The 125,039-nt window shown below is 50.4% G+C and overlaps 4 protein-coding genes and 2 long non-coding RNA genes across 9 annotated transcripts; 3 read left to right on the plus strand and 3 right to left on the minus strand.

Moving 5' to 3' along the window:
- The first annotated feature begins 20,483 nt into the window (after positions 1-20,483).
- Positions 20,484-25,791, plus strand: IL17B (interleukin 17B). Its single transcript, XM_042907672.1, has 3 exons — positions 20,484-20,887; positions 23,066-23,355; positions 25,391-25,791. The coding sequence occupies exons 1-3, from the start codon at positions 20,867-20,869 to the stop codon at positions 25,620-25,622; spliced, it is 543 nt and encodes a 180-aa protein (XP_042763606.1). The 5' UTR covers positions 20,484-20,866; the 3' UTR covers positions 25,623-25,791.
- A 2,438-nt stretch (positions 25,792-28,229) lies between these two features.
- On the minus strand, positions 28,230-41,421 carry PCYOX1L (prenylcysteine oxidase 1 like). The gene is made up of 6 exons (XM_042949571.1): positions 41,275-41,421; positions 37,372-37,578; positions 35,470-35,644; positions 33,711-33,922; positions 31,451-31,591; positions 28,230-30,966 (listed from the first exon to the last, which is right to left on the minus strand). Exons 1-6 carry the CDS (start codon positions 41,360-41,362, stop codon positions 30,305-30,307), a joined length of 1,485 nt encoding a protein of 494 aa, XP_042805505.1. The 5' UTR covers positions 41,363-41,421; the 3' UTR covers positions 28,230-30,304.
- Positions 41,422-43,598: 2,177 nt separating this feature from the next.
- Positions 43,599-56,163, minus strand: GRPEL2 (GrpE like 2, mitochondrial). 2 transcript variants are annotated; one of them, XR_006205630.1, is made up of 6 exons: positions 56,002-56,163; positions 53,234-53,387; positions 52,154-52,235; positions 47,923-48,356; positions 44,444-44,760; positions 43,599-43,882 (listed from the first exon to the last, which is right to left on the minus strand). XR_006205630.1 is itself a non-coding variant. In XM_042949613.1 (4 exons), exons 1-4 carry the CDS (start codon positions 56,076-56,078, stop codon positions 47,992-47,994), a joined length of 678 nt encoding a protein of 225 aa, XP_042805547.1. In that variant the 5' UTR covers positions 56,079-56,163; the 3' UTR covers positions 47,911-47,991. The 2 variants fall into 2 exon arrangements, 1 of the variants encoding a protein (XP_042805547.1); XM_042949613.1 differs by lacking the exons at positions 43,599-43,882; positions 44,444-44,760 and having other exon boundaries at positions 47,911-48,356.
- A 151-nt stretch (positions 56,164-56,314) lies between these two features.
- Positions 56,315-60,695, plus strand: LOC122226459. The gene is made up of 3 exons (XR_006205637.1): positions 56,315-56,453; positions 57,677-57,746; positions 60,532-60,695. It is a non-coding gene; the product is annotated as an uncharacterized LOC122226459 (long non-coding RNA).
- Positions 58,675-120,922, minus strand: AFAP1L1 (actin filament associated protein 1 like 1). 2 transcript variants are annotated; one of them, XM_042949584.1, is made up of 19 exons: positions 120,845-120,922; positions 93,652-93,780; positions 92,831-92,914; positions 91,945-92,042; positions 90,333-90,441; positions 86,466-86,591; positions 85,592-85,803; positions 83,481-83,660; positions 81,464-81,556; positions 79,006-79,099; positions 78,611-78,763; positions 76,946-77,157; positions 74,166-74,311; positions 73,470-73,542; positions 71,547-71,658; positions 67,790-67,954; positions 65,157-65,335; positions 62,579-62,707; positions 58,675-60,551 (listed from the first exon to the last, which is right to left on the minus strand). In XM_042949584.1, the coding sequence occupies exons 1-19, from the start codon at positions 120,858-120,860 to the stop codon at positions 60,528-60,530; spliced, it is 2,334 nt and encodes a 777-aa protein (XP_042805518.1). In that variant the 5' UTR covers positions 120,861-120,922; the 3' UTR covers positions 58,675-60,527. The 2 variants fall into 2 exon arrangements, with proteins under 2 accessions (XP_042805518.1, XP_042805527.1); XM_042949593.1 differs by lacking the exon at positions 120,845-120,922 and adding an exon at positions 93,908-94,154.
- LOC122226453 lies at positions 104,731-108,408 on the plus strand. 2 transcript variants are annotated; one of them, XR_006205635.1, is made up of 4 exons: positions 104,731-104,840; positions 106,589-106,739; positions 107,090-107,165; positions 108,025-108,408. It is a non-coding gene; the product is annotated as an uncharacterized LOC122226453 (long non-coding RNA). The 2 variants fall into 2 exon arrangements; XR_006205633.1 differs by having other exon boundaries at positions 106,589-107,165.
- Positions 120,923-125,039: the final 4,117 nt, after the last annotated feature.

Raw genomic sequence — 125,039 nt, forward strand, 5'->3', positions numbered from 1 at the left:
AATTCTCTTCCACCGGCAACATGGGCGAACCTCGAACACATTATCCTAAGTGAAGTAAGTCAGACACAAAGGACACATGCTGTGTGATTCCACTCCTGTGAGATTCCTAGACTAGACAAATTCATGGAGACAGAAAGTAGGATGGGGGTTGCCAGGAACGGGGGGTGGGGGGAGGAGAATGCGGAGTTAATGTTTAATGGGTCTAGAGTCCCTGCTTGGGATGATGAAAAAAGTTCTGGAAGTGGATCGTGGTGACAGTTGCACAACACTGCGAACGTACTTATGTACTTACAAATGGCGAAAATGGTCGATTTTATGGAACGCGTGTTTTACCATGATCGACTAGATGATGTATCCGTTGGGGTGGAGAGTGCGGATGTAGCCCAGTGCCCTGCTGGGGGCTGAGTTTGTGTTTTGTCTGTCCCTGAGGCTACTGCATAGACAGGCCAGGACAGAAGGTCACTGGGAAGTGACTGGCAGGCGTGTCTCTGGGAAAGGAAGGAGGATAAGCTTCCCAGCTTCATCGCGAGAAGGAAATAACCCACTTCTTGTGTGGATCACCTGGGGTAACGGCGGTGTAGCACGGTCCTCCCAGACCTCCGTGACCCCCCCTGACCCCCAGGACGTGGGACAGGCTTGCACTGAGGGGCCCTTGGGGCTCTTTCCTGGGCTGGGGAGAATATGAGCTTCTACCTCTGTGGCCGCTTTGGAAAGTATGGACTTGCTCCACAATTTGGGATCTGACTCACCGAGACCAGCTTCCGCTGGACGTTCGTGTCTTTCTACCCCAGGCTGTGCACCTGCTGTAGCACTGCATGGGACTGCACGCTGCCCCCTCCCGAGACACCTGTAACGACCGGGGGTCCCCTGGATACATGCGAGGACGGTGGCGAGAGCCTCAGAGAGAGCGGCTCCGGGGCCCGTCTCTCTTCCTGCTGTTAGCATCATGTGGGCCTTGAATGTTTAAACCCGTGGGACCAACTGGGCCACACCGATCACACCCTGAACTGTGCAGAGGAACACCCCAGTAACGCATGTGCATGTGATTGCACGCGTGTGTGAAAATGCACTGTTAGATGTTTGAGAGAATATGGGGATTTGAGTGCTTTTAGCCCACTTCATGACTGTTTTCTGGGTTTGATATTGTCCTGATTTACACCAAGCACTCATTGTTTTTCACTATCAGGGGGAAAAAAAAAGGGAATTATCACTTTTCGAAAGGCGTACAACATGGAGGTTCCTCAAAAACTTAAAAATAGAAATACCGGGGTGCCTGGGGGGCTCAGTCGGTTAAGGGTCTGACTCTTGGTTTCGGCTCAGATCACGATCTCACAGTTCAGTTCGTGAGTTTGAGCCCTGCATTGGGCTCTCTGCTCTCAGCAAGGAGCCCGCTTCAGATCCCCACCCCTCTCTCTCTCTGCTCCTCCCCCACTTGCACTCTCTCTCCCGGTTTCTTAAAAATAAATAAACATTAAAAAAAAAAGAAATTGGGGGGTGGGGGAGAGGGGAAAGTGGGTGATGGGCATTGAGGAGGGCACCTGTTGGGATGAGAACTGGGTGTTGTATGGAAACCAATTGGACAATAAATTATATTTAAAAAATAGAATATAGGTTTTAAAAGAGAAAAAGAAAAAAAAAAAAAAAAGAAATACCATTCGATTGAGTAATCCCAGGGCAGGATGTTTACCCAGAGAAAACGAAAACGCTAATTTGAAAAGGTATAGGCACCCCCATGTTCCTGGCAGCATTATTTACAATGGCCAAGATATGGAAGCAATCTAGTGTCCATTGATAGATGAATGAATAAGATGTGGTATATAAACACACGGGAATATTACTGAGCCGTGAAAAAGAAATGAAATCTTGCCATTTGCAACAACAAGGATGGACCTAGAGGGTATTATGCTAAGCGAAATATGTCAGACTGAGAAAGACGAAAACCCTGTGATTTCACTTATATGTGAAACTATATACCAAAACAAACAAATAAGCAAGTAGCAGAAACAGACCCATAAGTACACAGAGCAAACCGATGGCTGCCAGAGGGAAGGGGGGTAGGGAGTGGGGAAAACGGGTGAAGGGGAGTGGGAGATACGGCCTTCCAGTAATGGAATGAGTAAGTCATGGAATGGAATGGAATGGAATGGAATGGAATGGAATGGAATGGAATGAGCTGTTAGCACAGAGCCTGACATGGGGCTTGCACTCATGAACTGTGAGATCACGACCTGAGCTGAAGCCGGACGCTTAACCAATGGAGCCTCCCAGGCATTCCTATTTTTTAATTTTAAATAAATGTTTATTTATCTATTTTGAGAGAGAGAGAGAGAGAGAGAGAGAGAGAGAGACAGCTCAGGGGAGGGGCAGAGAGAGAAACCTAAGCAGGCTTCATGCTGTCAGTGCAGAGCCCAACGTGGGGCTCAAATTCACGAACTATGAGATCATGACCTGAGCTGAAATCAAGAGTCAGATGTTTGACTGAGCCACCCAAGTGCCCCAGCTATACCTTGATTTAAAAAACAAACCAAAAAAAAGGTCACAAAGGTCCTTGACAACTTTGTGTTACAACTTACAAATGCCAACGGTGCAAAATCAAAAATGTAATAGGGTGTTAAATGTCCAGTGAATTAGGACCAGTCAGCATTCAGCTGTAGGAAACCATTCCTGCTAATTCAAGCAGAAAGGAATTCACTACAGGGAATTAGGTGCTCACGCAATTGTTAGGAAGGCTGAAGAAGCTCTCGGCAGGGTCTGGAAACGACTCAGTTGACAACACCACAGTGCTGTCCCTCCAGGTCAGTTCCTACCTCTGCTGCCGTCAGAAGTGCAGGAATCAGAAAGGGCTGCCCCACCACTGGCTTTAAGAACACACTGCTGTAGATGAGTCAGGGGTCAGGAAGCCACCCTTGGCTCTTCCACAGCGGCCCCTCCATGCCCACAAAGCTGGTAAGGGCTCTATATTAGTTTCTTCCTCCCCCCCTCCCCCACCGAAGCTTTATTGTTTCCATTTGGTTTCCCGCTTGGGAGAGGGCTCCAGGGTGGGTTAAAAGCTGCCTAGCAGCTTCAGGGAGAGGCTCAGGCAGAAGCCCTGACACCAGGGGGTGCAGAGGGGCCCCTCAAAGGCTGCTGAGCTCTAGAGGCTCCTAGTGATGCTTGAAGGTGAGCCTTTCGAAGAGATACTCACCCAGCCAGCTGGGGGTTGGTCAGCCTGCAGAGGTGGGACAGGTGGTCACCATCTTCTTGATGAGGTTCACCTCCCCACCCAGGAAATAGTTCTCCGGATCACAGAGATGGGGGTCTGTGCAGCAGAACTCAGGGCAGGCAACTCCAGAAGAGCGTGGGTCAGGTTCTACTCCAGGACCATCATAGCTTCCATGGCGTCCATGCGTCTTGAGATGGCTTCTGCAGGTCCTAGAAGAGGGTGCGGCTGGTGTGTTGGTTTTACATCTTCAAGAGCTCGGTGCCCTTGCACGTCTCCTCAGCCACCTCATGGAAGGAGTGGCCTGCATCCAGAGCCACATGGTCATGGTTGAAGCAGAAGCCCAGAGAGCGGTAGGTGTAGGAGGTCTGCAGATGCATATTGACCGGGCAGTTGATGGTGCCCCTCCACCTTGGTGGAGCTTTTAGGAAGCTCCTGGTTCATTGGCAATAAAGAATTCAGCTCCAAATATGGTGGAGAGGCTGGTCTCAGAGGCAGGGGAAGGCTGCAAAGATGTTCTAAAAGGTTGTGGCTGGAAAAGAGGTTGGAGGGTTGTTGGAAGCTGGGAGAAGGGGCATCCCTGGGTTTGTTCATCCCAAACACAGTTGCAGCAAGAGACAGATCTGCGGGACCGTTGGGGACACTGCCTATATTAGCTTCTTAGGGCTGCTGTGACAAAGTACCAGAGCTGGGTGGCTCAACAGCATATTGTCTCCAAGTTCTGGGGTTCTGGAGTCTGGTGTTCTGGAGTCCAAGAGCATGCTGTTGGAAGGGTTGGCTCCCTCTGGGGGCTGTGAGGGAGAATCCGTTCCAGGCCTCTCTTGTAGCTTCCGGTGGTTTTCTGGCAGTCTTTGGTGTTCCTTGGCTTGAGATACATTAGTCTGCTGTGTGCTTTTACGTTCACGTGACGTTCTCCTTGTGGGTGTCTGTCTCGAAAGTCCCCCTTTTTATAGGGACACTGGTCATATTGGATTAAGGTTCACTCTGCTCCCGTGTGACCCCATTTAACGAGTTACATCTGCGATGACCCTATTTCCAAATAAGGTTACACTCTGAGGTGTTGGGGGCTTAGAGCTTCAACATATGAATTTGGGGCGATACCCTTCGGTCTATAAATAATACAAAATTGCTGTAGAAAACCCATATGGTGGTACTTGACATAAGCTATAATGAAGAAGCAGGGATAGGGCCTTCATCTAGAACTCTAGAAGGTCTGAGGAATGTTTTCAGCTGACTAGACTCTGCATCGTGAAGGCACCCTAGGAGTGGGTTTGGATGGAGGCTCAGCCAACCGCCACAACCCTCGCCTAAATCCAAGATCCTCTACCCGCCTTCTCACCGGTCATTCTGCAGCTGGCAGAATTCACACCCCTGAGCGCATGAACCTGGGGTACTAGAAATAGCAGTCTTCTCAGAAACTATAAGATGGGGAGTCAGACCCTGGCCTCTAACTGAGTTGTAGGGTGACAGCCACAGCTAATCAAAACCTACCGCCATCCACAATTCACTCAACAAACACTGTGGGGCCCACTCTTTACCACACTCCAGAATCTTCGGCCACGCCTTGGCAATTAGCTTCATAAATTTGTTCTATAAGGCCGTCCCACTCAGATTGGCTTCTTTGTTCTTTCTATCCTGGGATTAAAAAAAAAGATAATCATCTTCTCCCCAACCACGACCGGTTTCCTGTCACCACCATTTTTCCTTCTTGTGTCCGGGTTATTGTGTGCCTGTGCCGGCCAAACCCAACAGCTCCTTTGACGACACGTCAATGATTTATTTTATTTTATTTATTTTTTTAAGTTTATCTATTTATTTTGAGAGAGCAAGCAAGGCAGGGGAGGGGCAGAGACAGAGGGAGATAGAGAGTCCCCAGCAGGCTCTGTGCTGGCAGCGTGGAACTCGACACAGGGCCCGATCCCACGAGCCGTGAGATCACAACCTTTGCCGAACCCTAAGAGTTGGGCAACTCTTCTGCTCCATCACCCAGCCTCAGGGCTTGGGTCCGGGTCTGGTGCTTTCTTTCCTTAAGCAAATATAGCTGCCTACTGTATACAACGTGTTGTTGAAAGGGATCAGGCCATTTGTGATACAGTTCAGAATGTTCTCACACAACACTGTTTTATGGAGAGGGGTGAAAACTCGGCTCTTAGTGACTTCGGGACACTTAGTGGCTTCTTTGGCTCCGGTGACTGAGAAGGCCTCGGGTAGGTTCAGCTTCAGGCACGGCTGGATCCAAAGACTCAAACAATGTTCCTGGAATCTGTCTCTGAGCATGGATCCTGGAAGAAGGAGGGAGGGAGGGAGAGAGGGAGAAAGACGGCATACAGATAAGATGGAGTCACTCGTGTCAAGCGTTAACTTCCCTCAAGCCGTGATGCAAGAACCAAGGGCGTTGCACCAAAGACCAGATACCGCCGAAACCGGCCCAGGCTGACGACGCTCAGAACTGATGACCAGCAGGACCAGAGGGGGTCTGCAAAGGCCCGCGACTGATGAAATCCCTTTAAAAAGGGAGAACTTTTGCAGCAAACTGTCAGACTTTCAAGACGCTGACCCTTTCACATCCGACCACGTCAAAAAGGGAGCTGCCGCCGAAGGCCGATGCCCCAGATTGCTCTTGGACCAGAACAGACATCCTCCACTGCTTGAACCTAATAAGCAGCACATGCTGAGAGCCGCCCGGACAGACGGAGGCCTCATCTCTACTGCACGTCCACGGGCTGACGGCCCGTGGGGTTCGGTAATTTCCTCCCCCTTGTTATTTCTCGTCTGCTGCGTGACTTTGTCTCGTGCTTTGCTTTGTGTGACATGTAAAAGCCAAGTTAAACACGTAGTCAAATGGCCTGGAGCTTGGAATCCTGGGCCTGCTTTATAAGTATGTTCACCTTGCTCTATGACTGAATAAAGCTGACGTTGCGGAAAGAAGGCACGACTCGTGTGTGCGCCCTCACAGCGAGCTTGCAACAGAGCGAACTGCAAAGAGGCCCAGACACAAGGGCCCCGGACAGAAAACAGCGCTGAGGGATAGGAGAGGTCTCGGTGAAACACGAGAGGATTTCCGAACAGGGAAGAACAAAGGCGTTCATACATTCTTTTATTCACGCATTCAGGTTGTAGACATTGAACTCCTGCTCTGGGCTTCCCACTGAAGCCGGCCGGGGGCTCCAGAGATGCAGAAAAAGTCCCTGTTACTAAGGAGCTCCTGGCTAATGGAGAAGGCGGGGGGATTTGGACAGTAGCGTAGGGACGCGCCAGGCATACCTAGAGGTCATTCCAATCTGGGAATCTGGAAAGCCGTACGGTGGACTGGAAGAGCATTTGAAACAAAAGGAACAGCGTGAATGAAAGCACAGAGGCTCTATCCAGAACTGCACGGAGGCTCACTTACTAGATGACGTTGGGTACCCAATTTTCCCAAGCTATTTTTCTGTTTTTCAGTTTTTCTGTTTGTACAATAAAGGGCTTGGACAACTTGCTACCGGGGAAGGGAGGGAGAAAACAAATGAGACACGCTGGATGTGGTTGCCCCCGCCTTGGAGCGGTGAGACCAGACTCACTTCTAAGGTCGCTTCAGGGATTCACGAAGGTGAAGCCTCCCGGGCCTGGCCCAGAGGAGAGAGAGGGGATGAAATGATACACATCATGCGGCAACAGGTATTTATTTTTTCTATTTAAAATTAGCATTTATTGCCTGAATAGGTGATATCTACACATTGCCACCATCAGAAATCTCTAAATGGCATACCATGAAAAGCAAGTACCCTCCTGAATCCGCCCTCTATCCACCTCTTCCCTCCTCGGAGGAAATCTCTGTCACCAAGCTTTGCTTATATTTCCACGATAATCCAGGCAGGTATGTATACAGCCCTGGCGTTTTTGTATTTATACATAGGAGCACACCGTTCACCCTGTTCTGCACCTTACTTTGTTTCCTTAGTAACGTGTCTCCTATATTGCAGCCTAGCATCACAGAGGGGGCTCCCTGTTCTTTTGATGGCTGCGTAGGGTCCCCCCAGGGGGATGTGTCCTACTGCAGGCCACCAGTCCTGTGTGGATGTAGGGATGAACATCTCAAAGTTTTCCAATCCTTTGCTGGCATCAGTGAGGGGGCAAAGCCGGTCCTGGTACCCGTGGCATTACCGCACGGGGGTGTCTCTGTCGCGAAAGCCTGGGAGAGCCCTTTGTGGGAGCAAAGGTCTTAGGCGTTTGTGGTTCTGACATAGCCCTCCGGTCCCCCTCCCCCGACAGAGGCTGTAACCCGTTAAGTACTCTCACCAGCAGTGGGCTAGGGGCCTTTTAGTCCTTTCAGGCAGCCCCCCTCCAGGAGGGGTGGGGGGGGGGGATCTTGGGAGGAGTGCAGAGCTAGAGAGAGCCAGGATGTGCTCCGGAGGGGGAGGAGCCTGGAGCGTGAGCAGACACAGGGCCAGCCATAAGTCCCTGGGGAAATGACGGTGACAGGGGCTTGCACACCAAGTGTGATGTCGTGTGCACGCTGTCGGTCGCCCTTTGCCCGTCAACAGTCCAGTGGAAGGCCTGCCACCACTACAGCCTTGCATTCCCAGGAATGGTGCTTGGGAGGAGGGGGCGCCTGGTGATGCGGGGGTGGGGAGGGGGGATGTGAGCGGGGACAGGAGCTCAAGTTAGGAGCCAGTGCCTTGAGAAGCAGGCTGTGCCAAGTGAGGACTCATTCAGGAGGCACTGGCTCCTGTAAAACTCAAGGGAGTTTGAGTTTTGTCAAAAGTGTGGATCTGGAACTGAAGCCATCGGATCTGGACATTAAAGACAAGTGACGCTGGACATGGAGAAGGCCACCATTTGGCCGACATGCCTAGTGGCTGAGGTTCTCAGCCCCTCTAAGATTGGTGGTGTACCCCGACCTCCCCCCACCCTACCATTTTTCCCAGGCGGCCAGAACTACCTGAGTCTCCGTTCCTTGCTTTCTTCCTGTTTTGAAAAGGGCAATTTGACCCTGGTATTTGGGGGAGGTGAGAGAAGAGGTGCTTCTGGGGATGTTCAGTGTTGGTGGTGGCAGTCTTCTCTGCTGCCAGTTCATCACCAGCCCGTCTCTTGACTTGGGCGGTGGGGGTCCTGGACCCCCACTCCCCGGGGTCTGAGACCTGAGACCACCTGAACCACACTCCTCCCCAGGCACTATTCTTAACCAGACCACCTACCCCCAACAGCCCCTTCCCTAGACTCTGTCCTGTACTCTATGGATCCTCCCAAAGATCCCCAAGGAAGGCAGACGGGTGAGACTTTTCACCTCACTTTACACATGAGGACACCTGGGGTCTAGAGATCGGCCTCCTGGGGAGTGTTCCCCTGCCCCCCCCCCACCCCCACCCAGCATGGCTCCATAGAACTTCTGGCTTCCAGCAGGTGATGTACAAAGAAAGCAAAGCCCAAGCCCTCCCACACCAACAAGACCCCAAAGTGGGTGGGCTAACTAAGGGAACATCAGGAGACATGGAGGGTGGACTGGCCCCTCTGCCCCTTCCATGCTGTTGACCCCATATTACCCACAGCAAGTCCCGCAGCACTGGGCAGGATTGCTAACTGTTTTATAAATGTTATTGATGCTTGTTCTCTGCAAAAGTACCGAGTGAGGGGCTGGAAGTAGAACAGATATATGTCACTAATCTGTGTGTCACACAGTGTCCGCAGTGGATGGAATGGGGCTTGGCTCTGGAGCCCACTGGATCTGAGTTTGAATCCTGGGTTTACCACAGTTTAATAATGAATTTACTGTGTGCTTGCTATCTTCATGCATCTAAACGTCCAAGCTGCTCAGAATGTGAAAGAGTCAGAAAGAATGAGAGGTGCTTTTGTTTCCCAACTCAGGAGAGCAAAGAGGCCTCGAAATCTTGGGGGGTGATGGGACCCCTTACTCCACCCAGAGTTAAGGAGCACTGAGTTCCCGGCCCTGGTCCAGGGGAACTCAACATTTTTAATCATAAAACCTTAGAAGTAAACAACACTTTATTTTTAAGTAAGTTGTTTTAAAAATAACTTTTTAGGGGCATAACCTGGGTGGCTCAGCTGGTTAAGTGTCCAACTCTCGGTTTCGGCTCAGGTCATGATCGCACAGTTTCATGAGTTTAAGCCCCGCATTTGGCTCTGTGCCGACAGTGTGGAGCCTGCTTGGGATTCTCTGTCTCCCTCTTTCTCTGTCCCTCCACCATTTGTACTATCTCTGTCTCTCTCAAAACTTTAAAATAAATAAATAAATAAATAAATAAATAAATAAATAATCTTTATAAATTCTGCCAAGAACGATTTTTTAAATAACTTTTTAAATGTTTATTTATTATTTTTGAGAGACAGAGCGCAAGCAGGGGAGGGGCAGAGAGCGAGGGAGACACAGAATCGGAAGCAGGCTCCAGGCTCTGAGCTGTCAGCACAGAGCCGGACGCGGGGCTCGAACCCACGAGCCGTGAGATCTCGACTTGAGCCGAAGTCTGATGCTTAACTGAGTGAGCCACCCAGGCACCTCAAACACGATTTTAATAATATAGCCTCTTCCCTCAACAAATAAAAGATAGACATTAGAGAAGATAGAGGTAAAAATAAAAGAGCCTGATATTTTTCTTGAGCTTGGAATGACCCCCCACTTTGGAAATCACGAACCTAGCTTCGAGAAAGCACAGGCTGCGTCGTCCAAGGGACTTAGAGGCGTGTGTGTGTGTGTGTGTGTGTGTGTGTGTGAGCACATGTGCTGAGTCAGGAATGGAGGCAGAGGGACATTTGGGACAAGGCGAGGGTTTGAGGGGTTTCCTTGAGTGGCAGGGGCTGGGCTGAGCTTGCAATGGGGTCCTGAGTGAGGGGGGAAATGTGGCCGGATGGTAGGTGGGCTGGACCTTAACTGTCTTGTCCTGGAAGCAGTTTGGCAAGATCTCCATACCCTGACTTGGGCTGCATTAGCTGGGGAGCCTTTCAGCCTAATAATGATCCCGTTCCCTACCCCTTAGTTAACCTCCTTGCCTCCTTAGGTGGTGACCTTAACCATAGGCACTTCGTTATATCTTATCTTATCTCATCTTATCTTATCTTATCTATAACATGAGGGACTTCCATTTTTACATCTGTCTTTTCTAATTTCTATTTTTGTGTTAAGGGAATATAATGTATTCATATAATAGTATTTTACAGAATTTATACAGATTTATTTAAAAAATAACTTAGTTAAAATAAAGTTATTTATTGCAATAAGCATGGAGGTGGAGCCAGCCCCTCGCCCACCTCCCCAGAAGGGGTAGGGTGTGTGCTAATAATGACAGCGGTTGCAGGGGGTTCAGTCTGAGAGGGCCCTGAATAGTAATGTGACCCTTGTCTTACCTGCTTGCCCGAGAGCAAATTCATGTTCACTGCCCCTGTATGAAAGCGTTATGGTAACGGTTATTGGAGATAATTTCCCACTGGGAGCCACCTGGTTGAGGGGATGAGGGACGATTAGCGCCCCCTATGCCCTGGCTTAAATTGACCTTGTTTGTCCATCTCTCCCCTTGGCTGCTGAGGCCTCTCCCTGCCTCCCTGCCCCCACCCTGTCCGTGTCTCCCCGGCTGACCCTCCTGGGGACTGAGGCTGATCCAAGGCTTCGTAAACCATTCAGGACTGTTAAACAAATCCTATAATTAGAAGCCAGGTTTCCTAAACGAAGTGAAAAATGTAACGTTACCCTTTGTTTGTTCACTGGATGCTCAACGCATGTCCCATGACCCAGAGGAGCTGTGACTTTGGGTTTTCAAGAAGCCTTAATAAGGTAATGTTTATAAAGTTCTTAGCTTTACCACTCTGCCGAGTACAACTCCGTGAACTGAGGACAAGCCGCAATTCCAAAGAGATTCCACCCCCATCGGCCCCCCATCCCAACGGTGAAGAACGGCGTCCCCTTGTCCTCTTATGCGGTATGTGGATAGCACCAAGACTGGGATTAAAGGGAGTGGGTTCAGGCCTCATCGGTGTGTGACATTCTATCAGTCTCTTTTCGTCTCTGGACTTGTGTTTCTCCGTCTGTAAAAGAGAAGAGTTGATGAGACTTGCTTGTTCCAAGAGCCTCTTTTTTTTTTAATTTTTAAAAAATGTTTTTATTTATTTTTGAGACAGAGAGAGACAGAGCATGAGTAGGGGAGGGGCACAGAGAAAGGGAGACACAGAATCCAAAGCAGGCTCCAGGCTCTGAGCTGTCAGCACAGAGCCTGACGCGGGGCTCAAACCCATGAACTGCGAGATCATGCCCTGAGCCAAAGTCAGACGCTCAACCGACTGAGCCACCCAGGAGCCCCTCTGAAAGTCTCTTCTAACTCGGATATTCTACAGTTTGATTTCTGTGTCTCTCCACCATTGGGTTTTATCTCAAGCAAGGATACTTCTCCAAATTTGACCTCCATTCTCTGAACTTTCCCAAAGGACTTGGTAATGAACCTTGAACAGGGTAAATCTAGTTTGGGGTTGGCAACACACAGACATACACCTTTTCTGCCTCAGCTTTGAACCGTCAAGCTCCTCCCTCATGAGATATAATACATGACTCCCTCCCCCAAAATGTGAAAATAACGTGTGGGAAGAAGAATAGTTCCTTAACTCTTCAAAGGAGTTCAAACTGGCCAAGATGGGGAAGCGTGGAAAGAGCCAGGGCTGTGGCTGTCTGGAGAAGGTAGCCCCCGTTAAGCGGCCAATGTTCTGTTAACATCATAACCGCTGACATTTATGGAGTTCATTCTATGAACCAGACTCTGTGCTGAGGGCTTCTATCCATCTTCTCAGTTAACCTCACGGCAAGTCTGTGAGGGACGTACTTTTTCATCTTCATTTGACAGATAAGGAACTGACCCTTACAGAGGAAAGAATTTGCCGGAAGGAAATAAGTGGTTGGAGCAGAGACTCCAGGGCCCATTCTTGACCTCCATAAATCCGTGGCCTCCAACCCCCCGATCCTGTTGTGGTGCTTGTGGAAGTGTCCATCATTCTGGGTCCCTGAGCGGTTCCGATGAGCAGAGCATGCGCCGGGAGCCTACGTAGGACTCGTAACGTAGGTGAGAAAGACACCTTTGCTGGAGTAAGCCTCCAAGATCTGGGAGGTGTTTCTTACCGCTGCACAATGTGGCCTATCCTGAGTGACACTGCTCGTCACAGGGCAGAAGGAGCAACTTTGTTCCGTCTGTTCTCAAAGAGCAAATTTGTCATCAGCAGACGGAAGGAGCAGGGAGGCAGACGTTTAAATCAAGCAGCGCCTAATAAGAGACCAGGGAGCATTTACTAGGAGCATCACTGAGAAGCCAGCAAAATGACCGTAAGGTCCTGCTGATCCTGAGGTTCAAGGAAACGGTCTAAAACAGTTGAAGATTTGTGAGTAATTCTGGAAAGACCGTGTCAGAGCTAGCTAGCCCTGCGGTTGAGATAATGGGATAGAACGCCAGGGAATCCCAATATGGGAGACAAAAAATTGTGGACATAGCTATGTAATCACCAGACCGAGGAGTCAAACAGTCCCAGTTTTTCCACCCCTGGGGGAGAGAGAGAGATTGGGGTCAGCCCGACCCTAGAATTCTCTCCAGAGCTGACTCAGAAAACATGGCCCCTTGGCACTGAGCCCTCTTGCCAGACGCAATTCTCTTCAGGGTAGGCTTGTTCACAGAGCACAGCCAGGCCACGTCGAAGAGAATTCGGATGGACTTTGGTGCTGTGTGTCCTGCCTACTGACGTGGGTGCCCACCTCTAACTGCTGCCTGGTTCCCAAAGCTCATTCCCTAAGCTGGGGCAAAGGTTAGGGGCAGGTGGTGGTCAAAAGTGGCCCTGGGGACCCAGGCTTTCAGCCTAAGCTCTGCACTTTTTCTCCTCACTGTTTTCCTCTTCTATAAAAATCTTTATTTTCATGGGTGGTTGATACAAGGAAATAAGAGTCAAGGATGTAAAAGTGCTTTGTAAACCGTAGAGAGCTACACTTACACAAAAGCTCTCACTCTTACCACCACGCAGTTATCGGCAGCGTCTGTCTCGGTCCGAAGGGTATATATACCACCTCTGTCTCCCGGGGCCGGAAACCTTGAAACTCTTTTTTTTTTTTTTTGAATTTTTAACAAAAGTTTATTATTTTTTTTTTTAGTGATCTCTACACTCAATGTGGGGCTCAAACTCACGACCTCAAGATCAAGAGTCACATGTTCTCCTGACCGAGCCAGCCAGGCGCCCCTTGAAACTGTCTTCCAACATTAGAACAATTATGGAGGCTTCATTCCTGGGAACCAGACTTTGGAAATGGTCAGCTTCCCCACCGGCCAGCCATTTCTTCCTCTTCCCTCACCAATACAGTATTTATGAGAACCATCCTTTCAGTAGAAATTTGGCAAGATGTCACGTACTGGAGACTTTGTATCTTCTTCCACAGGCCCTGAGAGCGGAGGTCACAGGCCCTCAGCCTGGTCCTAAAATATCAATATTGTTGTATCTGCCGTCCTTTTTGAGATGATGAGCTCCGGAACTGTTAGCTGTTCACTGCTGTATGACCCGGGGCTAAGCACAGTGCCCGACACATTATGTCTTTGTCAAGAGGTGAGTGAACCCTCTTCAAGGACTCTCGAGGCTTTTCATTGCCCATATAGTAAAGTCACAGCTCATAGAAACTTACAGAAGGCCCTAGGCAAGATATTTAAACGGCCACCTGGGGTGCCTTCTCAGTATCATCAGCTAACATGTTCACAGGAAAGTTCAGGAAGTTCTGACCTCCTTCCGCAGGGAGGCCCAGGTTGGGACTCCCTGTAGCCCTAAGAGCCTGTACAGTTTTGAGACTGGTTTCCAGGTGGGGAGGCAGACCGGGGACAGATGCCTTGGCTACAGCCGTCAAGGCTCCTTGCTGAAGAAGGGCAGTGGGACCTGTCCTGGGGTCGCTGCCTGTCCCCCAAGTGGTGGGTATCGGGTAGCTCTTAGGGTTTCTCCGGTGGCTCAGCAAGGCCTGCCCTGGTCACAGCTGGCTCCTGAGTCAGGCGCCGAGAAGCACGTGTGTGAATAAGCCGCGTTCCCAATCCGCAAGAGGCTCTCACCCGAGGCCTCCAAAACACGCACCCGTAAGACCCCATCCACAAATACACGCTCCCACAGACACCAAAACAGACACAGTGAAAACATCGCTGTGTGAGCCAGTAACAGAAGCCAATATGTAAGGCAGACTCTGATAAGTACCATGCCTTTCAGCTATGTTGGGGGAGCAGGCCTTTGAACCCAAGCTGCCAAGGAATTCCCTTCTCCCCACCCCTCCCCTGGAGGACTCCTCTCCTACAAACAGCCAGGTGACAGCAAGCTCTTTCTCCTTCCATCCTCTCTCCGCCCCCTCCCCAAGCCCAAGCTTTATTCTCCACCAGGTCTGGGCTCTGGGGGGCTGAAGAGAACCCTTCTCACGGCTGTACCCTCCTCCTGGACGATGGGGCCTCCCACCCAAAATAGATGCAGATCCACCCAGCAGGAGGAAGGGCTGACAGCTTTCAGGGAGAAGTCAGAACTCTGGATCTTGTAAGTCCAGACGTCCTATAAACTCTGACCGAAGAATAAACATCCCCTGGGACTGAGGGGAAGATATGCCGGTGGGCAGGGGGCCCGGCGCCTCTGTCTGCTCTGGGGACAGGCTGTTTAGTCCATATCCCTCATGGGCCTCTTTGGGCTCCTTCCTGTTCCCGGTCTGGACAAGTGGAGGCCCATCGGTGGGCCTGAGGCCTCGGACCTGGGACTCAGACCTCTCAGGGCTGGAAGGGGAACTGTTAAAACTCAACAATCCCGGCCCTTTCCTTCGTTTTTATTTGGTTTTATTTTTTAAGTAAGTTTCATGCCCAGTGGAGGGTTTGAATTCATGACTGGGAGATCAAGAGTTGTGTGCCGTGCTGACTGGGACAGCCAGGCACCCCCCCATTTCCTCTTCTTGAACCTCCCTCATACCACTCCCAGCTGCTGCTAAAACAACCCGGCTGATGGGGAGCTCGCTCTTTCCCAGGGCAGTCTATTCTATGACTGGACCTCTGGCAGTTAAAACGTTCTAGAAGAGGGCTGACTAGAATTGTTCTGGGTGACCTGACTGAGCAAGAGTAAAGAACAATGGGTACACCAAATAATAGCAGGGCATTCGTTGAGCGACATGCTGAGCCAGAAGCTTTGCATGCATCATCTCATTAAATCTGCCCTCCTTTCCAGGAGGACACACACAGGATCAGAGAGGTTAGGTCACTTGCCCAAGGTAACCCAGCTGTCGTGTGCAGAGGCCGGGGTTCAGGTCACTCTGGTGCAGAGTCCATGCTTTAAATATTAGCCTGTACTGTTTTTCCACAACCAAAAAGCAAAAATAGCATACACGCACTAAAACACCATCCAGCTGGGACGCCTGGGTGGTTCAGTCGGTTGGGCATCCAACTTCAGCTCAGGTCACGATCTCGCAGCTGGTGAGTTCGAGCCCCGCGTCAGGCTGTGTGCTGACAGTTCGGAGCCTGGAGCCTGCTTCAGATTCTGTCTCCCTCTCTCTGCTCCTCCCCCACTCATACTCTGTCTCTCTCTCTTTCTCAAAAATAAATAAAGCTTAAAAAAAATTAAAAAACATAAATAAAGTAAAATACCATCCAACTAACACAGGCACACACAAAGCCAATCAAGTCACAATAAAAACAGCTAAAATGTGCCAAATATTTAGTACCAGTTGTGTGCCAGGCAAATCATAATTTTCATGATAAATCCATTTAAACAACCCCAAGAGGAACCTGAGGCTCACTGAAGTTAGGAAAAGTGGATGTGGTCATAGAAGAGGGGCAGAGCAAGTGTCCACTCACCATTTCTGAAGCCTGCAGTCTCTCACTTACACCACATTGCATCACGGGAGGGAACTTCAGCACAATGGAAGAGAAAGCTTTTATAACTGTAATTATTCTTTTCAACAACTAGAGCTTTAAAAAGCAGGATGTGCAACCTCAGGGAGAAGTGAGCTCTCCCTTATAATGAAGGTGTCCAACCAAGATGCTTAAAAGGGGGATCCTGTGCTGGGAGGGGCCGCATGGGACATCCCCCGGGTCTGAGGTTGTATGGGTGGTGAGCGCTAACAAGGGACGAGGTACCGGGCGAAGTCGATCAGTAATTCAGAAACACACGCTTGGTGTTTTCAAGGCTGGCTGCTGGGCAGAAGGGAGGCCCTAGCCATCCAGGCCCCAAGTACAAGTCCACCTCCTAGAATCCTACCCCTACTCCCATTTCCTTGACTGCCCCCCCAATGGGGGAGAAGGCCTCGGCACCTGGCTTGGGCAGAGGGTCATGTGGACACCCCAGGGGCCTCCCATTCACCCAGGCCTTTCCCTTTTTTGAGAACTGGGAGTTTGCTGGCTGGGTCTGTTCCCACCAACAGCGTTCCCGTCCAGGGAGCTTAAAATAGTGCCTCTTGGCTGGGGCTCTCGAGTGAGCAGTGAGGCAGGCATTTGTGCAAATATGGGCCTGGGAGAAAGAGTCCTACCCAGGAGGGTGGCGGGCGGGGTGGGCAGCATGTCAGGAGAGCCAAGACCTCCTGTGGAGGATGCGCCCTCCTGGCCACAGCCCCCCTCCATCTTGCAAGAGAGGCGCCTGTTAGTCTCCTGCCCCCCCAGACCATACTGGGCTCACTTGGGCACGTCTTTAGACTGAATCCCACAGGCCCTCCTTGCTCCAGGGTGAGCCTCCTGGAAACGGGGCCTGTGCATTCTTCTGCACGTTCTATCCTTGTTCCCATCTCACAATGCCCTTCCCACCCAAGCACACTCTAGAAGCATCCTTGAAGGCCCAAATCAGTTTTAATAATAGCAGTGACAATTGCATCCACCTTTAATTGAGCATTTACTTTTGTCAGGTGCTCGGCTAAGTATTTCAACATGCGTTATCTCATTTGATCCTCACGACATTCTATCCAAGCCAGGTTATTATTATCTCCACTGTGCAGAAGAAACCAAGGCTCAGAGAAGTCAAGGGACTGTCCCGAGGACACATAGCTGTGAACTGATAGAGGCAGGAGTAAAACTCGGGTCTGTCCATCTCTAGAATCTGAACCCTTACCCCTGGGCTATACCTCTTCCTACAGGTCCCTGATGCTCTGGCCTCCCGTTCTCCATTCCAGCATTAACACTCCATATTACATATAGCTGCTTTCAGTCAACGCATCAAAGATTTCGCGAATGCCTACTACGTGCCGGGAACACTGCTGGGCGTCTCGCTCACCCCCTGGGAGCTCTCAGGTCCCCTTGAGGACTCTGGTTTGGGCTTGGGCTCAGTGACCTCCCCAGCATTCACGGACCTGTTTGTTGAGGATGTCCAGGTAAGGCTGAGGCAAGCATAGCCCCTCCTCAATGACCTGCTGGCCATCCCCTCTCCTCTCCTGGCTGCAACTCTCCTTTCTTTCCCCCACTGCAGGGAACAGCATGTACAGGAATCAGACAAACTTGCTTTGAACCCTGTGACTTTGGGCTCCCTGAGCCTCAGTTTCCCCCTCTGTAGATAAGGGATAAAATTAGGACCTCGCCACAGGGTGGCTGGGAAGATCTAATGAAACAATTGCACACGAAGGACTTAGCACAGGGCCCGGCAGTCAGTCAGTAGATATTAAGCAGTAGCTATTACTATTACTAATTGTTATTTTCTGAAAATTATGATGTCCTGGTGACAAATGCCCAAGGCCTAGAACATACTAGATGCTCCAAGTGAAGGGAATCACCCACAAGGCAGACGGAGGCCTCCACCCCATCCCTGCCCCTTCACTCTCGGTGGCTGTGCCCTTCCTGCAGTGACTGGGAGGTGTCTCAGCGCTGGACGCTAACAGTGGGTCACTTGGGCTGCCAGGGGCAGGCCCAGGACCCATACCCCATCACTTGGCGCCCTCATTTGCAACGCCAGGGCCCATTCAGACTTGGTTGGTGTGGGTTCCCTCAGGGCTTGCGGCCCCTCTTCAGGGTCGTCTGGCTTTCTGGTGGCGCCACCTGGTGGTGAGCACAGCACAGTTCATGGCAGGCTCTGCAGCCAGAGGGCTGTCTGGAGACTGAGCAAGACCACCCCCTGCCCCTTCCTCTCCAGCACATCCGCCCCTTCCCTCATTTACGAGTGCCAACCACCTTCCGTGAAAAAATCCTAACGACTCCAACTTTGCCGTGAACCCAAGAACCCCAAGTTCTTAGGCCTCCCTCTCAGGCCTGGGTTGGGTCCCATGGTGGTCTGCCAGGAGGGTTCACACTTAGGACATCTCTGAGGGCAGGTGACCCTGCAGTGGTTTCTAGAAACCCAGGCTGGAGGAAGGGACCTCCTTCCAGGCCCGAACTGGCCCAGGCATGGGAAACCCAGTAATGGTCACTGGGCCCATCCTTGACTCCCTGAAGCACCTTCCCTGGGGACCTCACAGATCCCCGTCCCGACTGGGAGGAGTCTGGAGCCCCAGCCGGGCCCAGGGCTGTAGGTGTAAACTTTGGGGGAAGAGCAGTAAGAATTAGGAGACTGAGGCATGCTCTAACCAGCCTCATGGGGCTCTGACACCAACATACCACGTCAGCTAGGGTGAGGCCCACCCCTCCCTGGCCTCCGTCTCCCATGCTCAAGTGGAGGTTGGGTGGGGGAAGGAGAAGATGACGGGTAAGGATTCCTGTCGCTCCCAGACTGGCTCCTTGTCAGGTGCAGATTCCTGGGCCTGCTTTGTCAGAGCTCTGAGGCCAGGACCCTGGAATCCATATTGACGCGCCCTGAAGCTGGAAGCTAAGGAAGCTAAGTCGTGTCTTTGAGACTTCCCTCTCTGTGGATGCCAGGCTGCGGGTGGGGCCACCCCAGCTGCATGCTGGTCGGTCCCCCTGCCGGCTGCAGCAGAGGGGTAGCGAGGAGACTGCCCCCCAGCCCTCACCCCCTCACGCTTGCCCCGAGGACAGTGGCGGTGGGGCTGAGGCAGCCGGAGTGGGGGCCCTCGCTGCCTGAGGAGGTATTTTCGGAGTCCCCCTCCCTCTGGAGTTTCCAGTGATAGAATAGAGTCCTGTCTAGTATTTGACCAAATATGGTGGTATCTCTCCACGAGCTCCCGCCTCAGCCAGTTTCTCAGTTATGCTGTGGAAACCTGCCCCGGACAGATTAATCTTGTGACATTCAGGAGCGCGTCGCTCTCTCGGCGTTCTCTCCCTCAGCCGATTCCTGTAAATGGCCAGGAGTGGCCCTCCGCAAGACGCTGCAGTCCCCAGTGTTTGCTCACAGACACTCCCTGTCCTCTGCACGCTCCCTCCCAGCCCTCCTCCGCCTCCCTGGGGGGGACTGGCTCCCTCACATCAGGGCTGTTCACCTGAGGTGAGAGACCTAGGCCCCCGCAGGGCTGCTCAGTTCAGCGTGGGATCCTGGGGTCACCCGAGCTCACCACATTGCGGCCGAGCCTGTGAACCCAGAGCTCTCTCAGGGCCCCGAGGGGTAGGAAGGAGAGTTGGCTGAGCGATGAGAACCACGCGGGCTCTAATGCTAATGAGAACGGCTAATGTTTATAATAACAACTATATGATTATTTCATAATGATCATTTTCGTCATAAACAGCTAAGTGTTTATTGAGCACTTACTACATGTCAGGTACTGTGCCAGCTGTTAAACACGGTTTATTTCCTTTACTCCTTTTAACAGCCCCAAGTAGTGGCCGCCGTGATTCCCCCCATCCTAGAGAGGTGGGAAGTGAGGCTCAGGACGATTTCAGGAAGAAAGGGGCCAGGCGACTGTCGATTCCTGGGCATGACTCCCATTTTACAGAGAAGGAGACTGAGGCTGAGAGAGAGTCAAAGTCACAGACAGCTACACAGGGGCAGGCCCCTGGACGGAAGACCCTCTACGTGGAATGGGGGGTGGGGGGGTGGGCGCTGCATCGGGAAGGGCAGAACAGCCAGCCACGAAGTCCTCCTGAACTGCGACTTGGCCGGCGCAGGAGCACAGATTCAGAAACATGCTCACAGCAGGCCAGAATTGTGCAGAAAATATCCCAAGACAAACAGCATGGGGTGGGGGATAGAGGCCTGCACAGGGACCAGGTATGAATCCCGGCTCTGTCGTCTCTTACCCACTGTGTAATCCTCGACAAGTCCCTTCCTTGCTCTGGCCTCAGTTTCCCTTCCTGTGAACTGACTAGGCGGGTGGGGCTCCCCCACCCAGGGCCGTTGAACTCACCTGAGGCTGGCTGAGGCCGGAGGGCCTGAGGCTGTTTCCCCGGGAGACGGGGCCTGCGTCCCGCTCCTGGCTGGCACACTCGAGAACATTTGCTCTCCTGACCAACGGACAGCCCGTCCCGCCTCCGCCCTCACCCCCTTGCCATCCCCAAAGCAAACGAAGCTGATTGTCTTAGCCGGCCCTGTGGGTGCCGGCCGGGTGGCTAGCCGCAGGCCACAGGCGGAGGTCCCACCCGCCAGGGCCCCGCCGGACACACAGGGCATTGTCCCTCAGTCAACAGCCCCCGGGCACCTCGGCCCGGCTCCTGGCCTGCCCCCACGCCCCTCTCCGCCAGGCCCAGCCAGCTGGGGGCCCGAGGCTCCCAGCTGATGACGAGCCCACCCAGCCACCCCCCAGCAGCCCCCTGACGAGCTATAATTGCTTCGCTCCTTCCTGTTGCTGCCATTCTCTTGGCGGAGGCATCTGGGGTTCCAGGCGGGCGGCAGCTGCTGGCCAACCGCCTGGCTCGCGGGATGGACTGGCCGCACAACCTGGTACGTGGCTCTTCCCCACCCCCACCCCATTTTAGGGCCTGAGTGTTTCGTTACTTCTCTCCTATTGATTCATGGCTGCCTCTGTTTGGCTTGGAATCTGCAGAGGTGAGTTCTCCCTCTGCCGTCTCTCCCCCAGGGCGAGGAAGAAACAGAGACCGGTCTCAGAGCCTGTGGCCATGGCCGACAGCTCGGGCTCCTGAACGGGGCTCAGCCCGTCCACAGCGAAGCCCTTTCAGGCCCAAGCCGTCCGGGGCGGGGGAGCCTGGCAAACTCCGTTATCGGGGTTCTTCCAGAGAAGTCCCTGGGTCCTGAGACCCAGGCCGTGTGACCTTGGGCAAGTCCTTGTGTTTCTGTTTCCCAGGGGAGGTGGGGGGACTTGGTTCCTGTTCTGGGTTTCTCTGAGTGGAGGGCCAGAGTTCAAGGGCGCCAGGGTGAGCAGCCCAGAGGAGAAAGCCAATTGTGAAGGAGGCCTTTTTTCCTGCACCGGAATCCGGGACCAAAAGGGAAGAATTTAGCGACTTGAATCTCTTTGGTGGATTTTGTGCCAGGCAGTGGTGTTGCCAGGAGGGGCTGTGCTGGAACTTGTCTCCAAGGGTCAAGGTTTGTTGGGTAGCCTGGATCAGTCAGGCCTGGGCTGTGCAGGTGCTGAGGTGAGTGGTTCGGGGCAGGTGGGAGCCTGGTTAGATGCAGGGACAAGATGAACCCCCCCCCCCCCCGCCCCCCGCCCCAATGAAGATTCTTCCCTTCTGGCGAGCCCTGGGCCCCACCCCAGTCCTGGCCCTTCTCTCCCTGCCTTGAGGGAGAGTCGGGTCCTGCCAGGCTCCCGGGGCTTCTCCTGAGCGAGCCAGAGACTTTCCTGACGCTCTGGGTTCTATGGGAAGAAGTGGACGGAGGTTGGCGAGGTTGGATACGGGTGAGGCGTGGATGGGGTGGGGGGCAGGCAGAGGGCTGGGCATAGACGAGGGGGGCACAGGTGTCATGGAGTCCAACAGGGATCCTCAGCCGCGACCTGCCCATGTCCCCAACTTCATCTCACGCCCCCTCCTCTGCACACTCTATTTCAGCCTTGCGGTTTCCCCGGCAAAGCTCTTCACCGACGCAAACCTTTTCTCACGCTGCCACCCCTCCCCGACCCCCACCCCCGTGAGACATTTAGACTCCCTCTGCCCACATCTGCTTCCCTCTTATCCTTCAAATTTCACCTACATGCCGGCTCCCCAGAAAGGCCTCGCGGGACCACTCGGCTGCTGCTAAGCGGTTGGCCCTGATCTCTAGCCACAGGCAGCCCGCGTCATCATCACATTCGTCGCTAGAGATTTAGGTGCTTGTTACTTGTTCACCGTCTGTTCCCCCACCCGGACTGTAAGCTACAGAAGGGGCAGGGATGGTGACAGCCGTTGACTGACTCGGTCACAGGGGAGGAGACAGTATATGGAAGCTGCTGCAATGCCTGCCTGCGTGGAGTCCGTGCTTAGTAGGGGAGGGATGCATAACAGAACCACACACGTGAACTCTAAGTCTGCAGGCATGCAAGGGGCGTGTGGTGTGGAGAGCCCCAAAAGGTCCACTGAGGCATCCCGAGGGACGTGCCACTGGGCTGAGACATGAGGGGTTGAGGGGTAAGAGGCATTTAGAAAAATGAGGGAGGCAGGACTCTGCGGGTGGCAGCCTGTGCAAAGTCCCTGTGGCAGGAAGGAGCATTTTGGGAGGAAGGGCTCGTGAGAAGGCCAGAGGCTGGAGCGCAGGTGTGAGAGGAAGTCAGGGGTAAGATTGGAGGAGGCAGGGCTCAGCAGAAGTCAGACCATGTGGCAGAGTAGGGGTGTCTTTACCCTAAGGGTGAACGGTCAAGCTGGAGGTTAACATCAGATCGGCATTTCAAGCAGCTGTCCTTGGCCATGGTGCGGAGAACGGGTTGAAGGAGACCGGGGGGATGTGGGGAGACCAGGTGGGAGGCTGTTGAGGGATGGTGGTGCAGACGGATAAATGGAAAGGTGGGGAGATTTTGAAGAGGCGATACAGGCGGGACTTAGTCCTGTCCACACGTCTATACCTGTGGTGGCCTGGCAGGTGGGGCGGTCCCCGTAAAGACCCTCTTCCCTCTCTCTTCCCTGAGCCTGGAGTCTGGGCCCAGAGGGACACCCGGCTCTCCCATCTTTGACGTGTGGCCTTCTTTCCCAGCTGTTCCTTCTGACCGTCTCCATCTTCCTGGGGCTGGGCCAGCCCAGGAACCCCAAAGGCAAGAGGAAGGGGCCAGGGCGGCCCGGAACGCTGGCTTCTGGGCCTCACCAGGTGCCGCTGGACCTGGTGTCACAGGCGAAGCCGTACGCCCGCATGGAGGAATACGAGAGGAACCTCGGGGAGATGGTAGCCCAGCTGAGGAACAGCTCTGAGCCGGCCAGGAGGAAGTGTGAAGTCAACCTGCAGCTGTGGCTGTCCAACAAGAGGAGTCTGTCGCCCTGGGGCTACAGGTAGGCTGGGCTGGGCAGCCACAGGCAAGCTGCGTGTGGGGGGCGGGAGGGGGGGGGCACCGTGCCCACTGTCCCCACCATCGTAATAGTTACACCTTGGATCGGGAGGCCCGAGTGCCTGGGTTTGAATCTCGGCTCTGCCCCCTACTCGCTGCGTGGCTCTGGGCAGCCTCAGCCTCTCCGAGCCTCAGTTTCTTTTTTTTTTTTTTTTTTAATTTTTTTTCAACGTTTTTTATTTATTTTTGGGACAGAGAGAGACAGAGCATGAACGGGGGAGGGGCAGAGAGAGAGGGAGACACAGAATCGGAAACAGGCTCCAGGCTCCGAGCCATCAGCCCAGAGCCCGACGCGGGGCTCGAACTCACGGGCCGCGAGATCGTGACCTGGCTGAAGTCGGACGCTTAACCGACTGCGCCACCCAGGCGCCCCTCCGAGCCTCAGTTTCTTGCGTGTCAGCGGGGGTGACAGTAGTTCCAACTTCGTCGGTTTTATAGGCTTGTGATTAAATGAGCTGTCTGTGCAGAGCCCTGGCATTCGTGTTCCCCACGTCCCCGCTGGAGTGCCTGCAAGGCTCTGACTTCCTCTGCCTCGGCGTGCCTTGTACACCCTCCCAGTCACAGCGCCTGCAGGGCGGTATTGAGTTCTGTGTCTCCATCTGCCTCTCACGACTGGCACCTCCCCAGTGCCCGCATCAGAGTCATCTAAGGACTCTCGTGCCCCACTCCGTCAAAATCTCCAGGAAGAGGCCCAGAGAGTGATAGGTCACACACCTCCACGTGATCGGGAACCAAAACCCGCTGTTCTCAGACTACGGGGTCGCTGCCTTACCTCGGTCAAAGCTCTACTTCTAAGCACAGAGCCTGGCATGCACAAGGGGCCAAATGCCTGCGTGCTGAGTGAATAATGAAGAAACCGAGTAACCTTGAAGGGTCCTCACTCACAAGTCAGGCCAAAGATTTTTTAGGGGCGCCACTTGGGTCCTGAGATCCTAGAAGTGCGTAGCTTTCTGGGACGATGGAAAGTCTAACACGGTAGGCACCGAGCTGTTGAGCGCTTGGAAAGTAACTAGTGTAGCTGAGGAGCTAAGTTTGATTATTTTATTTGTCTTAAATTTATTTATCTTAACTGAGGGATAGTTGACTAATTCTGATTAACTTCAATTTAAATAGCCACATGTGGCTTAGTGGCTACCGTATCTGGAATGTGGCAATTGGAGGGCTCCATAAAGATCCTGCTCAAAGCTGGACTTCAAAACTTGCCGTGCCCTTGAATCTGGGGGGGAGGGGAGGTCTTATAAAAATGCAGGTTTGGATCCAGGAGGTCTGGGGCAGGGATGAGATTCTGCTTTTCTAACAAGCTCTTGGTGATGCTGATGCTGTAGGTCCGCAGTCAAACTCCCTCCCTCCCAATTAGCAGATGAGGAAACTGAGGCACAGAGAAGGCAAGGTCATAAAACAAGCCCCTGTACTCTCAGGTCTGGGAGGGAACTTGTCTGTGTTGCCCATCAGTGAACACCTAATGTCCAGGACAGACTCACATGGTGGGTGTCTGAAAAATATGTGCTGAACAAATAGAAACGAAGTCAGAATAGAACCCAGGCTTCCTGACTCCTCTTCTCCTGAGGATTAGGCATCAATGTGCTCATCTATCGTTTCCCACGGAAGAAGTTTCCCAGGGATATGAACATGGCAGGGGGTGGGTGGGTAGACGGAGAAGGCCTTAGCTTCTTTGCAATCCCAGAGCAGAATCTAGTATTGGGATGGGCAACTGGTGGATGAAAGAAGGGAGCTGGGTGACCTTGAGCCTGGATAACCTGGGGGCTGGCTTGCCTTCCGAGATCTTCGGTTTTCTCACCTGGCACACGGAGTTAATTACTGTCCATCCTCCACCACCGCGCAGTCTTGCTGTGGGAATGAAAACCCCAGCGAGGAAAGGTAGGGGTGTGGGACCTGGGGACTGAGTTGCTCTCCCCTCCCCCCCCCCCCCCACTCCCGCCACCGCCTTCCACTCAGTGCTTTCTCCTGCCTTCTTGCAGCATCAACCACGACCCGAGCCGCATCCCCGCGGACCTACCGGAGGCGCGGTGCCTGTGTCTGGGCTGCGTGAACCCCTTCACCATGCAGGAGGACCGCAGCATGGTGAGCGTGCCTGTGTTCAGCCAGGTGCCCGTGCGCCGCCGCCTCTGCCCGCTGCCACCACGCACGGGGCCCTGCCGCCAGCGTGCGGTCATGGAGACCATTGCGGTGGGCTGCACCTGCATCTTCTGAATCAGAGCCTGCGTGGGGTGGGGGGGGCGCGGAGACCACCCTCCCTGCGCCCCCGCGCCAAGCCAGGCCAATGAAAAGTAAACGCTGTCTTTTGTAAAGCGAGACTTTGGGTTCGCTCCTTGGGGCTCAGAAGCCAATCCAGGGTGGGGGGTGGGATGCTGTTGGGATGTAGATTTCAGATCAATAAAAAGGGATATTCCATCGCTCAGCGGTCTCCAACACTGACATAGGTTATTTTAAAAATACTGCATTTACTCTACCATTTAGGGCAGTCACATACTTCCTTTAATTTGGGTTTGTAAGCCTACTTCAACCATGTTATTGGAGCTTCGTTGATATAAACCTATATAGGAGTGAACAAGCACCATCTCCCCCCCGGATAAGTCAAGGACGGTTGCGAGCAAGCTCTTAGGGAAGCGGGGAGCTTCCGGTTTCTGGAAAAGCCCGGCTAATGCTGAAGCTCTATGGATACTGTGGAGCAGATCCTGCTTTGGTTAGATAAGTGACCTAGAAGGGCTCTTTCATCTCTGAGATTCTCTGCAGGTCAGCCCTAGACCCACAGAAGAGCCTCCAGGTTGCCAGAGAGTGGGGGGTTTTTAATCTGGGCCAGCCCCTGAAACTTTCACACGGGTATGGATTTTTCCAGGCTGGGATCCCTTGCTTTGAACAAACACTCAAGAGTTGGGAAGCACCAGTGTCGATCATTCTTTCCTCCAGCCTTATCTGTAAGGGGATCTGGATAGATGGTTTCATGATATCGGCGGTTCCCAAACTTTAGCTAGCGCCGGAATCACCTAGAGTACTCGTTAAAACACAGATCGCGGGGGCCCCACGTGCAGGGGTTCCAGGTGGGAGCCGAGACTTCGCATTTCCAATGCAGTGGTTCCCGGGTGATAACTGCTTGTCCGGGGGCCACACTTGGAGAACTTGGAGAACCGCTGGCTTGTATCAAGATACTTTGCTGATCAGAAAGGCAGTGTGGACTGCCTTGTCGTTAACCCCCTGCTGGTTCCTGCCCTTTGGATAAGTCCCCGCTCCCCCCATTACCTCCTTGCAATTCAATCCTCCCCCTGACCTCCTAGCCCCCCCCCCCCCCCCCAGCTAGTCCTAAACCAGTTGTTCCAGGGTCTAAAAATACCTTCCCTCCCCCAAGACAGCTGAGGGGCTCAGGCTATTTTGTGAGGTTAAGAACAGCTGGCACTTCAGGGTTAATGTCAATAGGAGGGCCAACAGCCAATAGAGGGCCACTTTGCTTGGCGACTCTTCCTTCAGTGCCTAAAGCAGTTTTAGCTCTGAAGGTTTTAAGAGTCCAATTCATGAAAGGGCAATGATTAGGTATGAGCCTGTCTGGGGTGGTAAGCAACTTACCTTTTTTGGTATTGTTCTAGAGCGGATACTGGTTAAAATTACCCCAGGAAGCTTTGGCCTGGTTCCAGACACATGGAAAATAGACTTCATGTGCCAGCCCAAGCTGATGCCTCCAGCAGCCGGCCCTCCTCCCCAGGGGTTGTTCGCCTGTGAGGCCCCACAGCCCGCTCTCCAGGCCTTAGTAAGACTTCAGCAGCACACGAGGGACCCACGGCGTCAAGGCCTTGTGGTGGGGTGCAGGCGTGGGAAGAACTGAGCTGCAGGATGGTTGCTCTAGTGGGAGACTCGGGTTCCCTGGGGCATAGGGATTGGGCGGGGAGACTCCTCATCCGGGTGGGACAGGCTGTTCTCCTACTGGAGCATCAGACACACAGAGATCCTCAGTAAGTGCCGGTTAGTTTTATACGGATGTTGCTTTTTCCTAACTTTCTGGGCTTCAGTATTCTCGTCTGTGAAACAAGCAGATGGGATTTTGGATCTTCAGGGTCTTTCCCAGTGTTACCATTCTGCAGCTTAGGAACTTGGCCTTGGGAGCCTGGGCTGGCAGCTGGCCCTTTTTAGTCCCCTGGTTTAAAGGCAGCAGCAGGGAGCTCAGGACCTTTGGAGGTCCCAGGAGAGAGCTGGGTCTACACTGTGCCCAGGAACCTCCTTTGGTTTGAGTCTATGTGTGACTCATATTTTACACTGTCTGGTAAGAACCCCCCACTCCATGAGCATAGGGGCCTTATCTGCATATCCAGCACTCAGCACGGTGTCCAGTGCAAAAGAGTGCAGGGCTGGATGCATGAATGCATGCATGCACGCATGCACAGAGGCCTCTAGGGGGAGCCCAAGGTTTGCCCCAGCTCCGGTTGCTCCTTCAAAGGTGTGTCAAGCGGGGTAGGGGGGTGCCTGGGTGGCTCAGTCGGTTAAACCTCCCACCTTCGCTCGGGTCATGATCTCGCGGTCCCTGAGTTCAAGCCCTGCATCGGGCTGTGTGCCCACCACTCAGAGAGCCTGGAGCCTGTTTTGGATTTTGTGTCCCCCTCTCTCTCTGACCCTCCCCCGTTCATGCTCTGTCTCAAAAATAAATAAACGTTAAAAAAATTTTTTTAAAAATGGTGCATTGGGAGCAAGGCATTCCTCTTGCCCCTCCCATTCTTTAGCCACCCCCAGCTCTATCCTCCACCATCTCCCATACCCTCAAGTGTTCAAGTTTTGCTTAGGTCACCCGCTGTAGGGATGGAGACCCTGCAAAGAGTTTTAAATGTCCACCACACTGCCCCAGGACTACTGAGTATGAGTGTGGCCTCCTTCCTGCTCTGTTTGGCAAATTATAGGGCTGTCTCTGCAAATGCTCTCTCTTCTCCCAGAGGGCTGTGGGCCCTTGGGGGCTTCTGTCCTGGTCTGAGAAGGCTGGGGTGGGCCCTGGGGCCAAGGCTTCCTGCTGGAACTTATGATCCCGTCTCCTATCTTCAGGAATCTCTGGCTTTTCCTTGCAGGCGGAGAGGTGGTGAGATCCAGTTCTCAGGTTTGGACTTGGGGAAGCAGGCCAGCTGTCAGCATGGGCACTTTGGCCTGCCTTGGTTCTGAGCTGTTCAGGCCTGTCTACCCAGATAAAGGAAGTTTCTGAAGAACCAGCCAAAGTCCCAGCTGAGGACTGGGGATCAGATGTAATTGTCCTCGTTTGCCTCTTCTGTGCGCACCTCCTTAGGGATGCAAGGGAGGGATGGTTACCAGGGACAAGGTTGAAACTGGCCTTGGTCCAATACCAATGATCATCAGTTACAATAGGACAGCCCGTGACATCTTCATTCCAAACACAGACCATGAAAGGATGTCATTACATATTGATTCCACTGGCCCTGAGAAGAGGGGGAGGGCACAGCCCCACGCTGCACGTGGTTGACAGAGTGCCTCTCTCTAACCCCCTTTCCGCATCTCCTAACTTGTAGTCTGGATAAGGCTGCTCCAGGGGAGGGACCTGACTCTTCTAAGCCAATCAGCTTCGTCTCATCCCCTGTGTCCCTATTACTGGTCTAGCAGCTGAGTCTTAAACCAATTAGCACGCGGAATTTGCTCGGTCACAGAGAATTGGTTCAGCAGGGGCCCACTGCCCAGCTGGCCCAGAGCCGACTGTTCACAGTCGTGCGAGACCGCTGGCCCTGGGCGCTCTTGGCAGCCATCCTTGACCAGGAGAGAAAAAACGGCGCTGGCACAGCACAGAGCTGGTGCCTGCCCTGTGCCCTGTGCCTGGACTCTCATAACCAATAAAACCTCTTTTTATTGCCGAAGCCACTTTAAGATTGGTTTTCTACTACTTCAACCAGAGGTAGAACATTCTTACCGATGCGCCAGCTTCATAATTCTTATAATAACCGACAGGTCCGTGCTACGTGCACTTTAAAGGCACCGTCTTCTTCACTCACACAACCATCACCTCAGCACAGCAAAAACAACTTCAAAGCCAATTTGGGCCTCCATCTACTTGAAGGATATTTTTGGACCACCCTCCACCACCTAGGAACCGGTATTCTTGCAAGAAAGGTCCACTGTATCACTCTTCGACCCTTGCATAATGGACACAATGGCCAACTCTTCCAGGTGCCGAGGGAAAGCTTTTCTCTTCCTATGGCCTGGTAGATTTCCCTTTTCCCACTGGATGTCAGGAAGCTCACAGCTATCCCAACAGCTCCACTGAGGTCACCATCTCTTCCTTAGGTCCTACCACAGTCACGTCTCCCGACATGCAGTGTTGTTGAGAGGCTTGGCTGGTGTCTAGTAAGTTCTCAGCTAAGCACCTCACATCTAGCAAGTGCACAGTACAGAGGAAGCTTTGATCATGTCTGATGTTTTCTGATCTTCCCTTCTACTTTATTTGTAACCGTCTGGTACCTGTATTTCATTGTAGGTATTGCCTCACACACATTTTGGGAGTAGGCAATGAAAAACAATAAAGAAATCTGGTTCATAGTTCTTTCCCCGTATTTCCTCCCAATGATCCCCGTATTCTAGTTAGAAAACCCAATCAGAAGCAGCTGGAGAGGGTGGATTTTTATTTCTTCTTAAAAAAAATAAATAAAATGAATACACGGGCTGGAATTTCCTTCCCTTCTCTCATTCTCCCCCTTAAAAAGAAGCAAACACTGTGAGAATCCTTAAGATAGAGAGGCAGAGAGCGGGCCACCTGGACCCACGCCGGAAGGAGAAGCAGCTTGACACACGAGGGGCCGGAGCGAGGCCTGGCGGGGGAGCGCAGCCTGCCCGACCGTGGCCGCTAGCGGGGGTGATCTATCGTCGGCGGGGATGGACCTTCCGGGATCTCCCCAGAGCCCTCACAGCTCAGTCTTCACCTTGTGCATCAGATCCTTCTGGTCAATCTTGTCTAGGTCCTGGTACCAGCGGTTGTAGGCCAGCAGGGCCACGTTCTTGGCAGCCACGGCCATCACCTCCACGGAGCTGGCCGCCCACTCCAGGGCATTGAGGTGGAAGAGCTGGTCGTGGAGGGCGAAGCGCGGGAGGCCGGTGTGGGAGCCGTACAGGGGGTGGGCCTGCCACTCAGCCGTCTGCACCGAGTAATAGGAGCGGAAGAGGGTCTTCAGCTGGGACCGGAGGAGGGGTTTGGGGGACTGCACTCGCCAAACGGCTGCCTCCTGCGGCTGCTTCCGTCGGAAGTTGGCCGAGATGTTGACGGGACAGATGTTGTCCAGGGCACAGAAGAAGTTGGGGAAATCCGTGGTGAGGATGCTGGCAAAGGGGAAAAGCTTAGGGTCGGGGAAACCAAAGTAGGAAGAGTTGAGGTAGCCATGGACCAAGGAGACGACGGTGGGCTGGAAAGGGCCCTGGACGGCATCAATGGGCGGGTCGAAGCCTTCGAAGCTGATGGTGCTGCTGCTGTTGTCCAGGTGCAGGGGGGTGGCGATGACCACTATGTCATAGAAGTCAGAGCCATTGCCCACCTCGTTCTCATACTCTACGTAGTACAAGGGTTTCCCTTCTGGAAGGAGAGAGAATAGAGCACAAAAGTCGATTTATTTCTCGGTTTCTACCCACTGATCTCCCCCTGGGGCCTAGTGCTGAGGGGATGAGACTCCCGTGCACCTGGGCTGTCCAGATGGTGGGTCCTGGGCTTTCCATGCCGGTGTGGCTGCAGGGTGAGCACTGGACTGGGAGTCAGGAGACCTGAGCTTTGGCTCTAGCTCTGCTGTGGACTAGCTGGAGGAACCTGGGCAAGGCTGTGGCTCGAAGTCCTCCGTGGTCAAACGAACTGGGCTAGATGAAGGCAAGTCTCAGCTTTCTGGCTCTGACATCTGACTCAGGACGACAGTGCCCTCTGGCATCACTCGGCAGTGCCAGGGCTTTCCACGGGTTTGTTGGAACCGCTCCCCCGCAGATCAAAGACCAGGGCTTAGGGGCAGAGTGGTGGAGGTGAGCACGGGTCTAGGAATGGAGTGGCCACACCCCGTGCTCTGCTCACTCACCTGTCTGTTGCAGGGTCACAGTGGTCACTGTGGCATGGATCACATTGGCCTTGGTGAGCTTCAGCAGACCGGAACAAACCAGCTTGTTGCCTCCCTCCACAGACCACAGGCTGCCCTGGGCCCCAGCGAGCGACATGGCTCCTAGGCAAAGCGGGGGAGGGCGGCCAGTGGGTTCTCAGAACCACTGGGCTGTGTGGCTGAAGAGTCCAGCACCATCCTGCCCGCCGAGCCCTCCCTCTCAGGCCCGACTTCCCCAACACGGACAATGAGAGGCAACACACACCCACAAATACAACAAACTTTACAATGCTATGAAGTCAAAATATGCTCAGGACAAGAGCCAGCTATAAAAGACCACAGATTGTAAAATTCTGTTTACACAGATCGCCCAGAAGGGGCAAATCCACAGAAACGCAGAGTGGATTTGTGGTTGCCCAGGGTTAGACGGCAGGGGGTTACTGGAGAAGTGATGGCCACGGTTATGGGATTTTCTGGAGGCCACGAGAATATTCCAAAATTGACTGGGATGATGGCTACACCACTCAAAACCATTGAATTGTTCACTTTAAATAGGTGGATTGGGGGCACCCGGCTGGTTCAGTCGGTGACTGAACTCTTGATCTCGGGGTTGTGAGTTCGAGCCCCACGTGGGGTGTAGCGATTACTTAAAAATAAAACCTTAAAAAAAAAATAAAGGGGCGAATTGTGTGGTATATGAATTGTATCTAGAAGGATACACACAAGTACTGGAAGAGGGAGCAGGACAGCCTCGCTGAGGGGACACTTGGCAGGACCTGAAGGCTGGGAGGGAGGTAACCATGCCAACAGCCAGAGGAACAGCAGCCGGGCGTGGGAGGTACTTGCTAAATACAAACCTTTTCATTCATTTAGCCAACAAAAATGGGCTGAGTGCCTCCAATGGTCCAGGCCCTTTTCTAAGTGTTTGGGATACCCAGTAAACAAAGGAGACAGAGCTTCCCGCCCCTGGGAAGCCTACCTCTTAATGGGGAGAGATGAAAGGAGTAGATTAAATAGGCGGCTAGAAGCTGATGGCCACAGGGTAGGGGGACTGGCCCTGCTGCGGGCAGGAGTGGGGTGGCAGGGTAGCTTCCATGAAAAGGAACGTCTGCACAAAGACGTGGTGGGGAGCAAGAATTTACCAGAGAAGAATGTTCCAGGTGGAGGGAGGGCCACCCAAAAGCCCCAAGACAGGGGTGTGTCTGGAACGCTGGAGGCATGAAAAGGAAGCCGGAGTGGTTGGAGCAGGGATGAATGAGCAGGTAGGTGGTGGGGCCCAGGCCAGGCGGTGCTTTGAAGGCCACTGGAAGGGCTCTGGGTTTTACTTGAAGGCAAGCGGGAGCCCTTAACAGAGTTTTACACATAGGCCTGACATGATATGTCTTTTGTTTTAAAAGGATCCTGCAGCTGATGTATCGAGAAGAGCCCGCAGGGGGAAGGGGGCAGGAGGGCAGGGAGAGGGACCTGGCGGGAGACCTGTAGTAATCCAGGTCAGGGAGGAAATGGCGGTGGGAAGCAGCCAGACCCTGGATATATGCGGAAGGCAAAGCAGATGAGATTTCTTGACATACCATGTGGTGGATATGAGAGAAAGAACGAGTCAAGGTTTTGGCTGGAGCCACACAGAGGAGCTACTACCAACCAAGCTGGGAAGACCGCAGGGGAGGCGGGTTTGAGGGGAAGGGTCAGGCATTCAGGTCTGGCCACACTGAGTGCCCGCCAGGCCTCCCAGTGGAGGCACCTGGTGAATGTGCAGTCCTGGAGGGAGGTCTGGGCTGGAGGTCATGCTCGGGAGCCAGCGGGTGGAAGTGTGAGTGGTCGAGAAGAGGACCATGAACCTGAACCTTCCATGTCAGCAGCCTAGGAGGAGGGATGGACCCAGCCTGCGCAGGGCACGTCGTGCACATGCCGCCTGGCCCCAGTAACGAGCTGGGGAGAGGAGACGCGCTGACGGAGGAATACCCGGGGGCTCCGAGGCCCCAGTGGGGCAGTTCCTGAAACTCAGTGGTCGAAACACACTGGACCTTAGATCTCAGCTTTCCTTTCATCATCTGAGAAGTGGGGTGAACACTATCTCCTGCCAGCCTGGAGGACTGATGGCCAGAATCAAATAGGGTTGAGGCAATAAGGTGCTTAGGCAACCAGGCCTGGTAAAAGTGAGGTTATTACGGGGAGCCCAGCCCCTTCCGGGCGCTGTGGGCCCGGGGAAGGGCAGGAGGCAGGCCGAGGGCCAGAGGCTCACCGGCAAAGGCAGGCATCGCCGCGGACTGGCCGTAGCTGGCCCGCAGGACTGCAGAGACGACGTCGTCGATGAAGCGCTGAGTGACGCCCACCTGGAGCAGGGACTCGGCCACGGAGCGCTGGGTCATGTTGACGAAGGCAGACTCGCCCAGCGAGTAGAGCAGCTCCTCCACGCCTGAGAAGGCGTAACCATGGGCCTGGTACTTATAGATCCTGGAAGACACGCATTGGAGCCCTTGTGCCGAAAGGCCTTCTGGCTGACCGCCCACTGCTGGCTCACTGCACCCGAGAGCCCCAGCAGGGACCTGCCCTTCCTCTCTGTGTAGGGGGGAGAGAAGGCTGATTACTCGGCCCGTTTGCTGACTCTGAGGGTCCTTTCCCAGCCGCAGTGACAGTGCAGAGGGTGGGGCGGATACCCTGGAATCCCACTAGACCGGGCTTCACATCACGGCTCTGCTAAATGACGACTCCGGCACCCCTGTGAGGGCACAGCCCACTTCTCACTTGGGGGGCGACTGCCGGGCAGTGTGGGCCACAGCCCGCCCCCACAGACGCTGCCCCGTCTGCAGTGGCTTTGGCTCTGCGCTGGCTTCTGGGGCCACACTGGACCCGATGGCGCCTGTCTCACGCCAACGTGCTCTGTGCTAGCCCAGACTGGCCTCCCGTCCGGCTCCATCCAACAGGCTCTCACGTAGCCCCGAGCTCCCGTCTCGTCCCTCCACATCTCCCCCCCTCCCGGTCTCAGGGACTAGCGGTTGCTGGGACTCATCTGCTGGTACTGGTCCTCGAAACGCTGCCTCTGCCTGGGCTGCTTTGTAACCGTGTTGACTCTGATCATCAATGGGACGTCCAGACAGAGTTCCTCTCCCGCGAAAGAAAAAACTCAGCGTTGTCAGTTTGGGTAAAATTGACAGGGGAGAGAAACAGAAGAAATAAGAGGGGTAAGGACATAACCTTTGGGGGACACCTGGAAAATATAAGAAGTGCCATGAAGGGCGTAGCTGAGGAGGTGGGGAAAGTGGAGGAGGCCAGGGGGCCACCTTGAATGACCACATCTGGGCGAGGAGGTGGGGAGGACATACAGGGGAGAGCTGGGGTGCCAACTGCCAAGTGGGTGAACTGTGGGAAGTGGACAGAGTGACACTGGACCACTTGTCCTCATTATCTGAAGGGGCCGGGGAGGAGACTGGGACCCAGGGAGGAGGGAAGTGGTGAAAAAGGGAGGCTGTTCTAGATGGGGAAACTGGGGGACAGCAGGGCTTGTAACTGGGTGGCCCACAGGCTGCGTGAGGCCTATACATGCTTCATTTCGCTTATTTATAAGATGAATTGGTTGCATGTATTGAAAAACCAGATTTCACACATAACTCTGGGTTTCTAGCTTCTTCCAAAAAACTGGAAGATCTCGCCACATGAGGTCAGCATTGCCACGTGGCCACAGCTGGCTGCCCCCTTCGGTGGGGCCTTGCTCCTCAGGGCACCTGCTCCCTCCTCTTCTCTGCCCCCTCTCTATTGCACTCATTCACATCCCTGGTGCGCCCCCTGCAGGTGGCTGTATTTGCAACCCAGGCTCTTAGTTCATCATCAGTTCAGCGGAGGGAAGGGACACCAGAGACCCATCCCTGCACTGTGCGGGGCTCTCACACGCGCGCAAGGAAGTCCCTTTTCCTTCTCGACAATTTACAGTCCAGCTGGGTCCCTCCCCGTCTCTCTTCCTCCCTCCCTCCAGAAGGCCTTGCCTGCAGCCTGCCCTGCCGTACCTCATGAACTTCTCCATGACCTCCTCCACCCACATCTGCAGCCTCAGGAAGCTGATGCCGTAGTGCCACCAGAGGCGGAAGAGGTTCAGCAGGTACCAGTCCGTCTCTTCCAGCACGAAGTGCTCCCCGCTGAAGATGGCGCTCCTGCCCACCACCTCTCGCCGGTGCCTCAGCCCTGAGGGAGACAGGGAGGAGCCCCTCAGGTCCCTCTCACGGGGCCCCCAAGGAGATCTAGCGGTGCCTGAAGCAAAACGCAGGGTCCTCCTGAAGGATGCAAACGGACGGGCTCCGTTAAAGGGAATACGAATGCTACAGTTTGTTCATCTCTGCTGCTTGTTTAACAGTGAACGAGAGGCGCCTGGGTGGCTCAGTCGGTTAAGCGTCTGACTTCGGCTCAGGTCACGATCTCGCGGTCCGTGAGTTCGAGCCCCTGTCTGAGTGCTGACAGCTCAGAGCCTGGAGCCCGCTTCGGATTCTGTGTCTCCCTCTCTCTCTGCCCCTCCCCCGTTTGTGCTCTGTCTCTCTCTGTCTCAAAAATAAATAAACATTAAAAAATAAATAAATAAAACAGTAAATGAATGCACTGGGCTGGCTAGTCAATAAAGACGTGACAATGTAAATAATATGCCAGTTCAGTTTTTTTTTTTTTCCCCCACAGGGATCTACTCAGTCATGAGGGAGGGAAATTCAGATGTCATCCCGGAATGTCCAGGGGCTGGACAGCTGCAGGGCTTGCTCTCGGACGGTGGCCTTGGACACCAAGACCGCCCGGAAGGACTCACGGCTCTTTGCAAGCTTCCACATGCTACAGCTCACAGAGCCCTGAGACTTAAGCATCTCACTTTATCCTCTCTCAGCCTGGGAAGAGGCAGAACAGGTGACAGCATCCCAGTTAAAGATGCAGAAACCGAGGCTTAGAGGTTATAGACCTGCCCCAAGCCACAGGTTTTTGTACATTTCCCTCCTACTCCTGTCCCCGAGCCACTAAGTTCCCCCATCCCAAGGGCAACATTCCTTCAGCATCCTCCCAGAGATATTTTCTGCAAACGCTCATACGTGTATATATCTAGGGGGTTCTTCCTCCTCCCCCCCCCCCCCCCTCCACACACTGCTCTGCACCATCCTGACGTACTGTGTCTTGTAGACTGTTCTATACTTGGGCATAAAGGACTTCCTCAATCTGCCTGCTGAACAGTCTGCTGGCTACTTAATATTTACTCTCAGACCCCAGTGGGTGGGCACGTGGGATATTTTCAACCTTTTGCTACTACAAACAACACTGTAATGAATAACCCTGTGTGCATGCCATTTAGCACATCTTCAAGTATACCTGCAGGATCCCTTCTGGGAAGCCGAGTTTGTGCGTCCAACAGTGTATGTCTTTGTGGCTTTGCTACATGCTGCTGGGGTTGAATCCAGCTCTCTTACTCATTAGCTGCGGGGCCCCAGCCAAGGTGTAGACACCCTCTGAGCCTCCGTTTCCTCAGGAGATACAACCCCGGTCTTGCAGGAGGGAGGACTGGAGGTGAGGTAATGCCTACACACCGCCTAGAAGGATGTTGGGTACCTGGCAAGCACACAGCATGTGGAAGCCATTATGTCATTATGTCATGTCATGTGGAAGCCATAAGTCATTATGGCTATTGAGAGGCAGCAAATTGAAAGGGAAGGAAACTGGCCTGGGAGTCCAACCTGTGCTCTAATCCGGGCTCTGCAACTAACTCACGGCGTAACCTCAGGCAAGTGCCTTCCCCTCCCTGGTCTCAGCTGCTCCATCTGTAAAATGAGGAGACTGGGCTACGTGACCTTCCGGCCTTGACCTTTGGGGCAATCTGGAAAGAGCCCAAAGGCTGCTGCCAGCCTCGGGCGCTGTGTGCTGGAGCCCCGGGACGGTGCACTCACCCAGCTGCTTGACGAAGTCCTGCATGTGCAGGCTCAGGGAGTGGAAGGAGGCGGCCCCGCTCTCATAGTGCTGCTTGTTGACTGAGATGGTGGCCAGGCGGCCGCCCACGGTCCCCTTCTCGAACACGTCGATCTGCACCCGGGGGCCGAAGTGCTGCTGGAGGAAATGGGCCACGGCAGAGCCCCCGATCCCGGCCCCCACCACGGCTGTCAGCAGGCCCGGGAGACAGATGAGGGGAGAGACAGAGAGCAAGGCCGTGAGGATACAGGTGCCACCCTCGCGGCCTCCTGGGTGGTGGCTCCCAGGCCCTTGCGTTTCATCGGCTTATGCCATCTCAAAAAGGAAATCTGCAGGCTAGTGTTTAGTAAAGCTATCAAAAAAGAGCAAAGGACAACCTGAAAACTGTCACCTAGTAACCCTCTTTTTGTCATGAAAGGGACACCTTGGCAGCACAAAGAGCAGGAAAGAAATCTCAAAATTCTGGAGGATCATTTAAAGAGAATACATTTAATCTTACACAAACTCGTTATATTGTCCCCGTTTTTATTTCACTATGAATTGGTGAAAACTTGGGTCACTGACAGGTACTGTTAGGTTAGAACAGTGTTTGGAAACTCAACCCAGGGGTCGGCAAACTACAGCCCATGGGCCAAATCCAGGCCCATGCCTGTTTTTGCAAATAAAGTTTTATCAGAACACAGCCACACTCTCTGTAGTGGGTCTATGGCTGCTTTCATGCTATGGTGGCAGGCCTAAACTATTTATTCTCTGGCCCTTTCCTGAAGACGTCAGCCAACGACTGGTCTAATGCAACCTACCACCTGGCACTTAAATCTCTTTTACATCTGTGTTTGCCAAGACTGGAATACACCCTGTGACGGGTTGCTCACTACCATGCCGGGCACTGTATACCGGTCTGGAGTCTTGCTCCAAAGTTTCGGCTCTGGGGTCTTTCTGGATCTTATCGTGTGCTGTCTTTCCTATGCCTCCTGCCTTCCTGCTATTTCTAAACTTGGTTCATATGCCATGAGTGTTCTCATCCGAGTCACTGATAAAAACGTTTCACTGGCAACGTGGGCTCTGAGGTGCTCCTAGGAACCACGGTCCAGGCAGATCCTAATCTCGATGCTAATACTGAATAGCACGGTGCAAAGCCAGCAGAGCAGCTGTGAGGCTATGGCACTGGATAGCCACACTACCCACAATGTTTGCCCACCACGTATCTGAGACACAGGTTCCCTCTCATCTGACAGTTGTGGAACTCGGTCCAAAAACAAAGTGAGACAAATCTGGTGTGATCTGTCCTCACTAGACCCGTGTTGGACCCATGACGGACCACCAGCTCCTGTCAAGAAGGCAAAACTACAGGGTTCTTTATGATCTGGCCTCCACGGCCTTACTCCCCGCCCCACCGCCCAACACTCCACCTTCTTGTCTGCCTTGACTTGCCTGTCTCACACTTGTGCCTTTGCCTGCGCTGCTCAGGAAAGCTGTCACCTTTCACCTCGCTGCTTCTGTGGCCCCCGCCTGTAATTGTAGCTTGGCTTGCCGGGCTCACCGCAGACAAGTCAGGTGTCACTCCCACATATCCCTGCAGCACACGTTCCTACCCTGGGGCTCGCCCTTGCACATTATCCTCCACTCTCCTCGTTTAAGGACCGGGCGCGGCTCACTATGCCCCCAGATCCTGGCAGGCGGTAAAGCTAAGGATTTGCTGCATCTTGAAAATAACAAACCACTTCCTCCTTTCCAGTATTGACAAAGCCATTTTCAAGAATGCCCTTAACCTTTACAAAGCGGTGTGCTCCCTTCCCCTCCATTTGCGACGGAGTCCCAGATTACCCATTTTTCAGAGGAACTACTCTCACGAGGCCTGGAAGCCGCCCATAGGGCTATAGGGAAGCAGAAGAGCTCACCCCATCGAGAACCAGCTCATCCAACCCCCACAACCTGACGCCCACTCTCTAGTCCATGATAAGATGTGCTGGGGCACAAGCGAATCAAGCAAGGCTTTTGTCCTCCTGAGCTCATGCAGGGAGTGGGCAGACAGACTCATGGACAATGAGCTAGGACAACGTGTGACCAAGTGAAGCAACAGGGTTCCAGGGAATCCTGAAGAGGAAGCAGTGAATTCTGCCTGAGGATATGGAGACCAGGCTCCATAGGGGAAATAACGTTTGGACAGTCGTTTGCCAGGCAGCAGAAACACTCTCCACAGTGACATGGGCATGTGGAACTGGGCGGGGGGGGGGTCGGGGGTGAGGCGTTTAAAAGGTCCAAAGCCACACTGAGGTATTCAGATTTGACCTCCCAGCAGTCCGAGGGTGAAGCCCTCCTCACAGGAAGTTTCCTCATTCTCATGTGTAGAGTCCAAATCACCAAGGGCGAAGTCAAGCTTTTGTCAGACAGCTAAGCACAGTCAAAAAAGCTATGGGGCATCTTGGCATTGCCCAGCGTCCTGCCCTGGGTGACCTCTGGGGCCAGGTGGGCAGGGCCAGCTGGAAAGACTCAGCGAACTCTGCTGCCCACTTTTGAGAGATGGGGGAGGGCCCCGCACCTCCAGAGACGGCCTGCCTGACTTCCCCATCTTTCGAAGCCTGGCTCAAAATCCACCTCTAGCTCTCAGGATTTCTCTCTCCCCTCTAGCTCTCAGGATTTCTCTCTCCCCAGAAAGCCCTAAACTCTCAGTCCTGGCAGGCTTGTCTGTCTTACCTCTTCATGGCCTGAGCCGTGGTTTTGTAATCCAAAGGAGCCTTAGCCCTGTCCTGGCCCAGTAAGTCTGTGGTGCTCCCGCGGGACATGCTTCCCTGCCAACAAGGGTACAGAGAGGGCAGCTTCATGGAGTAGGGCTCTGTCCCCCCGCACCCCCCCCAGAAGCCTAGCATCTCTGCCCGTGGGAATTTTATATGTGAGGGAGCTTGAACATCTTTGGGAGTCATATAGAGTTAAAGTGACAACTGTGACGAGAAATAAACTGCAAACAAATAGGGAACTCGAGCCAGTGATATGCACGATGGGAGTATTTAGCATGGTGCCCCGATGTCCGCGATTTATTTTGAAATGCATCAAGATGTAGGACCCGTTAACGGGTGGGTGATAATTAGGTAATGATGCAAGTACGGTAGCAGTTTGCTACTGGCAGAATCTCGGTGGCGAGCACAGAGATGATCACTGTATATCCAGTTATTTCAACTTTGCCCGTGTTGGAAATTTTTCAAAATGAAACACTGTAATAAAAACCAAGATGACTGCTGTTAAAAGTTCTTCCCTGTCGTCCAACAAATCTATCTCCACTAGATCTACCACGGGCTCGGTCTCCTAGTCTCCCTGAGGTTTTGGCTTAGATGTTACTCCTAGGAAGCCTCCAGAGGCCTCCCAGAGGCCTGAAGGGGTGGGTGGAAATGCTCTCCCTATCAGGGTACCTTCTCGGCCTTACCACCGACTTCCCTGTATTGCGCCGTCTCTCCTCCAGACAGGAGCTACGGAGCACTGTGCCTGCTACACTGACGGCCCTCAATAAGCCTTCATTCATGAATGACATCACCCAGACCGAGTCCTCTCTGTCATCCATCGGGGCACCTGGCAAAGAGCCAGGTCCACCGTAGATGCTTAATGTCCGTGGACCTTCTGGTGAGATCTGTGGCCAGTCCTGCCCCGAGCCTCTTTTCCAGCCCCAGGCAGGCGTCGCCACATGCCCACGCCACCCGGGATCAGCACCTTGCCCGCCGGTCCCCTTCCTCGCCCACTCTCAGTCCCTCGCCTCTTCCCCAGCCAGCTCCTCTCCGGAAGACCCCTCCCTCGCCCAGTTTCCCTCCCCTTCCCCCACCCGGCAGCTCCCCGCTGCGATCCCTTTTCCCTCGCAGCCCTCCCCCGCGCAGCCCCCCACCCTGTCCTTCCCGCACCGATTTTGCTGGGCCGGGCATCTCCGCCTGTGGCGGCGGCGGCCAGGAGCGCGGCCAGCGCGGCGAGAAGCCGGGCAGCGCGGGCCATGGCGGGCGGAGATCCGGGCTGCACGCCGGGGTTCGGTCGCTCGCGGGTTGGCGCTGGGCTCGCCGCCCCGCCCCGGCGCCCCACTGGCTGTTCCGCCTTCAGCCCGCCGGTCACAGCCTCTCATTGGGCGAGCGGCCGTCTTTCTCCAGCAAGAGGCCCTCATTAGCTGTATCCCTCTCGGGCAGGCTCTGTCATTAGCAGCTTCCCCGTCCCGCCTCCTCGATGCGGCTTCCTCATTGGCTGGCTCGTCCTGCCCACGCGCAGGTGTGCGCGCTTCGACCATACAGCATCAGGACCAGGGCCCCACTGCGGGGGACCCTGATGGGAGGGAGACCCGAAGCTCTGACCGCCTCGGTTCAAGCCCAGCCGCTGCGAGTTACTAGCTCTCTAATGTGCCTTCTCTGTGTCTCATTCGGTTTCCCTGCTCTGCCTTTCTAAGTGGTTGTGACAATCACGTGAGATAAGGGACGTGATCCCGCTCGGCAGTGTCTGCAAGTGCAGCAAATTGCTGACCAGGCGTGCAGCCATGGTGGCCAGGCGCTACCCGCTGCATGCGTGGAAACGAGCCAGATGCTTTCGAGACTGCTGTTACCGACGTGTATTTGCAGTTTCTACATACAGTTTGTATCTCTGCCTTCTACTTAAACAAAGGCGCGGGGGCGCCTGGGTGGTTCGTTCTGTTGAGCGACCGACTTCAGCTCAAGTCATGATCTCCTGGCTCCTGAGTTAAGACCCCTGTTGGGCCCAGTGCAGACAGCTCAGAGCCTGGAATCTGCTTTGGATTCTGTGACCACCCCCCCCCCCCCGCCCCTCCCCTGTTAATGCTCTGTCTCTGTCTCTCTCTCAAAAAAGAAATATTTTAAAAAGTTAAAAAAAAAAAAAAAAAAAAAAAGGGAAAGATTTCATCCAGTCTCTTCTCAGGGGGAGGAAAGGTAGTAAGGAAGGATAAGCTCCCATTTTCACCCTCTAAGAAAACAAGAGCAGCGCAGCGTGGTTAGTACTTTTCACCGTGAAGGGCAGATTCCTCTAGCAGAAAATAAAGTTGGGAATGAGTTTCATGATAAATAAGGAAAACCCATATTTATCCAGTCAGATTATGGCTAAAAGAAGAAACAAAGGATTCAGAGAATAGTAAAAGAGCATATGGCTGGGATTCTAAGTCGGCTTTGTGAGTCTCAACAAGGCCAAACTGGATTACTAGTCAAGTGGTAGATGAACAAACATGCGTTTCTCATAATCTTAAAAAAAAAAAATCTTTTTGGCAATGCTATTTCAGAAAGGAAAACTTTTTTTTAAGTTTATTGATTTCTGAGAGAGAGAGCGAGCGTGATCGAGGGAGATGCAGAGGGAGACAGAATCCCAAGCAGCAATGCAGTGCTTGAATTCACGGAATGGTGAGATCATGACCTGAGCTGAAACCAAGTTGGATGCTTAACCTACTGAGCCCCCCAGGTGTCCCCCCTGCCCAATGCAAAACTTTTTAAGTTCATTCCCAGTGACTCAAGATATTCCCTTAAATTTTTTGTTAAACAGCATTCATCAATCACTCTGTGACAAAGTTCTCTTATGTGCTGACTTAATCTGATTCTTGTAGTTTTTGATAGGTGTGAGAAGTGAGATGATTCATTTTCAGAAATACCAAATAAAAGCTGTGCTATCTAGTTAACGATAGGTTTACAACCTATCGTAAATATGCATGACCCCCCCCTCCCCCACCTCGCCCCCCAACCAACAAACCCTTAGACACTTCACTTCCTGGTTCTTCTTCCTCTCTCTTTTTTGTGGGCTTATTTTCACAGGCTTTGGCATGAGCATGTGCAGAAGAACTGAAATCTTTTCATCACCTCAAAGAATGTACATTTGTTCCAGTCAGACTACTTGTTGCCTTACATGGGCATAAGCCACTTCCGGTAAGGCTGTAGTGCCCAGCCAATGAGGAACCAGGGGAGGGACTTGCAGGCTAGGAGATAAATTGCCTGCTGTAACCGCCCGGAGTGTGCCTCTCCCTCAGACACCCGCTCATGCAGGAACGTTCATTAAAGCCTCGCTTCACTGTGCTCCGAGGCTCCGTGTCCCCGCTTTGATTGGGGCAGTGGGCTTATTTCTCACAGTAGAGTAAATTTTATTAACTTTAAATTTCAACTTTTTTTTTTTCCCAAAAAAAGTTCTCACATATTTATTACTGAACCAATCTATTGGTGCAGAAGCATAGGAACAGAGAAAAATCATTTTCCAAATAAAACATGTCTATTGTTCAGGTAGTAGAGAAGTTTACAGTGATAGGATATGAGCAAATGACGTTCATGCAGCATAAGTATGTATGCCATCTCACGTGGGATTTTTTTTAGAGACCCAGTGTGGTTCTTTAATGTCTCCTCTTGGAGTTGTGTATTTTATTACCAGTTTTCATCCAAATCCACTAGAGAATGGAAGATTCTGCTGTTGTTCCTTAGCCAGGAATCACTTGATACTGAAAGTCTCGTGAGAAGACATGGTGAGAACAGTCAATCGCACAACACACTGCGATGGTGGACAAAAGGAGAAAGGAGCTAAAATTCAACACTTAAAAAAAATTTTTTTTTCTTAATGTTTACTTGTTTTTGAGAGACAGAGTAGGAGTGGGGGAGGGGTAGAGAGCCAGAGACACAGAATCCGAAGCAGGCTCCAGGCTCCCAGCTGTCAGCACAGAGCCTGACATGGGGCTGGAACCCACAAGCCATGAGAACATGACCTGAGCTTAAGTGGGATCCCTAACTGAGCCACCCAGGTACCGCTAAAATTCAACTTCTTGACTCTACTTTGCTTTTAATTTTAAGGTCTTTGTGAACTCTAGAAACTTTAGCTGTGTTTTCTTCTATTAGGAAGTTCTTTCCATCCTACAACAAACCCATTGATAATGGGTGAGCACACCGAAGTTGTGGGACAAGTTCAAAAGAGCTATAAGAGCAAGGAGGGAGAATTCTGGTGGCCGAGGTGCAAGACTAGTGAGGCTGGAAGTGAAGCTGGGAGACTCTATCAATTACCTATTACTGCATAACAAACTGCCCCAAAACTTAGTGGCTAAAAGTAACAATCACTTACTTTGGCCATAAATCTGCGCTTGGGCAGGACTCCAATCAGCTCATCTCTGTTCCATGTGGTATCAGATGGAGCTGCTCCACTAGGGGCTGGAGGATCCACTTTCAAAATGGCTCCCCAAGAGGCCTGGCAAGACGGTGCTGGCTATCGGCTGAAAGCTCAGCTAGGGCCCGTTCCACTTCACAGGCCCTTCAGTTTGCTCTTAAGTTGATGGCTGAGCTCTAAGAGTGAAGGGCCACTCAGTTAGGCCAGGTATGTGGAAACCAGTTGAGCAGATGTGTGGACAAAGCCAGGTAGAGCTTGGCAAGAACTCGTGGAAGCTGAAAGTCAGAATGAGGCCACATGTTAGTAATTTGGTCGGGAGGATCAGAAGCCTAGCAAGTGAAGCGGCCGAAGCAGATAATACAATTAGAACCAAGAAACAAGCATAAGAAAATAAGGCAATGACAGAGAGGAAGGCAGAAGCAGGAGTCCAGATCTAAGAAATACGGAGAAATCAGAATGAAGCAAGGCAAGGAGGCAGGGAAACAGGTAAGACTTCAACCCCAAGGCAGGGTGTGTGATGCCTGCATCTCACTGCATGCACATAGCTGGGCTGCTGTGAGATCTCAAGGAACCTTGACGGTGCATCACCAAGATGGGTCTACAATCAATGCAGTGGCCATAATGTCAACATTTAGACAGACAAACACACTAAACACATGATCTGCGGTTACATCAACTCAGGTTTTATTGAAGTTGCTTCTGAATATCCCTATTTAATTTGCTTTAGTGTTCAAGACCCTTTCTTCACTTATCAATCCTTCGCCATGAAAGAGCACCAATTAATTTATCAGTATCAAACTGATTCCCTTATGGCTGTGAAGAAAATCTGTAAAAGATCTGTAGACTGTTAGACTGTATGTACTAAAACACCAAGATCCCCTCTTCAAGTGAGCCAAAGCTTCCTTACACAACTGCAGGCCTACAATGTCTTTTCGCTTTCCCGTCAAGATGAAAATAATAAGAGCACTGACACAATTTTCTTGCTCCTTCAGTCTGAAAGTGTGGATTTATGTTAAAAAAAAAAACAACAGAAAAAAATGAAGCTGGCAGGAAAATAAGTCACTGTGATTGATTAAACTACAATTTTTTATAGAAAAGCATCACTTAACCAGCCTTCCCTTTTCCTTAGACTTTAGGGCAGCTATAAAAACAGAGGCAAAACCACATATATAATAAAAAGTAATAAAAATAAATATTTGAGGGCCTACTGTAGTAGACAGTTTACACATTTCATCCAATCCTCACAGTACTGCGAGAGAATTGTAATCATTGTACAAACGAGGAAGCAGCCTCTGGAGGGTGAGATGACTGGGGCCCAAGGTGACACAGACTGGGCTGGGATTTACATTCAAGTCAATGCCTACAGAGCCCCTGCTCTCTTATGCTGTTCTGGCTCCCAAAAGCCCAACTTTTTGAGATTCTTACTGTTATAGCCCCATCTTCTAAATTTACACTTTTAAGTCTGTGTAACTACTAACAAAAAAATCTAAAATTCTCCTCAATCTACTTGCTAAAACGGGAGGTTGCAAGGAATATTAGAAAACTCTTGAAGTACTTGGAACATTCCATACCTAAAATTATGGTGATTGTAAATCACTGATAAATGACAGCTCGTAACTCATGAAAACCTAGGTAATTGTCATCGGCTCCTTTTCTTGTCACCGTCGGTCAATCTCAAAGGAATGAAGGCAAAAAAATCCAGTTCTTATTGTGAACTCTGATGCTCATTAAGTTTATAGTACATACTTAGTGGAAAGCAGAAAGCGGTTCTGGTTTTAAAAATCTTATACCAGTCTTTTGTTTGCTTCTTAAAAGCATGTACTTGTTTTTTTGGTTTTTTTTTTTAAGTGTCTAATTCTGGTGGAGATGGCAGGGCCCATTGGGGGATGGTTTTATTGATACGTGTGGAGTGTGCTAGAACCATCTATGATGTCTAAGAGGATAACTTTTACCACTCCACGGGATAGGGTCCTAAAGTTCTAGAAATGGATTTACTTTATGGGTAACTGACGTAAAAACCTGAACCCATGCAATCTGGACCTCCAACGACATTTGCTTGCTGGGGACACACTTGCACGTTCATTACAGAACTGTTGCAGCTTAAATGATTAAAGTTAGTATCTAGTTATTCCTTATTCAAGTCCTCACAGAAATTCAGTTTACTGGTTTTAGACATTTTTGAGTCCAGTTCTTAAAAGATGTCTTCCTTCTTAAGAAGCTGAAAGGGTGAGATGAGATCATCATTAAGGCTTCTTCTAACATCACAAATCCATAACTAACCTCCTTTCTAAAGTCTGATTCATAGGTCATTCATTCACTTATTTACTGACCAAATCTTTTACAGAGCACCAGGTATAAGACTAGAAAAAACAACCAACCAAACAAAACCACACAGTCTCACTAACTCCAGCTAGATATTAATACATGTGACATAAGACAAACAAAAACTAGAAAACAAAGTTTATCAGTGTGAGAGAGGTAGTGATTTGTGAGTACCAAAAAAAAAAAAAAAAAAAAAAAAAAAAAAAAAAAATCAGCATAACTAAATGAAATGAGAAATTGTAGGAACCTATTTTTGTCCTGACCACCTCCCTGCATAATCTAATAAAGGATGATAAAGCAAATTTGACGAAGTGGAAGATTTAAGGGCTAGTGGAGAGAAAAGCTGTAGGTAAATTACTTATATAGACCAACTTGGATCATTGGCTATGGGTGCTGCTTCAGTTACCCTGAAATGATTATATACCCAGGGAAGCTGAAAATCTGAAGGTAACTCAGCAAAGACAGCACAACGTTTCTTGGTCATACTTGCTTGAAAGGGACCTCGTATCTTGAATTTCTTGATACTCCTTGCCTTCCAAGTCTTGCCTTGCCCTTAACTAGCCCTTGTAAACGGGAACTGGAAAGGGACAATGAGTGTGAATATGGCCCACCTGGTGGGGACTACAAGGACAAAAGGTGGCTAAAAGAAAAATAACAAGGGGAAGTCCTAAAAAAAAAAAAATCTATGTGTATAAAAATCAACCCAAACGATCTAAATTCATGTAACTCTATGAAGCTTTAGCATCTAAGTACCCAGACGTTGAATCAATCCCTACCATCTCCTTTTCCCACGAAATAACAGATCCTATATAATTCCTGTTACAGAGACCATTAGAAAGAAACATTTAGCTGAAAATACATAAACATATCCTCGTTTCCATCTTTTAAAAAGATTTTCAATTGATAGTCATCAGAGTACCAATTTTAAAATAATTTCCTTAAACAGATTTGGACAAAGGCCACAGGATCACTTGTCACATTGTTCAAATGCCCAATGGCAAGACTTCTGATGAGACCACATAGGTCACATTAAATCCGGAGAGTATTTTAGAAATAAAGCCAATATGACTAAATCCAAAACAGATCACATGAAGTACCTCATGTACAATACAAACCTAGTTTAATAAATAAAGGAAACACAGGTGACTGTACTCTGGGAGAACATCCAGTTCCTCACGGTCCCTTCATAGTCTTCTCTGAGACTCCACAGCCACTTCCACCTGGGCAAGTCTAATGGTGCGGCCATGAAGCTTGTAGCCATCTTGCCTTACTAATGCCACGGTGCCGGGCTGTACCCCAACGCCAGCGGGCACGTGACAGATGAGTTCATGCTCATGAGGGTCGTATTTGTCACCGATGGGTGTCATCTTCTCTAGGCCATGTTTGGCAAACACACTTTTCAGCTTTGCTTCTAAAAGTGATAACCCTCGGAAGATCTTCTCCAGAGTGAGCTTCTGGTCCCCGGGCTCTGTTTCTTCAGAAATGTACTCTGTAGTCTTCTCCAAAATGTCTGCCACCTCTACCAAGTCCTTACAGAAACTCTGAATTCCTAGAGAAACCACACACTTTTATTGTTTGTGAGGAAATCACTTTGCTTTTGGGGGTGGGGTATGGGGAAGGCCCACATAAGGGCTAGCCTACTGGGCACCCCAGAAGTAGGAAGATTGCCACACAGGACTCAGGGATCAACAATTACCACCTGAACCCAACTGACAAACCAGTGTTTCTCTGGGAAGGCATATGACCGGGAAGCCTACCAGGAAATGGGGAAGATGGTTAGAATCTAAGACCTAGGTAAGACTACACACGGGAAGATCAGAAATCTGTCTTTTAAAAACCTGGTCAATGCTTCTTGTATTTTTGTTGCTATTCACCTTTAATATTGAGTTATGTACATTTTGAAAATTCTCACGTCTCAATTTTGCTAAGGCATGCATTCTCAATAGGGATAAGACATGAGTATGGGCAGGGGGCAATAATACAAAAATTATTTGATAAGACCATGCTAAGGGAGATTCAAGAATGGTTGAGAATTGGCTAAATAGGAGCAGGAAAGTAAGATACTCCGTAGGTGAGGTGAGTCTTCAACTGCCTGCTACGAAGTTACGTATACTTGCTGGAGATGGGCCATGAAACTTGCTTAACCTTTTCAGTCACAAAAACTGTTCTGAAACTAAACTCAGTTGTTGAGAAATCTCATTATTCCCAATGCCGCATCTTGATTTTTCTTACAGAAATGATAAGGAATGTCATCATTACAGGTATCTATCATAACGCAAAGTAATGGTAAGGGTGAAAGACTCCGTTCTGGTTTTAATCCAGGGGCAGTTTTAAGGCCATGTGTCATAACAGATAGCCAGTTTAACTGTACTCAGAGATAAAAAGGAAGCTCAGCCACAGGGAAGCAATAAAAGAGATGACAGAGAAGAGATTCCCCAGACTTACTGCCTAGATTCTAGAAGAATAACTGACAGAGGTAAGGATTCTATCTTTAACTTCTGGGTGACAGAGATTCACTATAGTATCTTGAGCAAAACAAGTATAAAATGATTCAAATTAGTCTAATAATAACATACGAAATGGATCTGGGGTGCTGGGGGCATGACAGATGGGCAGGAAGAGAAGATACAAGAAATAGGAGAGCCAAGCGAAGGAATCAGCTGGTGTGACCTGGTCTGGAGTAGGAGGAGGTGAAGGAGAGGAAAAGGGTAAAACCAGGAGGCATTTCCAGGGAACCAGACTTGGTGTGATCAGAGTACCACAAGATACCTCCCTCACCTCCATCAGGGATGGCAGCCGTAAATATTAATGGCTATTAATGAAATCAGTTGAAAAGGTAGAAGAGATTAGCCGAAGGCTTGAAAAGTATGCCGATTAGATCAGAACACCAATGAGAAAAGAATGTCTCATAAAGATCAACCAGGGGTATCCAAAGCATGCCCTATTAAAAGAAGACATACACTCTATTAGAATTTTGAAAGCTCTAAGCTTCTGGGCTGACTGTACATTAACATGGTACAAAGAACCCCAACTCCTGTTCAATCAAGTTGTAAGCATTTGGGGAAATAGAAGCCCAGGTTCTCTTGTTTATATAATGTGGGGTCCAAACTCCGATTCTATTCTCATTATTGTTACTTCAAAAGGAAGTTGGTGTCTGCATCATTTCTTGCGGGTGGGGGAGAATCTTTATGATCTGTTTAAGAGAAGGTGAGTTATTGAGACAAAGCAATCCCTGGAAGGAGTCATCATGCTGTGTTCCATACTAAAAGCTTTCTACTGTGTTTCTACCTCCAGACTTCCTGAGCAATTTTCAATTTTTCTAATATTCCTGGCCACTAGGAGGAAATGATCCAGGCAAATGACTTACGTGGCAGGCATAGTGCTAGACACATTTTGCGCCATAAGTTAATAGATTACCAAACTATTTTATGGTTTAGCTAAATATTTGCTTGTTCCTAGGAACCTTATCAAGTCTTGAGGAAACTGATGGAAGTCCGTTCCAAACTCATCAGAGCCTGACTTCTGGTAAGACAACTTACCCTGCACCCCTCAAGCAGGCAAGAAGTCTTCCCCAGGTACCACAGTTGGTTTATTTGCTACAGAAATTCCTACAGAAATTGCTCAAAGTCAGCAAACTTTTCCTATTAAGGGCCATATATAAATATTTTAGGCTTTGTGGGACAAGACGGAAAAAACCCAAGGATCTTATGTAGGTGATCATTTAACTAAAGAGACAATAAATTCCCCCAATTTTTAACAATGAAATTCAGAACTATATTTATTGACTAACAGGTCGCAGGCTTGGCCTATAGGCTGTAGTTTGCTAAGCCCTGTCCCGACAGTTGGAAATAAGACACTAAAACGTGGATGAAATTATCAGTGATACAATCTGGGGGTCAGTCCTTAGCTAATACTCAAAGCCTTGAAACGTGATGTCCATAGCACTGAATGAGAAGCAGAAGGCTATGCCAAAGCACTAGGGTTTGAAGAGGGGAATGAATGGACAGGACAGGAATGAAGCGAATCCTATGCACAAACAGCAGATAAATGAAGAGTACAGGAGGTAATGTGATACAGGGGAATGAATAATAGACTGGGGGTCAGGAGACAACGGACTCATGCCTCTATCTGTCACCAATTAATTTTTTCAGCTCATCTATAAGAGAAGATTGTACTAGAAAGAACCCAAGGGCCCATCAAGCACCTTTATTCTATGTGCAGTGAAAGTACAATGGTCTGTATGAAATTGTGAGACTGTCAAGTAATCACAGATTTGCCCTCTACTAACACTTTCACGAACATATCTGGAACAAGATGTTGTGTGTTCAGAGAAATACTTCTGAAAGACTTTATTTTTTATATTTTTTAAATGTGCAGCCTTCATATGGATATATTTTTAAGATTTTATTTTTAAATAATCTCTGTACCCAATGTGGGGCTCGAACTTACAACCCCAAAATTAAAAGCTGCATGCTACACTGACTGAGCCAGCCAGGTGCCTCTGACTTAAGAAAAAAAAATTTTTTTTAATGTTTGTTTATTTTTGAGACAGAGCAGGAGTGGGGGAGGGGCAGAGACAGAAGGAGACACAGAATCCGAAGCAGGCTCCAGGCTCTGAGCTGTCAGCACAGAGCCCGATGTGAGGCTCGAACCCACAAACAGTGAGATCATGACCTGAGATCATGACCTGAGCTGAAGTCGGATGCTTAACTGACTGAGCCACCCAGGAGCCCCAAGAAAGACTTTAAATTGGACCAAAAAACCTTTTTCAGTCATCAATGAAAAAACAGATGTAATCTAGCATAACTTCCAGAGTTAATCTGCTTCCATACGTCTTTGAGTTATTTTATAACTTAGTAAGTTGTAAATACTAATGGTAAGGCAAATGGTTATTGCCCATAGTAGTGAAAACTGGTAGAGATACAGTTGATTACTGCTCTATGGATCTAGAGTGATTTTGCTTCTATCAAGAAAATTTTAATATGCCTGATTACTCATGCATCTTGCTCTTTGGATTCTCCTCTGAACATCTTAATGATTCACTTCTTCATTAATGAGTTAAACAGAATTGAATGTAGAAGGCCCAGGATGTTACCCGTACGTGCTTGAAAAATAAAATAACAAAGGTTTTGGTCAAAACAAAAGCAAGCATTATTGTAGCAAATGGTTCACATGGCAACATTCCCAATAAACATTCCAGAAAGCATATGGCAAGGGTACAAGAGCAGGGTAGGGACTGGTTTAGGATGCAGCTGTGTTTTTTACTATGTTCAGTTTGCAAAACTGCTAGTAAGCATCCTTAAACTAAAAAGGCATTTGAATTTTTATCGTGAATAAATCTCTCACCAAATATCTTGGCATCTTCTACACATCTCTGGGTTCGCCGCCTTATGTTTTCACCATCAGCTACAGCCCTCTGGTATCTCATCTGAACACCAAAAGCAAAGTGAAAATGATCAGAAAACATGCTTGCTGGTGGAAAAGAGTGTTTTTGCTACCTTTACAGCCTTCACCCTTGTGACGGATTTTTATTAAAAAAATGAGGAACTGTAGGAATCTTAGATCAATTACTCCAAATCCCCAGCCAAGGCAGGAAGCTACTCTCTTGTGTTTGTGTTTATTTCTTTATTTTGAGAGAGAGACAGAGAGACAGAATCCTAAGCAGGCTCCATGCTATCAGTGTAGAGCCTGACTCGGGGCTCAATCCCACGAACCGTGAGATCATGACCCGAGCCAAAATAAGTCAGACACTCAACCAACTGAGGCAACCAGGCACCCCAGGAACCTACTCTTTATAGCAGCGCTGACAGACTGTCATTTAGCCTCCTATTCTGAACACGTGCTTTTCAAGCTCATTATCTTGAAAGAAAGCTTCCTTTTTCACACTCAGCCAATACTGCCACCCTCTTTCATTCATTGAACTGAACTCTAGGACAACGGTATGTTTAGCTCCTTTAATCTCTTCCTCTTTCATTCTTACAATCTTTGATTCCTTTAATTGCTCTCCTAAGACCTGCTTTCCTACCTCCTCACTATTCTGGGTGGTCTTGCTTTGGAACTACTCTAATTATCACCCTCAAAGTGTGTTTGTCAACCCAGTACCGGGAGAGTATACCAGATGCAGTCTGATCGGCAGAGTAAAATGATAAGCGACGTCATTCATTCAACAAATATCTATTGAGTTTTACTACACGCCAGGCACTGTACCTCCTCTGAAGCTACAACATTAGGTATCTACGTACTGTGACACAACAGGTTTTTAAATGACTATAGACTATTTTGCCTAACATACCTAGCAAGAGGGTGGAGGTGGGGTGAGAGGTAAAGAGCCAATCAGAGGAAATTTAATTGAAAACACTGACATGAAAACTTTATGCAGATATTAAACCAGAGAGAGGATGTGAAGAACAGATAAAATCTACTCACTGTTAAGTCCTGGACTTCCTTCTCCAGTTTCACAGCTTTAAGCTTTAAGGCTCGTTCTGCAAGAGAGGGCCCAAGGTCATCGGGAGGGTCCTCAGAACTGCAGTCCTCTCCAGCAGTTCTCTGGGTGGCAGTGCTGAAAGGATGCAGCCATCCCCTAAAGGGGGAGGGAGGTGGCACATGATGAAAAAAATGTTATCACAAAAAGCCAAAGTGCCCTCAGTCAGTCCCTCTGCGATCGCTTATAAAGGGCTAACTAAGGGGCGCCTGGGTGGCTCAGTTGGTTAAGCATCTGACTTTGGCTCAGGTCATGATCTCATGGTTTGTGGGTTTGAGCCCTGCATCAGGCTCTGTGCTGTCAGCTTGGAGCCTGGAGCCTGCTTTGGATTCTGTGTCTCCCTCTCTCTGCCTCTCTGCCCACCCCCCCCGCCCCCCACTCGGTCTCTCTCTCAAAAATAAAGAAACATTAAAATAAATAAATAAAGGGCTTACTAAGTCGGGTTTTATTTTCATCTCACAGAGTGTGAGAGAAATAGTATTATCACCTCAACTGTATCAATGAGAAAACTGACGCTCAGAGAGGCTTATGACTTGCTTAAGATCACACAGCTAGTATTCAGCTGAACCACGGTACTGAACACAAGGCAGCAGAAATAGCCAGAAGTGGGGACACAAAACTCAGCAAGAGAAAACTAAGTTCTAATACCCAGAACCAGCAGGGCAATACCAGAAGCAGGAATTCAAAACACAAAGCCATACATTTCTGATTCAATCCTTCATTTCACAAATGGGGAAAATTAAGCCTAGTAAAGGGACTGTGTCAAACTGGAGTCAGGCCTAGAATTCTAAAGCTTTCTTGACCACAAGTGCTTAAGTAAGGCTTTTATGGAAGAAAACCTGTGTTAGGGGAAATTCTGAGTTGGGAACCCACTTCTCTGTAAAATCACGTCAATTAAATACTTATAAAACACTACACATTCCAGCGGGTGCACTAAAAACAGGTGAATAAAACAGATCTTTGTATTCAATCATGTTTGTAATCTGGAATTTGGTACAGCTCAAATGTCTGACATACAGTTGTTTACAAAGAAAGACATTTAGAGCAGGGGCTACTTTATAAATCTTGGATTGTAGCAGTTCTGCCTCCTCCTTCAAGGAAGTTTCCATTACACCTCCTGGATGCTCATAATTTGACTTGAAGTAAAATCATCAATAAAATTCAACCCATGAGCACAGAGGTCTTTAAAACAAACAGTTTACGTATATAAACTGGCATATAATGAAGGGCAGTCACTGGGGTGACATCCACGCAAAGATTTAAAGGGGGAAAAGGAGTTTGCATCAAGAAAGGGAGAGGGAACATTCAGTATAAAGCTATGGGCAAGATGACTTTTATGTTCCAGACTTTCCTTCCAGGCCAGGACTGGGCTCTGCTATTACAATCTGGTGTCAGATTATATATGGTTTCTCCATTTTTGGTTCAGAAAATATGATCACCATAGATCTGGGGCAAATCACACAGGGTGAAATAATACCTCCTTTCTCCTAACCCCCTAACAAACCTACATTTATCCAACTGAAATTAGGTCAAAATACTCCCAGGGCCAGTTTAAAGAGAAAATGGCCAAAAAAAAAAAAAAAAAAAAAAAAAAAGAGAGAGAGAAAAAAGAGAGAGAGAGAGAGAGAATATGGCCAAAGCCCAAGTCTGAAGAGGAGAGTTGAGGCTGATCCCCTCAATTCCTCCTGCTTCAGAAATGGAGGGGAAATTTTATCAGAAGGAAACTTTCTTCTTCTGGTCAGTACCTACATCACAAACTGCCAAAAAGACTTAAAAAAAAAACAAAAAAAACCAAGCCGCAAACCTTGAATTCAACCTCACACCCGGGTGCTAGGGCAGGGTGCTAGCTAGGTCAGGTGTGTTAAGATAAAAAGGTGACAAATAGTTACGTGAAATTCCCGGAGACCCCGCGGCTTAATTTACACTTCAGGAAGTCCAACCTTACCCATCCCCCAATTCACTCTTTTTTATTCTTTCTCAGGAAGAAACAGTTAAACACGGAATCGTTCCTGAGAATTAACGCTGCTCACTAATTAAAAGAGCAGATTCTAGAGCCCTGAATCTCGGGCTGGGTTCCACAATTATGGAGTGTTTGAGTTTGGGTAAGTTACTCAACTTTTCTAAACCTCAGTTTTCTCGATTGAACGGGAGAATAAAAAGAACTACCCATAGAGTTCTACAATCAGCATGACAAGTGATCGATAAAAGGTGCCGCAGCCGATGGTGAAAAGCAGCAGCAAATGGAACTTCATAGACTCCGGGGAGCAGGTGGAAGGGCCGTTTGGAGAGGCCAAGTCCAACGCCCTCCTTTTACCGACAGGTGAAGTGTAGCCGGGATAACAGGGAAGGGACTGGCCCAGAGGCACACAGGGAGTCAACGGGGAGAATTCCAATTTAACAGCGGACACTCTGGCTGGGGAGGTTGGGAGTAAAGGCCGGGAAAGGTACAACCCCAATTCAATCGACGCTCGGGGCTGAAGAGTTGCCACCCCTGAGGAACGTGACCTCCGCTCTTCCCACCTTCCTTGGCCTGGCAAGAGGGCGCGACTGTGTGCCTCAGTTTCCTTCTCTGTAGAATGGGGCCGTGAGCGCCCGATCGGAGCAGCCGAGAAGCTTGGTGGATCAGCTCGCGCCCTTCCAGCCCACAACCGTCCTTCCAGCTCGCTCGTCTCGCACTACCCTCAACCCTCCACTCGCGGCCTGCTTCGCTTACCTGCCTTCGGACGCGGCACTCGAGGCCAGGAGGCGCTGCACCAGCCGCCGGACCGCCCACACTGAACGCGCGGCCATATTCCCGAACCCGGCTGACGGAGGCAGCGCAAGCGCACTTGCTCCAAATGACGAGATTCTCTAGATGCCACTCTTCCCGGCAGCCTTCGCGGGCTCTCCCGGCCCAGGGTCCGGGTCGCGAACGCCACACTTCCGGCTGTCTTTGCGCGCCGTGCTCGTGTCCATCCGGTGTCCCCGACGGAACGCGACACTTCCGGTCCCCCGCGCGTGGGGCGCGTAGGGTGGGTTCCTGTTGTAGGACTCAGGCTCCGTGTTCGTCGAGAAATCCGCCGGGAACACGGGGGATCTCAGCTGTACCCTCAAGGGGCTTACGTAAAGTTGTAAACAATAAACGAAGGCAAACGCATTAAGTCAAAATATGACCGGTGTTTAAAGGTGAGGGGCGTAGTGTCACGGAAGCCTGGAACATGATGTGGCCGAGTGTGGGCAGTTGCCCCCAGAGGGAAAAATAGTTGAATTGAAAGCTGAAGGATGCGTAGATGCAAAGAGGAGGAAGGTGGTTCAGGTAGAGGTAAACAGCTTTTGCAAAGACCCAGTCAATAGGGAGAGAACATTGCGAGTAACCGCTGAAATATTGGAGGGAAGAGGGGCAACACAACACGATTAGCGGAACAGATCACGCGAGGGATTTAAAAAATTGGAGCCCGACTCCCGCATCACTCTTACTGTTTTCTCCCCTTCCAATTCCCTTGTTTTCTGACTTTATTATGTTTTTAAAATGCATTTTCTCATTTCCCTTCGCTAGAATGTGAGCTCCGTTAGGGCAGAGATTATCTTGTCTATTTCCAATGAACGGTGGAACAGTGTCCTGGTGTAGTTCAAAATTTTTTTGTTGAATGTGAACTTGAGTCTTACTCTGATTGCAGTGGGGACATGTTACAAAACCTTTACATGTGTAACGGGTGGCCTTGACTCCCGTATGACAGATTGCTGGATCTAAGCAGAGAAGTAGGGAGACAAGCTGTTGGACTAGTCCATTCAAGGGAGGGCTGTATTTTGTCCTGGGACTCCTTAATAGACCTTTGTAACCACCCTATCTGAAGTAGCTACTCTTTTAGGTGTGTTAGGCACGTTTTTGTTTCCATATTAGTATTTCATTTGTTTTCTTTCTGTTCTCCCAACTAGAGTTTGAGCTTCATGAGGGTCCACAGCTGTGATTTCTGACATCTGTCTAGTACAGTAGGTGTACATGGTAGGTTCATACCAGGTGTTTGTTGAATGAATGAATGAATTGTTGGTGTCAGTGGAGATAGGAAGAAGTGGAAGAATTTGAGAGAAATTTAATATGGAAAATTGACAAGATAGACTGGTGATTGGGGTTGAGGGCACTTGGAGTTGCTAGACTAGTTACTGCACAGTCCCCAAGGTAAAAACAACAACAACAACATTATTTAAGGAATGGGAGGTGTGTCCTCATTATTCTAAATCTTCACCATAACATGGTTTACTTGTACTGCAGCTATTTGGGTCAGATTTTCTCTCTCCTGGTCTGCAAGTTCCTTGAGGACAGAGCTGGAGACTTTTGCATCTTTATATTCTGTCCAAGGCCCAACTCAAATGTGTTGTAACCAATACCTTATGTCTCCTTTTCGTCTCAGGAGAAGAGCAGCCTGGGTGCAGAAGGGATTATGATCCCCTTTACATTTGAGAAAACTGAGGCTCCGAGAGGTTGGTACACCTGCTCAGGGTCCCCGACTGATCCAGGGACGTCAGAAATCTGATAGTCCCCACACTTGGGGCAGGGTCGGGAAGGATGGAGCTTCAGCTCCACCCTAGAGCCGTGAGCCTATACCTTGAAAAAAACAACCAAACGAGGCATTTTCACAGACAAGGACTGGCCTCTGTGCTTTAGCCATTTTGTTTGCACTCTCTTAGCTGATTGACTTAACATCAAGGCTGCATACGTGCGTCCATTCATTCATCTAGGTATTAAGCGCTAGTGTGCTTCTGAATGCTGCAGTTCGGGGGTGGGGGGCTGGGGGGGGGGGTAAGACATGAAGGAAATAGAACCTTGGAACTCAGAGGAAGGGTTGCTCCTGCAAGTGACATAACCCCTCTGTGCTTCACTTTCCCCACCTGTGAAAACTGGGATGCCAGAAACTGTCGCACAGAGTTTTAGTGCAAACTAAAGGGATAATGCCTGGAAAAGTGATCAGGTAGCACCAGGACTGGCTACATAATTTAAAGGGCAAAAGGGGCACCCGGGTGGCTCAGTCGGCTAAGTGTCGGTCTTCAGCTCAGGTCATGATCTCACGGTCCGTTTGTTTGAGACCCGCACTGGGCTCTCTGCTGACTGCGCAGAGCCTGGAGCCTGCTTTGGATTCTGTGTCTCTCTTCTCTCTGTTCCTCCCCTGCTCACGCTCTGTCTCTCTCTCTCTCTCTCTCTCTCTCTCAAAAATAAACATTAAAAAAAATTATTAAGAGGGCAACAGCAGCGCCTTAAACCAAACTCAGGGCTCTACTCATCTTTGTGACTGCACCGGTTGTGTGCCCGTGAAGCTGGCCTTGGCTGACACAGTACCTGATGCATGGAGTACTCGATAAATGCTTATTATTAATTCTGTGGTGTTCCCCCCACCCTCAACAAGTTGCAACATCTATCAGTGGGAAAAGATGCTCAACCCCAAAATAACACACTGAGGACACACTGAGGATGTAATTGGAGTATTTGGTGTCATTCCAGGATCCACATTTAAAAAAAGAACATTAACAATCCAGATGATGTGAGCTCCTTTCTCGTTGAAGATATTTAAGTGGAATCTGGATGCAAACTGTCAGTTATGGATTAGTTGCCTTTTAGCTTTTTGGTGGCTGTAATAACCATATACACATCATTTCTTCAGTAGAAAGAACGCAGAATTTTTAGTCAGACATTTGTTATCTAGCTAATAATGAAAGCCATTATTGACTGAGGATTTCTTGTTTCTCAGACAGTATGCAAAATGCTTCCCATGTATTATCTCATTGAATCTCCCCAATAGTCCTGGGAGGAAAATAGAACCATTAACCTGGGTTTCACAGGTAAAGAAAACAAGAATCAGAGAGGGCGAGTGACTTTCCCAGAGTCACCAGCTGGTCAGTGGCAGAGGCAGGGCTCAAACCCAACCCTGTGTAGATCCAGGCTCATAAGCCCTAAGCCTTATGCTTTGCCACTGGCCAGCTGGATGATTTTGGTCAGAGTTATTTTCCCTATTCTGGTTCCTGGCTGTCTCCAAGGGTGGTAAAGTTTGGATAAGGCACACGTTTGTAAAGCCCTAGGTAGGGTAAAGTGTGTGAGACCTCCATCAAAGTGTCCAAAGGCTGTTCTGGGATTTCCCTTCTCTCTCCTTGAGCTAAACTTGGAGCTCTTAACAGTTAACTGGTCTTATCTGTTTTTGGAAGGAAATGTAAAGACCTCAATAGCGCCTATAGTGTTGAGAAGGTAGCGAGTGGCACAGCAAGGAGACTGCCCCAGACTTGAGGTCCTTGCTTCCCCATAAAAGTATCAAGTGTAAGTAAAAGGCACTATGGCAGAAGTGAGCCACTGTCCTCTGATTCTCCCTGATGATTTTACTTGATAAACAGATAAGGAAGGGCAGACCGGGGAGAGCCTCCAAGTGCAAAATAAGGATAAAGACATAAAGAGCATCACTTGGATTTCTAACCATTGCTCCTGGAGCCTGAGTGTCACATGAAATAGGTAAAGGACTTGACCGACCACAAATGGCCCCACCCTACAATGCCTGCAGCATCCTGGGGACGTTAGAAACCAATGTTCCCATCACTCTCGCTAAGAGCTCAAAGTAAGTCAGCTGCTGAACCTCCCCTTGCCTGCTGCATATCCGATCTCTAATTTGAAAACCACTCCACTGTGGGGTTCTGGTAGCTGCATCTGCCTGGTTGTAAGGCACAAAAGGGCTGAGTGCAGAATTTGCATGTCGTCTATAGCTTTCGTCCACCTTTACGTAGGCAGGGAAATTCTATTCATAGTTCGGCCTATTTATGTTGTCCAGTGGTTGTCGGCAATGCCCAGCATGAATCCAGTAGGCCCATGTGTGATCAGCTGATCAAGTCTTGTCTCTGTGCTGTACCACCGGCTTCAGCACTGTCTTCCTTTGCCCTGAGGCCTGGGAATGGGATGCTGAGAATGGGACTTATTCACGTGTGCTTTCGTTCCTTCTTCGGAAGAGAGGGCAAAGACGTTTCACAAAACCTTTGCAACCGTGCGGATTTCTGTCTCCCTCCACCCGTTTTCCACCCTCTGTGAAGTTATAAGGACACTCTCCGTGTCCCTCTTCCCTTCTACTTCTTCCCTCCCCATATCCCCTAGAATCATGCAGATGATAAACGCTGGTCTTTTGGGTGCCCTGGAGAGTGGGGGCTACTTCGAGTCTTTTGGCATCTCCTGGTGAAAAAAGTGTTTCCAATGCAGTCTTGTATTTCCTTAGGAATGAAATCTTCACCCTCTTTCTAGGTCTTCTTCATTTCCCATTCCTGAAGGACAGAAAGACAAGACAGGTCAGTTTGCTGAATGTTCCATGTGACTTGCAGGATAAAAACATTCTACTGCACCTAATTATATCAAGATCTCCACGGACCAGATTAGAGAGCCATGGGTCCTAGTCTCACTCGCTCTCTGTAGCCTTGGGTAAGTCATTTCTCCACACTGGGGCTCATCTTCAGGGGGGCCCAAATATCACATAGTTTGTCTTTCTCAGACAAGGAAACTGAGGCCCATAGAGAGGAGAATGGGGACAACTTTTGACTCTAATGCTGTTCCACCGGACCTTGGTGTGGAGGAGGAGGCTGATGAGAGAGAAACCAAAGCAGTTTGGTAAGGAAGGGTGAGGGCAGGGGGCTCACAGGGCTCCATTCTTTCCCCTGGAGCTGTATAGGGGTTCATCTGAGAGGGATACTGATGTCTTGGCCAATAGTGATTGGCTTTTTACCCCTAAATGATGCAAAAGGATTTTCAGCCAGCTCTGGAGGTGATGGTGTGAACCAGGGTTCACAGGGATGGTTCGAACATTCTTGCTAGGAAGATTCCCCGATCCCACCCTGCTCTTCCCCCAGTGTTCACCATCTACACCGCAGTTGCCGAGGGCAATGACGGGAATAATCACCCTTAATTCCTTTCTTTTCCTCATCCTCCACATCCTCACCAGGAAATCCTTCGTCTCTACCTCCAAAGCCATCCACTTCAAATCACCCCCACCAAACCTTTCTCATCTCTCATCTAGATGACTGGTCTCTCTTGTCCCCTTATCAGTTCTCACCATTGTTCCAGAACGGTCTTTTAAATACGTAATTCGTCTCCAAAAATTTTTTGCCCGGAACTTGCCAGTGACTTTCAGAATGTTAAAACAAAATTCACAGTTCTTTCCATGGCTTACAAGGGTCAAAGGGAAGCGAACTGGCCCACAGGCCATGTCTGGCCCGCTGCATGTTTTTGTAGCACCCATCAGCTTAAGAATGGTTTTCACATTTTTAAATGTGCGGAAAAAATAAAAAATAAAAACAGTAACGGTTTTTCTTGACATGTGAAAATTTTATGAAGTTCAAACCTCAGTGTCCATAAATAAAGTTTTCCTGGGACACGGCCATGTCCATCTTGTTTACATGTTGTCTGTGGCTACTTTCCTGCTATAACAGCAGAGCTGAGTCATTCTGGAAGAAACTCTGTGGTCCACAGGCTCTCCTATATTTACCATCCGGATCTTTATAGCAAAAGTTTGCTGATATCTAGCCTAGATGATCTCGCCTCTGGCTGGTTACTTCTCTAATCTTATGTCCTAATGCTCGGGTGTTTGATTTTCAAGTCCACAATTTCTTATGCCCAGTTCTGAAATCCAGAAATCCCTAAAACCAAAATTTTTCTAAAGTGTTTGGGCACAAACTCAACTGGTGGCAAAACCTGACCTGAACTGATATGAGGCTGTTTATAACCTATTTATTCTACAGGGGGTGAAGATTCATGTGCCTTGTAAGATTTTTAACGTGTTTGCTTACAGGGGACCTCCTGAGAATTTGTTGGAGTTTTTCATCATACTCAGTCTGTGTACCATATTACCTTTCTAAAATCCAAAAAGTTCTGTAGCACAGCTGGCCCCAAGATGATCAGACTGTGGGCCAGTATCATGGAGGGAGCCCTGGACTTGGAATTGGAAGAGGTGGGTTTGCAGCCCAGATCTTGCAATGATGCCCTGCATAACCTTGGACAGGTCTCTTCACTTCCTGCTCATCGGTTTCCTCACCTATGAAACGGGGCCTTTCCTGTCCCCAAACCCACTGGAGGCTCAGAAACCAGAAAACTGAGCTTGTTAGAACTGTGTGTTAAGAATGAGTCAATAGGGACCGAACGAGATTTGAGGACCTTCTCGGAGCAAACTTCCTGAGTTTGCGTGGATGTGCTGGCATTTCTCCGCCTTTCTAACTAGATGATGTTTTGGCTTTTGGTGAGGTTCCATCGGAAGGCTGCCCGGTGTCTGAATTTTAATTAGCTGAGCTATTGCTTGCTATACCTTGGCTTTCTGTAGCACCCTTCCTTGGTTAGAGGTTACGATGGATGGGCTTCTCTTCCTCAGCTCAGAAATACAGTTGACAGGGAGAGGTTGCTCTGAGGCACTGTTCTGGGCTTTATGCGCAGTTTCCTGTTGGTGACAAGAAGCAGTTACATAGGTGAGGTCTAGGGTGGCTACCCACACCTGGCTTGCCCTCTAAAGAACGCAAATAGAGTATTTGCAAACGTGCAAATAGCACAGACATGCCGGCACCAAACAGGGTGAGGGGAGGAAGACTCTTGAGGGCCTCAGAATAAAGGTAATGACGTCTAGAATTACTGAGCCCTCACGATGTACCAGGCATTGCGTGGATTAGCTCCTCTAGCCTTTCCAAACCTATGAACTAGACGCTAGTATCGGTCAAACTATTTTACAGATAAGGGAAATGGCAAGGTCGGGTCACTGCCCGAGGTCACATAGCTGGCAAGTGGGAGGGCCAGGATTCGGACCCCATAGCCCTCTCTCTTAACCTCTGCCCTGCATTCCTTCCCATTTTGTTGGTTTGTTTTAATGTTTGTTTATCTTGAGAGAGAGTGTGCGCGGGTGCACGTGTGAGAGTGGGGGAGGGGCAGAGAGAGGGAGAGAGAATCCCAAGCAGGTCCTGTGCTATCAGCGCAGAGCCCAGTGTGGGCTCGATCTTGCGATCTGTGACATCGTGACCTGAGCTGAAATCAAGAGTCAGCCGCCCAACCTACTGAACCGCCCAGGCAGGTGGCCCTCGTTCTCATCTTCTAGAGTGCTGTCACCTCTTAAATCTTCCAGATAGTTGCTTAGTACCTTACTACGATATGGTTCCTTAAGAGTGACATATTGACAGCTAAGCCTGCAGGGAATTGAGAGAAGACTTCTCTTTATCTCCAAAGACCATCAAAAGGATCAAAAGTAGGGGCAACTGGGTGGCTCAGTCGGTTAAGCGTCCAACTCTTGTTTTTGGCCCAGGTCATGATCTCATGGTTGTGGGGTCGGGCCTGTGTCAGGCTCTGTGCTGGGTGTGCGGCCTGCTTAAGCTCCTCTCTCTCTCTCTCTCTCTCTCTCCCTCCCTCTGCCCCTCCCCTGTTTGCTCTCTCTCTCTCAAAAAAAAAAATAAGTAAAAATTTTTTAAACAAAGGCTCAAAAGTAGTGGAAAAGCCCCCTGGGAAGTGAATTTCAGGGCACACTAGTGGGAGGAAGCAGCTGGGATGAGTGAACCACTTCTAGCTCTCCCACCGGGCCTCAGTGAGTTTGTCTTTGTCCTCTGAGCTCTTCATCTGGAAATGAGGTTGGAAAGTCCCACGGAGAGGAAGCACAGGGGCAGACAGCGTGGCTTCAGACAACAACAGTGAGAACACCGTCCCCAGTGACAGCTCAGACTTAGATAAGTCTCTCTGCATCTCAATTTCCTTGTCTGAAACCAGGCGTAACATTTACTCATTTGTCAAACATTTGTGGCCCTCCTACTGTTTTTCAGACTCTAAAGGGCTAAGGCTATAAGGACAAAACAGCCATAGTCCAATTTTTTTTTAATAAAAATACAATCCCGTGGGGGGAGACAGACATTAGACAAGACACACACACACACACACACACACACACACACACACACACACATATCCATATAATATGTATACGCACATTGTGGCTAAGTGCTATGGGGAAGGATAACAGATGAGCCCACTGGTACTTTAGACCAGCGGTTCCTAAATGGGGGCAGTTTTCCCCTTCCGGGGGACACTTGGTAATTTCTGGAGACATTTCTGGTTGTCAGCTGGGTGTGGAGCTACTGACGTCTAGTGGGCAGAGGCTAGGGATGCTTCTAAACATCTTACGATGCATATGGCAGTCCCCTATAAAAAGAATTAGTGGCCCTAAACGTCAGTAGTGATGGAGACCCAGGGCAGCCACGTTCTCCCTGAGGACGTCTCATTCAAGGTCAGAGTATCTGCCTTGCAGGGTTGCCCGGAGCGCTGGAGATAATGGATGCAAACCCCCGAGGACGGCCCCGTACCCTGGGGACCCTGAGAGAGGGCACGTGTACCGTGGCTAATACAGGGCTCCGCGTCAGACTTCCTGGATTGGGAATCCTGTCTCCCACTTAACTGAGTGACCTTGAGTAAGTCATTTGACATTGCTGACCTCAGTTTCCTTGTATATCCAATGGCACAAATACACATAGCACTACGTCACAGGACTGCTGTGAAGATGATGAGGTCACGCAGGTTCAAATGCTATACTGACCTATGTTACTGTTCAACACAAGTTTGCTCTTCTTCAATGTATCATAGCTATAATTATCAATAACCCAAAGGCTACTTCTAAGATCACACTCAGGATAAAAAGTCAAATGGCAGATAGGCCTGAACTTGCTCCAGGAGCCCCCTCCCTAGCCGTGCCACCTCCTCTTTGGGATCGGGTCTTCTGGCACCTTCCCTCCGCTTTGAGCCTCCATTTTCCCATCTGTAATTGAGCCTAACTCCTACCCACAAAGAATGATCCTGAAGATCTATAGCATGTGAGGGTGTTAGGGAGCAGCTGCCCCTGGCACAGAAGGGCACACACTCACCCCACTCTTGGTCTTGCCGCTCACAGAGAGCCCCAGGGCCGGGCCTCCCGCCAGGGACTGCTGCAAGCGCTCCTTCACGGCCACCAGCCGCAGCTCCAGGTCAATCCGTAGCTCCTCCTTTGCCCGACACTCAGCTTCCAGGGTGGCCACGGCCTCCTCCAGGACCTTTAACTTCGCTCCTGGGTCCAAAGACATCAGTGAGAAACGGCTGAGCCTGGCTTGAAGCATCCGGGGCTTCGGCAGGGCCTCTGCTTCTAGTCTGCCCTGTGGCTTTCCCAGCCCTTTGTCCCCATTAAGAGATGGACTTCCGGCCTGGGGTGCTAGCTCCGTGCGGGGTTGTGTGGTTTTTACCTGCCCTGTACCCATTTCCCCACCTTCTCGATACGGAACCCTGATTTTCCACAGGAAAACCACCTTCTCCTCCCATTCCCTATAGTTTGGATAGTGCTGACCTCACTTTTAGTTCAGGGGGTCGGCACATAACCTAGATCTGGCCCATAATCATAATTCCATTTTCTGGTCACATTGATTGGTTTAGAGATCAAAGTTGGTCTAATCAGAGGGAATCCTGAGGCTTTTGTGGGGTCTGCTGGGAAGAGAAGTTCTCTCTGCTGGGGTGGCTGGGAGGATTGGGTGAGGGGTAGAGCTGTGCAGCCATTATGCCACCATGAGGCCACACAGTGAAATCAGCATGCAGGAAGGCAGAAGCAAGAATTAGACAAATATGCTTCCTGGTGACATCATTTAAATATCTGGACCTTGCTATACTTGATCGCTCAGTTTTCCAATTACATTTTTCTTTTCTTCTTTTCTTTCTTTTCTTTTCTGTAAGTTCTATGCCCAACATGGGGCTTGAAATCATGATCATGAGATCAAGAGTCCCATGCTCTATTGACCGAACAAGCCAGGCACCCTGATTTTTTTTTTTTTTTTTCATTTCTAAGCCAATTTGACTTTGGTTTCTCTTACCTGTAACTGAATTATAACACAGGGCTTTACATTGACCAGGGGTTCCAGTTTGCTGCTTATTCAGTCTAAAGTAGCAACCCTATATTCGTATCTTTTTCATGCCAAGAGTTGCAGTGGGCCTTACCAGGTTTAAACGTTAGCTCCATTCATTCTTTGCTCTGAGACAAATAGGAGGCTGCACTGGAGGATTTTCCAGTAATGGTGAATTCTTTCCATTCATTCATTCATTCATCCATCCATCTATTCAGTAAACACTTAGCGAGTGCTTACTACGTACCAGGCACTGTTCTTGCCCTTGGGATATCAGTGAACAAAACAGGCAATGTTTGCCTTTATGAAGTTCACATTTGTGTGTGTGTGTGTGTGTGTGTGTGTGTGTATGAGAGAGAATAAACAATACATTAAAATAATAAATAGAATAAATAATCTAATATTACAAAGTGATGGGTTACAGAAAAAAAAAGTTGAGCACAGTAAGGAGGACAGTTAGCCTGCTCCAAACTCTTGTTTTGACTCTTAGAAAGTTTTGTATATTGGGGCGCCTGGGTGGCTCAGTCAGTTAAGTGGCCGACTTCAGCTCAGGTCATGATCTCATGGTTCGTGAGTTCGAGCCCCTCAACGGGCTCTGTGCTGACAGCTCAGAGCCTGGAGCCTGCTTTGGATTCTGTGTCTCTCTCTCTCTCTCTGCCCCTCCCCTGCTCAAGCTCTGTCTCAGTCTCAAAATAAATAAACATTAAAAAAAATAAAAAGTTTTGTATATTGAGACCACACTGCTTTCCTATGCTTCCTTCCACAGATTCTGGTTCCTGGCTCCACAGAAGTCTTAACCTTTAAGCTAGAAGTTCTCAGGTTCATGGATTTTTAGGCAATCTAAGGGTGAGCTGTGAGGGCGCATAAGCTCTTGGCTGCTGCAATTGTCTGTAACACTGTGAATTGTGGGGTTTTGTTCCCTCCTTATGAAAGGGTCCATAGGTCCCATCAGATTCTCATGGGGCTATGTGACCTTGGATATATTTTATAAAGGACAAAGACCTCTGTTCTCTCAAGCATGTGTGTACAAACCTCAGGCTGAAATTATGCCAAACTACAGCTACAGGGAGAATTCAAAAGAAACAGTGGAAAGTGGGGTGCAGAGGAGCCCAGAGCAGCCTGAGTCTGCAGGGGTTATGGCCCTGGATTTTCGAAGAGGATCCTGGGAACATGTCTCTGTCCATCAATCCCAGAACCAGGGCCAGTGTCTCACACAGCTGGGTGTTCAGCACATCCGTGAATGAGTGAATTAATGTGAGGCTCAAAACGGTATCTCCTATTTCCTTGATTCTAAGTCACACTCTGTTGTCACATGTTAACATTTCTAAAGTCAGACCAAATTTTGCTACCTTAAGTGTACACATTTTTGTGATGCGTCTTCATTCCCTTACCCCAAATCAGTAAATTGATGGCACTTAAATTGGCCCTTAAATAGGCACTTAAATTGATGGCACTTTCATTAGGAAGGATGATGATGATGATGTTGAGGAAGAGGTGGAAGGAGGATAAGGAGGAGGAAGAATGGGAGGAGAAGCCCACTTGTCCTGGATAACCAGGTGACCTCTGCCATGGGAGGTGTCAAGGTCCAGCCCCACCCCCCACCTTGAATGCCCAGGACGCACCCATGTAGGTACCTGGGTTGTTCCGAATGGCTTCCTTCAGCTCCCTCTTCTCCTGCCTCAGTGCCATCAGCTCTGTCCGGATTGTCTCCTTCTCTTTTTCCAGCCTCTCTTTTTCTATCAGGTACCTCCGGGCATCTTCCTCAGCTCGGTTCTTACCGTACTTGTATTGATTGGCACCTGCAGAGATAGAAGACAGGAAAAGGCCCCCATTCCTGACCTCTGGTAAGGGTACCTGGGTGACCTTGGTGTCTTTCTCAGCCCCAACTTCTCCATCTGTAAAATGGGAATATTTAGATCTAAAAAGATAAATTTGGTGTGAATCCTCCAAGGAAATAGGAGCAAAAGGGAGGCAGGAGAGCACAGAGACTAGGAACAGGGCCTTTGGAACGAGGCAGACCGAGGTTTGTGTTCTCTTTTGCCTTTTACTAGTTGTGTGACTTTAGGGCAAAAGTGAACAGTGGTGTTTTGTGCCATGCCCTGGGCCTTAGTTTCTGCATTTGTAAATGTGGATATTGATCAAATTGGCCTCTTAGCATTGTGCTAAGTTTTGAATGAGATAGTTCATGAAAAATACTTAGTACAGTATCTGTAGAAGTGCCTAGTAAATGTTAGATGATGATAAGAAACAAATTTTTGTGATGTATAACACACTTTAGCTTTAAAAGGGCGTTTTACAGTCAATTCTCAGATATATGTAAGATAAGGAGACAGGTACATATAACTCAGATCCATAGAAAATCAAGGAGTTGGGCTAAAGTCAGGCATTGCCCATTTTATTCCTGAAAAATGGGTTGGGGGAGCAAGGGGCCCCAGGAGTCTGTTGGAGGCTCTACATTATGGTGGACAATAACAAATAATTATGGCAAAAATTTATCGAGCATTTACTATATGCTAAGCCATTGACATGCATTTCCATTTAATCTACATAAAAACTTACTATTATTAGCTTTATTTTGTTGGTGGGGAAACTGAGGCACGGAGATGTTAGGTCTCACTGTTAATGATGGCAGAGCCCAGTTTGAGCCCAAAGGGTCGAACTCCAGGGTCCGTGTCATGCATTTACTGCTCTAGCTGGAGTGATGCCATAGTCTAACCTCTCAGGGAAATTTTTATTTATTTTTTTGCTTCAGACAGTCACACACAGCCCTTTTAAGTTGGTGGGTGTGGAGTTTGGAGAGATTCCCATGGTTACTAATAATTGGGGTCTTTTCTCTCTAGCTCTTGTAGGGATCGCAGTGGTCCCCCAGTGATGCATGCAAAATTCAATTCCTGTCACAATGGCCCTGATAACAAATAAAGCATGGAGGGCAGAGAAGGGGACCCATACTTCCCCCAACTTGCCAGATACACAATGGCATCCCAGGGGAGTTTTCTCCCAGACTTTTGGATTCGATAGACTGGGAAATAAAAATAAATGGGTAGACCAGCAAAATGGTGTCAGTGTTGTATCAGATAAGGACCTTAAAATCCCCAACCACCATCTGTTATTCCCAATATTTTATAAAATAAATAGTACCTCAACATCTCCAGAGTTGGAAGGACACAAATACAGAGGAAAATAGTCATTTACACTGAACAGATTGAGCAACCTCACAAGAGACCCCAAGCCAGAACTGCCTAATGAAGCTGTTCCAGGATTCCTGACCCACAGAAACTGTGACGTGACTCATGTTTACTTTTGGAGCTAGTAAATTTTGGGTAATTTATTGCCCAGTAATCGGTAGCTAATACATGACCTTGGGCAAGACCCTTCTCTTTAATGTTCTTCAGCTGTTTCATCTGAGACACACTGTCGGACTAGATCTGTAGTTTGAGGAGCCCTGTGATTTCACAGTGACGGCTACCAGGCTGCTGCAGGGGCAAAGTGGGGGCCGGCGGGTGGCCCAGCTCCAACCAGAGCAGCTCCCCTTCTATATCTCTGATAACCTGGACTTAAATATAACATTTGATTTGAAGAACCTGTGTTTTGTTATCTTTGTTGTTGTTTTTTAACGTTTTGTGATTTCTTTAGTCTTACATGCCTATTTCAGTTTACTTTTCCATTTTATTTTCATTTATTTAAAAATTTGTTTTTAAGTTTTATGTATTTAAGTAATCTCTACACCCAACGTGGGGCTCAAACTCATGACTCCGACATCAAGAGTCACATGCTCTGACTGAGCCAGCCAGGCGCCCCTACTTTTCCATTTTAAAATGGGCAGTCCTGGGGCGCCTGGGTGGCTCAGTCGGTTAAACGTCCGACTTCAGCTCAGGTCATGATCTCACAGTCTGTGAGTTCGAGCCCCGCATCAGGCTCTGTGCTGATACCTCAGAGCCTGGAGCCTGTTTTGGATTCTGTGTCTCCCTCTCTCTCTGACCCTCCCCCGTTCATGCTCTCTCTCTGCCTCAAAAATAAATAAATAAATGTTAAAAAAAAAAAATAAAAAAAATAAATAAAATGGGCAGTTCAGGGGCGCCTGGTGGCTCAGTTGGTTAAGCGTCCGATTTCAGCTCAGGTTATGATCTCGTGGTTCGTGAGTTTGAGCCCTGTGTCAGGCTCTGTGCTGACAGCTCAGAGCCTGGAGCCTGCTTTGGATTCTGTGTCTCCCTCTCTCTGTGTCCTTCCTCCGCTTGCGCTCTGTCTCTCTCTCTCAAAAATAAATAAACATTAAAAAAAATTAAAAAGGACATTCCATAAAGGCCCTTATTTCCAGTGCCAATGAGAGTAGAGCATCAGGAATGTTACACAACAACCGTCTGATTGTTCAGTGGGAAAACTCAGACCCAGAGAGGGGAAGGGACTTTTCCAAAGTTACGCAGTAATTAAATGATCAAGTGGGGAATGGAATATAGCTCTCCTGACCCCCAGAAGAGATTGTCTATATTCATGAAATGGAGATCTAATAAAGAAAAGTATTTAAAAAATTAATCTTCAAAAAGCAAGGGATAGAACTTGACTGTGATCAGGTGCAGGGGGCAGAACTATAAAGCAATAAATAAAAGACTCTTGGAACGTGCTGTCCTACAGGAAGCTGGCCTGCTCACAAATCACACAGGAGCAGAGATCAGTGTTGGAAATCAAACAGAATTTACCATAGCCTGCCATACTTAGCCTTTATTGTGCTGTGTGGCAATCAGGCAATTCATGGAGCTCCTATGGGGTGCCAGGCAGAGCCCAGGCTAGGACACAGAGATGAGCCGTGCCTTCCAGGCAGCTGCCTGAAGGGTATTTGGAGGAGTTCATTTCTCCACGTGTTACCCCAGATCAGAAATTATAAATTGTTAGCTTTGGAACAGACAGAGCCTGAGGATGAATTTTACACGTGCATATATGTGCATACATATATAAGAGACAATGGAACACAAAAACATATTTGGCCTTATTTAATGTTAACATTTTTGAAAATTAATTGCTAGTGTTAAGAAATAAGTGGATTTCACATAATGGCTAGATTTCTGGTCTCTTGAATAATCTGCAAACCTGGGTTGGCATGGCTGTATGGGAGCCACCGGCTGGGGCTGGGTAGTGGCCAGCCCTATAGCTGGAGCCTGAGTTCTCCGGCTTCCTGCAGTCTTCCCCCACCCCATTCTCTAGCGTTTCTCTTCTGAGGCCACTTGCTAGCTGCCCTTCATCACTTGGCTTGTGCCGTCATTTTTCTTACGGTAGGGTATTTTCTTATATCTCACTTCACTCATTAATTTGCCTGCCTGATGTCCGGAGGGATCCGATTTGAGACCCCCTACCCTGTGGATTGTTTCCTTCCTTTCCTCCCTCCCACATGGGACTCACTGGAGGCATGGCGCTTGACTTTGACCTGCGGATCCACGCGATGGGACTTCTCACTGCAGGAGGAGGCATGGCGTTTCACCTGGGCCCCAGTGGGACGCTTGGGCTCCTCGTCCTGGATGGGAGATGGAGAAAGGAGTTGAAGTACAGGTAGGCTCAGGGCCCTCAATGCGGGTGTGCGTTCTGGTCCAAGTGTGGTGGGTGAGCGTTGCAGGACCTCTGAGATCTACGTCTCACATTTTTAGACCGGGACGGCACTCAACAGTTTATAGACTACTTCTACTAGCATATATCATTTGATCCTCATCCCTTCCTGTTGGGGGCAGCAGAAGGCGCCCTTAAACTGGGATATCTGCTGAGAGGAAATCAGGAAGTCTCAGAGGACTGTAGGTGACCATATTGGATTTATTTTTATTTTTTTAACATTTATTTATTTTTGAGACAGAGAGAGACAGAGCATGAACGGGGGAGGGTCAGAGAGAGGGAGACGCAGAATCTGAAACAGGCTCCAGGCTCTGAGCTGTCAGCAGAGAGCCCGATGCGGGGCTCGAACTCACGGACTGCGAGATCATGACCTGAGCTGAAGTCGGACGTTTAACCGACTGAGCCACCCAGATGCCCCCCGTATTTGATTTATCATAGATATTTCTCTCTTCACATCCTTTGGAAGTGTCCCTGAAATTTTCCGAAATGGCTAAATATAGAGTTCCCAGGGAAGATAAAAAGTCATGGATGACGTCAGCCAATGGTGGAAGGAACATAAGTTAATAAACTGGCTATACCTTTGTGCATGATGAGTATTAAGGGCACTCAGAACCCTGTCAGAGCTCAGGGAACCATGAATGGAATACGATAATAATGTAATATGATAATGATATTGATAACAACAGTACTCTTTACTCGGTGTAAGACCTTCCAATGTGTAGGCATGGTGCCCATACAGTATTTCATCTAGTCCTTGCAATGATTCAATCAGGTGGCTTTTATGTATTCATCTGAAGCCAGCAAGTGAGGACCAGAGAAGTGAAGCCCAAGGTAACCCAGATTCAGCCCTGAGTCCAAAGTTCATACCCCTAGGTACTAAGCTGTCTTGCTACTGAGCTCTTGCAGTTGAGGAAGATCTCAAGCTGCATCCACTGGCTCATATGAATCTGAAGAAAGACCATATAAGTGGAAGGAGGATGGCTGGAGAAGTTTCTAGAAAAGGGAGTCTCAGAGGTGAGAGCTCTGTGTCATCCAGCACTGTCTAGGGCAGGGGTCCTGGCGCGCAGATATGTCTGCTTTCCTTGGCAGCCGGGTCCCCTCTTTCTCCCCTAGCCATGAGGCCTGACCTGCCCACCGATGTCTGATCAGAATGTGGCTGTCTGGCTGTCCCGTGGAAGGAAAAGACACGGGACATGCTGCCAGAAGCAGTGTGGTTCATGTGATGGCTACAGAGGCCTCGCTGTAAATGAACGAGCTGGCCTCTCCTTGATTTAGTGAGCAAGACAGGGAGAGTCTATCCTGGAAGCTGAAGCCCAGACTGTGGATGCCACAGATGAAGGTCTATGGGAGTGGCCACCCAGTTAGTGCCCCCGCTCCAGGCCCCACTGAGTCAGCACCATCAGTCTGGAGAGCAGTAAACAGCTGGAGAGCCCAACACCTTGCTCAGACCGGCATAGTGCTTTGCATTATATAGAGTCCTTTCCTCTTCCTGATCTGGGGAGCTTTCTGTTGCACTACCCAGCCTCCTGTGCTGAGGATTCCTTATCTGGAGCCATGATCTATGGTAAGAAGGGTCCTCCCTCCCCTTCCAGCTGCTGGGCAAATGAAAATCATCTGTGAGGCAAAGATAAAAAGACACAGTGACAGAGACAGAGAGAGAGAGAGAGAAAGAGCTGATCAGTGGCCTTTGCCACGTTCCCAGGCACTCCCAAGGGACCCTACCTGTATCTTTTCATAAGGAACATCATCATACACACGGGGTTCAGGCCACTGATCCTGGCAGGATCTTGCATACCTAGAAAAGGTAAGGTGCAATGATGATGGCACTTTGTGGCTTACGGTGCTTTCCTGTCCACTCTCGTTCGATTCTGGCAGCAGCTTGCGATGGATGTTGGAAGGTTAGTAAGGGCAACCGTGGCAGGCAGCACTGGGCGGTTGCTGTATTAAGGCCTGGCAGGCAGGGACCCACGTGATTCTCATAACCACCCGAGAGGCAAGTAATTCATCACCTCCATTCTCTAAGCGAGAAAACAGGATCCAAGCTGGCAAGCAACCGCCCCAAGCTGTTGCTCATGAGAGTTGAGGCTGGAACCCGGCTCTTCTGTTACATACACCAGCCCTGAGCCTGCCTGATGCCCGAGGGTGTGAGAACCTATGGTTCCGTGGCTTAGAGCCGAGCCCAGATCATTACCCCAAAGGGCCTCTGCTTTTCTGCTCGTCCCATCCACAGCTTCCCCTGACCCTGGACCACCTCCGTTAGCCAGCTCACTCCTGCCTGCTGGAAGGGGAAGGCACCCCCCTCTGACCTCCCAAGGAAGTGGCGTCCTCCTCAGCTCTTCCTCCCTTCCCTCCCACTGCCCACAGCTGGGCTCAGAGGCTCTGAGAGGCTGCTGCGGGCTGCGGGGAGCCGACCCTTACAGGAAGGAGTTGCGCCCTGCGCTGACGATGCTGGTTAAGGTCTCCACGTCCACGTAGTCATAGTGCAGCGCCTCGGGGGTGACTTTGGAGCCCATCTCCGCCAGCAACAGCCCAAGCCAGCGGCCCATGTCCTCTGAGCAGTTTGCCTGAGGAAAAGGAGGCACAGGCTGATTGCACTTCAGTACTGTTAGGGCCTCAGGCTACCTGCTCACTTTAGCCGGACCCATATTTGTATAGTACCTGCTGTGTTCCCAGTACTTCCGGGTCCAAGGGGAACAGGCCTGCAACACACATCCAGAAACCCGAGTAGCCTCTTACCTTTTCTTTATTCAGGTTTTGGCTCTAATGCAACCTCCTCAGAGAAGTCCTCCCTGACCATCTCTCTAAGACACACTGCCCGCCACCACCCCCCCTCCCCCCACTCCCCACTATCTTCAGAGCCATTTCGATGTGAAAACAGCATTTGGGCATTCCCTGGTTTTTTTTCTTAATACTTACTTTTTGCTAGAGGAGGTTGTTTCTCACATAACCCAATCAAAAAATTTTTTCTTATAATTGCCAATGTTTTTGTAGCACTGTATACAGGAAAATTGCCAAGAAGTTGCTGTAACCAAACCCCCTCCGTTAGTTCTCATTTAAAGAGCGTTATTACGAAATCAACTTGGCACACGACTGCTAAACTTGAATAAAGGAGGCACACTTCTTGCCAGAAAGCTCTGTGTATAATTTAAGGGACAAAAGAGACCTATCTCACCCTCTCAAAAGTAAAAGTTGAGTGACAGAGGCAATATATCTTGAAATTTAAGAAATGGGTAAGGCAGTGGGTACTGGGCAAAGAAAATAAGGTCCAGAGGCTGGGTTTTGGTTCTAAGATAAGACCAAGAGGCTAATGACCCCCTTGGAGCCTTGGATAAAGCACCCGGGAACCCAGGCCTCAGTTTCCTTGTTTGTACTCTGAGGGAGGAGTTCTTTAATGTTTCTTCAGCATTAACATTTTAAATTCTAAAAAGCCAAAGGACTGATATGCAGAAGAGAGAGAGACTCAACACATTCTACAGGACCTCAGAGAGGAGGGTGAGTGCCAGGGGGTGGGAACAACAATGAGTGGGTGGGATGAAATCACATTTTCATTCAGCCATTTGTTCAACAAATAGCAAAAGAGGCCTTAGTATGGGCTGGGCATCATGCTGGGTTCTGGAAAAACAAAAGTATATGAAGCAGGTATGATTCCTGTCTTCACAGAGCTTCAAGATTTCAACTCAATATGGAGACCATCTTTCTAAAAACACAGCTGCTTGCACTTTCAACAATAGCCAAATTATGGAAGGAGCTCAAATGTCCATCAACTGATGAATGGATAAAGAAGATGTGGTTTTTATATACAATGGAATACTAATTGGCAATGAGAATGAATGAAATCCTGCCATTTGCAGCAACGTGGGTGGAACTGGAAGGTATTATGCTAAGTGAAATAAGTCAGTCAGAGAAAGACAGATATCATATGTTTTCACTCGTATGTGGAATTTGAGACACTTACCAGAAGACCACGGGGGAAGAGAAGGGGAGAAAATAGTTACAAACAGAGAGGGAGGCAAACCATAAGAGACTCTTTTTTTAATTTCATTTTTTTTTTTATTCACATCCAAATTAGTTAGCATCTAGTGCAACAATAATTTCAGGAGTAGATTCCTTAATGTTCCTTACCCATTTAGCCCATCCCCCCTCCCACACCCTGTCCAGTAACCCTCTGTTTGTTCTCCATACTTATGAGAAAAGACTTCTTTTTTTAAAATATTTAAAAAAATTTTTTTTAATGTTTATTTATTTTAGAGACAGAGAGACAGAGCACAAGCAGGGTCAAGGCAGAGGGAGAGGGAGACAGAATCTGAAACAGGCTCCAGGCTCTGAGTTGTCAGCGCAAAGTCCGACACGGGGCTTGAACTCACGAACCGTGAAATCATGACCTGAGCCGAAGTCGGACACTCAACTGACTGAGCCACCCAGGTGCCCCGAGAAAAGATTCTTAAATGCAGAGAACAAACTGAGGGTTGATGGGAGCGGTGGGGGGGGGGGGGGGAGGGTAAAATGGGTGATGGACATTGAGGAGGGTGCTTGTCAGGATGAGCACTGGGTGTTGTAAGGAAGCGATGAATCATGGGAATCTACTCCTGAAGCCAAGAGCACACTGTATACACTGTATGTTAGCTAACTTGGCAATAAACTATATTAAAAAAAATAAAAATAAAAAATAAAAAAAAATACATAGCTGTTTGATACATAGCTGCCTTGAAGGGCAGCGGTTTACCTGAGGTGGATGGCCACTGGTGGGAAGGTTTTAGAGGGGATTCCAGAATCAGATCCGGGTTAAATCAGACTAGGGGCTTCTTAGGCTTGGGATTTTAAGATAGGGGTGAATAAACAAGCCTTAGTTCTAGAGTTTGCCAGATATAGCAAATAGAAATGCAGAATGCTCTGTCAAATTTGAATTTCAGATAAACAACAGATACTTTTTCAGTATAAGTATACCCCAAATATCGCACGGGATACACCTGTATTACAACCATTGTTGTTTATCTGAAATTCCAATTTAAGTGGGCGTGCTGTATTTTAACTGGTAGTCCTTCTTGGTCACTTGGCAGTAGTTAGGCTTACTTTTCCTTTTTCCTCAGTCCCTGTAATGTCAGGAGCAAGGCCCCCCCACCCCCAACAAAAGCCCACACCCAGGCCAGAGCTCCTCTCAGCCGCCACCACCAAGAACCTCCTGGATTCTCTCTTCTCACCTCCAAGATGGCGACCTCTTGTCGGTTGCGCAGAATCCTGAAGGCAAATGGATGTCTGGGCCCAAAGCCTGGGGCCACCTCACAGCCATGGAGAGTAATGGCATTCACATGGGTCCGCAGGTCTGTGTGGTCCTTGTGGAAGTACAGGGTGTTGCATTTCAGACGACACCAGCGTTCCCTCCAGCCTTGGTTCACCAACACGTTCAGGTAGCCTGGGAGGGGGAGACCGGTGGATATGACCTCCTGACAACCGGCCCTGGGGAAACCCAAGGTGGGGGCTCTGAGTCAGGTTCCTGGGTCTATATCCTGTGGACGAAGTGGCCGGACAATCCTCATTCTCTAGCTGGAAAAAGGAACCTCGCGGGTCCAGGATCCGTTCACTTTCTCTGGGCCTGTGACCCCCGGTACCCTCTTCTCCTGAGCTTCATTTCCCTACATGAAATGAGGATTGATACTCACGTTCCCATACTGCTACATGGCCTTTGTACCACACTGAGCTTGGTGAAAAGGGCAGGGACTATTGTATGGGTGAATAAAAGACACAACTTACCTCCTCTCAAAATACCAGAGCTATCAATGAGACAGAAAATAATGGGTGATGCTGACACCTGGTGGCAGCATGTGGGAACAAAACTAGCCAAGAGAAGGGGCTGGTGACCAACAGGTTTAAGAATTCCTTCTTAACATTTTAGGTTTCAATCAATTTTCCCCCAGTAACATGCCCTGATTCACTGGTTACAAAATATTTCTTTATAGCCATGTGCTTTTATAATATTTTTTTCAAGTTTAATGGAATATTACTGCATATCCAAAATACAGAATTTTCTGTTGGATTCCAGTACATGGAACATTGCATTAATGTGAACAGACTAATATGTCTTCCCTTCCGAACCGTATCTAACTCATACTGAATGCATTTATTTATTTATAAATGTTTTATTTATTTTTGAGAGAGAGAGCAGGGGGAGGGGCAGAGAGGGAGGGGGACAGAGAACCCAAAGTGGGCTTTGCACTGAGAGCAAATGCAGAACTCATGACCTGAGCTAAAGTCGGATGCTCAGCTGACTGAGCCACCCAGGTGCCATTTGAATGCACTTATAATAAAAGTACTTAAAGATTTTTATCCAAGAAATTTCCTTATAAGACTGGGTCAGGGTGCCTGGGTGGCTCAGTCTGTTCTGTCTGACTTCAGCTCAGGTCATGATCTCACGGTTTGTGGGTTCAAGCCCCATATCCGTCTCTGTGCTGGCAGCTCAAAGTCTGGAGCCTGCTTCAGATTCTGTGTCTCCCTCTCTGCCCCTCCCGTGCTTGCATTCTCTCTCTCTCTCGCAAAAAAAAAGACTGGTTCGTTTACACACCCGGCATGTTACGTGCCAAGAGGAAATAAGATACTCTCCCTCCATCACAGTGTAGGAAACTGAGGCCCAGAGGCAGGTGGTGATTACAGCTAAGGTCACAGGGAACACAGAAATAGGGGGGTCAGCTGGCTTTTCCTTCTGCTGAGTGTCGTGGAAAGGCATGGAATGTTGATGCCGTGGGGGTTAGGTAGGATTCTCTCCTCTGCCTTGGGGGCAAGGTGGAGGAGGCTCAGAGGGTTTTCTGGCTTAGCCCAGGGGTCCACAGCAGCAGGGTCTGAACATCCTCCTCCTGGTGCCCAGGACCCACCACAGCACGGGACCTCCTGGTCGGGGCAGGATGTCTGTAGGCCATCAGCCAGCGGCTTCTTCTTGGAGAAGCTGATGATGCGGGTGATCTTGCGGCCTGCAGCCCTGCTCATTGAACCCTTCAGCTCTGCCAGACTGCTCTTCTTCCCTTTGCCTGTTGCCATGGAGATGGGTTAGGGGAAGGGAGGGAGCCCCAAGTCCCAGATCCACCCACCCCGGCCTTCCCAGCGGCCCTTTCAGCCTGCACATGGGGCCTGGCTGCGGCTGCAGGTACGGACGGAGCAGGTCACCCTACCCAGATCTCCAGGGTGGTCAGGACCTGCTCCGCGCTGTGTGCCCAGGCAGGACCCCTCCCGGCTCTGGCATCCTCCAGCCTGAGCCCCCAGAGGCTCCTACCATGGTCGCAGGCCTCCCGGCGGCCCAGAGTGGAACAGTTATCACCCATGCCCAGGCTGTCCGAGTCTGAGGTCTGCTTCTCTTGAGACAGTCTCTGGGGAGGGACACAGACAGCCTCATGTCAGAGGGCACACTCAGAGGTCCCCCTTTGTTGGTTCAATCCCCCCAACCTCTGCACATGATGATTGCCTAACAAATATTTGTCAGCAACTCTCACGTCCTGACACTATGCCAGGTATGGGGAAGACAATGCTGGCTTAGGATGGTCGTGTCTTCGAATCTCTCACAGCCTGTTTGGGGAGCCAGGCAATTAGGTGTAATAAATTCCCAGGGTTTTCCATATTTGGCATTTAAGTGGGAAGGTATTTAAGTGGGATACTGATGTAATGCAATTGGTTTAGGGAGTGATCGCCAGTGGCATCGTGGGGACAGACTGTAAGGGAAAGAGCCACATAAGACAGCGTCGTCCTGGGCAAGGTGAGACGCGGGAAAGGGAGGTGCTGAGATGACAGGATGTAGAGAAAGGGACGGGTTGGCATGTTCAGAATAGTTAGGGACCGGGAGATATCAGTGGTGACAGGAGAGGGGTCGTTAGTCATGAGAATGTGGGAAAATCCTTTCCTCTCCCTAAGGCTCTGTTTTCTCACCTGAGGCACACCCTCCCCAGGGAGCCGGCCCAAGTGCAATGGCAAGGCCAACAGGCAACAGACCGAATCACTTCTAACACTTCCGCAAAGTGCTGCCCTCTTGCTCTAAAAAGCTCAACTGTGCCAGCCAGACTTGGGACGGGATTGAAATGGCACCAACCCATTTAAAAAGAATTACAGAGCTCTGAGGCCTCTCCACCTTTCCTGCCAACGACTTCCCAGACCAGGCTCAGGGATGCTTTGCTATACGCACAGAACTTGGGGGTAGGGGGAGATAGGAGAGGCCGTGCACTCCCCCCCGATTTCCAAAGGCTGGAAACATGGCAACGGTCAGAATTGGGCCAGATCTGTCAAAAGCATAATGGATCTCCCCTACAGGGAGAGTAACAAGTGTGAAACAAGTTATTTGTTTCTATTTGTTCTGCAATGGTGTACAGGTGGTTAAGTTTTTCATCAAGATAGAAGGCAAATACAAAACACATTCTGAACACTTTGGAACTGACTTAATGACGGTGACACTTCACGTACAAGACTCCATGGGGAGACAGAGCCACCGATACCATGTCCCCACTCCAAACACACCCCCTTAAATATTTGAGCTGCCCTCCCCCTATACGCTCGGCCCCAGGAACATTCCTCTGCACATGCCCGGGACCGAACCACGGCACGCACCTGGAGGTGCGTGTATGCGTCTACACGTTTATGCCGTCAATGTTGCTTTCCTTCAGGCCCTACTAACGGCAAGGGCCAAGTGAGGGTAGGGTTTCCCTTCTCCAGCATCTGCCTGGCATGAGAGCCCCCTACCTGTCCTCTCCTAGGGACTATATGCTGACCCTGCAGCTTTGCTTCCACTGTGCCCCAGCAGCCCCTGTCCCTTGGCCCACCTCTGCCCCCATACAGTGTCGCCCTTCCTTACTAGCTGTTCACTCTCACAAATGTGCTCTCTCCGAGAAGCTTCCCCGACGCCTGAGACAGGGGCAGGCCCTTGGGTACCTGGTACTCTTCCCTCCCAGCACTCCGGCAGCCCAGCATTCGCGTCTGCCCCGCCCTGGGGAGCGCAGCGTGTGTCTCTGTTAGGATGGCTCTTGTGCACCTGCCACACGGCGCTCCCGGCCTGCTCCCCGAGTAGAGCTCAGTCTGCCCCTCCGTGAGCGATGGGATGGCGAAACCATCAAGAGCCAGGTGTCTGGGGGTATATACATCCTTGCTCTGTTTCTTACTGACTCTGCGCCTTTGGGCAAACCTCTCTGTGCCTCAGCTTCCTCCTCTGAAAATGTGACTCATCAAAGAGTTGTTGTGGAAATTAAATTAGGCCATTCATGTAAAGCATCAGGGACACTGTCGGCCACACAGTCATACTCTATAAACACTAACCTTTATTATATCATGTGAGCCCCGTGTGTGTGGGTTTGGGGCTCAGTCCCTTCATCACCCACCGGCACCTGGCAAAGCAAAGGCACTAGGCACATACTTTCCGACTGCCTGAGCAATCGTTAAATGACCGCCTCGCTTGCGTCCCATCGGGCCACACTCTTCTGACAGTTTCCAATTTGCTTTAAATGGCTCCGGTCAACCGCGACTTCCCCCTGTCCTGGCGGTGTTAGTTACTCCCTCCTCTGGCTCACACTGCACCCTGGACATGGGCATTCGTTCATTCGTGCGTTCATCAATTCAGTAGACGTTTATTGATACGCTGAGGTGCCAGCTCTATGGCTTGGCTTCACCACCAGCCTGTGAATTTCCCCGGGGGCACACCCCCTGTTGAGTCACCACTGCCTGGCCCAGAGGAGGCCTCGTGGAGACAGATGTACCTTGTCTAGGTCCAGCTTGCACACGAGGACTGGGGATCTGGGCATGTCTGCCCCCTCTGTGCCCCCGGCAGGCCTGCTCACTTCTCGGATGACCTGTGGAGAGGACACACAGCTGTGAGCAGGTGGGCAGGGATACTGTGGAGGCAGCAGGAATGGGTCGATGTGGCCTCCCGCCACATGTATGGGGCCCATCAGGGTTTGAACACGGCTTTCTCCTGTGTCTACCCCTTGAATCGAAAAGTCAGGGGGCTGGGAAACAAGAGGCGTGGCTTCTAGACCTGGCTCCGTTGCTAATTAGTTGTGTGGCTTTGCGAAAGCCATTTTCTCCTCTGGGCCTCGCCTTCCCTGTCTGTAACATGGGGATAATACTGGCCCTCTGCTTACGTCCTTGGGTTGCCTGAGGACCAGTGCGATCGTGGGTGTGAAGGGCCACGTGAACCAGGACGCCCTGCACAAGCGTGAGGGACTGTCTTCTGTGACCGTGCGGAACCTCCGCATCAGCCTGTAGGGTGGCCGGGGCCGTCTCCTCCATTTTGAAGATGTGGGAGCTGAGATTCCATGGCATTCACATGACCTGAGCATGAAATCAGATTGGCCGCCACTGGTTGCTCACCAATCCTTGGCTTTACGTGGGTTATCCCACTGTATCCCCATAGCAGCCTTGAGGGGCAGGGACAAGTGGGATCCCCATGTCACAGATTAGGATGATGGGGCTCTGAGAATGAAGCCATGGTTGCCTGACCTTAACCTCTGGACTAATGACCTGCCAGCATCGGGATGTCAAGACTGTCTCCAGTCCAGGCTCAGTCTTTAGTCTCAATCTCCAGTCTAGGGCTCCTTCTGCTGACCCACCCGGCCCCTGGAGGGCAGAGGCTCCCCCAGAAAGCAGGTTCTCTCACTTCCTTCCCCTCCTGAGACAAAGATAATGAGCAACACTAAACATCCCAGGGGAGAGCTGGTTGTCACAGGAAGGAAGGGAGGCTAGGGAGGGAGGAAGGTGTCTGCTTGCTTTGTTTCAGCAGGAAGATCAGAGGAAAAGGCAGAAAGGTGTCAGAGTGAAAGAGGGGCAGGGTGCAGGGACATGGCCGGCGGTAAGGGACTGGGGATAGGGGCCCCACCGCCATCCCACAGTGATCACTCACAGTTACTAAGTACTTCCTGCCTAGGGGACACCCTATTAAATGCTCTCTAGAATCTTTACAAGAACGATTTTACAGAAGAGCAAACTGAGGCACAGACAGGCAAAGTCATTTGCAGAAGATCACATAGCCAATAAGTGCCACTTAGGCCTGGGACTTGAACTCAAGTCCGTGCGCCACCAAAGCCCTCCCCTGTCATCACTATGGCACCCTGCCTATGGCCTTTGGAGGAGATTTCCTTGTCAGCTTCTAATCCTGGCTCAAACCACTCGGTTATGTGACCTTTGGCAAGTCACGTCAGATTCCTGTGTCTCAGTTTCCTCATCTGTACAATGGGAACGATAATAGTATATGAGGTCATGTATGTGAAGCTCTTAGCGCAACACATGGCACGAAATAAGTGCTCAGCATATGGTAACCCTAATTGTTCTGCAGGCAGAGGCAAGATGCAGAAGCCGGACCACAGGTGGAGGTTGCAAGCATGCACAGTTCACCTAAGACAGGAAGGAGCTTTCCTTTTTTTTTTTTTTTTTTTAAGGATTAGCTTTATCTACTGATAAAATTAGCTTCCTTTAAAGGTATCAAGCTCCCCATTCCAGGAGGTACACATGTGCAGCCTGGACAAGCCCACAGTAAGGGTGTCAGAAAGAGGATTCAAGTAACTAGAAGGAAGGCAGGACTCCAGCCTGGGGTCTGTCTCCTGGAGATGTCTGAGCCCACTTCCACGAGTAAGCCCTCGCCAGGCACAGGTCGCCGATCACCACCCCTCCCCTGAGCAAGGCCTGCTCTCCCAGGGATGAGAGCCCACTGTGCTGAGAGCCGGGCCTGGGAAGAGAGGAAGGAGGGGCGGGAGGGGTGGGGCAGAGAGGGCACAGTACCTTGAGCCACTCCTCGGCTTGCTCCCGGCTCTGTAGTGCCAGCACCAGCACCTCGGTAGCCCCCTGGGAGAAGCGCAGCTCATGCCTCTTGTGCCGGCTGTCCTTGGGCACGTAGATGACGCTGCAGATATCCAGCGCCAGCCTCAGATGCGGCTGCCGGTCCTTAGAGCTTTTGTAGCACTGGGCAGGAAGAGACGGGGTCACCCTTCTGGAGGGGAGGGCGGAGGAGGACTTGGGGGAGCTCGACCTACCCCACAGAGACCTCCCCCACCAAGCCCAGCTGTGGGCACTGCATGAAGACAGAGGCTGTGGCTATTCATCCCAGAGAAGAGTAGTCTGGAAAGGGGGCATTTTTGGACAATCTTCAGATCTCAAGGGCTACTGCGGGGCCCCAGGGGCACAACCACCCATCAGGAAGAGGCAGATTTTAGCATAAAGCTAGGAAGACCATTCTAGTCTAAAGAACCAGAGAAGACACAGCCTGGCTTGGAAGGAAGCCAGCTCCCTGCTCCTAATGGGCTACCTAGCAGGAATGTGGGAGAGAGAATTCTAGGCGCGATGGAAGACTGGGCTTGGTTTATCAATAGTTTATCAATAATGATTATCACTTCCCAATTCTTATTATGAAGCCAGCATTACCTTGATACCAAGACCTGACAATGACATTCCAAAAAAGAAAAATGATAAGCTCATCTCAACCTGGTTGCAAAAGCCCTACAAAAAAATTAGCAAATGGAATCTGACACATATAAAAAGCATACTGTATCAAGACTTTATTTATTCTGGGATTGCAAGAGCGCACTAGCCTTTAAAAACCAACACTATAATTCATCATATAAGTAGAAAAAAAAGAAAAGCCACGTCTATCAATAGACACAGAATAGGCATTTGATAAAATTCCCCACCCATCTGTAGTATAAATGAGCAAACTAGAGCTACAGAAGGGGGACTTCCTTAATGTGATAATAAAGACCTTCTACAGACCTCTCACAGCAAATATCAGCCTTAATAGTGAATTATTGTAACTCTCCCTTTGAGCTCTGGACTGAGACAAGGGCGCCTGCTCTTCCACCGACGGTTACATTGTGTTGGAGATCCTAACCAATGCAATATGTCAAGAAAAAAAATGGCCTAAGGAGTGGGAAGAAGGGTCATGACCTTGGGACTGGTTCTGGCCTGGGGTGAGCTTCTCACTGCTCCAGGATGAAAAAAATGTCATGTTTCAAATGGGTATCTGTTGGGCAAGGCTTGTCAACAGACTTGGGGTTAAACAGCTATGAATATTTTTGAATTATGTCCGCATTCCTACTCTGGAATTAAAGGCACATTTTCTTTTACAAAATGATGGCAAATTAAAAAAAAAACAACTAAGAAAGCAAGTTCCATTGTAAGTGCTGCATGGGCTCAGTTTTAGAAAAGATAGATGTATGGAAATGAGGGTAGAAATATGTATATTAAAACTTAACAGTGGTTAGCCCTTGATCAATGGGATTGTAGGTGGCTTTTGAAAAATGGTTTTCATCATGTTTTTCTCTAGTTTTATAAATGAACACATTTACTTGCCTAATGAAAACAACAAACATTGTTTTAAAGTGATTGGGGTGCCTGGGTGGCTCAGTCAGTTAAGAGTCTGACTCTTGATTCTGGCTCAGGTCATGATCTCACGGTTCATAGGTTCTAGCCCCTACGTCTGGCTCTGTGCTGACAGTATGGAGGCTGCTTGGGATTCTTTCTCTCTCTGCCTCTCCTGTGCTCATGCTCTTTCTCTCTCTTTCTCTCTCTCTCTCCCCCCCACCCCCACTCTCCCCTGCTTGTACACTTTCCCTCTGTCTCTAAAATAAAAATAAAATAATTTTAAGTGATAAAAAATTCATTCCTGGCAAAACAAAACTTGGCAACGTCTTTATCAGGTCTTTGAATATGTGTGTGTGTGTGTGTGTGTGTGTGTGTGTGTTTCCATTCTGCTCTAGTGGGAGAGCCTCTGTGCACAAAGCAAGCCCAGAGGAACTGAGGCAGACATGCCTGCACACACACACACACACACACACACACACACACACACACATGTAAGGCCACGTGAGGCCCAGAGGCACATATCCGCAGCCACTCACCAGGAGCTGGTCCTCCTTGATGACGGTCAGCTGCTTGGCCCATTGCCCGAAGCGCTTTTTCCGCAGCAGGAAGGCACATATCCTGCAGTCCCTCACCAGGTGCATGGAGGCCTCCTCTGAGGGCCACTGGTGCATGGGCTGTGGCCCTTTCCCTTCCTCCTCCTCCTCGTCGTAGGACTCGTAGGAGCTGCTCATTGCGTCAGAGTCGTTGTCTGCAGGAACCACAGGAAAGGACCCGCTACTGCCTGGGAGGCACCTCCATATCCTTGTGCAGATGTCCTTGCCCCGGGGTCCCGGGACCAGGAGGGGGTGGGCGTGAGGTGTGATCGTGGTGATCACTAAACCCGCACATGGGCACCGTGCTGTATAGATTTACCACTGGCCTTGCGATCTCGGTGACTTCACTTCCCAGAGTCCAGCTTTCTTATCGGTAACATGGTCATAATGAAGGACAGTATCTACCTCATCCGGCTGTGAGCATCAGTGAATGCAGAGCGTTCAGCCCAGTGCCTGGCACTCGGCGGGCACTCAGTGAACATCAGCTACTGTCATTACCCCAGCAGCTTCACATCCACAATCTCAAGGGACTCTCACAGCACCTGCAAATCCCCAATTTATACAGAAGGCAACTGGAGGCTCAAAGAGAATAAATGACTCATTTGAGGTCAGTCACCAAGGATCAGGGCGAGGGTTAGATCCAGGGCTCCTGACTCCCATGCCAGTGGTCCTTCCACTGAACCCTGGAGTCACTGAGTACCAGGGCTTGGGGCTTCTGTGGTGACCCAGAGGGGCTGGCACACACGTGTATTCCAAGGATCAGGTCAGGCCTGCTCTCTGAGGACAGAACCCTTCTGAATACCTGCCCCATACTTACAGGAGTTCTTTAGCTCCCCATTCATCCTGGTCGCAGGGTAGCTGCTGTCTGCATCCTCGTAGTAGCCGTCCATGATGGAGTGGGCTGGGCTGCAGCCATCTGTGGGGTTGGTCGAGGGAGCAGCACCTTGGAGAGAGACAGGCAGACTGCAGGGGCTGTGGCTGGGGAAGACCCCAGACACCCTGGCCCTGCTTGGGGAAGAGACAGTGCAGCTCCCTGCAGCTCCCTGGCCATGGTGAGGGGCCTCCTCTCTGCTCTAGCTCCCCACATGCTCTCTGTGCTCCTGTGACCAGGAGCTGCCCTGCTGGGCCCTGTCACACCTCCAGGCTGTGTTCATGCTATTCTGTGTGCTGTCTTAGCTTTTGCTAGAGAACTCCTACTCATCCTTCAATACCCAGATCAAAGATCTTTCTTCTGACCTTCTCGGGCAGAGAATAGTCAGCCCCTCCTCAGTGATCCCACAGCATTGGTGTGTGTGTGTGTGTGTGTGTGTGTGTGTGTGTGTGTGTGTATCTTGGTCACAGCTCTGATCCCTGTACGGCAAGGAGTGGTGCTCCAGCTGCCTGGGCTTAGTCCCCCTTGTCTTCTGTCACCTCAGTCCTTCCACTCCCCTCCTGATGCATATGCTTGCTCCCTCTGGTGAAAGCGATTCTCCTAAACCTCTGTGGCTATACCACGGAGGAACTGGACTGAAGAAGATAATGGTAGTGCTTGCAACAGTGACCACAACAGCTGTCTACGTGGAATTTTCCCAGCACATTCCCACTGAGCTGGCAGCAGAGCGCAGGGGTGGGGGCTATCTTAAACTGTATTCTGCATCGGAGCTACCGGGGTCTCTTTAAAATGCAGATGCCCGGGCTGTACCCCCAGAGATTCTGATTCACTGGTGTGGGCTGAGCTGAGGAATCTGCATTTAAAAAAAAAAAAAAGTCTATTTAATAGGGCATTACAAAACATGGAAAAATAAAAACTATACCGAAGTTCAAGAAATCGGATTTTTTTTTCAACAGTTAAGATTATTTTGATCCAGATGGTTGCTGGGGCATGCTCTAAAGGTCAGTGGGCTAAGGGCATGTGCTTTGGGTTGGATCAGATTTGAGATAAAATTTGTCGCCACCATTTGTTTAGTGACGTTGGGGGGAAAAATCCCACAGTTTCTCTGCATTTCAGGGTCTTCACCCTAAAGTGATGTGAACAGTGCCCACCTTGGACGAGTGATAAAATGCATGTAAGCTCTTAGCACACCGCCTGGCACACAGAATGTGCTAGACGGATGCTAGATGTCATTATTATTTTCATCTCCTTTGATTCCCATAACGCAGGGAGATAGGTATCAGCCCCATTTTACAGATGAGGAAACTGAGGCTCCACACAGTTTGCTAGTGACAGAGCCTGGAATAAGAACTGAGGTTGCCCGCTCAGGGAATAGGGGCACATACCCTCTTCCAGGAAGCCTTCCTTCTTCACCCAGTACAACTGGCTGTCAAACCACACTGTTCTGCAACGTGCTGCTCTGGGCTCCCAGCCCCTACCATCCATCTGTTTCCTGAGAACAGCAGCACTCAAATTCCCAGCAACTGGGATACCCAGTGCTAGCTCCCAAGTGATGGCCCCAGCCTGCCCTTCCCAGCAGGCTCTCTGAAGCCTCAGATGCTGGCAACATCCTGTGAGGTGGATGGTGGGGGGAGGTGTGACGGGGAAGAGGGAGAGGACACCCGGGGCAGTGCTCTTGAACACCTGGCAGGGCTGGACACCGGGTCAGAGGAAGGATATTCCCTGATGGGCTTGGCGCCCTCTCCCTGGTCAAGCTCCCTGACCCTTCCTGAGGCCCGCCCTTCCCTCCTGCCCCAGGATCCCTGCTGCCTCATCTGAGGGGAGCCATGAGCTCCCTCGGGAGGTGGAGGGGCCTCACCCAGCTGAGGGGCTTCACCTGGGATTCAGGGCCCGGCAGCGCTTTGTCTCCGCCCTCCTCCCCTGTCCTCAAGTGGAGAACAGAACAAAGTCACCTGCTTCCCATACAAACCGCCGCTTGGAGCCCCACAGACACCAAGAATCTCAAGGCTGAAGACAGCCACTGATCCCCTGGTCCAACCCCAGCACTCCACTCTGCTTTAACTAGTTTATTAGTGGTGAAAATAATATACCGCAGTAGCCCAGAGGTGGAGAGAACCCAGGCGTCCATCAACTGATGAAAGACTAAACAAAACGTGGTCTCTCCCTACACTGGAATATTACTTGGCCATAAAGAGCAAATGAGGGCTGGTACACGCAGTGACGCAGATTAACCTTGGGAACACTACGCTAAAGGGAAATAAGCCAGACGCAAAAGGCCACACATTGTATGATGCTATTCATGTGAAATATTCAGAATAGGCAAATCCATAGGGGTGGAAAGCAGACTGGTGGTTGCCAGGGGCGCAGGGGGAAGGCGAACAAGAACGACTGCTTAACGGGGATGGCGTTTCCCCTTTGAGTGATGAAAAGGTGTGGGAACTGGCTGCACAGTCCTGTGAATGTACTAAATGCCACTGATTGCACACCCGTCAAATGGTTGACACGGTCCATTTCACGTTATGTGTATTTTGTTACAATACAGAAAATATGCCCAGGGCGAAAAGCACAATCAGTACAAAAGAGTATGAATGGGAAAGTATGTTCCCTTCACCCAGATTTCCATTCAATTCCCACAGGGGAATGCTGTTGACAGTTTCTTGCATATCCCAGGAGAGTCATTTAAATGAATGCAGGGATGCATGTACCCCATCAAGGAACAAATGGAATCCTATTAAATGCAGTATTCTGCAGCATTTGAATATTTTTCAGTGGCTGTATCTTGGAATTCATTTCTGATCGGCACAGACAGACCTATTTTATTTATTTTTTGGCGGCTGGAAGATATTCCACTGAGTTACTGAATGACAGGATAGCATCGCATAAATATTATCTCATACAAGTTCAACTACGAATGCTGGGGCACACAAAGACCAGGATAGAGTCTCTTGTGTGTCACGTGAAGTTCCTATATCCAAGCCAGTGACTTCTCTGATCCTCAGAGAAACACCCATTTGTTTCACTGCGGGAGGAAACCCATTAAGAGGTCGGTCAAAAGCAGAGACTCTTTGTGGCCGATTTAAGAGATTTTTCAAGTGTAATTTGCACCAGTGCCCTCTAAATTATTTCATCGGGTCCACCTATCAGTAAAAATGTAATCATATAATGTACTTCCATTTATTTACTGTATACATATATGTCTCTCTCTCTCTATATATAGACTGCTTACAAGCATTATGCTATTATTAGATTATAAAGACTATAACTCTAAAACATTGACATGGAAAGTTTTTAAAAGAAGTGTTGAGCTAAATATAAGTAAAGCTTCTATAACTTCCTACATCGTTTCGTGAATTCCCTGGGGTGACCACCCTCTACATGGGAGACCTTTTGGTTTCAGCCATGTGCTTTTTTATCCTAGGCACTGACTTTGTAACCTTGCCCACCTAGAAGATGCGGTCCTGCTAAGTACAAACTGTCTCACCAGTCCACCGAGGAGGAGCACTTAGGCCAGCAGCAGGTTCAGTGCTAGGACCCAGGATACAGCGGTCATTTGTGCACCTCCATCCAGGCACATCTATATCCATGGATCGATCCAGCCCCTTTCTTATTTTCAGGGCAGGGAAGGGAGTTGTCCAAGGCCGCACAGAACTGGGACTGGAACCTAAGCCCCTGATCCCTGGGGCCACGCCCACTGACCGGACTCCCAGGCCACCATTAGAGAGGCCAGGTTCTCAGGACGTAGGCGGGGCTGGACGGTGCTGGCCTTGGAATGCCAGCCCCAGCAGGACAGTCCCGCAGGGGACGAGAACTTACTGTGGGAGCTGATGTACTCAGGGGACTTGCCCGGTCCCAGGGGAAGGGCCTCTTCATAGTAGTCCTCAGGTGGGGGCCTGTTGGGAAGCGGTGGAGGCAGGTCGGCTGCCTGAAGGGGGACAAAGGAGGCGGATGAGACCTAGGCGGCCAGGAGAGCGGAGGGAACAGGCGGAGGGACGGGATGAGGCTGGGGCAGGGGGAGGCCGGAGCCCCTAGGAACCGTTTCTGAATGGAAGCCATAACTTGTGACAGAGTGGCAGAAGGGCAGAGGTGGGAAGCTGTTTGCCGATAGTTTGCTTGGTTCTCTCCTCCTTGCCCAACTTGTTGAAGCGTCAGGGCTTCTCTGTAATATCTAAAAGCTGTGTGGGCTGCCACACAGAGACGTAGCTAGTGCTTTTGATTAAGCACGTGCAGAATTATCAAAAGCTACGGTGACTTCTGCAATACTCTGGAACCACATCTCTATTCAGGTGAGGAACAGCAGGACAAGTAAATGGAACGCGTGTGAGTTAGCGAGGCAATAACGCCTTAGGCTCTGGGGCCAGGGAACCCCTGCTCTACTGGGATTAGGCTCCATCGCTTACTAGTGGTGGGACACTGACATGTCACTTACTCTAAGCCTCAGTTTCTTTACCTGTAAAATGGGGACATTAATGGCGCCAACCTCCATCAGTTGTTGGGAGCGTGTAAAGGACGCCATAAGGGGTCAGCAATTGGTACCACCGGATGGTGATGATGATAGTGAATTAGGTAGTTGACAGATAATGTTTGATGTGATTATGGGCCCCTTCCCTCAATTCCTTGGACAAAGGCTGGGAACCCTAGACATGATCCAAACCTTTATTTTATAGGTGATAGGCTCAGAAAGGAAAGGTGATTTGCCCTAGACCACACAGCCGCAGGGGGAGGGCAGAGGGCCACCAACTCCTGGTCCAGAGCATTCCCCATACTCCATGTTAATTATCACGGCAATTAGAAGTTGGGGTGGGGAACATCCCATGTGTTTAAAGGGAAGGGTCAGTTCACTGCATCATCCCTGCTCAGCATGGGCACAGTGAGCACATCATGAGCCAGTGAAATATTGTCACAGCCTGTTTCTCCCTCCCTCCCTCCCTCCCTCCCTCCCGTCCTTCCTTCCTTCCTTCCTTCCTTCCTTTCTTTTCCTTCTTTCCTTTCTTTCTTTCTTTTCTTTCTTTCTTTCTTTCTTTCTTTCTTTCTTTCTTTCTCTTTCTTTCTTTCTTTCTTTCTTTCTTCCTTTCCTTTTTCTTTCTCTTCCTTCCTTCCTTTTTTTCTTTCTTTCTTTCTTTCTTTCTTTCTTTCTTTCTTTCTTTCTTTATTCATTTGAGAGAGAGCGGGGTAGAGAGAATCCTAAGCAGGCTCCACACCCAGCAAAGAGCCCAACTCAGAGCTTGATCTCATGACCCTGAGATCATGACCTGAGCCAAAATCAAGAGTCAGACGTTTAACCAACTGAGCACCCCCCTCCCAGTTTCTCCCCTCAGAACAGGGTCCTACACAGCCAGGAGGGTCCCAGGCGTTAGGGGGAAAGCTCCCCTGATCACTTCAGAGGGACAGAGGGCTGGAGGATGTGGGAACCCAGGCTGTGACTCACATGTCTCAGAGATGGGCTCTTGGCTGGCTCAGGGCTGGCTCCTTTGCAGGGCTCCCCGTCATCCTCTGGCAGGTCCCGGAGGTCACTCAGGTCACAGTCTACCGAGGGTCAGGCCATTGGGGCAGAGAAAGCCAAGAATGAGCACGGTAAAATGGGAAGAAGGCTGGATTTGGGGTCAGGAGGCCTCCACCCCCTCCTTTGTTAGTGACATTGGGCAAGTGACTTCATCACTCTGAGACCTGTTTGGCGTTCTCACCTGTAAACCGGTCCCAATAATCCCTTGCCTTGTCTGTCTGCCAGGGTTATCAAGAGGGTCCAATAAGACCCTATCTGGTGTGGTGCTTTGGAGGGTTTCAAGAGTTGGGCAGTGAAGGCAAAGTGTCTTCTCTCAGTCTCTCAGTCCCCGAGACTTCCACCTGACCCGCAGCTCTCTCCATGCAGAATAGTGCTGTCCGCCCTCGGGAAGGAGCAGGGGCCAACACGCCCTGCCCCCCGACCGGCGGGGCTGCTCCCATGCCCACGGTGCCACTCCGCTTTCTGGGAGGCGCAGGGACCGCCCATCCCCGGGGCCAGGCGGCCACTACCGGTGGACGTGAGTGGCAGGGGAGAGAGAGCACGGGACGCGCCACACCTTCTTTGGCCTGCGCGTCATCCCTACCTCTCCTCCAATCCGGGGGATGATTCCCATGACCATACAGACTCTGACTAGGCTTTCAGACCTGGCAGGGCCCAGGGAGGCCAAGCGACTTGCCCGAAGTGACTCAGCGTTGCAACGTCGGAGCCGGGCCCCCACCGCATCCGAGGGCCCTTCCAGAGGCCGGGCAGGGGACTCACACGCGCAGGGGGAGGACGGCTCCCAGTGCAGGGGTGGGAGAGGGCCACTCACCGAACTCCTCAAAGAGGGACTCCACGAAGCTGGGCCCGGAGTGGAGGTCCGCTGTGTTCACATATAGGCAGGAGACTTCTTTGGCTGTGAGGAGAGGGGTGAGTACACCGGCAGTGAGGAGGGAGGGGGACCTGTCGCCACTGAGGAGGGCCCCGTCTCCCCCTCCTGCTACTGGGACTCGAACCCACCGGGACACGGCACCACGGACCGCGTACACGCGCACTCTGCGTGAGTTCCCGGGTTCTCAAACTTTGTTCTTATTTTTATTGTACCTGAGCATCTCCTTCTGCAAGTGAAACGGGGCCCAGGGCCCGGCACTGGGGCTGCTCTGGGGACTGCCAGGGGACAAACAGGGCCGAGCACAGTGGGCCAGCCACGGCCCCTCCCACAGTGCTGTGAGGGCTCCTGATGACATCGGCCTGTTCTGTCACCGGAAGTGAGGCTCCGAGAGTCACCCAGTGGTGACACCCCCCCCCCCGTCACTCAGACCCCTCCAACACTGCGGGACACGGCACAGCTCGTCGGAGCTGACTCAGCTCTGGACTTCGCAGTGATCACCTCGCGGGGCGGACGAGGACGCCTGCAGCTGAGCACATGGCGTGCGATGTGCGTGCTGCGTGGTGTGTGTGGAGCGTGGGTTGCGTACGTGAGTTTCAGTGGCTCGAGGGCGGAGGCGTACGAAGAATACGCCCAGGGTGGAGAAGGAACAGAGTGGATGAGGACGTGGGCCACGCGGCGAGCCATAGGCTTCCTCGTGCCGCAGGCCCTGGGGAGTTACTGAAGGTTCTTGAGGAGCCGGGGGCAGAGTGCCAAAGGCTGACCTGGGAGGGGCTGCAGGCTCTGCAGGATGGAGGCCACAGCCATCTTCTTCTCCAGGGCAGTGTCGCTCAGGTCCTCGTGGTCCAGGAGGCTGAGCAGTCCCGTGAGCTCGGGGAGCAGCTGCTCCAGCGCTGGGGAGGGAACACAGCCAGGGCTCTGGGTCAGGATCCGGGCCCCGCCTCCGTCCACTAGAGGCCGGGGAAGCAGGGGCCGGAGAGCAGGGCGGGCGCCACAGGGAGACCTCAGAAGCCCTCCCACCTCTGTCCCAGCCGCTGGCCAGTCGCCTCCCGAGGGAGAGTCCTCAGTGAACGCTGATGCTCCTCTGGGCGCCCCCACTCTGCCTCAGACCCCATATGGCCTTGGCTTGAGGACTGACCCTCCCGAGGCCAGCCTGGCAACACTGAGCCCTGAGCAGAGGCTCTCGGGCCTATCTTTGCCCCAGCACGAGGGGCCTTCATCACTGCAGCTCGAGGCTCAGTGCGGGTGCCAGGCCGGAGCTCCTGGCCATCCAGCACACAGGCAGGAAGGGAGCCTTCCTGTCTCATCAGTTCATACACTTCAATCTCTGGAACCTTCTGTTTCCGGTGCCTTGGTGGGAGCCAAGCTAAACATTAACCCTTCCCACCCCAGGCCCTAAACCGTTATCACCAGTCCTTCTGTGTTCACCAGCGGTTTTCAAACTTGAGTGTATCTAGGAATGACCCGGGATCTCGTCAAAACGCGGAGGCTGGCTCAGGTCTGGGGCAGGGCCTGAGACCCTGCATGTCCACGGAGCTCCCAGCTGCTGCTGACGCTGCTTCTTGAGAGCACACAGAGCTGCGACATTCGACAACACACAGTCCTTTAAAGACCGGAGCATGCCACAGCCATGAGGTCATGATGTCTCCCTGTCCCAAACGGTAGCTTGGGACTTGGTGCGCCTGAGACCAAAGACCAGCCTCGTTACAGTAGTAGAAACACTAAGAGCTAACCGTGTTGAGAGGCCTGGGTGCCTCAGCTGGTTAAGCATCCGGCTCTTAATTTCGGCTCGGGTCGTGATCTTTCAGTTCACGGGGTCGAGCCCCGCATCAGGCTCTGCGCGGACAGCCGGAGCCTGCTTAGGCTTTTCTCTCTCTCTCTCTCTCTCTCTCTCTCAATCTCTCCTTGCCCCTCCCCCGCTCACTCTCTCAAACTAAATAAACATTAAAAAAAATAATAAAAATAAAAGCTAACCATGTTGAGCAGTTATCGTGAGCTGTGCTACGCCTTTCATACGTATAGTCCCATTTGACTCCACTATCAAGCATCTTATGGCTCAGAGTGGTTAAATAACTCCTCCAGGGTCACACAGCCGGTGGAGCCTCAACTGGACCTCGTTTCCTCACTCACTTTCAACCATGGCACTATACTGCCTTACAGTATTTTATACACGCCTGCCAACAAGTTTTGGGATAGGTCCCATGATCACACGTGCTTTTTAGAGGAAGCAACCAAGGCTCAGAGAAGAGAAGTGACGTGCTTGCAAACACACAGATGCCTCAGGAGTGCCAGGCCTTCGGCTACCGCCTCTGGACTCCCAGCCCCCTGTGTTTCTCTCCACTCTGGGCCCCCTAAGGAAACAACCAGACTCTGGCTTGCAGTTACAGGGGCTGGGTGTGTCAGAGGGGCTGTAGCATTGTGCACAAGAGAACCGGCCCTGGGACCAGACTCCCGGGTTCAAGTTCAGGCTCCATCATTCCTTCATTGTGGGACCTTTGCAGATTACTTAGCCTGTGACTCAGTTTCCTCCTCTGTACACGGGAGTAAGAACAGCACCTGCCTTAAATGGCTGCTGTAACGATTAATCATGTCCTGCATGAAAAGTGCCTTGCCCCACGCAGAGTAAATGCTCACCCCAAGTCAGCTGTGACTGCTGTCATTATAGTATTTATTTACCATGCTGGTCTGTGCTGGGAGCATCCGCTCCCTCAGTAGGCCGTGAGGCTCTAGACGGCGTAGACTGTGCTAGGAATCTCAGCTTCTTAGCATCTAGTCTGGGGCCTGCTCAGTGCCCGGGCTCCACGCACAGATGACCACGTCAGGACCTTTTTTGTAAAAATAGAAATCTTACGTACAGATAGCGGCAGTCGTTGGAAAAACGTGGCGTGGCCGTGGCAGTCTCTCTGTGGCATTCCCTCGTCACCTCAGATTTGTTGTAAACGAGCCGAAGGCCGATCCTGTCACCTACACCTCATGAGCTCTCTCCGCCTCGGGGCGCTGAGGCAGGGGCTTTGCGAGCACGGCACAGCTCATCTGCGAGCAGGTCGCGCTGGGATGCCCTCGAACTGAGGCTGAGGAAGGCTGTGGGATGGCTGCACGGCTTGAAAGAGGTGAAGCCAGGCTGATTCTACGTTTGTGTGACTCTTGGAGCTGTCGAGTCGCACGACGGCAGGGGGCGCCGCTCGCCTCCACAGCCCAAGTGCAAGGGGCCTGGAGGCCCTGCTTCCCCCAGGGCCCGAGCCCCTGCACTGCCGCCTGAGCGAGGCTTCTGGGTGGGTGGGTTTCCCTCCTGGAAGCAGGAAACCACTTAAAATCATAACATCATTTTAGGTAAATTTTAGGTGTTGCAAAGGAAATCTTTACAAATGGAGTCACAGACCTCTCTGGCACCTTCATCAGATATATTGAAAGTTAACTCGGTTCTAAAGTATTTACTGAGTGCTGATTACACGCCACTCGGGGGATTCGAAAATGAATAAGACGTTGTTCCAGTGGGTATGCTCCCTCTCCGTCTCTCTCTGTCTCTGTCTCTCTCTGTCTCTCTCTCTCTCTCACACACACACCTTATCGTACACCCACGTCATTACACACAAGGGAAGCCATGCTAAATGTTACCAGGAAGGCACCGCAGGGGACCATGGCAGCTTTCTTGTGGCTCGCAGCCACGGTTCGTATTCGAAAATTCCCGACACGGCTCTGCTATCATGTGGGAATGTCAAGGCCATGGGGCACAGTGACTGTTTAGCCCTCTACCAGTGGCTCTGCAACTTTCTGGCCTGGGGACTCCTTTGCACAATCGAAAAGATTATCAAGGACTCCAAAGAACTTTGGTTCTATGTGGGTTATATCTGTCGATCTTGACTGTATTACAAATTAAGGCTGAGAACGTTTTAAACAAGGAGAATACACAGGCACACATCCCGTTCGCTTTCAGAGCTGTCGCGTCATCACATACGACACAACCTCTGGGAAACTCCACTGCAAACATGAAAGAATGGGAGAGAAAAAACACATACGGGGGGAGGGGGGGAGGGCGCCTGGGTGGCTCAGTCAGTTGAGCGTCCAACTCTTGATTTCACCTCGGCTCATGATCTCACAGTCGTGAGATCAAGCCCCGCCACACCCAGCTCTGTGCTAGGTGTGGAGCCTTCTTGAGACGCTCGCTCTCCTCCTTCTGGCCCTCCCCTGAGCACACGCACTCTCTCTCTCTAAAATAATAATAATAGTGGGGCACCTGGGTGGCTCAGTTGGTTAAATGTCTGATATCGGCTCAGGTCATGAGCTCACAGTTCATGAGTTCGAGCCCCGCGTTGGGCTCTGTGCTGACAGCTCAGAGCCGTAGAGACTGCTTTGGATTCTGTGTCTCCCTCTCTCTCTATCTGCCCCTCCCCTGCTAGCCCTCTGTCTCTCTCTGTCTCTCTCAAAAATAAACAAACATATAAATAAATAAATAAATAAATAAATAAATAAAGACATACGGGGTCTGAGTACTATATAAAAGTAGTTTTGACTGCGTGGACTCCCAGAAAGCATCTTGGGGCATTGCCCCCTCCCAACCACACCTTTCTGAGAATTGCCAGCCTTCAATGAATGACCTCGGATTTGCTAAGTCTGCCCCTCTTGTCCATTCCTCCCTCCCGTCCTTTGGGTCTGTCATTTTGTGCTGAGGTCCCAGAGATTCCTTCTCGCTGCTATCAGCCAGTGTCTGTCTGTGGCAGCATTCCTGCTTCGAAAGCCTCTTCGGCTTCCAATTTGAGGTTTGTTGCAGTTGTTTCTAAAGCGAGCACAATCAGGTTGTGAGTGAGTTCTCGGCATTGAAATGCGGGAGGTACAGGACCCCAGCTTTGTTAACAACTTTTTGAATGTTTTTCCCTGCTTGTTAACGGGATTCCTAACATGGGACCCTGACTTCTAAAAATGTTCTTGTGTAATGGAGGCATGGTCACAAAAGTCCAGGCAGAGCAAAGGAGAAGGCGGGAACCAAGCAACGCTGGGAGAAGCAGATGGGCAGCAAGGAGACACCTCGTGCCGTGCCGTGGTGGCTTCTGCAGCCAGGAAGGGCCCGGCAGGCAGCAGGTGGTGGGTGGTCCAGGGAGAGTCACACAGCATTTCTGAAGTGCGGCTGGCTGGCGGAGGGAGCATGAGCCAGTGGGGAAAAGCTCAGCCTCCGGGCAGTGAACCTGCGAGAAGCCTCCTGAGGGCCGAGCAGTTACTGTGTGCAGGGCAGTTAGGGCACACCCTCCCGTTTAATCCTCAGAAACTGCACAGGAGGGACCTAGCGTTGCTAACTGCGCCCCACAGAGGGAGGGATCGGAGGCTCGGAGAAGTGAGGCTGCCCAACCAGTAAGTGGTAAGGCCGGGCCTGGAGCCCAGGTCTGTCTGACTTCAAAGTGTGCACCTGTGCCTGAATCCTCCACCAGAAAACATGGGCTCAGGGCAGCAGAGGCCGGGCCTGGGGAAGGAAGGAGGCAAGTGGCCCCTCAGAGCCCTCCTGCCAAAGGGCTCTGGGCCAGGACGTCATCAGGCCTCCTGACCAGGGGTCCCCACACTGGCTGGGTGGAGACCCTTACTGTGGGGCTGAAATTCTTGCTCAGTGAGTCTCTCCACTGGGCCTGCAGGTGAACTTCAGAGCCCTCACTGTGAAGATCTCCAGGAAGAAAAACAAGCTCCTCAAAGCATATACCTGACTCAACCCCAGGATCTCAGCCCAGAGACACCTTTACACCCTCCTGGATACCGGGGAGCTTTCAGCCAGTGTTCGGCTCTGCGAAGACAGTACAGAACCGCACCACCCCCCCTCCACCCAGCCGAGAGAAGGTGTGTGCAAAGTGCCGAGAGCAGATACACATCAATAGCCTGTATCCGAGAACGTTCGTCTCTCTCCTTATCTCGTCTTAGCACAGAACTTCCCCCCTCCTCCTCCGTCCCTCTCATGCTGTGGCCCTACCTGACTTCCCAGCCTGTCCCTGCTGGGATCCCCACGCCCCCTACACTCCCATCCAGACTGCTCACACTCCCTTACACGCCCTTCGTGGACAGAGCTCTGGAATTACACGGGACACGACTATTCTTTCGCCACGTTTTGGCGAAAGCTAAATGCCGTAACCCACGTAAAACAGCCCTTGTGAACCCTCGTAAAATAGCTGGCTTTCAGGTGCAGTGAACTTGGATGTGCCGTCTGTCGCAGCTTCGTCTTTAATGCCAGAAAACCGAAACCACAGGGATTGGAACCATCACGGAATTTAATTTGGAGAGAAATCATACGGCCAGTGGTTCTGCTAGGCCTCAAACAGACCTCCAGGACAGCAGCCTCACATTTTAGCAACAATAAGACTCCCAAGGGGGTTGTTGGAAAGGCAGATTCCCAGCCCGGCCCTCCTGATCTGGCGTGGCTCTTTCAGTAGGCCCTCTACTGGGACCCAGCAAGCTGAATTTTTTTTTTTTTTTTTTTTTTTTTTAGTGTTTATTTATTTTTGAGAGAGAGTATGAGCGGGAGAGGAGCAGAGACACACACACACACACACACACACACACACACACACACACACACACACAGAATCAGGTTCCAGGCTCTGAGCTGTCAGCACAGAGCCCAACGTGGGGGCTCGAACCCACAGACCGTGAGATCATGACCTGAGTTGAAGTCGGACGCTTATCCAACTGAGCCACCCAGGCGCCCCGGCAGCATGTTGCATTTTAACAAGTACTCCAGGTGATTCCAAGATGCAGCCTTTGAAAGAGGTTCGGCCGGAAAACGAATAACTACAAGGCACGTCTGTGAACATAGGGAACGTGGGAAGACCTTCCTCATTTCCTAAAACGTTCTCGTTAGACACCACTTTTGAAATAACTGAATGTCCAGCTGGGAATAAGGGCTCCTACAGAATATAAAGAGCCAGAGCCAGGAAGCCTGCTTAGAGGAGCACAGCGATTAGGGCCTCGGGGTCACATGTGCTCCACTGCGATTCCTGAGATTCCTGAGCCACCACTTCCCAGCTGTACAGGGGTGGCCCGCGAGGGAGCTCTGAGCCCTGGCCTTCTCATCTGGGTCGTGACAATGGTAGGATGCCAACCGCCTATGCTGGCCGAACTCGGTAGTCACGCTCATGGGGCACTCTGTCTGCGGTGCTGTGCCTGGAGCCAGCGGTCATTCGATCACAGCCATAGCATTGTCATGGTTGCCGTTTCCTGATACTCCCCAGGGCCGCGCAGATTCCAGAGCACCGGTCAGAGAGGATTTGGCGACAGGTCTGCTGTAGTTGTGTAACGAGAGCTCCGTGAGGACAGGAGCTGTATCTCAATCATACTGGCTGCCCGCTAAGCATTTGCTGAACATTTTGATGGGCTAGGGCAGTCTTCTCATTTTAAAGATTTAAAGAGAGGTGAGCGTCCAAGAGGTTGTTTGACTTAACCGTGGTCACACAACCAATGGAAGATAAAAGTCCCTAGCATTAGACTCACACGAAGCTTGCTGCTACTTGGCTGAGTCATCAAAGAGTGGCGAGGAGGGGCGCCTGGGTGGCGCAGTCGGTTAAGCGTCCGACTTCAGCCAGGTCACGATCTCGCGGTCCGTGAGTTCGAGCCCCGCGTCAGGCTCTGGGCTGATGGCTCGGAGCCTGGAGCCTGTTTCCGATTCTGTGTCTCCCTCTCTCTCTGCCCCTCCCCCGTTCATGCTCTGTCTCTCTCTGTCCCAAAAATAAATAAAAAATGTTGAAAAAAAAATTTAAAAAAAAAAAAAAAAAGAGTGGCGAGGAACACAGGCTGTGCCCAGTCTGGTCCCTCTCAGCTTGGCCATTTTCCCGCTGTGGCTCTGGGGAGATTTCTTAACCCGTCTAAGCTTCTGGTTCTTTATCTGCAGACCGTGGAGATAATCACGGTAGCTGCTTCACATGGTCATTGTAAAGATGAAATGAAGCCATGCATATGGGGCTCAGTGCACTGGACAGGTGCCTCACCATTCGTGTGTGACCTCCAGGGGGGTCTCAGGTGTGGGGGAGAAGGGAGGGGGTATCGGGGGACAAGAGGACACCGGGGGGGGACCCTGAGAGCCTCATCACGTTGACCATTGATGGCGCTGGCCTTGACACGGAGCTTAGGGTGGCTATGGCAGTAGGGGTAGGGGCAGTAGGCAGCCCCTTTACTCAGAGAGCTCACACCCCCAAGGACAACCCCCCCTCCCTTACCAGGTGGGGGGACATCTTCCAGCTGCAGGGGAATCCTGTCCCTGCTGTCTCCAGTCAGGAAGGCTCTCGTTCACCCATTCCTAACCCGCCCCCCTTCTATGTTCACTCCTGGACCAGGTCCTGTCTGCTTTCTGAGGACAGACTGGGGCACTGGGACAGCATTATCTCTTATGTCTAAAGTTTATTTAGAACCACGAATACATTTCATTGATCTTGTTTGGCTTAGCGGAGCCTTAGGGAGGTACAGTGAATTCCAGTGAGGAAAAGAACACAGGAAGAAATGGTTTAATCATTGTTTATAAAACTTCAATCTTTCACTAAGTGGGACAGACAGGCTCAGAAACCCAAGATGGGTGATAATTGTTCTCTGGGATGCAAAACAGTTTGCCAAATAAAAGTAGGAATCTATTTTAAAATGTATTTAAGATCAGACCACTAAGTATTTATTGTTACTGGTGAATACCCAACTAAGATCAATTTTCTCTCTGCTACCCCACCCTCCCCATTTAAATCAAAATGAGATGGCACAGAGCAGAAAATAAGCCAGCAGGCAAAAAAGCACTGTTACTTGCTCCCAGGACTGCCTCCTTTCTGCACACCAGATGCAGCATGAATGACACCTTCAAGCAAAAGTTCTTTACCACAGCCAGTATGGGTTCTAACGCAGGGAAGGTTGGATTTATTTAGAGATGTCAAAGGTAGGGTTTAATTTCCATAACAAGACACAAGTGAATAATTCACCTTCTGCAAACCACAGGTTTAATAACCCCTGTTTCAGCACCTACATGGTCAGCCCAGTGGGCGCTCTGACTTGTGAGATCTCATTCCTGGGTACCTTTTAGACTCTGGAATTTGTAAAAATGCTTGGAAACAGCTTGCAAGTTACCGTTTCAGTAAATGAAAAGCAGTGGGAGGAAATACAATTTCTCTTCCCCCCCCTCTCCTTATGTGACAAGCCTCTTTACGACAAGGATAACTCCTCCTTCTTTGTTTTCAAAGTCAAGAGAACATGCAGCAAACATGATTTAAAAATGAAAAAACAGGAAAGTTGTCAGGACGGGGGTTTTTACAAAGGGCTCACATGCTCCGTTTGTTTCAAGTTTTCTTTCTTATTTTCCAAACGGCAACATAACCCAATTTCCATCTCATAAAGGCTCCTGAGCTGGAGAAAGAACCAGGGTGCTACGTTCACAGTTTTTGATCGTGTTTTGAGAGATGACTTTCTATATGCCGTGCTTTAGCAAGCTAACGCGTTCATGAGGTATGACGACCCATTGTAGGGACGGAAAGGCAGATCATCCTGGAAAGGAAAGCAGTCCACTTAGCAGGTGTGACCTCAGCGTTCGGGTTGGGGGGAAGGAACAGAGAGGAACCTTTCTGGTGGCCTTCCAACCCTGTGAGCCCTTCCAGAGAGACGTCCCTCCAGGCTGCCTTCCTGCTCCTTTCCTCACCCTCTTAACCCAGGGCCTCTGCATATGCTGTTCCCTCTGCTTGTCAGAACTCCCTTCTCCTGCCAACCAGTAATGCCCTCTTCAGCTCTCAGCTCCCTCATGACCGCCCCAGGGAAGTTTCCCATTCTCCACTACCTCTGTCCCCCTACTTTACACGAGGATAGCATCACTCTCCCTGTGGTGTGGACCATGGTGAAATGTTCATTTAACTGCGCATTTCTTCAATTAACATCAGCGACCCCCACTTGAGCCTGAACTCCACGAGGGCAGGAACAGCCCCAGCTTCCGCTGGTGCCTGACACAGCGCATGCTTAAGGTACTTGAGCAATGAATGAAATCTCACAAACGAGAGTTGGTAGTCAAGCAGCTAGTTAACACGATTTAAAAACCGTGTCTATCATGGCGGATCAGCACCGTAAAAAGATGCCTAAAAGAAGAAAAAACTAGGTAACAATAGTCCCCGGGGAACAAAAGGAAGCAGGAGTCCAGTTTCTTACTTGCCTAAGCTCTCCAAACCCTCTTTGGTTGAGCTTGTAACCCTCGCCTGAGCATGGCTGCCAACAGATTTAGTGACGCCCGGTTCGTAGTTGGGGGATTTTAACCCCCAACATATAAATTAGGAAATAATAATGACTAACATGTATTAAGGAACCCAGACTAACTACTTGAGTTCAAGTCCCGTCCCCCACGATGCCTAGCTGTGAGCCTCTGGGACACGTGCGCAACGGCCCAGTGCCTCGCGTTCATCACCAGTGACCTATGAGCCCACGCACTTCATCAGTGGGAACGGCGAGAATGCATCTAGTCCAGCGTCTGGCACGTAGTAAGTTCTCAGTAAACAGTAGCAATTTACATCACTCTTCCATGCACCCCTCTGCTTTAAGAGACTTATGTGTATTATTTACACACTTTAATTCTTATGACCAGGTGGGCTAGGCCCGTCGGGCAGGTCGCAGGTTGCAGGACGGGAAGAGCAGCGAGGGGCTCTTCAGGGGTGCCCGCCCCAGGGCTCCTTCGCGGCAGCTCTGGGTCAGCTCTGCAGACGAGCCCCCACCTGCAGGCGAGGCCTGCAGCCCTGCGGCTTCTCATCCGAGCTGCTGCTGCAGATCTCCCCATCGGGGGCCACGGGGCCGCCTCGCTTCCTTCCTCTGAATTCACAAGCGCTTCTCTTGGAGCCCAAGTGAAGGCCAAACAGTGGGCACCATGGTCCGCGCGGGTCGGACCAGCATTGTTGGTCACTAAAACAAACACTTCCTGTTGTCCCCGGGGGTTCGGGGAAGACCGCGGTTCACGTTTGGAAAAGAAGGAAAAGGGAGCAGCGGAGAAAGCCAGCTGCAGAGCCAATGCCTCGGTGCTGACCGCTTGCCAGGAGTTAAATATAGCCCCTGTGCGAGGCAGGGCAGGGGGAGGTCACCTTGGAAGGCTTTTGTGTGTGTTCATTACCGCTGGCGCAGGAAACCCAATATCCTTCATGCTGAAGAGAAGGGTGCAGGTTTGACTCCAGGGCCAGAAATACAGAATCCTAAGGGAGGGAGGTGGGGAAGACGAAGGGGAGGATTTGGGGGGTTTGGTCTGAGAGGACTGGTTTGGGGCTATGCCTCCCGCCTACCAGTGTGGAATTTGGGGTGAGGCATTTAGCCCCTCTCAGTGTCCCCTTCCTCTCCAGTGAGGAGGGCTTCAGGATTGCCCATGTGTTGGTAGCGGGGAGAGGGTTTGTAAATCGTGGGGATTATTATTAGGGATCGTTGGGGAGCACACTTCTCTGATCAACTGTTATTTCAGGAAGATAGGGAGGCCAGAGGCCAGGGAGGTAGCAGGTCAGTGGGGAAGCGGGTCATGGGAGCCTTTCTGGGGACTCTCTTCCCAAGAGTCAGTCAGGCCTGGGTGACAGGCTCGGGGAAGCCCTGCATCTTAAATGGCCTTTCCAGCAGCAGCTCTGCTCAGGTCTCCTCATCTACCAGCAGAGCCCTTGCTCTGGGCACCTGGTTTCTCAGCCCTGGGCCACCAGGGAAGCCGTTTCCAGACAGGAGGGGGCGGGCCAAGCCACTGACTTCCGAGGATATAGCTCTTGGCTGTGGGACTGGGCTCTCCCAGAATTGTTCCTTTGTCTGCAGATTCCTCCCTATTTAGCTCACAAAGGAAATGGTTCCAGGAGGAAGTGGAAAACTGTGACACACACATGCTCGCCCCCCACACAAGATGGCAGCTGTTTCCCCCTACGGCAATCTGCCCCACCGCCTTCACCAGACGCTTGGGGGGGACAAACACAGTCCCGGGAGTGACCTGGGAGTGGCCTGGGATACCCGAAGATAAAAGCAGGTAGTATTGTCAAGCTCTTAACTGATATTCCAGATGTTGTGCTAAGCATTTTGCATAGATCACCTCACTTAATTCTCATGCGACTCTGTGAGGTAGGTACGTTTTTTACCCTCTGTTTTACACACGAACCAAGTGAGGCTCAGAGAAGCCCGGTCATTTGCCTAAAGGCACACAGCGAGCAGAACCAGCATTCAAACCTAGACTTAACTCTAGGACCTAAGCTTCCAATTGCTGCATTGTAATACGTTCTGGCCTTCTAACAGGGGTGCTCTACCATTGCTGGAACCTGCAGTGAGCACCTCATGACCTTTCCCTACTGGTGTCCATTCACAGGATGGGTGCCAGGCCTGAGGCCTGCATCGGGCAGGGCTTTCTGTTTCGGAGAAGTTTGAGTTGGAGCACCCATCTCACCAATAGCCTGTGGCCGACACTGAGGACCCCAGGGTAGGGGTATGCAGATAAGACAGATAACAATAGGGATATCCAAGAATGACCATGAGCATTTATTGAAATACATCCCATGAGCTAACACTTCTACTTCTTTTTATAAATAGAACTTCAGGTGGATAAAAATGCAGTTAGTCCTAATCCTTGCTTCAGGAGACACTGTCGTCATTGGTTCACAAGTGCTGCACTTTTATTTGGTTATTGACTTACGTCATCGGTTACTTTCGCTCATGTACGAAACACCCACAAATCTACCACTCACGCAAACGCCGGGGTCCCGACTGTATCTTATATCTAACTACCGTCTCCTGCTTCTGCCTCCCCTACCCAGGCTGACTGCCATCCTGAATGCTGTAATTGTCACATTCTTGCTTTCCCTTCTGTATAGTGCTATTGCAACCGGGTATATCCACACATTAAAAAAAAAAAAAAATCTGTGCTTGTTTTTAACCTCATTAAAAGGGTATAACATTTGGGGCGCCTGGGTGGCTCAGTCAGTGGAGCCTCCGACTTCGGCTCAGGTCATGGTCTTGGGGTTCGTGAGTTCGGGCCCCGGGTCGGGCTCTGTGCTAACAAACAGCTCGGAGCCTGGAGCCTCCTTCAGATTCTGTGTGTGTGTCTCTCTCTCCCCCTCCCCTGCTCATGCTCTGCCTCTCTCTGTCTCTCAAAAATGGATAAATGTTAAAAAAAATTAAAAAAAAAAAGGGTATAACATTATAGGGAATCCTTTGTGACTTTTTCTTTACTATCATACTGCCAAGATTGACTGGTATTGTTGTCTGTCGTTGCGTTCATTCATTGTGTTGTGTGATACTCGGTTATGGGAATGTTCTCTAAGGCCACCACTCTGTGCCTATTATCTCATCTAATCTTTACCTCAGCCCTATATGGTAGGAGCTCTTCTTATCCCCGTTTTACCGAGAAGAAACTGAGGCCCAGAGAGGCTAATGAACTTTCTGGAGGTCACAAGGGCCAGGTAGAAATTGTTCTGGCTTCTCACTGTCCACCGTGTTTTGGTATAGAGGAGAAAACTCAGGATGTAGAGCCGAAAGCCCAGGGGTCAAGCCCCAGCTCCACACTTCCCGGCTGTGTGACCTTGGACAACTGGCTTCATGTCTCTGAACCTCAGTTTCCTTAGCATTAAACTCAAGTGATGACAACCGCCCTTCCCCACCTCCCAGGCCTGTTGTGAGACTCGAGTCTGACAGTGTCTTTGAAAAGTGAAAGCCCTGAAGTTTTGTCAATCAGCAGACTGTGATCAATCGCATCTATGCCATTTGTTTCCCCTCTCCAAACAACAGAGAACCTGCAGGATTCAAGAGATGTGACTGAACAGCATTCCCACTCAGAAGGCCAAGGATGAGGCTGACCTGACAGCCCACAGAAACCTCTGCCTATGAAAGAACCAGAAAATCACCAGGAGCTGCCTCAGGCTGCACTATTTGGAACGCGGTATGTATTTACCTTTGTTCTGTTCAATGGTTTTTTTTTTTTTAAGTTCTTTTTTTACTATTTCTTACCTATTTTCAATATCTGAGGCCCCACCCCAGTGCTCTTTGCTCACGACAGTTCTTCTGCCTGGCTTGTTCTCCTCCAACTGCTACCAAAGACTAACTGTGTGACCTTGGGCAAGTTACTTAACTTCTCTGTGCGTCCTCATCTGCAAAATGGCGATCGTGATAATACCCACCCCTTACAGGGTTGCTGTGCGGATCCAGTGGAGTGGCATCCAGTGGCTCACAGCCACTCCTGCTATATCCCGAGTTGACTTATTGTTATTTAAAATCTCTCCCACTCTCCAGACGGTGCCCACTCATCTTTTGAGGGTTGGTGCAGCTGCCCCTTCCTCCAAGGGGTCTGTCCTGCTTTCCTGGACAGGTGAGGCCATCCTGTTACACCCTCCAGAGCAGGTGACGTGTTCAGGACCCTTCTGCATTAAACTGTGAACCGTGAGGGGAGAGACGGGGCCACTGTTGCCCAGTGCCCAGCACAGCAGCGGGTACACAGCAGGTGCACTGGGTACACATTAAGTGACAGCCCAGAATTCAGAGAAGGACCAAAGACTAGGGAGAAGGCTTTAAAGCCTGCTTCTGACAACTGTCTCCAAGAGCAGAAGGACTCAAGGGGTGGGGGAGTGGAGCCAACTTGTTCCTTGGGGCACCGGGGGCACTGCGTGGCAGACTTGGACCCGTGGGTGGGGGCTCCAAGACGACACTATCAGGTTCACTGTGTAGAACTTTTGGAAATCTCAACTAAGAAGAGAGGCAGATGTCCCTTCCAAGAGGGGCTGAGCCCCCCGGGACAGCCCTGTGGCAGGAAGGCGGGGAAAGGGCCAGTACAGTGGGGAGGTGGGGAGTCGGGGAGTCAAGGCATTGGACAAATGGGGTGAGAGATACCTGGAGGCAAACCTGGGATTTGCCTTCCCTAGCCTAGTGACCCCAGGCAGGTGGTGTCACCTTAGGCTTCTCCTCTGTGACACAGAGATGATGAGAGTGCTCCCCTCAGAGGTGGTGGTAAGCACAAAGAGAGGTAGTATATGGAGGGATGAAACTATACCAGCACCCGAGTCCTTCTGTAAAGGTTGGTTATTACTACCGGTGTTGTTAGCAATCACGGGATGCGAACACTACCCGGGGCTTAGCCCACCCATTCTAGGTGGGGGGCTAAGGTCGGGCCTACAATGCCCACCTGGACTGTGGCCCAGCCTCTCCTCCTCCCTCCCTTCCCCTGCCTGCAGAAGCCTCCCAGTGCCAGCCCTGGATTGGATACCGACCAGGCGCCCAGGACTCCAGTCCACAGGGAGCCCAGCCACCCTGGGGCAGGCTCTGGAAGACCCTTGGGGTGATTCCTGCCTCCAGGGCTGGGGCGAGGCTCCAAGAAAATGACAGTAGAAGGTCTTGGGGATAGGTGTCTTGAATCCTGGAGAGCCCCAAACATCTCCTCTGCTCCCACAGGAGGCCAACGAGTCTATACAATTAAACTCTCTTTGAAAATGGGTAGAGTCTGAAGTTTTATATTCCCCCGTTCTTAACTTAGACACAAAGGTGCGTTGAGGTTATACTGCTCACGAACAGCTCCTAACTGGTCACCTCTTTCCAGTTTCTCCCTTCTGACTGTCTCACGAGTTCACTGCTGGCTCTAATCATTTCCCCCAGCCGCAACACTTACATCATCCCCCCTTCTGCTCACAACCAGTCAATAGCTCCCCGGGGCCCTGACGCCAGTTTCCTTTGTGACACGGATGATGATAGACCTTCACGTGCTTTCATGCCTCCCTGTGGCTTACCCCTAATAACTCTGTCATTCTGTCCCTTCCCAGGATGGGCAGGCCAGAAGCCAGGAGCCAGAGGGAAAGCGGTACAGAGGGAACTTGGATTCCATTCGAATTCATTAAGGCAATCATTTACAAACCTGTATTTTAAGTATTCGTTTTTTTTTTTTTTTTAATTGAATGTTTCCTATATGCTGAGTGCTTTCCTTGCAGGAATCCAATTATTCCCACAGGGAGACAGGTGATTGTTATCTCCATTTTTGGTTGAAGAAACTGAGACTCGGGGGATTAAATGGATGAGTAGAGCCAGGATTCAAAGCCCAGGCAATCTGACACCACAGCCAGGGCTCACCCAGCTCCCATATTATGCTGCCTCTATTATTAGTTACAAATCTGAGCAACCAGCCTCTCGGGGACTGGGGACTGGGACACAGCCCGCTGGGGACCTGGAGGAAAAAGCCCTACTCTATCTGAGGACCGAGGCTCCGTTTAACGTCCACCTGCTTCTCTAGGCTGTAGGCAAGCCCACCCCATTGCACCCTGAGCACACTTCTGGGCCTTTCTTCTTTCCACTCTGGGATTGCCTCCCTCCATGCTTCTGAGGTTCCTGGCTAGAAAGTGGTCCACGAGGCCTCTGGTCCTTTACTATATTCTCTAATGGACAAGGAGCAGATAGGACCTCACGTCACGGGCACTGGTGACCAAGTCTTACTTTCTCTGCTTTGCTAGGAGACTCTGGGGTGCAAGGACCCTGAGCTCCCCCTCTGTAACCTGATCGGTCTCTCTGGCTTCTCGGCACACTCCTAGATCAGTTTTCTTCCGGATCCAAGTGGAGCTAAAAAAAACCTTCCCCTTGGTTTCATATCAGCTGCGTCTGCTCTCAGCAAACCCTTCAACAAGAATGGGCAGGAAGAATAAATATTTATTCTACAAATGAATAAATCTGATTCCATCTTCAAAAGAAAGCTGCAGCATAAATTATCATAATTTCTCCATTCTAAGAGGGCGCTGATTTAAAGACGTTTTATCTGTTGAATAACAGCTTTGGGGGGGGGGGAACAAACAGAAAAGTAACTAATTGATATATCGACTGTAGGATAGGTTCTGATTTTTTAAAAATGTGTTTCCATATCAATAAATGTTGTTTTTTAAAAATATAATCCCATTCAAATTTCACTGTGGTTTTTTTGGCTCTTGTGTTCTCAGAAAAAAACTCCCAAGCCTTGCTTAAGCACTGCGAAGCACGGTGGGTATTAGCAATGTATCCTGGCCACGTTATGGCCCTGTTTAGCCTTGCGGGCTGCTGGTCAGAGAGGGCATGTCATGGCCACCCCCACACTAATGGCGGCCCCCAAAGCCAATCGCCATGTTTTCTCCCCAGCAGCGATTATGTCTGTGCTCTGTGACTACCTCACAACCACGTTAGTAGCTCCATGGAAAGCCAATCTGGGGGTCCATTGTATGCCCTTAGGCAAGATGCTGCCCCTTGAACCTCGGTTTCCCTAGCTGTGAAACAAGACACATAGGATTAGATAGGTAATTTTCAAGTGCTTTCCTAATGGAGTTACAGGAACTGCATAGCTTCCTTGGGATTGGCGGGGGCGGGGGATGGAATGAACTTTGTTCTCATTCCTACCTCAACCTGATCAGCTACATTGCTTAAGATCTTGTTTGCAAAAGGATTCTGGGACTAATGCCACGTGAGTAAATGGCATTCTGGGCCCTTCCAACACTGGTCTTAAATACATACTCTTGTATGGTCTAAAGGATAGAGCTTCATTTCTTAGTCTGGACACCCTTAGAATCCTTCTTACCACCGTGCTCCAGGGAGATACTCCCAAACTCTATAGTCTAATCCAAGGGTTGGCAAACTTTTTCTATAAAGGACCAAAGAGTTCATATTTTAGACTTTGCAGGCCACATATGGTCTCTGTTACAACTACTCAACTCTGGTCCTCTGGTGAGAAAGCTGCCATAGACAATACATAAGGAATGGCTGTGTCTGTGTTCCAATAAAACTTTATGTACAAAAGGAGGCGGCCGGCTGGGTTCGGTCCACAGGGGAGGTGGGCAGATCCCCGCATTATGATACTTCGACCTGACAGGTGAAGAGACGGAAGCCCATGCAGAGGATTCTGGGAGCTGGGTTTGCTTGGGATCTCCGTCTCCTGGACAGTGGGCGCGCTCCTACTGATCCACGCTGCTCACTTAGCCATGACTCTTTGCCTAATTTGAACTGTGGGCATCTGGGGCTACACGTTTGAGGGCGCGGTGCCCGGAAAAGACACGTGCCCCACTTCTCTCTCTCAAGAGATCAGTTTTCCCCAGGTTCTTGGAGGGCTATAAAAAGCCCCTGAGCCTGCCTCCTGCAGGGCACGCTGTCAATAAATTCCCCGCAGCTGGAATGACTGCAATGTGGTGCCGCCTTCTGCCCCTGCTGCAGCCTGGCGGCCTGACAGCTGCACCAGGGACAAGAATCACGCCTGGCCAGCTCTGAACCTCCACTCTCACTTGGGGCGAGGCTGGGACTCCCCAAATGGAATTTTAGATGGACGACAAGGCCTGCCTGGGCCCTCTTGGTTCTTTCCGGGGGGCTGAGAGCTTCTCGAATTCTAAACACCAGAACTCTGAGGACCACAGTGGGAGGAGAGTAAAGGCTCCGAAATCAAATCTCATGCCAGCTGCCTGGCCATATCACTCATTGGCGGACGGTATCCCCTTTCCCTCCCCTGCTTCCCGCCACCCTCTCTGTCTCCACCTTGAAATCTTTACCTAGTAAGTCCTCGTGGTTTATCTAGCCAGTCCTTCTTATAACTGACTTGGAGATGACCCTCCAGCATTTGGTGAAAAAAAAAACAAACAGGTTTGGAGGTGGGTGGGGCTGTGTAAATATATTGGACCTTTCTTAGCCCCAGTTTCTTCAGCTGTAAAACAGGGATACTAAGGAAATAGATATACCACAAAATTCAGTTATCTACTGCAAGTAAATTACAGGAAACAACTTTAAAATGCAACAGAGGGCAAAATCACGATAAATATTCCCACTGAATTCCCTTGTGGGGGTAGGGGCTCGAAAAAGGTAAGCATCACAAATACATCAAAAGTTATCTACGCATTCATACACTGACACGAGCCACATTCCTTCACGGGGAATGTACTTACTGGCCTACTGCAGAACTAGATCTTGGCATAAACTTTTAATACAAAAGCATATTCACAGTTTTATAATTCATATACCTGCCCCAGCTGGGATTTTAGAAGAGAAAAGCCACACACTGTATGCTCTTCACTCATAGCTGGAGGCAGCGGTTTGGGATGGAATTCCCCCCTCCCCCCCAATAAAACAAAGGGCATATTTTATGCACAGGAAGGCTAAAATGCATGGATGTCATGATCGTGTGAGGATTAAAGGATCTCACATACAAATGTAGACTGTCTGGGCGGCCTGGGTGGCTCAGTCAGTTAAACATCCCACCACGGCTCAGGTCAGGATCTCTCACTTCGAGGGTTTGAGCCCTGCATCGGGCTCTGTGCTGACAGCTCAGAGCCTGGAGCCTGCTTCAGATTCTGTGTCTCCCTCTCAATCTCTCTGCCCCTCCCCTGCTCATACTCTCTCTCTCTCAAAAATAAATAAACATTTTTAAAAAATTTTTTTTAAAAAAAGAAAGAAATGGAGACTGACTCCTGGTGAGCACTCAGTTGGCTGTTATTATAGAACATCTGCTGTGTGTGAGACACTGGAAACGAGAAGACAAGACGGTCTCAGACCACAGGACTCATATATACATAGGAGAGGCATTTGAGTTATTGTAGTCTAATCTTCTAAAAGCCAAGACTGAGGAGGGTGAGGGTAACCCCAAGTCAGAGAGGAGGTAGAAGGCAGAATGTGGCAGGGATGTTTTCACAGGTGGGTGAGGCTGAGCTGGTCTCTTTCAGGGAGGGGTAATAGCAGGGACATCTTTCCGAAGCTCAGTTTTTGCATCTGTCCGGTGGGGAGATGTCTCAGCTGTCTACTTCACAGGGCTTTTGCCAGAGTTGCGAGGAGCCACAGAAGAGACAGACGGTTCAGGGTGCGGTAGGGAAGGAGAAGCCCCGAGATAAGCATCGGCATCTTAGAGGTTCGCTGTGCCAAGATTTTGGGGGGGGAGGGGGCAGTGTGTTCAGATATATTGTGGACTGCGATAGAAAAATTGCTTGGCTTGTTAAAGATAAAACGAGACATTTCAGAAGACTACTTTGGGCCAAAGATCCAGACCCCGCTGTGCCACTTGGCTGAAAAGCGTGAAAGGCAGTGCCCCCGGCAGCAACAGGGAATCCTGGCAGGTGTCTGAGCAAGGTCAAGGGTCATGATAAAAGGAGTGCACTGCTGATAACCGTGAGCACATCAGACTCACCTGGGAGCTTTGCAAAAAGCACACACACCCAAACCTCACTCCAGACTCACCCATCAGACCTCTGGGGGGGGGGGGGGCATATGTTCAGGAGGCTCCAGAGGAGAGGACTGTGAGTCCAACTGGAGTCAAACAGGCAAATAGAGAGTGGTCCTTAGGGCAGTCTGGAGAAGGTGAGAGAGGAAAGAGGAAGCTCCCATAGGATAGAGGAGAGAAGCCATCCAAGAGACATTTTTCAATAATAGTCAACAGGATTTAAGGTCTTACTGGGTGAAGGATGAAAGCAAAGGAAACAGTGAATGATGATGAAGTCTATGTTTCTGTATCCTGAAAATGACAGTCACTTTAATGGAGAATCCTGGAGCCGAAGGTGGCCATGTCCAACTTCCACTCTGTGGATTTTGTGTTTTTTTCTTTCACTTGTTCATCATCTCCACAGACGTTTTTTTGAGCATCTGCTACGTGCCAAATTATACTAGGTGCTAGGGAAAGAGCTGGGAACAAAGGTAAGGAGGGCCTCCTCCTCACAGGGCTCACATTAACGGCTAATTCAATCCCCCAACCGATTATAATGGTGAGAATAGCAACGAATGCGAAAGAAGTGCGGGGTGCCAGGGGCACCTACAGAAGGGAGATGTGGCTTGGGGGGATTGGGATAGGCTGCCTTGAGGAAGTAATATTTGAGCATATTGCAAAGGATGCACACGATGAGCCAGGTGGAGGTACAAAGGTTGGTGTCAGGGGGCCCCGCAGCAAGACAGCATCAAATCTACAGTTAAAAAAATTTTTTTTTTACATTTTATTTATTTGTGATAGAGAGAGACAGAGCACAAGTGGGGGAGGGGCAGAGAGAGAAGGAGACACAGAATCTGAAGCAGGCTCCAGGCTCTGAGCTGTCACCACAGAGCCCGATGCGGGGCTCGAGCTCATAAACCATGAGATCGTGTCCTGAGCTGAAGTCAGATGCTTAACCGACTGGGCCACCCAGGTGCCTCTTAACATTCATTTATTTTTGAGAAACAGGGACAGAGTGTGAACAGGGGAGAGGCAGAGAGAGAGGGAGACACAGAATCGGAAGCAGGCTCCAGGCTCTGAGCCGTCAGCACAGAGCCCGATGTGGGGCTTGAACCCACGAATGGTGAGATCATGTTCAGGAGACAATAGAGTCACCGATTCTAACTGAGCCAGAGTCGGCCACTTAACCAACTGAGTCACCCAGGCGCCCTTAGTGACAGTTGTTCTTAACCTATATGCTACGGTGGTCCCCATAGGAGCCATTCTGTGGTTCCCTGATCTGTGGCCATTCAACCTCTGCTTCATTATGTCCCTGGGCATCTCCAATTCTAGTACTGAATAGTTCTTTTCATTTGGATGCTTCTCCTAGATCAAGCCTAAATCAGCCTCTGTGTAATTCTCTTGTACAGCCTTCTGGAGAGTCTATTATCTGTTCTACAGGACTGATCCCATGTCCCCCTTTCAAATTTAGTCTCGTTCACAAACAGCCCCATTTCCTTCAATAGCTCCTCACGTGGCTGTGTTGTTAGCAGAAAAAGAGAAACAGGAAGGGTGATCTGATTCAAATAAGAGGAGTTCAGAATTGGGTCACTCGGAGTTTGAGTTGACCTCCGAATGGAAATGCGCCACAGGCAGGAGGTAAAGCAGGAATGGAGCCCATCTCATGGCTGAAGATAGACACTGAGAGTCCCCCCTCAAAGCGGCTTGGTTCCCTACAGAAGGAGTGTAGAGAGAGGGCTGAGGTGGTGGGGAGAGAGGGGCAAGAGACACAAAACAAGATAAAAGCAAGCGATCCAGAGGGGAAGGTGGAAAATGACAATCAGTAGGCACCTACCACGGGCCAGGCACTGGGCGCTGGGCAGATATTACCACAGTCCAGTTTCCCAACTCCGGATGCCCTTCCTCCTGCTTTACAGACTGCGGGGACCAGACTTAGCCGGGCAACTTGCCTTGGGGCGGGAGAAGCTCTGATAACAGTGGGACTGGGGGGCAGGAGGGGAGGAGGGAAAGACTTCTGGGAGGGATGGAGCAGTGGTTATTTAACCTAGACTTATTTATCCCCAAATCCACGCTTTCCCCATCTCTGCCAAGTAGCAGAATACAGTTAGAGGAGTGGAGGGCCCATAGCGGTACAGAGAGATCCAGGAGATGGGGCTTGGGAGAGGTGACGGATGAGACAAAATGGAACCATTTGTGACCCCGAAGAACAGGCTTTCTGCAGAAGGTGTGACAGGAAGGGAGAATGCAGGAAGGAGTGTGGGGGAAGGAGCAGGAGGCTGACGTACGGACTGTGTACTTGAGAAGTTTGGCTAGAAAGGGAAGGAGGAAAATGCTTAGGGAGAGAGAGAGAGAGAGAGAGAGAGAGAGAGAACGTGCGCGGGGGCTTTACTTTTTTATCCAGTTGCGTATTTCTTTTAGAAGGGTAAGAAAGGTAAGAGAAGCTGACGGTATCCAAACACAGGATTGTTTTTTCCCAACCAAAGATCAGAATGGAGTAATGATAGGCTTCTGGCAGGCGTTGGGAAGGGAGGAACTTACTTGGCAGGGTTCTCACCCATGTGAGAAGTGGGGTTTGAAACTGATATTTGAGGGAGAGGCAGAAAAAAACCTCGGCAAAAAACGGAGACGCCAAAAGCCATGGAGGCTGAGCGGGATAAGAAAGTGGAAGCAGTGACGAGGGACAGCAGAAGAAGCCTCAATGGGGAAGAGGGTAAGTTCAAATCTCATGGCCCCATATGGCCACATGTGGCCGTTGCAGAGAGTGGCTGAAATCCAAGTAGTTGTATGTGATAAATATAACAGCTAGCACTACTGACGATTTCCTAAGAGCTAGCTTTCCCGTATTACCTTTCCCCATGACGCTGCGAATGAAATAAAACTGAAGTTCAGAGAAATTAATTGATCCAATTCATACAAGACCATATAGCCAGAAAGTTCCAGTCAAAACTCAAACCCACATTTATCCATCCTCTGAACCATTCCGGTTTACTGAGTCTCTAGGCTGACCGGGGCGATGTCCACAAACATATTTGGATGGAAAATATGAATATGCTTGAGTATTTCTTTCAGAAGGGCAGTAATGGATAGAAGGAGTCAAGAATGAACTTGGATGTTGGGGAAGAGGTATGTCCGCATGGGAATTCATGGCCTTGGTGATGGAGGTTGTGTGACGAGCCAATAGGAGGAGCTACAGGTTGCTTGGCCCCTGGAAACTGTGGATAGGGAAGATGGGGCTTCCCTCACATGGCTCTCAAAGCTGGTCCAACAGAGGTACAATAGTTAGAATGGGTGCCTCTATCGTCTCCTGAACAACAACAATCTCATTTAACGAAAAGCAGAGTTTCAGATTATTTCTTGAGTTGGCCGGCAGATGAGATGGTCTCCCAAGGCATACAGGCTGCAAACGAAACTCCCATCTTGGGTTGAATTCAACTAGTTGAAAAAGCCCGAGTGGTGAAGTAGAAAGGAAAGTAATCTTGGGGAAATCGTTTGCTTCACACGAGGTGGGCGGATCAGACAGAACCTTGGACGTTAAGAAGGCATATTACAAAATCAGGAACAATGTAGACCCAAGGCTTTAAGGGGAGGATGGCTTGAGAAGACTAGAGGGTTCGCAGAAGCAAAACTGTGAAGACACAACCAGTCAGTAGGCATGAGTACATAGGATAAATAAGAGAAAATGGACAGGTTGCCATACGTATCAGTATTTTCTCAGCCACTCAGAGAGGTCAGTTGGACAGTGGTCCGGTTAGCGAAGGTCAGAGATGGATTTGCAAGAGACACGCTCCACAAAGGAGCTCCAGAATACAGAGAAGATTATGACACGGACCCTGTCTGGGAGTTGTACATGAAGCTGTCTAGCTCAGTCCTTAAAACAGAGCAGGGACTCAAAAGCTGTCATCAGAGTCAGACCAGCTAGGGGGAGGGCCAAGTGAAGCTTTATAAAGTGATTTTATTATGTGGAGTCTGGTGAGAAAAGACAGTAATCACAATAGTATTGGTTGAGTGGGTCCCACATGCGAGGCATTGTTTGAAGAACCTTCCATGCAATTAATATTTACAACAACTCCAAGAAATAGGTATTATCAGTCTCCGTATTTTTTAATCCTCATATGAAGATAAGTTAATTTGTCTTGTAGAAGGTGGTATTTACGGCCATTAGTCTTTTATTCTCTTTGTACGATATTCATGAATTGGGAAATCCTACCGAAAGGGATTTCATTATAGTCTGAGTGGTTTTTCGATCTATTCTGGCATCGTATAAATCTTGCTTTACTCATGGGAAGACACACAGCCTGTCTGAAGAGAAATCCTAATTCCCAGGTTTGTTTTCATTCCTGAGTTGGTTGACTTTGGTGCTGAGCTTTGGTACAGTAATTGCTGTTGAAGATATGAACAGCACAGCTGAGGTGTGAAGGGGCAGGAAGATATGGTGTCCAAGCCTTGCTCTAGGGCTTGGGTAGGTCACCTGCCATAGCAGAGGTAGTCAGGAGTAAGCCTAAGATCAAGACGTTGGTTCACTGGGGCACCTGGGTGGCTCAGTGAGTTAAGCGTCTGACTTTGGCTCAGGTCATGATCTCGTAGTTCACAAGTTCGAGCCCTGCATTGGGCTGTGTGCTGACGGCTCAGAGCCTGGAGCCTGCTTGGGATTCTGTGTCTTCCTCTCTCTGCCCCTTCCCCGCTCATGCGCTCACTCTCTCTCTCTCTCTCTCTCTCTCTCAAAAATAAATAAAATATTCAAAAAATTAAAAATAAAAAGATCAGGACTTTGGTTCAAACCCAGCTCTGTCCCCCACGCAGCAAGTGACCGCAAGTTAACGTCAGTGACCCAATCTTGCTCCTCTGGACTGGACTGTACCCCCCTGAAATTCATGGGCTGAAGCCCTAACCCTCCAGTGTGACTGTATTTGGAGACAGGGCCTTTAGGGAGGTATTTAAGGTTAAATGAGGTCATAAGCGTTGGGCCCTAATCTCACAGGGCTGATGTCTTTATAAGAACAGGAAGAGACACCAGAGAGCTCTCTCTCTCCACATGTGCACAGAGAAGAGGCCACGTGAGGACACAGCAAGAAGGTGGACATCTACAAACCTGTGAGAAAGGCCGCACAGGAACCGGCCTGAGTGGCACCTTGATGTTGGACTTCCAACCTCCCGAACAGTGAGAAAATACATTTGGTGTTTAAGCCATCTGGTCTATGATATTTTGTCATGGCGACCCTAGCAAACTAATACACCTGCCCAGTCTGCTTTCCGACGATGAGTTCAGTTACTGTTGTTATCAATACTGAAAGATAGTTTCCTCCCCAGCATCTTGGGCATGACATCCAACTCCCCACATGGCAGGTGTGGGGTTGAAATGAGACCTATGCTTCTTAAACCTTCCCTGATAACAGAAGTGAGGGCACACACCCACCTGGGGACAGGGGCACAACAAGAAAGTTCTGCAGGAATGATTTTTGAAGTCTCATGTTTTCATTTGGAAATGCACACAGGTTTCACATTCTAGTTCATACACAGTTTGCTTTAATTCATACAATGTTCGTAATAACTCAGCAGGGTAGACAACTTGGGATCTAGTGGTCTTTCGTGCCCCGGCCACGTGACCACCTTACTCACAGTTGGAGAAGGCCTTTGCAAGTCACAAGGAACTGTTCTGTTGTGTATTCTTTTTAAAAAATCGACCTGAGGGGCGCCTGGGTGGCTCAGTCGGTTAAGCGTCCGACTTCAGCTCAGGTCACGATCTCGCGGTCCGTGAGTTCGAGCCCCGCGTCGGGCTCTGGGCTGATGGCTCAGAGCTTGGAGCCTGCTTCCGGTTCTGTGTCTGCCTCTCTCTCTGTCCCTCCCCCGTTCATGCTCTGTCTCTCTCTGTCTCAAAAATAAATAAAACGTTAAAAAAAAATTAAAAAAAAATCGACCTTACAGTTAATCAGCGTGGGGTACGCTACCAGGTGTGTTTTGTATCTCTAGTTAACGTACTGAACCACTCTCAGCGAGCTCCTCCTGTGTGCCAGGCACTGTGTCAGCAGAGTGACCACACAGATCCACTCCCAGCCTTCCAGAAGCTTACCTTTGGGCAGCGAAGGTAGACACTAAGCATATAGTCCAAACACTAACTCTTAGAGTTAACAGCACATTGAGACAAGAGCTGTGAAGGAGAAGAAAAGTGGGCTGGGAACGCCAGCAGCATGGGAGAGAGCTCTAGAACATTCTGAGCACCACCAGAGTCCAAGGAAGTCCGGCTCCCTAGGAAGAGGGCTCTGGAGACAGCCTTCTTAAAGGAGGCGTCAGTTATTAAGCATTTTAAGCTAAGCGAATTACTGTCCCCTCGGTCTGTCTGATGAGGACACAGGACATTTCCTACAACCCGGGGTAGGCTAGATCTGGATTTTTGTACTGGGGACCAGGCGGGGTGATGTTTGACAACTTTTCCTGGGCGGGGGTGCTCTTTGCTTTAGATCTATGATGCGGGGGTGGGAATTGAGGACTGAGGGACATTAGAGGTGCTTCTCTCTGTTTTTCCTTCCTGGTTAGTGCGGGTGCTCTTTGCACACTTGTCCAGGAGTCAGTTAACAGTGAGAACTGCTTTACAAATCACAACCTCAGTCTCCAAAGAGCCAGACAGAAGCCCCATCCATTTCCTGCCTGCCCTTCCAAGCCCGAAAAGAGAAGGTGTATGCAGTGTTTTGTGCTGGGACCAGGTGGGTGGAGAGCTTGTCCGGAGCATCTTGAACTGGAAGCCACGTCCCCTAGAGCGCTGGAAATTCCTTGAGCCTGGCTTTCCCTCTCTGGGAGAGCAGGCAGCTTATCACAAAACCTGCCCGTGCGCTCATCCCTGATTCGGGCGCCCTAACTGCTTCCACACCCCTCATCACTGTTCTCCCCGACCCCCTTAGGGACTTCAGCACAGCAAACCGGCAGATGGAGGAAAGGTGTGAGATTATCGGGGAGCCAGAGGAATTTTCCATTAATAATAATAGCAACGAGAATAACAACGCTTCTCAAATTGGCACAGCCCCGGCCAGTTTAGCGAGCGCATTCACACCTGTGACCTCGCCCGCTGGCAGAGGCAGCGTTTAGGACCCTGGTGTTCTGATTCCCAGCCCTGGGCCCTGCCCACATGCCCAAGCAGGCCACTTCTTTCCAGACACGCGCCTTTTGGCCTCTTCTTAAGTAGCGTCCCCCTCAAGTGCTGCTCTTTTCTTATTTATGTCAACTTCCACAAGCCCTCACCAACCTCTGAAACTTCTACCAAACACACTCTACTCCTGCAAAAGCGTGGGAGCAAGAAGGGGCCTCGCAGACATCATCAATCCAACTTTGTCACTAGTCCAGAGAGGTAGAGGGATTGGGCTAAGGTCACACAGCTTGTCAGAGAAACCCACGCGCACACTCACACGCACGCCGGCCCCTCCTTCTCTCCACGCCCTAGGCAGCTGCAAACTTAGGTCGCCCGGGCGTCTCGCGGGGCACACGGTGGGGACTTCACGCGGCCCGGTGTTTGGGAGTGTAACCTGCCAACCCTATTTCACTCTTCCGGAGGGGCGGGGGGGGGGGGGGGAGGAGCTCGCTGTCCTCAGGAATCCCGGGGGGGGGTGGTGGTGGTGGTATTCTTTCATGAAGTTAAGACTCTGAGTGTATGAAACACACGGGAGGCGACTCAGCCCCGCGACGCGAGGGACTAATCTACACCCGGGATGCCCCGGCGGCAGGAGGCACCTGTACGCCCTGCCTCGGGCCTCCCACCCCCGGCCGCGCGCCCGCTGCGACCCCTCGTCAGCCCCCACCCCGCGCCCTCCCCGTCTTCCTCGCGGGCTCCCGGATCGCCGTTCTCCCTCCCCGCCCCGCGCGGCCGCAAGTGCGGGCGCCGCGGCTCCTCTTACCCCGGGCTCGGTCCATGGCGCCGGCCGTCCCCGGGCGCGCGGAGCAGGGCGCAGCGGCTCCGGCCGGGCTGGCGGCGGCCAGCGCTGCGCTCTCCAGCCCGGCCCCGCGGGAGCGCCCTCCGCGCGTCCCCTCCCCCAGACAGGATGCCCGCCCGGCGCCCCCGCCCGCGCGCGCCCGCCCCTCCACGCCGCTCCCGGAATAGACCCGGAGCACGCCTCGCCCCCTGGGCGGCCGGCCGGTGTCCCGGGTCCCGCACACGCCCGCGCCACGCCCTGCCTTGCGACGCCCCCGCGCCCCTCCCGCTGCGCCCGGGGGGCACCCGCTGCCGGGCTCACACGCCCCGGTGCCCGCGCGTCCCACCCCAGCCGCGACCACGCGGTGTTCCGCTCTGCTCGCACTCCGCTGGGGAAATGGGGGCTTGCTCTCGCACCTCCCAGCTCATGCCATCTTTAGACTGTCACAACGTGTCCCCCCACTCCCACCCCCCTCCCCCTCCGCCATCCCCCGCCTCCCCAGTGCAATCGAAACCTCTCCCAGCGGCTGCCACTCATTTCCTGGCTTGGGGGTTTATCTCCTCCAGTCGACAGGTCTTTCCTGAGCACCTTCTAGATAGTGGACAGGGCGCTGCGCTGGTGCCCTGTCAATAACGGTGTGAGAGAAGAGTGAAATAATAATATTAAAGATCTCCAAAGAGAAGAGCGTCGAAGCAAAGGGGAAACAAGAGAGGATTCAAAGGTGGGCAGGCTTGGGATACTTCCAATTTTTGAGATTCTTTGTGTCTTAACAGATGAAGAAATGACAACACGGAGGGATACACGTTGTGGAAACGAATGCTTTTAGCATACAAAATTTAGTGCAAGGTCAGTGCGCCCTTTCCAAAATAATCACAGCACGTAGGGAAAATACTGCTATGGGCAGTGTGGTCTGGGAATGGGATTTAAATTTAAAGTTGTATGAAGAATGTCAACTTCTTTCATCCTATTTAGTGTATCTCTGTGGAAAGAGGTATAACTCATTTACAGATGATATCAAATGTCTACATTGAAGACCTTTTATAAAGTGAAGTCCAAGCCCAGTTTTCCTCCTAGACACCCCTCCTTCCGAAGAGGGGCCAAGTCTCTGTTTTCAGTTTTGACTAGACAACTCCTTTAACTTAGAACATCCTGGCATTGGGAACACCTTGTACAAAGGCAGAGAGACAAGAACAGGCTGGGAAAGAGTATCCTGCACTTTCCTGGACTGGGAATTATTTCCTCCATTGCTTTTATGGCAAGTTGAAATTAACGCTGTCTTCAAAAAACTGTATGGCTTTTGTTTGTAGCCTGTATACGTGAGCACTTGGAGGAAATGTGGTGTGCTGGAAAAAAAAAAAAACAACACGATAGGATTTGAGTCTGAAAACTTGTGTGTGAGGTCTTGCTCTACCAAGTGAACAAGACTTGTTTGCTCATCTGTGTTTTGGGAGACCTTTTATTGACCTCATAGAGCTGTTGAGAGAGCAAACGAAATGATGGTACAAACCCACTTTTTAAACCATAAATAGCTATAAAAATGTGAGGCAGTATTATTTTCCAAGTTCCTCTTTGTTCCTGCCTACTTTTCCAATTTGAAAATGTCAGTTTAAATCCTGAAGCAGGGGTGCCTGGGTGGCTCAGTCGGTTGAGTGTCCGACTTCGGCTCAGGTCATGATCTCACAGTTCGTGAGTTCGAGCCCCACGTCCAGCTCTGTGCTGACAGCTTGGAGCCTGCTTCGGATTCTGTGTCTCCTTCTCTCTCTGCCCCTCCCCCACTTGTGCTCTGTCTCTGTCTGTCAAAAATAAATAAAATATATTTAAAACATTTTAAATCTTAAAGCAGACAACCAACAATTTACAAGTGGATTAAATTCCCAAAGTTCACTGTTTGAATTCCGAAACACTTGGAAACAAGGCTGTAAATTGCAGTTCAGTTCCCAGGCTAGCCCGTTAATACTTTTAAAAGTGTAATATTTCATTTGAAAGAATAAAAAATGCAAAATATAACAATTGCAAAGGCCGATGGAGGTTTTGGTAGAATTTTAAAAGAAATTTCAGAAACTTTCAAGAACTTTGGAGGTTCATCAGAGAATTGGAACAGAGAAGTTAAAAAGACTAAGGAGAATTTACATGTATCTGTGGAATAGTTTATGGAGCGGAATTAACTGAGCTGTGGACCAGGAAAAATGTATAAATGGGAGAACGCAGTCTGGGCACAGTTGGGCTAAGGATTACGAAGTCTCTGTGAAGGTGCAGGCGTTCTGGTTTATATAATTACTCACAATGCCCACTGGGTGGCACTGTTGACTCAGTTGACTGCAGCTTGGTTGCTGTCTGGGTAAGTGAATGAGAAACCCTGCTTGTGGGTTTGGGGCAAGGAGTAACTCTATGTATTTTTTCTGTCCTTTTCATTTAATGGGGTCTTTCCTCACCACTTTTCATCAGTTCACTGAGGAATATTTGTTGCATTCTGTGCAAGTTCCTGTAGGGAAAGTAACACTAAGTAGGACTGGGCTCCGTTCTCAAGGAATCTGCAACCTAGTAGAGGAGATGAATATGTACAAAATAAACGAGTTGCAAATTATTATGTGAAAAGTGCCAGAGGAGAGATATACAGCGTTCTTGCAGTTCATCAAGAGAAAGCAAGAGTCTCTCGCTGATCGCAGAGAGAGTGCTGGATGAACCTGCAACGGAGAGATTACATTACAGGCAGAGAAAACAGTAAGAGAAGAACCACAGAGATGGGAAACCGCAGGATACGCCTGCACAACCATTTGGTTTGGCGCGATGGTGGGGTGTCGGGAGGTAAGCGCCCAGTGAAGGATGGGATGGAGGTTGTGAATGCCCCGTTTCCCCCTTCCCTTCCCATATCTCTGCGTGAGTGTGGCCCTCTGACGGGATTTTTCTTGCTCCATCCTGGGTTTGTCCCTGCTGTCTCGAGCGTTATGTGTGGCGAGCTCTGGCTCTGTAAAAAGATATCAAATTTGATCCCTGTGAACAATACCAGGAAGAAAGCTTTCAACTCCCTCGTGCTCTCCCGGTCTTGTGAAAACAAATGATACTCCCCAGTCTCATTCTTAGCTTATCAGGTGGAGCTGGGAAGCCCTGGGAAAGAAAAATTTGGAGGCTGAAGATTCTTTGTCCCAGTGGAAGAAACCTACTCTAGCCTTCTCCCCTGTCACCTTGCTTCTAGGCCTGCTTGCACCACGGTCACCAGAGTGAACATTCCTTGATCGCCCTCCTATCCCCCTTAAAAATATGCGATGGCTCCCCTCTGCCCTCAAGTGTAGAGTCCGAGTTCCTTGTGATGGTATTTGGGGTGCCTTCTGCACTGAGCCCCTTTGCTCAGCACAGATAAGCAGCTCAGGAGATCCCGGCAAGAGCAAGAAAATCCACACATCGGGCGCTCAGACCTGAGATCTCGAACGGACTCTGTGGCCGCGGGAATCTCAGTTCTTCGGTCGGTTCATCAATGCATAGTTTCCTAGTTACTTCTCTCCTGGCCTCTTCCCGCCCCCCTGCCCCCACCCCCCCCAGATTGCAAGCACTGTGAGGGTGGGTGCTGTGTCTTACTGCTGGATCCCTACTGCCTAGTGCGGTGCCCCACATCCGGTAAGTGGTGGTGAGTACTGTGGAGTGAGTCAGTGAAGAATTGCTTGAGGGTGCACGAGACTTCTTTCAGTGCATGTGTCCTGGGGAGGCGGGGGGGCCCCATTTATCCTCTGGGACTGCTTGTTCGCTCCTGTGTTTGCAGGGGGAAATGAGACTGCAGTGGGGTATTCTGCAAACCGTCCGTCTCTGCTTCCCAGCCTCACTGCGTGCGGCCGTGGGCGTGCGGCCCAGTCCACTGAGCTTCTCCTGGGCTCAGGGCCCCTCTCCCGAGCCTCTTTGTGCAGAGTGAGCCCCAGAGCCCCTTGCTCGAGTGTCTGCCCAGGGCTGGTGGCTGGATGAAAACTTCTCTTGTTCTACTCAGCACAATGTCGCCATTATGGCCCCTACCCAGGGAAATGACACATGTCTGCTGGTCCACCCTGGGCCCCGGAAAGCAGATGGAGAGCCGGATGGCAGCTGCTGGGAGAAAGAGAAAGAGTTTCACGGATGACACCGTCAGGTTTCTGTTCCAGGGCCCGGGGCTCCTACCTGTGGCCAGGCCACAGGGCTTAGCTTCAGCACTCAACAG

Source organism: Panthera leo, chromosome A1 (genome assembly GCF_018350215.1).
Source record: "Panthera leo isolate Ple1 chromosome A1, P.leo_Ple1_pat1.1, whole genome shotgun sequence".
NCBI lineage: Eukaryota > Metazoa > Chordata > Mammalia > Carnivora > Felidae > Panthera > Panthera leo.

Excerpts from the sequence above, each read along its gene's own strand:
- IL17B (XM_042907672.1), top strand. The coding sequence starts at position 20,867 with ATGGACTGGCCGCACAACCTG. Across the intron at positions 20,888-23,065 it reads TGGACTGGCCGCACAACCTG|CTGTTCCTTCTGACCGTCTC; the intron begins GTACGTGGCTCT and ends CTTCTTTCCCAG. Across the intron at positions 23,356-25,390 it reads CTGTCGCCCTGGGGCTACAG|CATCAACCACGACCCGAGCC; the intron begins GTAGGCTGGGCT and ends GCCTTCTTGCAG.
- PCYOX1L (XM_042949571.1), bottom strand. The coding sequence starts at position 41,362 with ATGGCCCGCGCTGCCCGGCTTCTCGCCGCGCTGGCCGCGCTCCTGGCC. Across the intron at positions 35,645-37,371 it reads GGACTTCGTCAAGCAGCTGG|GGCTGAGGCACCGGCGAGAG; the intron begins GTGAGTGCACCG and ends TGTCTCCCTCAG. Across the intron at positions 30,967-31,450 it reads TGTGACCCTGCAACAGACAG|AAGGGAAACCCTTGTACTAC; the intron begins GTGAGTGAGCAG and ends CTCTCCTTCCAG.
- GRPEL2 (XM_042949613.1), bottom strand. The coding sequence starts at position 56,078 with ATGGCCGCGCGTTCAGTGTGGGCGGTCCGGCGGCTGGTGCAGCGCCTC. Across the intron at positions 53,388-56,001 it reads AGTGCCGCGTCCGAAGGCAG|GGGATGGCTGCATCCTTTCA; the intron begins GTAAGCGAAGCA and ends CTCCCCCTTTAG. Across the intron at positions 52,236-53,233 it reads AGGAAGTCCAGGACTTAACA|ATGAGATACCAGAGGGCTGT; the intron begins GTGAGTAGATTT and ends TTTGGTGTTCAG.
- AFAP1L1 (XM_042949584.1), bottom strand. Across the intron at positions 78,764-79,005 it reads CCGGGAGGCCTGCGACCATG|GCAAAGGGAAGAAGAGCAGT; the intron begins GTAGGAGCCTCT and ends CCATGGCAACAG. Across the intron at positions 67,955-71,546 it reads AGTCAAGCGCCATGCCTCCA|GTGCCAATCAATACAAGTAC; the intron begins GTGAGTCCCATG and ends CTATCTCTGCAG.